We start from the raw sequence: 142,500 nt of genomic DNA, 5'->3' as shown, positions 1-142,500 counted from the left end.
TTGACTATGTGGTGGTGTCCTGCACACACTGCGTTGTGCAGAGGTGTGATGCCCTCGTCATTGGCAGTGCTCGGATTTTCCACCTGAGGGAAAAAAAGAAAGAAAGACCCAGATGAAAAGATGAGTGCTTGTCCCCAAATGCGTGCAATTGCAAATAAATCAAAAGTATACTCACACAGTCGTGACATACCTCATAGATGATCCTCTGGACGAGGTCAAACTCTCCCTCCAACGAGGCGTCCAGCAGGAGGGCCAGAGGGTTGAACTTCACCCTGAAGCCGTGTCCGGTGCGCTCAGAGTTCGGCTTCTTCAGGTTTGTGCGCTTGTCCTGTGAACAGAAAGGAGACGTTAGTTTGTTTATTTGAAATCTCTCCTTAAATACTGTTATGTAGGCGTATCTCTCACCAGGAGCTGCGAGACCCCTGTGCCGCTCTCCTCTGGAGTGGTCACCTCCGGCACGGGGCTGGGCAGCGACGCCTCAGAGCCTCCCATGTTGTTATTGTTGTCGTCCTCTGCGTCCTCAGGATCCAGCTCTGGTGGCGAGGGCAGCGGCTCGTTGTCGTTGGGGTCCGTAGATGGAGGTGGAGCCTCGGAGCCCGGCTCCTCCGCCCCTGGTGGCGGTGGCTCAGAGTGGAGGTTACCGTTGTCTGAGTCGCCTCCCAGATATGCGGGAGGATTAGCTGGCTGATAAAATGGCGTTCCGTTACCCGCACCGGTGCCACCTCCTGATCCGCCGACTCCATTTCCCTCTATGCCTCCCGCTAGAGTGTTGAATCTCTGGTAGAGCAGTTTCTGGATGTTGGGTCCGCTGGGGCCCTCCGGTTCTGTGATGGAGCTGCGCTTCTTGAGCGGTCTCGGAGCGTTGGCCAGCTTTTTGCGGAGCACCTCGAGATCGGCGTCACTTTGGTAGCGCAGCGGGGAGTGCACCATGGGCGTGAGCTTAGTGGGGCTGAGTGGTCGGGGGATGTTCTCCACACTGGGAGGAGGCGCTGAGGGCTCCGGGTGGTGCTGGAAGAAATCGTGATCGTCAAATTCTCCGTCCAAAGCGTCCTCACCCCCCGGGTGGCCTTGGAGCAACGGGAAGGCCCCTCCGGCCTGGACGAAAGGGAGAGGCGAGGGGGGAGTCGAGCTGGAGGGGAGGACAGGCTTCCCATATACTAGAGAGGAACAGAGAGAGTGGGATTATCATTGATTCACCTGCCAAAAACGTATCGATGGGTTAGATAGTCTGCAGTCTAAAATGTCAAACATTTACATAACATACATGTTAGACTACCGATCTGACTTACAGCTACTTTTAGGTAATTTTACTTTTAGGTAATTTTACTAGGGATGCACCGATCCGGCTTTCTTAATGCCGATACATATACAGATACTGATCTACGATCAGTTTTTAATTAATTAGCAGATTGCCTCACTGCGTGGAAGAGACTGGGATTATTCTTTTATGTGTAAGGCAACGTCAGGCTTGACTTAAAACATTGTTTTCTTAATTTCTGTCGAAGAAGACAAAACTGGATCTAGTAGCAAGTAGCAGCAATATTGAAAGAGACACAACATCTCTCCAAACCCAGCTCTTACCTGCTTTGAGAGCAGGCTTGAGTGGCTGGCTCTTTGGCGCTGCCTGCTGGAGGTACATGTGATAGATGGAGCTGGAGTTCATGGTGGGGGGGCCCTTTCGGGGCGACTGAGGCCGCGATCCTCTGTCTGGGATAAAGGGGCGTACCGCCACAGCGGGCGGGGGGTCCAGTCGCTCGCTCAGCCCGGGAGGGAACAGCGGCGCATTGGGCTGGTAGGTGGGACTTGGCGGCACCGAGATCCGCTGCTGGATCTGCTGGGAGGACGAGCCTGTGGAGGGGGGGACGCGGGGCCAAGCAGGAGCCGGCGGGTTTGGGAGCGGGCGAGGAGGAGGAAGAGGAGGCACGTCCTTGCGCCGCTCCAAGGAGCTGGCCGAGTTTGCGTGGATGAGGTGGGAGCCATAGGGAGGCGGCTGGGGCTTGGATATGGCAGGGGAGGACACAGCCATTTTGGAGTCAAGCACCTGGGAAGAAGCAATGGGAACAAATTATTTCTTGCAGAGACATTAGAACTAATGACAGTTCATCTCTAGCACAATCTCACATAAAACATTTTTCTTATAGACGTGATTAATAGCTACAGACTCTGGACGGATGAGAAGAAAGAGGACGAACCTTTTCTGCACTCGGAGTGACGGGGGAGCCTGAGGTAGGGCTCTTGCCCTGAGTATCGGCCCCTGAGTCTCGTCTCTCAGGAGGCTTTAGAGATGTGTTGGTCTTGCCTAAAGTAGGCCAACCTGTATCATTAGCTGGGGAACAAACAGGACACAGTAAGTGTGTTGCAAAAGAGCAACAAGTGATTGAGGTGGTATGAGAAACGACTCAGGGTAGTGACAAAGCATATCCACCAGAGGTAGGTCTAAATGGTAACGTTTGAAATATGTAACTTTGTGCGATTAACCACATAAAGTGGAATATGAGTATTTCAAGAACACATATCTGTACCATTTTGACCTAGGACTGGTATTTAACGGAGGGTTCAGGATTTTGAGAAGCCCATCCTATTAACCAGACACCATTAAGAGACATTTAAAAACACACTGATTGTTGCCAATTGCTCTGTCGTAAAGGGAAAAGTTTGATGTACCATTTACTTGTAACACTGGTAATACACACACACCTTGGCCGTAAAATAAGAACTTTCCCACAGACAGAAATCTTCTACAAGGTGACTTTTCGGGGGGAAATGTTTATATTTTTACAAAGTGTCTGTATTTCTTGCACAAAGGATTTGCAAGTTGTCCTACTTTCTTCTTAAAGTTAAGTTGATCAAAAACAGCACACACTACATGTTGCAAGAGGAACTGTTGATCAATAGGAAGAAAATCCTGAGCCTTCACTTCAAAGCAATGATGGCGATGAATGGATCTGCATTAGTGTTTTGCTACTGCGTACTTGTATTTTGCTTCTTTTTCTTTTTTCTTTAGTAACATTTGGTAAAGAGTAACTAAAGATTCAAGGACTGCAAGTACTGTTTGTCTCCAAGACAAAAATATATGTAAAGTATAAAAAGGATGCAAGTATAGGTTGAAAAGAAAGAAGATAGAAAAAGAAGACACAACAAAACAACGGCGATAGTTGTGACACAATTAATATTACAATAACCGACTCTTTACAGACCCCAAAAAAGTCTCAAAAGTTAATTATGGCTTTTCAGATTTCCAATATTCTTTTTAGTACCGAAGGGAACTTTAAATAAACAAACAATAAAGTAGATCTACATTAATGGGACCGATTGGGAAATCTGTTTAAGAAGCAGCTTCCAGTCTTTTCTTAGATTAATTACAGTAATTATGAAGCAGTTCTACCGACACTACAGGAGTCTAAAAGGAAACAGCTTGAACTGGGTCTCAGCTGGAGTCAATCCGATGACATTTTAACATGCACAAGTTAACTTCCTTGTGCATGTTAAGTGTTTGACAACTAAAGTGATTCTCACAGCTCGGTTGTCGTGTGAATGTGGAGCGATGGTTGAGGTTAGGCAGGCTGGGGGATGTTATAAAGTTAGAACAAAGCCCAAATATCTTGTGCGTGTATATTTTACGAGGCACTCGACTCATTGAACCTTCTCAGAAGTGCACCAACGCAGACGGGGATCGGCGGTGCTCTGTCAGTGACACTTTCCTCTTACGAGGCTTTATGTCAGCTACGATTAAGAGCGTCACATTTCTGCAGATGGCAGCAAAGTGTTTCAAGATGGCACCCCACACTACTCTGACGTCATTAGCCAATCAACAGAGGAAACACTCCGAATGAAAAGTCAACATTTGCTCTCGCCAGTTTAGAGAAAGAACTGGCTCAACGCTGCACTGGCAGGAGAGCTTAAGGATGCCAAACAAGGATGCTTCCATTAGTCGGCCATTGTTCATGTTAAGCAGGCACAGATGCTCGTCTCCTCCTCAGATTCCCCAGCTGTGCATGTGAGCTGGTGGAGAAAATCTGCTCCATTACCTTTACAGTGAGTTTGTTTTGCGGAGTGCAGAAACATCGATCGGTGATGACACCGTAGGAGGCTCGAGGCGGGATTGGGCAGAGCTTATTTTGATCATCTTTAATTCGTCGCCAATCAAACCGACTATGATATTAGTCAGTGCACGAGGGAGAAGGTTCAGTAGGTGCCATCCCTCGTTAATGCAGCGCTGTGCACTCACGGGACGTGCCGTCAGAGCCAGTGGAGGCTCCGGTGCCCGGGTGTGATTCTGGAGGGGCCGGGGGTACCGGGTCCACAACGATGTCTAAATCAGACACCTTCCAAGGGCCGGGAGGCTTGCGCACACCGTCTGCCCCAGGAAGAGTTGCCCACCACCCCCACCCCAACACCCAGTGAGACAGAAAGACAGCACAAAGAAAAAAAGGACAGCACCGACACATGAGAGAGGAGGAGAGGAGAGGGAACCACAGTGTACACAACACAGGTAGAGAGAGAGGTTAGAGAGGAAGGAAAAATGAAATCAAGTGCAGACAGAGAATTAAACGGAGAAGTCAGGTAGGAAGAAAACTAATTTCAGACATGCAGGATGTGTTAAAAGTGTAGTAAAGCTTCTGGGACGACATGTATCCAAATCTACTCTGTAACTGAATCCAGACACTATCCTCTCTTCTGCTTCGTCTAACTGGCCGTGACCATGTTCCTGCTTTCTTAATGAGGGCACAAAAAAATACAAGAAACTTTAAATCTTCATTGAAAACATATAATGCATCACCTGGTTTCCACTGCTACAGTTGTGTTTTAAAGTGAAATGCATTCTGCACTGCAATTGTCATTTTATGGGTTTCAACCAACCTGACTTGGTGCGGCCGTGGTTGGCCTGGTTATTAACACCCAGAGTCTGAGGCTTCAGGGGATCAGCGGGTATGGTGTAGCCTCCTTCCTGTCGACCCGGTACAGGAACCTGGATGTAGGGCCCAACAGCAGCAACACGGCCCAGAGTACCAGCAGCTGGCTGGGGAGAGGGAGGCCCGTTGGCTTTGTTGAGCTATAAGAGTCAGAAAAGATTCAAATATCAGGAGAGGTATATAATATATGACACGAGTCAGTAGAAATGATTTCTTAAAGTAAATAGTTTTCCTCATAGAGGGGGCTTTTGTCAGAAGCATTTCCACCAAAAAGAGTCTGAATGAGGAGAAGTGTTGAGCGCTCTTAGTCTTACAGGAAGGTTTTCTTTTTGACGTGCCTCAGCTTTTTTCTTGTAGAGGCGTTCCCGCAGCTCGCTGATGCGCTTGTCCATGAGCGTCACCTCCATGTTGCGTTTGTTGAGAAGATCCTTTTGTTGCTTCAGCTTGCTGTTTTGCTCCTGGTTCAGCTTGTTCCGGATCTGTGCGGACGCAAACGCACGTATAGATTCACTACGACAATAGATACCGCCGTCACTGTCGCCAGGGGTAAAGCAAACACAGTCGAACATAAAAAAAGCACTTATTTCTACTACTAGTACCTGAAGCTCCTGGTAGAGTTTACGGAGCTCCAAGGCAGCAGTGCCGGATACTTGGCCCCCCAGGGCGGTCTGTATGCCGTTGAGTTTTCCCCTCCGCAGGTCCTCCAGCTGGAGGCTGAGCTGCTCAACCCTCAGCACTGCTGACTGTAACTCGACCTGCTTCTCCTGGAACAGGCCGCTGACTTGCTCAATCTCTGCCGCTGGATGAGAGGAATAAAGAAACCACATCATTTGTAACCTACGTGTCTTTCAAATTAGCGAGTTAGCTCAATCTTTCTTCCTAGCTCTAGATGTGACTAGATTTAAATATACAACTGCATGGGTTAGTAAATGATGTATATTCTGAAGGTATACATACACAGGTTGCCGTTGATGACCTTGCTGTAGTCCACCTGGCCTCTCATCGCCCGAATCTTCTTGAGCTTTGCCTCCTGGCTGTCCACGCGCTCCTTCAGCTTCTGCAGCTTCTCGCTCTCAGAAACGGTTTGCTGCTGACGACGCTCCTGCTGCTTCAGGTAGCGCAAACGTTGCTCCTTCAGAGGACCAGACAAGAGACGGACGTTTCATAGGCGACGGGAAAACAAACAATGTGCAAAAACGGACGTCATACTGCATCCAACAGAGCGAGCCGTCTCAATGCTAAAACCAGCAAAGCGCCACACAAAAGCTTACAAGATATCTCCGTGGCAGACGTACCCTGAAACTAGGCTAAATCGCTCTACTGTATGCACTAAATGAAATGCTGTGCTGTGTCAAGGCTGTCTGAAGTAAGGGTCAGATGACTTCATCTCTCCGTCCAACTGAGAACTGCTCCAGTTCAGGTCCTAAAATAGGAAATGACAGCCCCAGGTTTCCAAATGACTGCAGGGCTTCATGTGGGCCTACTTCTGAGACACCACAACAAAAGGCAATAAATAAGTCTGTCTGCGGGTCTACAGCGTGGGCTTCATCGTGCATGACTGGTCTTGACTGATCGGCACACCACAAGCGCGGCGGTCAGACTTGAGTTGGTGCACTGGTAGACTGGTTGACTGGTTGACTGGTTGACTGGTTGACTGGTTGTGTGAAGGTTCTTATTTCCTCCCACTGCAAGATGACAGCTCCTTTTTGTAACCGATGTGAGAACAGTAGCGTCCTCGGTCTTCAAAATCATGCATAATCTACACGCTTGAGTAAACACAGCAATGTTTGTGCATGAGTTTCAATAAAGATGGTATGAAGTATGAATTCTGACAAACTGGACAGTCCTAGCACAGTGACTCATTCTGCCTCCCATCTCATTTGTTACATAACGGTTTGCCCCAGTTTAAGGTCATGGTGGGCCTCTTTGGATCACAGTGGTGCAACAGGAGTTCATCTTCTCTTTAAAGAGGCTGTGTGCTGAACTTGCTTGGCCTTGAAACTAACGCCCAGTTCTGTGTCTCAGACTTACAGGTCAGAATATCGGACATCTTACCGATCACCTCAGTACGCGACGCAAAATGTGAAAGATGGCGCGCTTTGATTGGTCGGGCTTCAGCGAATAGTCTGCCATGTCTCTCGGCCAAGTTACTGCAAAAGTGATTGTCTCGTCTTAGTCATCTAACGCAGAAAACATCTTGAATGGCAAACATATTTTGTGGGCTAATCCCAGCATGGGAACATAGCATTTAGGCCCAAGGAATGGCACATTTTCTGACATCATTTTTCACATAATTCTGAGGCAGTGCTTCAGATTTAACAATTTAAATCAGGAAGATACTGCAGTTTGTGGTGAGCCTCTTCGTGTAGCGGACAGCGTGCCCTCTAATGTTCCCCAGTAGGAATATTAAGAAGCATATTTCCAATGAAAGAACAATGTTCAGCGGGATGATTCATATTCAGATAAAATAACGAAGACAAGGCCTTACCTTTGCGACGAGCATCTGCTGCTGAGCCTCGATTTGCTGCTGCTGCCGCGTGGCCATCTCCTGCAGCTCTGACAGCGTGAGCTCCACGCGCTGATTCCCCACCTACACACACACACACACACACACACACACACACACAATAATCGGTCAACAACACACTGAAATCTGAACATGGACTGATGACACATAAAGGCTTGCAAACATTTCAAACAGTAAATGCTTGTTGAGGGCTTCTATAATATTAAAACACCACTGAAGGTTTGCATTCATGAGGATAAAAAACTATTTAAATGTCAATTTTGTTCAATAAGCTAGCTCTTCCACAAGTCAGAACAACAACATTTAGAAGCTGTGAGCTAAAGCTAGAAGGTGAACAGTTATATTTCAGTACCGAAAACATCTAAAAGGTATTTGGGAGAACATGAGATCCCATGTAGTGTCATGAATCTTTGTGACATTTATGGAACGGATACTTGATGAAATAGCACTTTTAAAGACAAATATGCAGTCAATAAGTGCATAAAAATGAGCTAAAAACGTTACATAAGAATAAAGAAACAAGTGACGCAAAAGGCCTTTTGCAGAAATGGTTTTAAAAGATTTCTGATTTCAGCAGCCAGAGGCTCAAACACAGCAGAGTTCAGCTCTCTGGCTTTTCTGTTGATCGACTAATCCTTTCAGCTGGAACTGTAGCGAGAAAAGACACTACGCAACTAATACATATAAAAAGGTATAGGGTTTATATATATAATGTAAACCAAGCTAGTAGACGTAAGAGTAGAACTGGCTTTACTAGAGATTCACCTCCATAAACATTTTCAATGAAATACTCAGTTTTTCCCCAAACTATCGTTCTACAGACTTCTGAACTTCCTAAAAGCAGCTGCTGCCGTCAACACACCGGCAGACTGCTCTTCAATAACACAGCACCCTGAGAGGGAGTACAGTCCTCTAAACCGAAATACTGACACACTGAAGTGCTCCAAGTCTTTGCCTTTAGGAAGTGTGTTCAAAGAGGAGACGACGCAGGAAAGAACGGTGGTTCAGAAAGGGAGCTTCTTAAAAAAAGGTGAGATCGGTGAGAGGCATGGAGAGGATGAAGACAAACAGATAATAGAATTAAATCCACACAAGAATATTGCATGCACTGCTCTCACTCGAGTAGAACAGGCAGACATTTTGTGACTCGTGTTGTCTGAATAAAACATGCTTCTTTTTGGGAACAATTTGACTTTAGCGATACGCGTCGTGCATCATCTCGTCTCTTAAAAAGACAATTTGGCACGGACACCGCGTTAGCTTTGTCCGTGTGACTCACACAGTGTTTTCCTACCTGGCATTTAGATACGAGTGTGTCTGGGAAGATTCAGAGGGGGGGGGGGGGGGATGACTCAATCGAACTCGAGATGTAGAAAGCGAGGGAAGCCACTGGCACACACACACACACATGCACGCTCAAATGCACTGAGGCAACTGCATCGGTGAGGATTCACCCGAGGGAGAAACAGACACACACGCCCTCAGACAGTGATGAAGAGGGAGTTGAAGAAACACCCAACTGAGCAGACCGGGAAGGAGAGCAGCCTCGGCCTCACTGATGCTCCGACTACTGTATAGATTAGTGCAGATCTGGAATGGAGAGCAATCCATGATTATGGCTCAAATGATCCTATTAATAAAAATAATCATCGGGATAATGTTCCAGAGTAAAAGAACAGAGTTATTCATGTTCTGAAGAGCAAAGAACTTTGTAAGAGCTGATTATTTGATTTGATCAACGGAAATAAAAACTCTACTCCTTTGATAATAGATTCATCTTGTCATTCATTTCTCAGTGTTTTTGAATTAGGAAATTGTGATTTTTAACTATTATCTGACGTTCTATAGACCAACTAATCATCTAATTGACATAAGCATATATAGAGATAGGAATATAATAATTATAGTTATTACTGATTAATATATTGATCAATTGATGTAGGTAAAAATTGAGAAAAGTTCTCCAATTGCTTTATTTGTTTGACCAAAAGTCCGAAAGCCAACACACAGTCAGTCAGCGGTGATGCATGGTGAAGAAAAGCAGCACGTTCTCACACTCGAGACGCTGGAATCAGAGAATCGTTGGTATTTCTGCTTTAAAAAACGATGTGCGATTGATTGCCAAAATAGCTGCAGATTCATTTTTTTTTTTTGTTGGCTTATCATTTCAGCTCTGTGCAAAGGAAATGAGAAGTCTCAATACTGCCAAGAAGCTGTCATCATCATCATCATCAAGTCTGGATGCTAAAATTGTGACTTTAAAAAAAAAAGTATTGAGAATGCGTGCGACGGTGGAAGCGTTCCCTTGAGGCCCCCTCTGCTCTTTACGAGGCAGCGTCGCTCTCAGAGGAGGATCAGCGCTGCGTGGTGGAGAGGAAGCCCCCCGGGGGGGTTTGGGCAGCAGCCCGTGGAAAAAGCCAAAGCAATGATCCTCTTAGGGCCCGTTATATCATCCGGCAGGCCGACTGATATAATCCTCTAAATCAGATATCAGGAAGAAACTCGGACACAACTGAGCCTCGGCACTTGGGAGGTTAAGCAGAGCCAACCGTGCAGCTGATAACATAGAACCGACAGTGCTTTGGTGGGGGTTTTATAGGTTAGTAGCATGATGCCGGCAGAGAGTTGAACAATCGCAGATTTCTAGATCTGTAAATATATATATATATATATATATTATCGTATGATACTTCCTCAGAGTCACAACTTGGAGGGTTTTCGGATAATAGCAGGAATAGCCTCTGGGTGCTCTTGTGCTACAATCTTTTTTTGAAAACAAAAAACAACAACCCCTCTACTTCCTGCTGCGCTGGATTCTTCCCTCCACCCTTGAGGTTGAATTAGTTACGATTCCTTGACCGCAACACTTTGCTTTTGTGAAATCTGGGACAGATGGTCGGAGAGAGAGAGAGAAAGGATGCCAGAGGCTGCTCTTTATCAGAGTCATTCGTATTTTCTAGAACACACATCCTAAAGCTATAGAGCTCAACATGCACAACAACGGGGACACCTGACGGGGAAATACTCTGTGGACACGGAGCATGTCTGTATCACCAGTGTCTGTGATGTTACCCTCAAACACTGGTGTACAAATGGCGTACAAATTGTGCAGCTACGCTGAGGGATCTCACGACGGCCTGTGGACCTGGTTCGTTCCGTAAAAGTACATTTTCTATTTTAACATAATTTAGATAAAACTAATGACGTCTCACCCCGTTCTCACTGTGCTTCTCTCCGGTGTTTCCACTTCTGCGACTTGTCTGATCCTGAGACTGCTGACTCCCTGCAAAAAAGAAACAGTCTCCATCACAAAGACAGGCAGGGCAGAGACACACACACACACACACACACAGATTCAGAGGCAACAACCGTTGTCAAGAATAGTTTCAAAATTCCCTGACATGATTGGTCATGACAGAAACATTTAAGAGCTAGGCCAGGCACTGCTGACTAAAGCCACCGAACTCAAACTCTTTTTGAAGAAATGCTTGATGGAAAGATGAGAGTAAATGATTAAAACATCACAGGAAGAGATTATAAAAAGAACCCCACTTCTGCTATTCTTCTAAAAAAAGAAATCACCAGATATCCTGACGGCACCTTTGCTGCAAAAATACACTTTCTTAGTCAGGTTCCACATTTAAATCAAATATGAATCAGATCAGGATCTCCCCAGAATGAGTTTGTTTCTCTGTACTTCCTTTATATGTCCACGCGTGTGCACACAGTATTAATGTGCCTCAGTGAGTATCTGATCATGTGCAGAGCAGGTCTCAGTGATTGATTTTAAGCTTGGATGCCTTTTACACCTGGATGTTTTCGTGGCTATACTCCACCCAAACACATGTGCAAAAAAAGATTCAAGTCATGCAGTGTGTGTGTGTGTGTGTGTGTGTGTGTGTGTGTGTGTGTGTGTGTGTGTGTGTGTGTGTGTGTGTGTGTGTGTGTGTGTGAAAATGGGGCAATGTTAGATTCCTTTGACATGCCCCGTCAAGCATCAATTAAATTTCATCAAACAACATTGACTGACAACAGAAGGGACGTACAGATGATTCAAAGCTCCATTCACAACGTCTATTGATGCATTATTTGCATGTTTAAACCTGCATATCTGCAGATAAAGACTTGGCAACTGTATCCCTATATATATACACACACACACTCATTCAGCAGTGGAGCACCGCTCATGTTTCACACAACTGAAGCACGAATCAAAAACCTCAATAGAAGCTCAGTTTGAACGTATAATAGTCTTTTGGTAAAGCCCTAAATACCAGCGTCCATAGCCGAGCAGCCAGCTGGAACAGGCGTCAGGTGTTGCCTTGACTTCTCCCTCCTCCCTCCTCCCTCCTCCATCCTCGTTAGAGACTCCACACAGAGCAGAAAAACCTCCCGACACGAGGAGACTGCGACAACACGCACCTTGATCACTGCTCTCCGTTGGTGAATCTTCGTGCCGGAGGAAGAACTTTACTTCTTGTTTCCGAGGCCCCCATTTCTGCAAGTGTTCATACATCATGTGTTCGAAGGGGATCGCTCGCTCTACAGAGACAGAAAAGTTAAGATTTGTCAAAACAGATTTGATCTAAATCGACCTTTGCGGTGCCATTAAATAAAATGTATTGTTATTACTTGATGGTGTCATGTGTCTGTGTGTTGTTTTCAGAATGAAATCAACATGAAATAAAAGTGATGATATCCCTACAATATCTGGGACCACTGAGATTGATGAATAACTACTTTTTACATTTCAAGAGGACAGCACTCTGTGGGCATCGAGCGACAAAGAGTCGGAGACAAAGACAGAGAGGTTTTAGGAGGTTTCGGGGGCAGACGGCTGCATTGTGAGGCGCCAGCCGAACACGGTTGCGTAACGTGGGTTAATAAAGCCGTTTGGCTGGGATGTTGTTTTCAACAGGGGAGTGGCCCCTCAGCAAAAAAATGCTGATAACACCGGGTGTGTCAGCACGACTGTGGTGATGGGAGCGAAACGTTTGGACCGAGTAGAATCTGTTGTGACAGTGCTGTGGACTATACCAACACGCGTTATATTATTGTAGTGCGATAATAGCTTTATTCTCTTTGAGGGTGTGAAACTTCTGCCTTATCTACTACCTTATCTTCCTCCAGGATCTTCTGCTCACCAACTGAACTTTCTGTAATGAAGTTCTTGTTTTCACATTAATGAGGAAGGCTAAAGGCTACTGCTTCTTATAATTAAACTCTTGTGCCTGTAAAGTGAAGTGTCAAAGCTCGGTGATAATGCAGTTTCATGTTTCACGCATTACTGGCGACACCCACCCAAGAAAATAAGAGCTCGCTTTTTCGACCCCTTCTTACCGTTGCCTCTCCAGACCTCAGCCAGGTGGCAGCCGCTCTCGCCGGGCTCTTTGCAGAACTCGACGACATCGCGGCACGTCGTTTCGGGGGTGATGGGCACCTCGGTCACCGCCTGTTCTCCATCGCTGAGGTACACCGTCAATATCATCTGAAAGAGGAATACAGTGCAAGACATTAAAACACAGTGGCAGATTAAACTTAAAGATGGGATCACATGTGAATGTGCTCCGTTTGAAAATATGTCATTGTCTGATGTTGCGGTTAAAAGGACAAAGCCCAGTCTGCTGATGCGACATTTTGCTGCCCACCAGCACCGACTGTTAGTTTGAGCTGCTGGTGGACTCATGTCTGTGCCTGCCACGTTTCTGTTTACTATGATTACGGCCTGCCATCGCGTTGAAGACCGTTCAGCCTGGGAGGAAAGACATAGCAGCACAAGCCCCCACATGCTCCTGTACCTACTCCCACAACAGTAGAAGCTGTAGAGATAGCAGAGATAACACACTTTCTAAGTTCTCAAGAAACAACTTTTAGGACAAGTTGAGTCAATGGATGTCTGAGGAAACTATCCTAAATATCTCCTCGTAAATGTGAGCTGCTAAATGTAACAGATTGGAGCCGGAGGACACGATGAGGACTGAAATGAACCTCGTCCTAAATGCAGCATCTTCAAGCAATCAGCTGAGAGTGTTCAGAGGGCTGCAAGCGCTCGTTTGTACCTGCAGCTATCAGACAACAGGTCTACATCCTCAGCCGACTAGTAAGGGGACGAGGCAAAGTGACAGCAATGTATATGATATGACCTATATACGGATGTCCTTTGGACTCATCCATAAAGTACTGATTGTGATATAGGCATGACTTTTCTGTAAATCAACTCTAGGCCTAGTTGGTTGAATTTTGAGTTTGTATATTCAAAATAAACACTTTTCCGACATCAATCAATATGTAATGGGGATTTTATAGACTTAATAATGCAATTAATAAGTCAGCATATTTGACCCATATAGAGTTTACCTGCCACACTAATCCACCCGTGGTCAACTTGAGGGACGCTACCAATATAAACAGAGATAAATACACAGACGTAACTAATGGCTCCTACAGATGTAATTACATTTTCCTTTTAGACTAGTCAGCAGACAGACGCTTGATTTCTCACACACACACACACACACACACACACACACACACACACACACACACACACACACACACACACACACACACACACACACACACACACACACACACACACACACACACACACACACACACACACACACACACACACACTACATGTCCAATGTTACCCCTAAAAGGATGAAAGCAACAGAAATCCCCAAATCCAGATGCTCTAAGTTGATTAAAACATATCTAAGAAGATTGTGTGACTGCAAAGTATTGACTCTCTGGGTTAAATACATCTGTCAGGCATGTAGGATGTAAAATGTGTGGGGGGGGGGGGGACATCTAGTATGTGGATCGTATGATTAGTCAACATCTTGGTTGAATAAAGCCATAATAACTTCCTCTCAAGTGCTTTATACACAAATAAGAGAGAAATATAAGCCAGGAAACTCTGTTATGTTGAAGGATATTTTAATTACTTTGATGTTTCCATCTGCCTGGTTTCGACCAGTCCACATAATCTTTGACTTCTTTGCTACAATAATTCAATGAGGAAAAGCAAAACTCAAAAACACAGTGTCACAGCACATCTACGGTGTGTTTTTCCCCAACTGCCAGGTTTTCATTGTTTTCTGTGGCACAAGGCACTCTGGGGGGGGTTAAGGTGTGCCTTCCTGGTTCATGTGACAGGCCTCACTTTTTGAGTCATTCACGACAGATAAACAGGACTGTGAAGAGACCACTAATTAAAGTGCAGAGAGCCAGAATGGAGAATATGTCTACAGCAAAGCCAAGAGTTTGGAGGGATGTTCAAAATGGACGTAAAAGTTTGAAAAGAGAAGATTTTTATCTCGAGTTCAGCTGGAACCTGAGTTCCCTGTATTTCAGTAGTTTGCTTTTAACCTTTAGCTTTCACAGTTTGTGCTCATGGCACTACTATTTAAGGGCTCTGTTAACCTACTCTTGACATCTAGACACATACACAACACTTTGTTTCCATGTGGCTCAGTGTCAAACCATAGTCTACAACATCAAACCTAATCAATGAACCAAATCCTCCAACTAGGAATACATCAGACCCACCAAACACCATTTTACTTGATGTAACAGCTGCATTTCAGGTGTTTTACACATGAATCATTGAGTAGGTGCTCCGATGGAGTCCCATTGGTGCATAAATGTACGTGTGGCCTCGGGGTGCATTTGTAGCGCTACAATAATTGTCAGTGCACATCGTACGAAATCTAAGTTTAGTCACTGAGCTACGTATACATTATTACTCCGGGACTTTCTCCGAGACAAAGTGACTCACCCTTTAATATTGTGCAGCTGTGTGATTCATTGACATTTTCTGCAGCAGCCTAACTGAAACAGTATAATCACTTTGTGCTTGGGAGCCTCTGCAAATTTAACTCGGCTGATTATGAAGCTTAAGGCTCATATTTTTGCCAAACTCAGAAACTATGTATGATGAAAGGGTGCTGGAGCAACGCTGCCCATCCATCTATGACTTCATGTTGCTTCTTACAGTGTATTTAAAACCCACGACAGACTAGCAATGGATGTAATGTTTTGGGACCTGATCTACAAGAGCATTAACAGAAATAAATGTGGGGGGGGACAGAAAGAGTGTTGTAAGTAAGGGACTAGTTATGTCTACATTTTACTGATAATTACTTTGCTAATCCCTCAGGGACGTTGGAGAGCACCCAGCTGGATAATAAGACAACATACTACGGGACACAAAGCAGCCCAGCGAGGCATCAACAACAGCACTTTGAATACAGATTGAACTGATGCCACTATTTGAATTAGTTATGGTGGAAATATTGTGCATCCATATACTCACATTTATGTTTTACAATAGTGTTCAATGTAAGAAATACAACAGCTAAGAAAATGTCATGAACTATTGTAACAATATAAAAACAGTTCAATTCAACAGGACACGCAATTAACCAATCAGAGAACATAACTACGGTACAAATTTGTTCCGAAAAGCCCACACCGAATATCCTAAAATATACCGTAAAATCATAGCGTAGAAAAGAGAAACTCCAGTGATGCAGCTGACTGACCACTGGAGAAATACCAACCGCCCTCACTAAGTTGCGTCTGCCCATGGTCTTGGCTCTTTTGACCGCCCTCCGTTTCCTCCGGATCTCCTTCTTTGGTGGCCGGTGGTGCTCCTTTGCCCAAATGGGGTTTTCCTTGGAGAGGCTAACGAGGCTGCGTAGCACTATAGTCACAAACCTCTTCATCGTAGCACCGTCGCTCATGCGGGCATGCAACTTAATTATTTTACGCCATCCCGAGCAAAACCTCTGAAACCGACAGCGGTGCGCGCATTTGAAAACTGCTGCAGAGGAGACTTGGGAGGAAAAAAAAAAACACTTGCTGTATGTGTAATTCAGGGAGGGAGGTAGGGAGGGAGGGGGGGGGAGAGTGAGCTAGAGAGAAACAAACAGTAAGAGAGAGAGAGAGAGAGAGTGAGAGAGATGGGGGGGAGTCACAGGGTGGTGGAGGAGGGTGCCGATAAGTCCTTCTATTGGAAGATTGTCCTCTGGATGTGCCAGTAGCTGCAACACCAGCGACTCCCTGCTAATGAGAATACTTTGGCTGCAGCTGTGACTGGCAAGCAGGTCAGCGCACTGCCATGTAGAGGCAAGAAGGGGATCATCCTCGTACTGTATGTGGGCTGCTTGTATCTGGCTAGAAACATACAGTTTCTGAGATATCGTAATATGGCATAAGTGTGGTCATTTCCTGGCGTTAGACGCTGCATTACAATACGGCGACTGTTCGCGCTGTTACCCACGTAGTCGTTATATCCACAATGCTGATGATTATTTATCTGAAATCCCACGGTGTCAATATTTTGTGAAAGCACCAACAGTCAACCCTACATTATCATTAGCAGCATTATCAAGCTACAGTTGGCATCATGAGGAGATTGGGGCATTTATCATTTAACTCCTGAGAGGGAGAGAGAGGGATGCTTGGCTGGCCTGATCTCCAGTAAGATGATTCAAAGATGATTCCTATCAGAAATCCTGCCACTCATTTACTCACAGAGAGGAACCCACAATGAAGAAGAAAGATTGAGCGGAATATTGATTCCTGAGAGCTCAAACTTTGACTTAAAACTGCCAGCAACTTAAGACATTGCAATAAAAAAAAAAGATGCACTTACTCACACACACACGCACACAATGTTTTAGACCATAACAAAAAAACAAAAAAACTGGCTTTGCAATTACAGACTAATCTAGAAGAGCGTATACGTCTGGTAGGGTTAGGGTTTGATATTTCATATTTTTATAAGGATTTGCTTGTTGAAGACGAAGAGAAAATATGAATCTGGACAAAAGCATGAGAACGTATCAGGTTCTTCTGTTTAAAAAAGGACGAGTCCCTTTGTTTGAAAGCTAACTAATGTGCATGAGAGGTAGAATAATCAACTAATAACAGAGATCAAGCTGTTTTAAACAGGTGGGAGTTAAACAGTCATACATTAAACTTACGGTATTTTACTGATTAATAACAAGCGCTTCATCATATAACTATGACGGCTGGGCTGATGTCATTTAAAACCAGCACACCTCCAAAACACGTCAGTAAGATGCAATGTTTACATTTGCTGTAAGTCGAGCTCTGCCCGGCTCCACTGTGTGAGAGTAATGCTACTTGACAATCTACTCGGCTCAAAGGTTCCCCTTAACAACAGAGCATTAGTCGACGCAGCCACACAGACCTAGATCTGCCGCGGCCTCATTGGCTGCCGGAGTCACGCGAGACCCGAGTGCGGGGCTGCCTCCTCTGCTCCACTGGCTCTTTGACTCTGATAGCCTGTTGGTGCCACAGGGTGCAAACGTCTAACAGAGGCAACCGGCGCAGTCGATCCTGAGAACTCGACGGCTGCAGTGACTTCCGTGTACTCCTGAAAACTCTCTGAAGTTGTGTTGACAACAAACACAAATGTCACTGTGATGCACAAACGATCAGAAAGATGAATGGCCAGGAATCACTCCCATTTATGGCGACACCTTACGCTGAACCTACTGTAAACTTATCCTGCGTCTGAGTTCATGATCCCCCCCCCCCCTGAAGGCCAGAATGGCTGCGTTCACTTTTCCCACAATTCACCACTGCATTCTCAGCACAACAGATAACAAAAGAGGTCCCAACAAAGCAGGACTGCGATGGTGATACCATTCAGGTATTCTGTTCTTTGCGACACAGACCTTGATGAACAATAACACCAGGAAAAACAACAGAATGAAAACTACTACTACTCCTACTACTACGGTACCTACTGTTCTAGATATGTGAAATGAACCTGTCCTATTGTAATATACAGGAATAATTCTACACAAATTTGCAGGAAAACATACTCTATTATTTGTGCTCAAAGCAAACAGACTTCTGATACCACAATCATATGCCAAAAATATATAAGTCCTGCAACTAAGTCATGAGGCTGCAGATATAGCATACAATAGTCCACAGATAACGTAATAGTAGATTAAATAAAGCTTTTCCATTGTAGGAAGTGATCTCACTTATAGATTAGCTGGTGGGAAAGGCATACGGGCAGATATTAATCTTGTGAGCATTGTTAGTCTGAGTCAAACTGTGCTCTTCATCTATATTCTGTTATATTTTTAGCCTGAGGAACCTAATGACAATCCTTCACATTGTGAATGAAGACCCTTCCAAATATATCAGAGCCAGATTAAAAGCTAGTTGTAAAGCTATCCCTCTGGAGAGCATGATACCTGACGTGAACAGACTTGAGGATACTGTAAGCTACTACCCAATCAGTAGTTATTAAGGCACTGATGTTGAACATATAAATGCGTGAGTAAATTACATGTATTTATGACAGGGGAGCAGGGATTGTGTGCACTTACCGGCATCATATTGGCAGCTGCGGCAGGTTTAAAACCAGGGGTTCATCGGCAAGTCGACTGACGGCTCACCCGCTTATCCTCAATGGCACCACCGCAGTCACCTAAGTCCCACCTTTGCTATTTCTGGGCTCTGGTTTACTCCAATGTGACAACAGACTGGGCCTCAGTCCTCTCTGTGAAACCAAAACATTGGAGATATTTTCAGTGCTGTACAACTGAACATTGACAGGTGAAATAACACCGAACGTTATCAGCCTCAAACAGGGATTTAAAGGGCCCAGGCGTGGCTCTGTGCAGCTGCTGCTACAAACAAGCGATGGTTAGCCAGGCAGCTAGCTTCGCAGAGCAACGCTGAAGCGACTCATTACAAAAATTGCATTCAGTTATTTGATATTACTAAGTCATAACACATGGATTATACTCACAAATGTCAGAGGCAGTTCATTGTTTCGCGGAGTGAATCGTAGCTACGTTACTGCTAAAAGGTAGCTAGCCGAACCAGCTGTCAGCCAGCCAGCTAACGAGATCTCTACTACGGTGTTAGCTGTTAGCTGGTCTCACAGGCGGCTGAAGGACCGTGTGCAAGGCAATTTATCCGCTTTCGTCGGTCCTTTAGCTTGCATTGGGCTGCACATCGACAGGAGCTATATCGACGGAGATTGTTTTAAGCAGACAACAATGAATAAATCGCCTATCCGAACAGACTACCTCGTTTTTTTACGAAAGCAATTGGTCATAGTTAGCAGGCTAGCAGCGCTAGTTTGACGAAAAATACAAATAGCTGGAATCCAGTTGTTGACGGCGGGAGGGGAGGGGCGGGGCTTCACCGCAGCAGCGAGAGAGCGTCATGTCGACGTGAAAAAAAAAGTAAGAACATAATAAAATGTACAGAAAATATAAAATAAAGTGCACAAACGAACAGATAACAGTACTATAAACAAGTGAGATGTAAGTGTAATGTGAAAGTGTCAGGTGTATTTAAATAAGAAACATAGAAGGGAATGACGTAGAATGTCTAGAATCTAGTCAGGGTCCCAGGTTGTCAACGGCTGGTGTGATTAGAGGTTTCTCCAACTGACAACTGTTTCTCCAAAATCAAACAGAATACTCCTTATATTATACATAATGTAGCATCTATCTATCCAGACGTTGTTGACGGGGCCGTCATGATGTGCTGTTAGCATTATTGCAATTACTTTTTTTAACGTTTTTTACATTTTGTGCATTTAATGAACGACCTGTTAATTCAATATTTTATCTCAGACTTCTTAATGACATGCCAACAAGTTGTGCGTTCGTTCCAGATGAGTGAGATAGAAAAGCATCTGGTCTAAGAGATGATGTCATCTGTATGACAGCTTCTCCCAGACTCTGACATGGTGATGACAGACGTGATAGTTTTGGGCAACCTCTTCATCATTTTTTGACAAATTCATGATGACACGAGTCTTTGAATATTATTGTTTTTTCAATCTCAGTACTAACACACAATGACAACAGAGATACATTGATACTTTACAGAAGCTTTTAGGAACAATACAGATGTGCATATCTGTATGTACTGCAGTATGAAGATAGTGCAGTATTACAGCAGGATGATGTCAGTCTGAAATTAATCGTTCCTGTAAGTAATAAAAAAAGAGTGTCAGCTTGTGAAGCCCATTGGTACATGTTTACTCTTCATAAAACAAAAAAACAAGGGACACTAGGGACATCCAGTGGCTCACAGAAAGAACTGACACGGTTATTAAAATCAGCAATGCATCTTGAATCAGTGAATTTGAGATTTTTTTATCTTGTAGTATATTTTGAGAACAAAACAAAAACCTGCCAACAATCCCTTTGGAGATCTATGCACCCACTGGCAACTAACATGCTATCAGAAGCACTAATGGGTTATTGAGCAATAATAAGAGTAAATACTGACACTGAAGAAACCCTTTGAGTCATTGTTTTCTGAATTGAGGCCTATAGGACCTCCAGTATTCTCATGGTAATTTGTGTTCTCATAATTAATTCTGTGTTCTCCTTCCAAACAGTGTTGTTCAGACATTTGTGTATAGGTGCTGGCAGAGAAACAAAGAAGTACATTGGCCCCCTTTGTCTCCTGTGATTATTAAAGTAATCATCATTGTTGAAACCCATAAGACATTGTCAGAGATGATCCCATTATTTGGAGCTTTTATTAAAATCAAATATATAATTATATTCATATTTAAGACAGATTGTACCCCAGAGTATCAGTTGTGAAACAAATACTGTACATCAAAGGCATAAGGAGCTGTTTTAATTCATCCACTTCATATACACAAACAGACGTGTAAAAATAATCAAAAATGATTGTGCATCCCGATAAATACTGACTTAATATTGTAAAAACTACAAATAAAATCATTTCCCAACTGTATCAATATACGTGTTTTCAAGTTAGTCTTCAAGGTTTGAATTTAAATAAATAATACATAAACTAAAAGCTGTAATTATCTTTTCATTGCACAACATTATATTTGATAGGACTATAGGATCCATTATTAAAATATATTATTGGAAACGTTTTACAGTTTCCACTTAAAAAACAGAGCCTTTTTTCCCCACTTTTCCCCACAAATCACCAGACAGAGTGGATGAATAAACATCATTATAACTCATTAATATAAAAATGTCAAGTCAGGTAGTGAAGCGGGATGACCCATCAATATAAAAGAAGACTCTTCATCATTTCACTTTGCCGCGAGTCTTCAACTGAGAAAGCACTTTGTCGACCTGCAACAGAGCAAAACAAGGAACTTGTGCAGTATTCTCAATAGTGTAATTAGGTTTATACATAAATGTATAACATTTGTACAGTGTACAGGGAGGCTGGGGGAGGCCACCAAAACAATAACTTTGATTATACAATGGAATCAAAATAACAATAATTATAATTGTGTGCATTATAATTTTTTTTTTGTGTGTGTATACAATAAAGAATTAATTCTGCTTTTGTTTCCGGAAATGTCGCCACAGACACATCACTTGTTATACTGGTTATACTATTTGTTAGAAATTAAAAGCTAATTTAAATTTAAATACATTCACAATTTGAAGACAACAAAGAGGTTTTATTATTTGTACTGAGGATATGACTCACTGTGATGAACCAGTGAGTCTGGGGACCGTATCGTAGCTGCGACTTGAAGCTCATCTCGCTGGCTGGAGCCAGAGCGTGGAGGTGGAGGTGGGGAACGGATGAGAACGGAGGCACATGAAACCCCATCCTGCACAGAGACAACGCGGGTTTGAACATGCCATGAAAAACAAATTAAATAATTTAGAACAAAATCTAAAATACCTGACGTCATCCAGGTTGCTGACCTTAGTCTTCTTCAGTATACTCCATCCCATTTCTACCATCCGCTCCACTGTCAACAAACAAATCACATCAATATGGTCCCGCCATACATAGTATATTTACTATGCAAAATAATATAATAGTAAGTAGATAGTCCCATCCACAGTTTCAGTGTGTTTAGAGAAGAGTGCATACAAGTTCAGGTTATTCCTGTTCCACAGGACAGTTTCCTGTAATCACAGAGGATGGTTTGTGATGTCACTGTGATGTAATATAGCCTATTGTGACCTGTGGCACTGTTTCAAACAATGTGTGCAACATTTACCAGTTAATCAATTACAGGCTGCTGACTCATCTGTGTCTATTGAACTGCTAACAGACTGTCAAAGGTAAACATGTAAGTCACCCATGGGTATGTCGTCCCCCTGGAGACATTTGCAGTTGTCGATATGCGTCCTGGGAACAACGAGGTAATGATGTGTGGCGCCGGGCTGGATGTCACGAAAACAGAGCAGCTCGTCATCCTGTACAGAGGGAGGCAGAGGAAGAGGTTACTGTTGTTGAACTTCTTACACGTGAATGTAAGAAGTCGGTACTTACGCTCAGAAGGATTTCCGTGTCAGTGTGGTTGTTTGCTATTTGGCAGAAAGGACAGTCTTCGCTGCCAGAAGCGTCCTGAGTCTCCATTTGTGTTTAAAGATGTGTGAGATCATGACTGTATGGTTGGTACAGTCTGGGCGTGTCTGCGGCCAGGACAACTAGCCGCTAACAGAGCTCATCGATCGGTCCACTCATGTCACTTTACTAAACTCCCGAAAATGACTTGACAGACATCACATCAAGGAACCCATGTGTACATATCGTCTCTTTATACACCCATAGTTCACATGAAAACCTAAAATGGTTAATTAAAGGATTCGTTTTTGGGAAAGTGCTTATTCACTTTCGAGCCAAAAAACAAATAGCCTGCAGTTCCTTAAAATTGCAACATGTTGTTTTCACACTTTTTCTAGGGATTACAAAAGATATTGTGTTAATTAGTGGGCTTTAAATGTACTGGTAGGTGGATTCAGACAGAGCCAGGCTGTAGCTGTTTCCCCATTCCCTGTCTTTATGCTAAGCTAAGCTAACTGACTCTAGCTTTAATGGACACATTTAAGGTATCAATATTCTCAATTAACTCGCAGCAGCTAAATTAATGTATTTGTAAAAGTGTATTTCCCAAAATATTTAACTTTTTAAAGGATATAAACGGATTAGGGCATTAAATACATGCTTGATAAACTCTTGATGCCTGTCATGTAAGCTAGAGCCACTATCTTGATCATTTCAGTTGTTAGGTGTACGTACATGCAACATATTCTTAAAGAAATGTGTTTTATCAAATGATCACTAACTCAGTGATGCACAAAAAACATGGAGCCAGGTGATATTCCAGTGCAGGTTTTTTTTTTAATAGTTTTACATGATTGTGGCTTTTTGGTTCATTTCAGAAACTGAGTGGAAAATGTGTTTCAGTACTTTCTGGGATGTGCACAAAATTCAGAAAAATAAATAATAATAATAATTTTCAGAAATATCACAACAAACCCATATATACAGATATGGTGTTCTATGGTGTCAATCCATTGTTTTCATATATCAATGACCATACAAGTGCAATTCATTTCACAACTTGTCAGTTAACATACATTCATACACACAAAGTTAACAACAAACAGTACGTACAACTGTTTATAAGTGCATACTGTTTACTGCACATACAGACATCCAGTGTGTGTAGTCAGTTGTCTACAGAGACATCTCAATGCTACGGCTTTTCTTTCAAAACTAATTAATTTATCTGCCTCGTTATCTCATTTGTTGTAACAGTTTCCAGATAGTGTTCTTTCCAGACGGCAGCATGTAACGTTGTCATCGCTCTAGTGCAGTGGTCACCAACCTCTTTAAGCCCAAGATCCCTGACCTCTGCCTTGGTGACCGGCAAGATCTACCTATTGAGGCGTTGAGAGAAAAAGACTGTCCAGACTGTACTTACAACTTGAGGCTTTTTATTTGGCCTAATTGTAATTAGACGTATAGATCTCGGAGTTTTTCCAAAAGTTGTTGGACTGGTGAAGCATTATCCTTTAGAAGCTTCTGCAGACATTTTTCCTGTACAGAGAAAAACATTCATTTGGATGGGGCAACAAAAGGGCATTAAATGGTCCAGAACAAAGGATAAAGTCACTATATGTGTTTCAGTAACTACATTTACATCTGATGTTTGGATATTTGTTTGATCACAATATGAAAGAAACACAAGAAAAAGCAGAATAAGTGCAAATTTCTAGATCACTGTATAATTGCACAGCCTTTGCATGGATAACACTGCAATGACTGTAATATTATTAGAGAATAAATAAAATAGGGAGCAAGAAAAGTAGCCTTTCTAGTCCTCGACACTCACAGTAACAAACCTGTCGGACCTTGGAATGAACTTATACTCCATGGACTCGTAGATTTGGCTGGCGGGGGCGAGGACATGGAGGTGGAGGTGATCAACTGAAGTGTAGGGAGGTTGGTGGAACCCCAGGCTGTGCAGGAAAACACATCAATGTAATGTGCGAACACTGACAAGCAAGTCAAAGTACAGTTTTAGAAACACCTCAGCAAAAAAGAACCTTTGAATTTTGACTGAGTGTGTTCCCACCTATCGTTCTATTTGAAGCTACAACTGTATAGTTAGTTTTGAGCTTAAAGGTGCACATTTCAAACAATTTTTTTTCATTACTTATCGCAAAAGTTCAACATTTTAGGAGATAACACTTTTCGTTTTCTGGTGGAGGTCTTGTCGAACTAGTCCTTAGAACTTTGTGTTCATTAAAGGTTAAACACACACACATACACACACACACACACACACACACACACACACCCACACACACCCACACACACACACACACACACACACACACACACACACACACACACACACACACACACACACACACACACACACACTACCTGTCTTCATACCGTATGTCCTTCATATCAGTGATCCCTTGGTCGTGTAGTACAGCTTTCCCCATTTCAGCCATCCTTTCAACTATTGGATACAAGACTCAGTTATGTCTTTGCAAAGATCTGACTAGATACAACTTAAAAGAGGTATCGCTTATATATTACCGTATCAAACTGAAGCAGTTGAAGGAGAAACATTTATAGGGGTGCTATTGTAAATGTAGATGTGTATTAGCATATGTCAAAGTAGCAGTAGCATTGTTGTAGAAGTAGTTTCAGCAGCAGTGCTAGATATAGTTCTAGTAGTATTCCACTGTAGTAAAAATAGAAAAAAAAGTTTGCAGTACTGATACTAGTTTGTAGGGATCCACTGTAACTGACCGAGGTCAATGTGTCCACTTTGCAGTGAAAAGCAGCTACGTATGTGGCGTTTGGGCACAACCAGGTAATGGTGAGGAGCAGCAGAGACAATGTCTCTAAAACACACCAGCTCCCTGTTCTGTTGGAGAGGATGGAAAGAGACAAAACACATGCGTTGACCTACGGGCCTGTGAATGCAGTACTGTTGAAACTTGTGTATTCAGTGTGTAACTGTTGTGTATATACAGTAGGAACTAGTAGGTAAAATGCCCATGTTGTGGGCATTACGGCACTTCCTCTTTCACTGGAATAAAGTGTAGCCCACCTGTTCTCTTTCTAATAATAATAATAATCACCATAATACTATTGCATTTGGCTTGTCCAGCAATCTGCCAAAAATATGTAACCCCCTCTATGATGCAGTATCTGCTCCACCATCTAGTATTTTATTTGTATTCAGATCAAGCCTAATCATATATTTCTAGCAAATGTCATATATATATATATATATATGTCACATAAACGTATCCTATCCCCTCTCTATGAAGTATTTACAATCAAATAACTTATTTTCCTCCCTCCTGCTATGTTCTACGTTAATATGGTATTTCTTGTGCAATAAGTTAAGCTTATTTAACCCACATAGTGTCTGATATCAAAGTGTAATAGCCTACCGCATAGGTGAGCTTATACCGTCTATGATGAGCTTTACCCGTCGGGCTACTTTGTTTTATTTTTAAAGGATCTTACCTCTTTGATAACTTTCGTTTCTTTGTCTTGGTGGTGGGCTATCAAACAGAAAATACAAGTTTTAACAGTTTCAATACTTGAATCGGAGTGGAGTTTCGCCATATTCAGGATATAGTACTGAAATGTCAGTTATTTCCTCCTCGACTCGCTGTTGGTAAAGCGGTCATGTATACGCATAAACGTGCCGAAGATCGTCTATTTTTGCGAAGATCCTCACACGAAACACTGCAGGGACCATGACTGTATATAAGAACACCATCTTTTACTGGCATTTCAAGAAGAAATGAACACAACTTAATGGATATTATAGAGGAATACACGTAATCCATTTAGTTACCTTTTAATAAATGGCAAACTTCTTGTATGTGATCTTAACTATTACAGTAAGTAGTTCATAGCTTGTATACTGACCTGTAGGGAGATAACAGCTTGCCTTCCTAATACTTAAACATTCAAAATGAAGCAAACATTAAAGGGTCAGTTCACATAAACTATCTGTAGAACGAGGGAAGTGTAAGTTATGTACTGAGATTTTAAGAAAAAAGCCTTCTCCAGCACATCCCAAAGATTCTCAATGGGGTTAAGGTCTGGACTCTGTGGTGGCCAATCCATGTGTGAAAATGATGTCTCATGCTCCCTGAACCACTCTTTCACAATTTGAGCCCGATGAATCCTGGCATTGGCATCTTGGACTATGCCCGTGCCATCAGGGAAGAAAAAATCCATTGATGGAATAACCTGGTCATTCAGTAAATTCAGGTAGTCAGCTGACCTCATTCTATGAGCACATACTGTTGCTGAACCTAGGCTCGTACCTATTTGCTTAGTTAAATCCAGGTGGCGACTTTTTTTTTGGCCAGGCAGTGTATAATCAGTCAAAAATACATTTAGATTCAATATGGATATACATTTAAGGTCTAACAAATTAAACTGCAGTGCCCGAAAACAGAGGTGAAGTGGAACCTCTTTCATCCTCACAGCATCTTTTCAGCTTCATTATTACATCTTACTGGAAGTTGTTTACGTAATTTCCAGTCTTCCTACAATAATCACAGCGTTTGGTCACTGTTAATATTCAATAAAAATCATTCACATGAATATTTTTAGGACATTAAATCACACTGAAGGGCAAAAAAAAGTTGAGATACAAATTTGACATAAACACAACCCATTATCATATATGTATATATTTAACATTTATTTAAGTTTAAATGTGTTTGCTATAACAACACAATAAATAGATTCTCAGTGATAACACAGCAGTTTTGGATTCACAAGAAATAATACTCAGGGAGCCTTCACAGTTACAACACAAGACAACAAAGCTCATTTTCACATGAAGCGATAACTGGTATGAGTGAATAATATGGCAGGTATCATAACAGTGGTGTCACACATGCAGTCTTGCAGTATCGCATATTCATGCACTACAAGCCTGTATCAGATACACAAGATATAAATGAATTTATTTTCCGTGTTAGTAGATCTGAATTTTTAAGTTAGTGGCATACCAGAGTGCGAAATACAAACCGACCATTTCACACCCATTTCAAAGTAAAGCAGAGGCGGACATGTGGTTGGACAGGAAGCTTCCCTCCCGTAGTGGTGATCAAATAACATTCAGTAACAATTTGACATGGAAGCGACGCTTAATTACACTGGTCCACAACACAGCATTGACTGTCTATTAATCCTGTAGTGCAAAGTGATGTCATGTTAAACCTCGACCGGCTCTCTGAACGATTAGAGGTGAAAATAAAGAGAGATCAAAATCAGTCGACGTAAGATATGAATTCAATACTGACAAACAGTCATCAATAGTGCTTATTGGGTCCAATCAGAAACAGAAACATTTAACACAACATTTCTATAAAAGTACAACTATTTAAAAAATAAACACAACTGAGCATTCTTTGTAAAAAAAACAGAATGTAAAAAAAAAAAAAAAAAGATATATATATATAAAATATAATGAGCTCACAACAACTGTGAAATTCAAATAAAACATATTTGGTCATTGCAAACCTGGCTTTACTACTTGTTTTAGATTATACGGGGGGAATTAAAACACAAAATGTAGTTGTGAGGAAATGCAATGGAACGTTCTCATTCAGGTCATCTAAAACTCGAAAATAAGAGAAGAAGACGGCCCTCAGAGGAAGTGCAAGACCTCCATTGTAAACAATTACAACATTTCCCTCTTTGACGGCTTATGTAATGGTGGAGGATCCCTGAAACACTCCACTCCCTTTAAGTTTGAAATTCATTGGATCGTAAAAATTAAATAAAAAAGGATTCTAAACTTCACTTCATCTTCAGCACATAACCCTGTACATTCCCATAGATACTAATTACATCATTACTTCTGCACAAATTAACCAAATGCACTATGGGATACCTTGTTCTTTCATACAGACTTAAAATATTTTCGGGATAACCTCAGCAGTAACATCAGCAGCCTTCTTCTTCTTCTTCTTCTTCTACTCTCTCTCTCTCTCCTCATGAGCTAATGGCAGTCTGCATGCTGGGAAAGCTGGAGGCATTGACGGATGTCTAAGGCAGCTAATGAACTGAGAGCAACCACATTTTCTCACACTTCCACCTTTGAAGGACGGAGGACCCAGACGTGAACTAGGCCAACCTACCTGTAGGCCAAACCCACCTCAAAACAGTACTTTCCAGTCAACGTAACAACCGCACTCGCTTCTCTCGCGGAACATTTAGCGTCAATGTGGGACAGCTAGGTTCGCCTCCAAGCGGTGCGTAATAGACTTTGGGGTTGTTTGAAGCTGGGAGTGAATACAGGAGTAGCTGGGGAGCAGGTGAGGCTACTCAAAGGTCCAGACCTCCACACTGTGGATGTTGAAGTCTTGCTGGACGGAGAGTGGCTGGTTGTTGAAGGTGGCGCATTTGGTGGTGGTTCCTCGGTACAGCTCGGCGTCCAGCCACAGACCCAGCTGACCACTGCAGAGGAGAGCGGGCAGAGGGTTAGAAAACAGGTGGACATTATCTAATGGCAAACCCTTTGTTTAGATTGTACACTGGTGAAACACATTAGCTTGCAGTTTGCAGTGCAGCTGGTAGTACTTACCCTCCTCCTCCCAGCTGAAGAGAATCAGTATTGCCCTTCACAAAGTAAGAATTCTCCCCCGTCCAGCGGTACACCTAACAATCGAGAGCAAACAATGTTTGATATTGCCATTGGTGGAATAGAAATGGGTACCCGAACTGAGTTCTTAAACTAACTTGATACAAACCTTGATCTCAGGACAGAAGCTGTAGAGGAATGTCTCTCCGGTGCCGTAGCAGTGTTCGCTCACTCTGAAGGGGTGAGTCGAGAAAGCTCCAAATATCTGTGACAAGAGTCAGATTCAGTTCCAGGATGAAAAGACTTACCATGAACAAGCTTAAACTGTTTCAACTAGTAGTTAAAAGTTTTATGAATATATTAAATTAACCCGATGCCACACATTCTACTGCAGTGTAGAAGTAGAACGTTTTTCTAATTCATTCACTATGTTGTGGCTTTGCATCAGGAGCTGTGATTTAGTTTTTCCTGGAGAAAAATAACTACTTAACATCACCTCTTTGCATTTGTTTCACCACCTGCATAACAAGCCCCATGAAAAAAAAACATCTACCGATGATCAGTGGCCATTTCCTTAGACTGCTATTCCCCTACAGTATCATCAGCCAGTCACTTACATACAGTACATTCTGTAGACAGTTATCTACCTGGTTATCCATATCTTTGATGACCAGCAGCACGGGACTGTCCACGTCTGCCAGGCTCCTGTACAGAGTCTTCAGGCTGGTCCCATGTTTCACAGTGCTGTAGGCCAGTCTCCAGGGGTAAATCTGCACACGGGCCGGCAAGCGACTGGCAAGCTGGAGGGCGAACACATCATCAGAGTATAAGGCTTACAGATCAGTACGTTGCACGTTTGTTCCTCAAAAAAAGTTTCTCGTCAGTGACTGAATTTTTTAATGTGGTTAGCAGCCAGAAACAAGCAACTGGTTATATCAAAAATGACCTTTTCCATGTGTGTGTCCTGCAGCAGATCACTGGTATCTCCGAGTATGGGCAGCGCATCCAGGGACAATTCTCCGTCACAGCTGCTGAAACTCTGCCTACGCTTGGCCTCGTCAATGGTGATGATCTTGGAGCAAAACGAGTGTATGAGCAAGCGCTGTTACAGTGTTTATCCTGTGATGTAAATAGAGGGGAGCACGCCGTGCTGCCTTCCTTTTTCTGCTGAGCTTACCTCCCAGCTGCAAGAGGCAGGGTCACTGAAGAAGTTGTCAATCATGTCCAGCTCATCTTTCTCCACCACAACAAAGCCCTGCTCTCGAGCCTCCTTCCCGTACACATCCGGGGACCACTGGACGAAAAATGCATACAGGTGGTCCACCCTGGAGCGCACACACACACACACACACACACACACACACACACAAACATTGGATTGGTGAAAAGCCTATTGTTAGCTTACACAAATTGTAATTCAAGAGAAGGCTCGAGTATCATCCATCATCGTCTCACCTTTCTTGTGGCACCGCAAACCAGTACTCCGGCTGTTTACCTCGGCCCCCGAATGAGTGGGCGGGACTTAAGGTCCTCCCGGTGGCAAAGGACTTCCTCATTGGCTTCCCCACTTTGAAGCACAGGAACATAGGTGGGATCTTACTCTTCTCCTCTGACGAGTAAAGCATGTCTATAGAGAAGAGGAGCGTTGTAAAATTGCGAAAGAGCGTTTGATTAGTTGAATGCTACACTCCTAATTATGGGTTTCATTTTCGGTAAGTAATTCCTACCTTCTATTGGAGCCTGTATCCTCTCCAGCAGCCATGACTTCACTTCTGCCTCATAGCTTTTCTTCCGTCTCTCCTCCTCACTGAGTTCAGCCCCACCTGCTGGACTGTCTGGGCTTTGTTTCTTTGGATTCGAGTCCCCACGAATCTCAGAAGCCTCCTTCAGGCTCAAATTCCTGTTTTGGACGACAGGTGCGCTGATTATTTCACCGTGTGCACCATTCAGCAGCTCTTCGGTCCCTTTAGGTTTCATATCTTTGGTTTCCTCTTGGTTTGTAGGGTTATCGCGCGAGCTGCCCTGTTTTTCAGTCTCTGAAGAGAATTGTATTGACTCGCCGTTCTGAGCTACGCCCTCATCCTCATCCTCCTCATCAAGCTTCATTGTAGTTTGAGAAAGAATCCTCGTGTCCTGAAAGTCTCCCCGGCCTGGGCGGCTTGGTCCCGGTTGGTCCCTGCCGACGATGCTCTGCGTTTTGGAGGACGTCCCCTCGGCCTCTTCAGTGCTACCGTTGACAGTTGGCTCCAACTCTGTGAATCCTTCGTCTGACGGAGACTTCTCTGTCTGCTCGCCCGCTGTGCTCGCTGGTACAAAGAAAAGAAAACAGTTCTTTGTTGAACATCAAAACATTTTGTCAAGACATTTTCATCATCAATCAAGCTGCAGATTTGGTTTCCAAAAAACATTCACATCCGAGAAGCTGGAAATGTTTTGAAGAATAATCTTCAAAATAAAAAAAGGCACATTTTTTTAACTCATGAAAAAGGCAAATTTGGATGCCCAAGAGTTAACGATACAGAAATATTTGGTCACTGAGCTGAATTTGAAAATTCACGAGCTACATTCATTCATAAATATAAAAACAAACAAACAAATTGCTGTTGTGGAGAGTGAAAAACGTAGATGTAAAAAGTCATAGCCCAGAGTAAAAACAAGCTTGGAGTGATTGTATTTATTGCTGAGACTAAGAAGAGGAACAAGTCGGAGCGTGGACTCCCTACAGCCAACTAAACACATGATGTTACCAGTTTCTGAGAGCGTTGATTCGATGTCATCCAACACGATTGGTCGCTTCGGAACAAGAGCTTCATAGCGGCTGAAGGGGTTTAGATCTCGCTCTGATGGCAGTTGCTCCCACTCGCCGGGCCTGTACACAGGACATAAATCCTGGGGTAGGTCTCTGTGGGGTCACGGGGCATCACACAAACCGCACCGCAAACCAGGATGAAAATGAAAAACAAAAGAAAACAAAAAGTCCAAACAGAAATGATAAATGACCAGAATGATACAAAGCAAAATGACACGTGATGAAAAACAGCAAAATAAAACTATTAATGAGGAACAAATCGAAAATATTAAAATGGAAAAATTACAAAACTGGAGATTTTAAACTAGACAAGATCCAGCGGAAACAAAAGGTACTTCATAAAAAAAAAAAAGAGATGTGTTAAAGAGTAAAATGATAATCTGTGAATCGAAAAAGGGAGAGCAAGAAAAATAGAAACTGGAAAGAGGAACAAGAAAGCCCGGAAGAGGAACCGCTACAAAAGAGGGAAACGAGGAAAGCGAGACGGTTTCGGAGCGCTTACGATGGCAGAGCGTCTTTGAGCTTCATGCGCGACACGTCGTCATACAGCGCCACAGAGACGACCTCCTCCATGGGGCAGATCAGGCCGTACTCCTCGCAGCCGTGCTCGATCACCAGGGGGTCCGACTTGTGGGGGTCGAACATGATGTTGTTGGGGGTCACGATCAGCACGCCTCCCACCACTCCCTGCAACGACGAAGTAACGCATCAAATTACCAGAGTAATTTAGGAAATTAAATGCTCCAGCATACATTTTACAGGCTTCTTACCATGCCGTCGGTGAAATATTTGCAGCTCATCTTGATGAACTTAACCGTTGCCGGGCTCTCGTCCTCAGAGTTTGGGGAGAGCTCACGCCGGAGGGACTTTGTTGACATGCAGTTTGACGTGCCGTCCTGAAGGAAGGTAAAAGGACAGATCAGAGACCTGAATGTCGTGCCCATTATTGAAGAGTTTTATCACCGTGTGGTTTCAGCTCTCATCAGCCTTCTAGGCCAGCAGATCATGTTTTCAAAAGTGCCCGAAAGTAGCTTTTTCACTAGACTAGTAAATGCTGGATGATGAAATTACTGCACTTAACGTTTTAAAACTGCTCACTCATGCCACAGATTGAATTTGTTATCCATCACGGAGGGTATCAGAAATTACATTACGAGAATAATAAAACATTTTGTCGCATCTGAGCCATTATGATTATTTTTTACAACATAAAAAAAGCAGCCATAGACGGACAATTTTGGACAAAGGTTGAAAACACAAAAAAGTATAGAGTATGAAGAGTATAATCGATGGAATTACACCAAATAAAGATCAAAAGTGGATTTTTTTAAGGCATTTTTGCCCTTTGTGAAGAGTTTCATAGTCAAGATCCAGACAGAAATCACAAGAGACTGAGAGGGGATGTCGTTTCATGTGCCTTTCAACAACTTTTTTTTAGAAAAATGTCCCTAAGTTGCTGCTGTAAACTACTGCATAATGCCAGTTACTCTAAACAACATAGTGAATCACTCTTTACTTACATGTGATGCTTTCTCCGATTGGCCATTTGTGAAGCAGGGATCAGAGGAACTCTGAGACTTTAGGTCAGCTTCTGCCTGGCTCACATCAGGGACGAACAGCTTCTGTAACGACGACGATGGAGAGCTAATGGTGAGACGGTCGGGGGAATAACGGAGCAGCGGTTGGCGTTGCTGCCGAGATTCTCACCTGACCGGTGTAGACACTGCGAGAGAAGAGCTTGTTCAGCTGGACCAGTTTGTTTGGGGTGACGTTGAACTTGAGTGCGATGCTGGTGAGGGAGTCATTGGGTCCCACCTGTAACAAGAGATGAACTCATTTGAACCGTTTCTGCTAATAAGTCAGTTTGTTATTTAAATGTATTTTCACTGTATTTTTACTCACAATGAACTCCACTGTCCCTGGTGGTCTCTTCTTCTCCCTCTTGGTCTGACTGATACTTTTGCAGCCATCGTCTAGAAGGGAAACAGAAAATGAGACGCAGACTGAGGGGAAAACTCCAAACAGAGAATGATCTCACACGTTCTAGGTTGGCAACAGATACACTTTCTAAATAAACATGAAAACGCCATCCATTGAGAGGCAGTAAAAAGAACAGTTTATTTCTAAATATCCTGTGCTTAGTTGCCTTTTGAGTCAGTACCAGGGACTGTTTGTCCCCTGTCATTATCCAGCTTTAAAACACTGCCCCACGCATTCTGAAGCAGTTATCATAAACACACACACACATAAACACAAACTGACCCTTGTAGTAGACAAGGTCCACAGTCAGCATTTTCTTCTTGCCAAGAACACAGAAGCTATTAGCGTACCACTCCCTGAATGCTAAGTTACACCGCTGCCTCTTCGAGGAAAGAGGGCATGACTAAGCAATAGACAGCCAGATTCTCTCTGCTCTGTACCGGGCCGAGCATTAGAGACGAGACTGCTGCCACTTCTATGCACACTGCTGCTTATTCATTTCATTTACACTGGGACTGGTAATATTCTAGGACGCATTGCAGGCTATGGACTTGCTTTTGTCTGTTACACTGCAGGGAATCGCATTTGATTTGATGGGCTTCAAGTAACAATATTGTGGTTTTATTAAAATAAGATTAATTATTGAACACATACTGCAGAGTTTATACAGCTGGCTGACCCGCTGCACGCATGACTATAGTCAATTATTACAGTCTATATGAAGGGAGTTGGGGATGATTTACGCTGCAAACAAACCCAGAAGCACGTGACAGAATGATGTATAATGTAGTGTACACTGAATGCAGGTTAGATTAGGTTTATTGTTGTGCAAATATGAAGCTATAGACATGTCCTGACAACTGACTTACTTATTGATCCATCACAAACAATTTATTTTAGTCACTTTTAATTCAATAGCCTACTGATAAAAAAAAAAAGTCGATTTCTATAGTCTATTTCACCAATATTCTGCTTTCCTTAAAAAATTATTTTCTTTCACATTTAAGAGTCACAATAATAGCATAAATGAAGAGCGTCACAGCATTTTGATTGGGATTTAACACTCGCACCAACTCTCAGGACTCACACACTTTGAGAACACACCGCCTTAAATGTCATCATCAACTGTAAAACAGTACAATGTGAAAAGGTTATGCAACTTCCTGTTTAAAACTGCTGAGGTCGTTCCCAACACAGAGGACCCTTGTGCAGTCAAATAAAAGAGCAGGGGAATAAACAGACAGTAACACCACTAGTTGACATGAGAATTTACAGTGTACTTGTACTTGCCATAATAGTGGATTTTGACGAGAATAGTTATGACTAAATTATAATTTACAGGGACTTTACCCAGTGATTGTCTCAGTGTTCTGTAGATGGGAGAGTCCTGATCTGATCATACTGAGAGGTGCAAGACAAGCGGTCTTCCTGCTCCACGGTGTCTTAACCACTAACAAATAATACCAGAAGTACCCCGTATTCAGAGCGGCCCGATTCTCCAGGCGTCCATGCATTTCATTGCAGGTCTTACCCGAGGCCGCATTTGGCTTTGCCGTTATTCTCTGCAGGTCTGTCTTCTTGTTGGGGTCCTTGTCATTCGGGATGTCTGGACAGGAAATCACAGCCGGGTTCTGCTCAGTCACATTCTTTTCCGATTGGCTCTGCTTGAGCTGTCTCCGCCTCTTCAGCCTGATGGGACGCCAGAGAGACGGTCATATGTATTAAATGTAGGTAAAATGAAGAAACATGAGTTTAGAAGACTTATGCCATGAGAACTTGTACAGGTTGGGCTAATAGACTTCATGTATGAACATGTGCACAGGCCGCGGATGGATCACCGAACGGGCCCAGGGGCGCAGAACTTCAGGAGGCCCCCCTGGCCTTCACCTATGACATCCCAACCAGGAAGAGACTCAAAGAAACATAAAACGACTACAAAGATACACAAAAAGACCAAAACATCTCAACATCAAAGAGACGCAACGAGACTAACAACAATTAAGAAAAGGGGAAAAACAACTACAAAGAGACTCACAATGACTACAAAGAGACACAAATCAACTACAAATAGAGACTCGCAATGACTACAAAGAGACACAAATCAACTACAAAGAGACTCGCAATGACTACAAAGACACACAAATCAAATACAAAGAGACTCATAATTACCACAAATAGACAAAAAGACAATACAAAAAGACTCAAAACAACAACAAAATGGGCAAAACGACTGCAGACAAAAAATAACTACAGAAAGACTCCGAACTATCACAAAGACACAAAATGATTGTCTCATAATTTGCCCATGGCACAGGCATATAATTGAACCATTTTAATGCTTTAATTGATGACCGTTTCATAATTAAATATCAACTTGTAATTTTTCACCATGCTTGTTTGTTATAAAATACTTCTGTTGTGAATTAAGACCTTCCGTCCAGTTACTGGATTGAGCTTTAACTTTTCTCTCTCTTTACTTTGCCGTGTCAGCTGTATTTTCATCTCAGGCTGAACCTTTACCCCCATTAAATCATTGATAGTTGAGGCAGTGATGTAATGGCACATCTAGGCCCTGTTGAGGTTCATTAAGGGGGAACTGCAGTGCAGAGGAACCAGGGGTTAGTGGTGCACTTAACGATAGTGCTGACCCGATGAGCCCCGAAGAAACCTTAAGTGTTGATATGCGTTTGTTAAGAAAAGATAAGACCAAATTGATTTATCATAATCGTTGAGCGATAGGGACGGTGCAGCCCTGCGAAGCCCTGCGCAAAGGAAGAATAAAAGAAAAACGTAAGGAGAAGTGTTTCTAAGTGTTCAAGTGCTTTAATGGAAAGGCAAGAGTAGGTCGATAAGGCTGCGGACAGACACGGTTCAGGCCTCTCCCACAGCCTCAGGTCTCTCTCCCACTTTAACGGAGCAGCACACATCTGGTAGTGATGAACTCAAGAATCCGCACGCACAGTCTCAGCAGCACAGCTTGTTTCACTTTGGGTAAGGCGCAGAGCATCTCTCAAGCCTTCATCTTAAGATTGTTCCCGTTCTCTGAACTGCAGTTTGTAAGCAGTGCATCCAGAACTAACATAATGACGGAGAAAGTGAAAAATTAAAAAACTATGTACATAACTAATTACATAAATAACCACACCACTCAAGTCAAAAGGCACACATGGTAGCAAGAATCCTTTCGTTTTGTAATATGAATGTTTACATGATTTGAGATAATTATTGTTGTTTTGGTTTACCCGTCATTCAAATGTGTTCAAATTGTCATTGGTTTGTATTTGTGCAGTTTTGATACAATCCTATTATTGGATGCAATATTGATGCAACTTTATTGTTGTTGTATGAAAAAGAAAATATTACAAACATTGTTGACCATATGGGTCATTTGGGTCAAATTTGACTTTGACATTACGTGTGCTGTCAAAGTTCTCAAGCAGACACAATCAGGTTTTGCTTCAGGATATTTCTGTAATGCAATGTCTTGCAGCGAAGAGACATCCCAGAATCGTGATGCTACCGCCACGCTACATCACGATGGAAATTGTACCTAACCACTGATGTGCAGTGTTTGGATTCATTCAAAAATATAGTTTAGTACGACAACCACAACGCATGATTGTGGTCTCATTAGACAATAGAACTTGTTCTAATTTGCAGCGTTTTGTATACCTGAACCGATTGTACTTTCTCTATTTACAGCGCCTTTGAAACTTGCTGCACATGTATTTGGGATGTCATATGGCATATTGTGCCATGTCATATTAAGGGATTGATACTTTTATTTTGTACTTCTACATGGTCGATATTTGAATATATTTTTCAACTTTTAACATTGGAGAGTATTTTTTTTATGTTGTTCAGTGTCAAAAAAACTCTTTCACTTTTGCAAAACAAAAACAACATGAAAAATGTAATGTGGAGCATCCACATGCCAATGTTACTGGCATGTGTGTGCTCCACATTGACCTTTAGTTCCATTCGTCAGGAAGCGAGGCAGCATATGGTACAACGGGCAGAAGAGCTGCGTGTTATGGCAGTAGCTGTTGTTCAGAGATAAAGCGGATTTTCCTTCCTGCCATGTTCTCTCCTTCTCTTTCTGTTCTGGCTATTGGTCCGTTATAGTCGTAGAGGCCTGCACGAGTCTCACTTATTCACCTCTCACCTTTCTACTGTTGTTCTGCTGCAGGTACGCACCACCGACCACTGACTCAGCCCAAAGCCTGCAATCCCCTTAAGATCGAATGCACGCTGCTTGTCAAATAATTAGAGAGCGACTGAGATGCGATGCCTTTAAAAAAAAAAAATAATAATGTAATATTTCCAACATAAGTCAATCCAATCAATAAAACACAAGATACATTGCAGGTTTGTCAGCACAGCCTGAACAAGTAACCCAAGACAAGAAAGAATAAAGGCCATTAGGCTACACCGCATTACCTCACATCATTTATCACAAGCCTACACTCAACAACTCCAATATTGACAGCACTCACTAGACGACTTCTGCTCCTCCATCGATCAACTTGTTTATCCATTTTTGAAAGGTTACCTTTGGCCTTCATTTACTTCTGAGCAACCGTTTGTCAATGTTAGGCTTAAAACATGACAAATAAGTTATGTCTTCGTCTGTCACGCTATGATATACTGTTCATGTGGAAGCGGCAGGAGGGATGGAATAAATCAAGCAGAACGAGAAGTTTAAGTGTGTTTTAAGGATATTTAGACACATTCAAGCCATATTACCGTACAGTGAGTACACTCCATTAGTCACTCAGCTCTCTAAAAATAAACACCTGGCAGGAGTTATTAATTAGTGGATCGTGCAGTTCTATGTCATGTCTCATCCGTGTAGACGTCACACAGAAAGCGCTTATCGTTGTCCACAACTCGTCGATTCCTTGTCATTTCTACGCACCGTAGCTGTGACAAGGCTCTTCCCACACATTTCCTGCTATCCGGTTACAGAACGCTGGCAAAATCCAATTTTACAGTCCACATCATCCCTGTGGCTCTGACGCATGACTCGGATTATATGAGGCTGTATTTGGCCGGGCGCAGCTCAGACACAGGTGACTTACCAGCGCCAATGCATGAATTGAAAAAGGGTGAGAATTGTTGATTAGTGAATTCACCTTTACGGCAGATTGTCAAAGTACAAACGACAATGGAAACGCCACAATGTCCGACTAAGAAGATTCTGACTTTACAAGCATATGATACCTGGACTGAGTTACATAGATAAGAGCAAAAACACTTGCTGTGCACTTTTGTAACCAAATCTGGTCATTCTGTCATTTTTTTCTCCTGTTAAAAGTTGTTTTAAATAGTTAAAGGGTAGATGTTGTATACATATGTAAAGCCTTAAACAAAATGGACACAACTAAACCTACATGGCATCTTAAAGAGAGAGAGAGAGAGAGAAAAAAGGTCAATATCTATACTCATTTAATGGCAAATGCAATGTACCAATTTAAGATGAAAGCAATCTGTCATAAGCACAAGAAGCATGCTGCATGTTGGAGCTTAACAATACTTTTGCTGCATGAAAAAAACATACCTCGAAAGCCAAAACAAAAAGGCACACAAAGAGTCGCTTACCTGGCAAAGTATCCCGGCTTCCTGTCTCTCTTCTCCATCAGGCCTGGGTCCTAAATCTGCATGCAGTCAAGCGCATCAATACAAACATCCACCCTTTGCACATCCACTCAGTGTGTCCAAGCCAGCGGACTTGGGGAAGATCACCTCTCACGCTTCTTCCTTGTCCTGCAGGAGGAAACGAGCGAGGGGGATTAGCAGGCCCGCCCCTCCTCACTCAACAACATTCAATTCAATGTAAAAAAAAGAAAGAAAGAAAAAAGCCCAATAACTGCTGGTGAAGGCTAATCAGCCTAAAAAGGGGGGAGGGCGATGAAAAGCATCATCTAAGAAGCATGACAATGGCTGACCAACAGGATAGGAATTAAGGGAAAAAACACATCTGCTACTAGTTCATGTTGCCACAGCAAACCCGCGTTTTATTGTACAACCGTACTTCATTACAATAGTGTGTCCATAATCAGCTGCATCTGTTTGGAAGCCCCGTTGACGTAAACACGTCCACTACCTAACAGCTAGCTGCAGCAGGATTAACGCTGAACAAAAACAAGCTACTACACACGCATGTCGCACATCCCTGAAAGAAGAGAAATCAGGCAGCTGCAGTTCATCCATGTGTCGCGTTAGACCGTTATATAACAGGTATATGGGTAACCTCAAGAGGAAAGGCTACATTTGAAGCAACGTTGCCCCACCTCACGTTACATTCTTCGGTTTGTAGCAACTCTATTAATTCCCCTGACTCGGACCTTGAGGCGCAGCGGTAACAACAGACAGATAGCAGTAATGTTGAATCAATGTGTTCCACCGCGCCATGCAGGCTTAAGCAAACACAGGCACAGTGAACAAGGTCCAGATTTTCAAGTGATTTAACAGCTGTTGCTAACTAGCTAGCCACTTTGTTTACAGGACAATAGCAACCTGGTGGAGATGGTTTTGATATTTTCTTCGGTTTCCGCTGTTCTCTTAAAACGACGTTATCTTCTTCCTGTTCGTGCAATCGGGACTGACGCGGACGCGCAACACTGATGTACAATTTACGCAGTCAAAACGCGAAATCTGACAGAAAATAGGTGGCTACATGTACCCACTTACCTTGCGTGCATCCTCCAACAGCTAACGTTGTATCAAAATGAAGCTCCCCTGCACGGCGCCCTCTGCTGTCATGTGTACTGTAAAAACATGAGACCACCACACCACACAGTCTTTACCATAGACTGTGTGCAAGCTAATTAACGTTAGCTAAAGCTAATTTCAGGTGAAGGTTAGCTGGAGATTTGATTGTTGGTCGGTATTACACTAACAGGTGTAGACAACTTATCGCAAATTTGTAATAGCACATTATATTATCTATTCGACCGTAGGGTGGCGCTATCAGTCCCTGGTGGTCTAGTGGTTAGGATTCGGCGCTCTCACCGCCGCGGCCCGGGTTCGATTCCCGGTCAGGGAACTACTTTTTTCCGCTAGCTAGCCAAAATTCATTTGCGCCTTTATACTGTTGAGCGGCGCAAAATTGACCGGTTATATATCAATACGCCACAGGTGGACCACTGCGTGTGCAATCCGTTGCCACACGCAGAGAGCTGTATTACAGGTCAATCAACCAACTCAAGTTGGTTTAATTTATATGGTCCAATAACGCAGATCGCAAATTTGCCTCATGGGGTTAGCTTATACCTCAATGACTGGAGGTAAATTAGGTTATTGTTTAGTAGCCATTATCTTGCAGAAAAATAGTAATATTAGTGATATTGTCTTCAATGTGTGTCTCTTGAAAATTATACTTTATTCTTTTGCAATGCCTCTCACACACCCGCACACGCGCACGCACGCACGCACGCACGCACACACACACACACACACACACACACACACACACACACACACACACACACACACGGCATTAATGCATGACCTCTTGGACTGTCCAACTCAAAAGTATGATCTCTTGACTGACCGACTCTTAATTCTACCGCTTGGGGGCGACAGTTCACAACAAATGCTACTAGAAACAAGGGTCGCAATATGTGAAAGAAGTCATATTGTATTAGGTACAACAGTCCGCAGCCTACATAAAATATGTTTCATATTTAAACAGCCTTCACCATAAGAACCCTTTAACATACATGGCCTTCTTTATTTCTCTTTACAAGTTAAAAAGAACAAAAATAACAACAACATTCAAAACTGTCTGTGTTGAGTAAAGAGTAACAAGAGTAAAGCAATTAATACTGAGAAGACTCAGGTGAGGGAACAATTATTAAATGTCTTTTACAGTTGTTTTGTATCATGTTTTCAGTTTGCAGATCGACCACAACTATATATTTATATATATATATATTATATATATATAAAATCTAATAACATATCTCAAATATAATTAAGATATAAATATAATGTGATAATTCCCACTCAGTCCTTTCATGAAAGCTTAGTTGAAGTGAACCTGTTTGAGATAGAGACAATGCGATAATGTGTGTTTGTGGAGCTTGGGTCCCAGAGAGCCCTCTTAGGTGGGACAGACAGAGACCCCCGCTGCAGGCCTTCTCATTGGACAAGGCCGGAGTTAACCAGTTCCTGGCTGGCTATGTATCTTTGCAGTTATTTTGACAGGCGTTATCATTGTGAGAGAGGAGATAAGTTGTCTTAGGGATCGCCATGGCGCCGGTGTGTCCCTCCTCCGTCCTGCTCAGACTCCCATCAACCCCTCTCCACCCCCTCCTCTCTCCCTACCCTGCTTGGAGCAAAGGATTGTGGGGGACTGTTTGGTTGGGAGCAGGGTTTTTGTTGGCAGGGACCCCGGGGCTCTGGGTATCATCGTCCCCCTTTAGGACCACCAAATCGTCATTTGACTCAGCAAATGGACCGCCATGTCCAACTCCCAAACGTCGCCGTCCACATTCTATTAAATGTTCTATCTTGTTCTTTGCTCCTTTTCCTTATTTCTAATATTTTTCTTCAAGTTGTGTATTGCAAGGGTTATTCTTCTCCTTCCTGGACGCACAGACATGGCTTCCAAAGCTCAAAGATATAAAAAAAAAGAAAAGGAAATCACGCTAAGGCAGACGGAGTAGCACAGTTTAGCTGAATTTAAAGTGCTACAAAAAGCCAGGGATGAGCTCTAAACTTTTGGCTCTTTAATGTGTAATGTTTTCAAGATGTTGCTCAGACAGGGGCTGTACAAATAATAGTCTAAGTCCACATCAAACGAATAGCATACCTGGTCTCTCTGTCATGAGATCTGGACAGTACTCATTTTAGCCACTGATATGAGAATCTTTACGGCACTGTCCCGTCAGGGCCCACAAGCAGCTTGGTAGCATTACAGTGTCTGTTTTGTTGTGTTAATATTACTGCTACACACACACACACACACACACACACACACGCACACACAAATATCCGGATGTGGCAGAGGATGTAAAGAAAAGAAGAAAGGCACGAAAGGAAATATGAAGCATATTTTCAGGCCATAAATCTTCATGTTTTGTATTTGTGCCACTGAGATGTCCTATGTGTTATTGTTTATGCCTAATAGTGCCATATCCAGTACACATTTAGATATTATCTCATCTTATTTGTGTCTGCTGTTGCAATAGGAGACCTAAACAGTCAGAGTGACTTTTATCCAGTGCCTTGTTTCGCCATGTCAGCGCACGTAAAGAGACTATCTTGCTTGTATCTTTTAGAACTGTTGTGATCACAGCGGTCTGACCCAGCACAGGCCTTGGAGAGATTTGAAATCATTTTACTCAGACGTCATACACTTCTAGCTTAGACTACGACCACTGATAACGTCAAGTACACTGTGGCAGCAGGAAGCTGCACAACCTAAACATTGAAAAAGGATATGTCACACAAACGATAATTGATAGGAATTATGGGAGCCGTAATGAAATAAATATGAAGATTTGCAGCTAGATTTTAGAAAATCTTCCATCAGTTTTTCTATCTGTGTCTTTGTAGGAGGAGGATTTTTGAGCAGTAAACCAATTAGGAGAAGAAATCTCTGAGAGAGAGAGCTGTTCCCTTGAGGATTGAGAGCCCCACTTAACAATCTGTGACAGATGTAACTACACAGCTAAGTGAATCAACCGACAAAGCTAACGTTAGCTTGCTAATGTAGTCCCTGTTTAGGGTGAAGAGTGTAAGACGTAATGGGATATGGTCGACACAGCTGACATGACACATGATTGAAATGCTGTTTAATATCAAATATATAGTATCAAATATTTTTTATTATATTTCGCAAAAACAACACAATATACAATAAATTACAAAACCATATTCTAATAACTCAACGACCAAATAACAGAGTTGCTAACAGATGTTTAATAGCAACCGATTTAAGGTTACTGACGTCTCCGCTAGAAGACATTCTCTTTGTTTTAACAGTCTCACGGCAGGTCGTGAAATAGTCACACAATTTTAATCTTTTGATTCATGTAGGCAACACTAATTTTCTAATTTTTGTTGTGTCGCTCATCACAACCTTCAAACTATTTTGGAAGTTGGAAGTATGTTTTGTGCCTCCTCTGCATTTTTGTTTTTTAGGATGGTCGAGACAACGTTACGCAACAAAACAAAGGTTAGGTTTAACAAAAGGTGTAGGAAAACCGCCACAAACGCGTCACCTAACAACAATGCAATGTGGTAGTAAAATGTAAAATAGAACCCAAACCACAATTGTAATTGTTGCATGTTTTATTTTTATAAATAACATGTAAACTAGTCAGCTTTAGAGGTGACGGTAGGCACATTTCTTTTAGAGCAGGTTAGCTGTTTCCCCTCTGTTTCTAGTCTTTGTGCTAAGCTAAGCTAATTGACTGTTGATTCTAGCTTCATATCTACCAGACACGATTATGATACTCTCATCAAATTCTTGGCAAAAAAGTGACTGAAAAGCGGCAGATATTTTTAAAACTTGTATATGACGCATTACAAGCTGCAACCGTTTGTGATGGAGACACATTTATCACTCCCTTGGTGGTCTTTGAGAGTCCAGAGTAAGTTAAAGACCACCTTCTAGGTTACCATGAGGTAACACACACACACACACACACACACACACACACACACACACACACACACACACACACACACTGGCTACTTGCACCAGTCATTTAACAAAGACAGAGAGGGGAATGAAAGTGATGGAGACACGGCATGAAACAGCTCCATACTGTATACCATCCAGTGCCACTACACCCACTGTCAATCTGCCAAGTCAGCTGAGGCACTGCAGCCATGATCTTTGACCCAGGAACTACACGGTGGGGGAAAGGTTATCAATGTCGGGGTTTTCGTTCTCGAAGTTAAACGTCCAGACGGTGCAGGAGCCACACCTCGAGGAAGGAGCAGACGGTGTAGGAAACCTAAAGGAGAGATGGACATTAAGCACTACATGCATACATACTACACACACACACACACACACACACACACACACACACACACGCTCATCAGTGTTTTTGATCACATGACCATGGTAGGGGAGCAAACAGTGCATGGTTGTTTAACCTCCTTATCAGTGGTGTTGTAACAAGTAGAGGAACACACAGGCTGACCTCCACACACGCACACAAACAAGAAACCTCACCGAAGCTCTGAAAATCGAACGCTAACAAGACGTATGTTCATTTTCTGAATTTCTATAACCTTACTTGACGTTCCACAGTTCATACTAACATAGGTCTATATTCGGACACTTAGGGAAGCCATGTTAATGAGTACAGATCATGACCTATTAGCTAACATTTCTAATAAATCTCCCTCTGCAGCCCTTAACTCTCCTCTGATCTCATCTGCCATAAAAAGAGAGGCTCGTTCTGTACAGTAACCATGTCTTTCCAGAAGAAAAAGCACAGCTCAACTCATAAATAACACTTTGAGCCCCAGCAAACATACCTGTATGAATTATGGCTGTGGCTGCTCATTTATGATTGTGCGATAAGTCAACTTTTCATGTACAGTGTAGGTAGTATTCCTTTGAGAGGCAAAATATATAATGGGCTATGTTGAAGGTAACTTGAGTGTGTGCTTACTGAGTGTTTACATGTGTATGCCTTTTGATGTGTGCGTGTTCTAGCGTGTGTGCGCTCATACATACACTCCCACTCTCACACTCAGACTCTCGTTAGACCAAGCCAGCGCCACATCAGTCCATCATCACAGATATGGCTTGTGGTGAGATAGCAGGTCTGGCGGCGCACAAGACATTTTGTCCACTCTGTCATGTTTACTTATAATGATAAGCTTTGATGGATTCCCCCGCAAGCTATAGACGCCACGGTGCACACACGCACACGCTCACCGATTCACACATGCACACTATCACACATTACCAGAAAAAGACAGATTGACAAATTTCCAATATTAGCAATAAAAACTAGTCAAAAGAAATAAATGATATCGACAAACACATGCATGAACAGACGAAGACCAAAAGGCCTCAGAAGGTTAAAGGTCACAGTTAGAGGTTGTTGTGTTTTGTAATCATCTTGGGAAGAAAAATATCTTTTGAACAACTAATGAAAACGTGTTTTTAAAAAAAAAATGATTTGGCAATATGGAGACCGGTCAAACTGTCAAGTGAAGGGAGTAGATGTGTTTAGAAATGTATTCATTGTGTGATATTTAAAAAAATATGTTTAATAGAAATGTTTCTATAACTTGGCGTAACTAGTGTTACACTCAGTAATTAAAGTTAAAACGCCCAGTACACTCTACGAATTTGGTTTAGTCTGAATTAAACGCGGTCTTTGGCAGACTCCATGTTGCACTCTGTGATCTGTTGGTCGGCCTGTACAATGTTTCCATTGGGTCGGTTTACTTTAGCCTGGCTTGTGGCCAGACCACAGACTGGCTCACTACAACTGTTCTGGACCAATTAAAGAGACTAATGAGGCTTATCATGACAGCCCCCTCCAGCTGATCACATGACACCTACTGTCTCTGATTGATGACTTGATGATCAAACACTTTGTTTCTGTTTGTGATTCATTTACAATGTCTGTTAGTGAATCAATCGCTGCTGTCTTGCCACTTTTAGACGGAAAATGCAAATTTGGGACACAGAGTTGAGTCTGGGTGAAAACCATCGTCTCCGAGTGCTGCATGACGGTCAAGCCCCTCTTTAAGGTTTAATATGGAAATTGCCACCAAGAACATGTCAGAAGAAGTGACATGTGTTATCTGTATCTGTTTCTTTAAATTCATTTCATTTATTCAACACATTACACTCATAGCTTTGTTGTTATTTCCGGACATACTAGTCAGTTATAACGCAGTGGTTGATTCGGATGTTGCTCTCTACAGCGAGCAACTTCATTACCTTCTTACTGAATGATTCGGTTGCCACTACACATACATGACACATGCATTTAAGTTGCCCACCAGACATCGGCTGCCTGGTTTTGCTGACATTCGGCAAGTTGTAACACCAAAGATACTTAAAGTTGAGGTTGATTAATGTACGGAAATGGTTGACGGAAGCGTAGTTAATGATTTTGATTGTACATTTACAGTATTTCTGCCTAGTAAGTATTTAGAGAGCAGTGTTTACTTGTTCATGAGGCCTTTGGTGAGAAAAGCTTTGGTGCTGATACAGACTCAACAGACCAGCTCCATGATGCTTTTGGCTTCTCTATCGCTCTGGTTCAGTGAGACTTTGATCTGATATATTTTTACGTCTTTTATTAGATTATTGTTATTATTGTATGAGCATTGTTGGAGCGAGCCTGAGGAACATAGAATTTCATGGCCAACGACGGCTTCACTTGAATTGTTGTGCCTATGACAAATAAATAACTTACTATTAGTTTCTATACAGTTGGAATAGTTTTGATGCCAGTGCACCGACCAGAAGAACTGCATCTTTAGGCACTTGTGCATTAACATTAAAGTCCTCAACCAACCAAAATAATTTCATAAAAATGTCCTGTACATATTTTTCAGCGCATTTGTTGACAATGCTAATATATCATAAATGATTTCTTTATGTTGAATTCAAAGAGCGTCGTAGACTGCTGCCACAGAGTAGGAAGTTGCATTTGACTTATGCTCCTTTTTAGAGTGCACCTTAAGTTCACGCTTTGTTTTTCCCTCTTATGGTTTACAGTTATTCATACCCAAGGACACAACAGCCACTGGTGAAATTCAGGGAGTGTGTGTCTGACAAAGAGGGTGAGAGAATATGACAGCGAGAGAGGTGGAGGAGAAGAAATAAGCAACTCAGAAACAACGGTCTGATTCTTATTTTACATCTCACCCCTCCTCTCGCTCTGTCAAGGCCACTCTTTTCTTCCTCCTACTTGTTCGGCCGAGAAGAGGTCAGAGTAAGTGAGAGAGCAATAGACACACGCACGTACGCACACACACACATGCACGCACGCACGCACACACACACACCGCAACCGTTACAAATCTTCTCCGCCTTATCGAGGAAAACACACTGATAAGCGTGTCTCCACTCCCCATCCGACAGATCCATCTCCGAAAACATCTGAGACACACGTAGGAAAGGACCTGGAAATATATTTCTGCGTAACTGGCAGTTTGATGGTTCAATTCCCTCCCATTACTGTAAATGAGTCAAGAGTTGATCAGTGGAGTAGGGTTGAGTCGGTTTCTTTGGGTACACTGATGTTGAGGGGTGATAATTATCAAGGTTTAGATGACATGAGTTGTGTGTGTGTGTTTGTGTGTGTGTGTGTGTGTGTGTGTGTGTGTGTGTGTTTGTGTGTGTGTGTGTGTGTGTGTGTGTGTTTGCACATGTTGGGAGTGCAGCACCTGCAGCTAATGATGTGAAACTTGCCAAACTCATCTGCTGCAGGCCTCCACGCTCCACTCACTCCCCTCAGATCAAACTTGCACCTGTTGACCCGTACAAACACACTTACACACACACACACACGCACACACACCTTTTACAGATGCTATTTTTTGGGATGACATTCCAGCACTCAGGGGTAAGTGCCTCCTTAACCTATTCTCCAGCAATTAATTCCCTGGATTCCATGTTTCATGGACTAACACCAACCCTGACATCATACATAATCTGTCAAGTGCACTGCAACTGCACTGTCTTATATGGAGATATGAGCTGACGAATGTCAAAAAGAAAGTAACCTTAGTTTTATCTTCAAACTAAATGGCATAATATCTGTCATATACAGTTTTATCGGGCTGAGAAGGTGCCTGGGGAATTGATTTCTAAGGGGGGGGAGGTATAAAACGTGTAATTTATGATGCATAATGAATGATTCCATGAACTTGTGCACTTCATTTTTGTTAAGTGGAAGTCAGAGGTATTGCAACAAACATGATGGAAGATAACAAAGTACAGTTATATTGCTACCTCGGGACATATTTGATGCAAAAAGACTTTTATGGAAGTGGATGAGAAGATGAGAAATATTCAGCACTGGGGAATTTTGATAAGAAACAGCTCATTAACTGAACTATTTATATCTGCTGTGGATGAGATACTTGTGTTTATTTTAGGCTCAAAAGATTGCAGAGTCTATGGAAGATGCTTATAATAGAAAGATGTGAACATATATGAACACAAGCAGTTTGTATGCATTTAAATATGCGTAGGTTCCCCTTTAGATGTGCAGATATATAGACATGGATCAGTGTCAGGGCTTTTAGAACTACTCAGGTCATCTCATATTTATTTGGTGAACTCTTCAGTTTCATTTTTATTCGTCCAAAAATTAACCAAATGCAACAATTATTGGTCTCAGCTTAAGAATATCTATGTGTACGTTTTTAACTGTAGAAACTCTCCCCAAATTCACAAGAAGTGTGTGTGCTTCCATGAATTAACCGTACATCCTCACCTCTCTGTGTGTGTGTGTGTGTGTGTGTGTTCTCGTGGTGGACGTGCGGGGCCACTGGGTCGAGGTGGGCTGGGTCCGCGGTTCCCACAGCCTGTGTGGAGGCAGCCTCTGCCTCGCTATCAGCCTCCGTCTCCGGCCCCCCCAGCACCAGCGGGCCCCCCTGACGTCAGCCCTGGCCTGATAACGGGGTCCGCAGCAAGCAGCAGTGGGGGCGGGAGGGGGAGGAAGGGGGAGATGGAGATGGAGGGATGAGGTGGAAGGAGAGCGCCCGGCAGGGAGGGAGGGAGGGAGCAAATGGGGTTACACTAACAGAGCCAGTGGTGGATAAGACCCTCAGACAGATAAGACAGAGCAGAGTGTGGAGCCTCTTTTGTTTTCCACTGTTCCTCCTGTCTGGTGGCTTCTCCCTTCTCCTCCTCTCTGACATTCTCTCTTTTTCTCTCCACTTCTTTTCTTTTTTTCAGACGCAACCAATTTGTTAAATCTTTCTCCTCCACCAATCCATCCCCTCCTTGTCCAAACAGAACTATTCCTGCTGTTATCGGGCTTGTGCGCTACGACCGTCCCTGGATTGAGGGACCTTTTCTCCTCTCGCTTCCTCATTGTGTTTTTGTTTTCTCTCCCAGTGTTTTGAGAGCGGGGGGGGGAAGCCTGCCTTTGACTGACAGCAGAAGACAGTTTTTTGGACATTGATAAAAAAAAGTTCTCACACTTGTTTCCAAATCCCCCGTCCTTCTGCCATTCTTTCACCATCACACTCTGCATCTCCGTGCACCATTTTAGCCACCCTGACAGCTCTGTGACCCTCTCTGCATGAACTCTGCGTGAACCCTTCAAAGACACCAGAACCCATTGTTTTGATGATGTCACCTCACCTTTACCTAACCTGAATCTTACCCCTAACTTGCCCCTCCACGTTCAAACAAAAAAGCTTTCTCTCTGCAACTAAGCCCGGTGTATCAGCATATTAAACACTGTCTTTGCATTTGTGTGTGTGTGTGTGTGTGTGTGAGTGTGTGTGTGTTCCCTATTTGCTCTTCAGGCCTTCGCTAGCTTGCGGACTTTGGCCGCTGCTTATCACAGGGAGAGGTTCTGGGATCCCTGAGTCTTCACTGCTAAAAATACACTTGCTACAGCTCACATACACACACACGAACATGCACACACACACACTCTGGGTACCATGGGGCACCCCGCTATAAGGCTGTCAGTCACATATTCAGCCGACATGATTGGTCAGTGGTGCATTTTGCTCACGGGGCCATCTGTGCAAAGCTCACTTGATTATAACAAGTCACTCACAGAACTCCCTCAAAAATATTCTCAATTTTAAAGCCGACATTTGAGGAAGCAGCACCCAGGAGTGGAATTTTCAATATTATCATACAAGCGTCCAAGAAATATTCAAACGTTGCTTTACTAAACAGCGAACACCATCAGAACCAAAACGGGGGTTTTGATAATTGAATTCTTATCGTCTGTAGTTGGAGTGTTGTGTGATGTGTTTGCGCTGCTCTTCAAACAGTGAGAACCAAGACTTCAATTCAACACTTGAGCTCGTCACATATGAGAACCTGCAACTGAGGAGTTAATAATTTATTCAAAAAAGAAACACACTCCTGGTTAATGGTGTGTGTGTGTTTGTGTGTTACTAAGACAGGGAAAGAGATGATCTGTGTTGCTGAAGCCAAGGTGTCTTGCTGAGCAGACTCGTGTCTCCTCAGTGAAACACACTTAATCCACAAGCATGACTTACAGATACCTTAGAATAACACACACACACACACACACACACACACACACACACACACACACACACACACACACACACACACACACACACACACCCATATTTACACACACATACACACAAAGAGACATGATCCCACAAGAATATTGCACTTATTTATAGACAATAAGTTCTGATAACTTCACCTGATAAAAACCTTCATTTAACCAAATTACTTTTCAACGCTTAAAAAGCTAGTGCGTGCACTTCCATACGACATAATTGGATATGTTGCTTTTGTGAGATGTATATAATATAAACTGAAGATAGTGGATAGTAAGAGAATAGCAGCAGAAACGTGGTGTTAGTCAGACAGAGACCCGTTTGGTGACGAGAGTTGAGAGCAGAGCTTTGATGTCCCCAAGGAGCAATTAGGTTTACAGCAGTCAAACGAATAATACTTTAAATACAAAAAAGTACAGCAATGAATAGAAATAGTAAGAGAAACAACACCACGTTGAGAAGCAGCGAGAAGCCAGACAGGGGACAGTCCCGTTCGTAACTGTTGACTGGCCAAATTATTGTTTATTTTAAAAAGCCAATCGTTAACAGAATAATCTTTTTTTTGGTGCACATGCTGTTCTGCTTATTGCAAACTTTTGTAAAATGTCAAATTTGAAAGGTCTGGCTCAATAAAGTCAGTCATTCAGAAAAGTCAGTTGAGGTTTATCAAACAAGTGTCAAGCAAGAAAGTTGAATGGATAAACAACATAAAAGGGACTTTGAGAGTCGTCAGACGTAATCGGAGGTCTTCATGAGCCCATTTAACACACAATGAGCTGTTATTGATTAGCACTGTTTCATCATTACCAATATCACATGAGTGGATCCATGGAGACCAATCTGATCAGATATAACATGGTGATGTCAGCAGGAACAGATGCAGACAAGAAACCCGTTCTGCTTACTGTGCAAAACATGCTAATGAAGAAAACCAAAGAGTATGACTGAGTGTGTGTGTGTGTGTGTGTGTGTGTGTGTGTGTGTGTGTGTGTTTCCCTGGCCTCTGTTGGCGTATATTGACAGGGTATTCTACCTCCTGGGTTTTCCTGCTTCTCCGTTTGAGGTCTTCTTCCTGGAGCCAGGAGTCTACTAGTCTCAGTGTGCGTGTTTGAGTGTGTGTGTGTCTGTGTGTGTGTGTGTGTGTGTGTGTGTGTGTGTGTGTCCAAACCAGGCACCAGGAAAGCTGTCCCCGTCTTGGCTGGGGCAGAGATTCAATCATTTGGGGTCGGTGACTTACTTTGGCCCTTCTTCCTTGCACACACAGACGCGCGCACACACACACACACACACACACACACACACACACACACACACACACACACACACACACACACACACACACACACACACACACACTCAACTCAGTCTGCTGCTGTCTGCCACATACCAGCATCTCTATCTAGTCCCTCACCAACACCTCCTCATTAATGCACACTGAAAACACACACAGTTGCACAGAATAGTGGTTATAACACACACACACACACACACACACACACACACACACACACACACACACACACACACACACACACACAGTTGTCATGGGTTCTGGCCTCTGTCACTGTCAGTGATACAGCCTGGCATGTGCAAACACACAAAGGAAAACACTCACTGTACTTTGCAATAACAGAAAAAAAGGACGAACTATGTTTGATTTCTTTTGACTTTTTGTAAACTTCTCACCCCGTATTTGCTCTGATTAGACTGAACTTTGCTGCTGCTGCTTAGTCTAAACTTATCTTGCCCAACAAACTTCTCGTACAACATGTAAAACTATAGAAACACAGGCTGACCCTCTGTAGGCATACATTACCTGGAACCATAAACGCATGAATCATTTCTGACTGTGGTGCTACTTTAAGCCCTCGCAGGCCAACAGGGACCCACGCCTTGATATTATTAGCCACCAATTGGTGGTTCTGTTATCAGCCAGCAGTTACACATTGATGACAGTTCCCCATTTCCATTGAGGCAATATTGCTCTATTTGCCTTGACTTCTACAAGAGACAGAGGGGGGAGTGAATCAATACTGCTGTATACGGTTATAGGTTATTGTATAAGGTTCATGTACAGATGGTGGGTGTCCCCAGACTTCTGTAGTCTGCTCCTCATCTCTCTCTTGGCACATATATATATATATATTTTTTTTAACTAGTGAGTTCAGTTGTTTTAAAAGTGCAATGCAAAATCAGTGGACTCTTTTAAAGGTCCTGCAGTTAAATGATACACCCATGCAGGTGTTTTCAACCATAGAGCTCTTCTCTGAGCTACTTGATTAACATGTTTTGATGCACCTGTTGCAGTGGTACAATTTACATATGGGTCTTTTTTTAAATCATTTTTAAATGATGTATTTGTTAGGGGAAATGTAAAATATGATCATGAATTATATGCATTTCACTAAAGTAAATCCACATATAGTCCATGAGCCACCTGATTCTGAGATGAAAGCACTAACGATGATGATCGATTATTTCCTCCAGTGCTGCTTTTATTTTTTAATTTTGTGTCTCTTGTCAAGAAACTTTTAGAAACACGCACACACACACACACACACACACACACTGGACTGTATTGGCAGCCTGTGTAGAGCCACATAACTCAATGAGCGGCTGTCTTGTGGGAAGTGGCTGCACAATGAAATGGCCTCGTGTGTTTACGTTCACTGGTGTTGATGACAGGTATAAATCTCTCCTCATGAGGACAACAACCGCCGGAGACTTCCGACTAAAGACGCGTCAAGCATCCAGCACTATTTTTCATTTTTGTCATGAAGAGAAAAAAAAGAGTAAAAGCCTTAATATTCCTTACTATGAAAATGCCAGTTCAGCACAAGGAAGTAAACTAATCATTTGTGCCAATTTGGAAATAATCATTGAGTCTGGTAATTGTTTCTCTACAGCACGTTCACAAAGGCGTATTTATGTAAAATTCTTCAATCGGATATTGGTTAACTTTCGGCAAATTGGAATGATGAGACTGCGCACATTTAAGTGCACGTTCATAACGGCCAGCACGTGTTGACATACAAATATCTTGATCTGTTATCAGAATAATCAAACTGCATGCGTTTGTAAAGCAGCACGCTGCTGCAAAATGATCAAATATCAGGTTTCCCAGTGGCTTTACAATAGAAGAAATATTTGTACATTTGCGGAAAAATAATATGACTATGACAGTGTAACTATCATTTTAGATAATCATGGGGAAATTGCAGCACTGCAATAAAAGCACCACAGACACACAAGAACATTGTGGCGCTATTCCCGAAAAAATTACTCGTAAATCTACAATCAACCAATCACTATTTAGTGAAAGATTTAATTAAACTTACAATTTAGACCCACGGCGTTTATCCGACAGGCTAATATTTCGGATTAACGAAAACATATTTTGACAAATGTTTAAGAAAGTTGGTGTTGGAGGCTTTGATTAGTATGGAAACAACTTCACGACTCAGATACAAATACAAGCTGGTTTAATGTTCAACATTATTTTATTTACAGATGTTTTAAAGTTGTTTATGACAGATAGAGACTGATCTGCCTGTAACAGTGAATCCAATAAATATACTGTAAAGGGTTCTTATGCAAATTAATTTAATTCATAGATGAAATTAAAAAGTTCGTTTTCTGTTTAAAAAAAAACACCAAAATCCACAAACGAAAAACAATCGATTTTATCGAACATAGGCAGGAGGGACATAATGGGATAAGAAATATACATTTAAAAAAAAGATTCTGGTTAACATTAAAGCCAAGGAGCTTCAGCTATCTAGAATAAAATAAACGTTTGATTAAATTATTTTCATGTTTTGGGCTTGAGAGAGGGAGAGAAAGAGAGAGAGAGAGGGAGAGAAAGAGAGAGGGGGAGAGAGAGAGAGAGAGAGAGAGAGAGAGAGAGAGAGAGAGAGATATGCTGGATCTTGATCAGTCTCTCACTCCGCCTCCACCCTCTCGTGTCTCTTCTTTCAGTTTATTCTTAATTTTCTGATTGTTGCATTTGCTTGACTTCACTTTTTGGGTTCAGATCTGATACCAATTAGGACGACAGAGCCTCGCGGATTGTATTTAATCATATGTAGCCTATTTGCGTTAATACTCAGCAGTCCTGTGCGTAACGGCATCCATACTATCAATATCCATTCTATCAACACGGATGTCCAGCTTCAAGGAGAGGATATGTATCAGGGCATAATGACAACCAACCACGGACCCCACTCCTATGAGGCCGGATTTCTGCACAACGCCTCCACAGCCACCTCTCCGGTTTATGTGCCCACCACCCGGGTCGTCACCCCCATGATGCCGGCGCTGCCTTACCTCCAGACGCCCGGTGTGTCGCAGCAGAGCAGCCCCGCGTCGAGCCACTCAGCCTGGGTGCAGCCGTGCGCCGACACGGTGCCCTCGTACAACCACTCCCCGGTGTCTCCGCGCTTCGCCTTCTCCACCAGCCCGCCTCTGTCCTCCGGGGTGGCCACGGCCCGGGACACGGTGGCTTCTTACAGCAGCCCGCTAAACATCTCTGCCAACGGGAGGGAGCACTACAGCGCCCGGAGCCTCAGCGGGTCGTATCACAGCCCCTACCCGGCCTACATGAGCCCGAACGTGGGTGGAGCGTGGCCTGCGTCCCACTTTGATAGCCCGGTCCTCCACGGTCTCCAAACCGGTGCTCCTCATGGCACAACACGGCACCCAAACATAGGTGAGCAAAACATTTTTTATTCAGCATTTCTATATTTTGTTCACAACAACATGTGTTTTGACTTTTGGAAATTCTGTCATCCAGACAGAAATGTAAAGAATGTCAAACTATCAGCTTCACTGTCACCACAACAAGAAATACGTGCAAATCCAGTAAAAGAGAGAGAGAAGCATGTCCCTTTTATTTATCTGTCAACGATTAATGACAATAGGCCTGCTGTTTATGGCCATAAAAAAACAAACATGAGTGAGGTGAAAGGTTGCCAGGCCCGAAAAAAATACGTTTTTGTTAAAAGAACAAAAGTATTCTCCTGAAAAAGAAAAAAAAATGCAAGTGAGGTAACTGTTTAGTCAGCAGAAATAATCTATCAATTAAAAGCCATCAAGATTAATGCATGTCGTTTATTAGCTGACAGAACACACTGAACACACCAGATTTATTCAAATTATATGATTTTGAAATTACAAATAAATCCATACGCTATTACAATGATACAATACTACAAGAGTATATTTCACACAACCACAGACAAAGCGAATCAATTAGACGTCCTTGAATTACGAGGTACGTTCAAACGTCTGCCCCTAATATGTTTTTTTTAAAGAGCTGACAGTGACGATGTATTATTGTTCCCCAAACTTCTGCTGAACGAAAATATCTAAAACTTCCAAATGAAACATGGCATGAACATATTATGTTTTTATTCATTAGGCTCTATTTGATTAAAACAAGAATAAAAACATGGACGAATAGAAAGTTACAACTGCCACGTGAGATCAATACTGTGATGTGGCCTTGCAGAACGATTAAAGGCTGATTTTCACCTTTTGTTTCTTTTAACGCGGTTTTTAATTCAGTGATGTCTTTTTCGTGACTGATATGGAAAGCACAGCTGTTATTCATAATCATGTTGTATTTGGCAAATTGTATTCCCAGAGGATAAGTTAGTTTTACCTGAGAGGATCGTTTATCAGGCGGGTATTTGAAAGTCTTACTGCAGCTTTACTTTACTTTATTAACACACTTCTGATTCTTCTTGAGGTGACATTTTACAGTAAAAACAAGTAAATAACGTCATTGAGTGAAATTCATTCATGCTTACTTCATTTTCACTTTAATTTTAAATGTATGATTTTAGAAACATGTACATTTTAATTGAAATACCAAATTGTGTGAAGTTTTCCTTCATGAATAAAATAAAACAATAGGCCAGTATTGAGTATTAATGACAAATGATAATACAATATTTCATTTAATACTCACAAACCCAAATCAAACTTAAAATAACATATAATACACATGTTTGGTTTATCTTCAGGAATCACAGTTTGGAGTGTTAGAAAGGAATAATTAACTGAGCCTGAATTGATAACAGTTTATAGGGATTATGGTTTATGGGTTGTGTGTTTGATTGTGGCCTTGTGTGTGAGGCCGGATTTGATTAGAAGTGTGTGTGAAGAATCTGATCCTGAGCAGCAGCAGAATCAGATTCCTCACACCCTCAAAGAAAAATCAATTGTTTTAGATGCAGTGAAACCACTTTTTATTCAAATATATAGCTTTTGTGTCAGCCTATAACGTTATGTCCATGTACTGATTTGAATCTATCGCTGCTGGTTGAACTCTGGACCTCATTCCAACACGTTGATTTTGCTCATTTGTCCGTTTTTTCGATGACTGCTCTCTAGTCTACATTAATAATCAGCGTTGTGTTCATTTGGCTCTTGTTTCTTCCATTATCTACATGTTTGTCCTAATCTGAAGGGTCAGATAGACTTATTATCACTTATTATCACTTATTAGTAGTATTATCTTATTAACAGTTGATTAACAGCTGATTGCTTTCTTCGTTTATACATTTCCATTTTCTGTCTGACAAACTGCTCTTAAATTGTGTGATGATCATTTGAATGAACGATCAGCTGTATAACAGTGTGACAGATAACAGCATTGATCCACACTGACCTCTTCATTTGATTACAATCACAATCAAATCACGGTGTTCAGCCTGTTTACTCACTGCATTTCTCTAGAGATGGTTCAGGCTTCAACTCATTGTTTTACACTCACGTCAAATGAAATCAAAGCTCAGTGGTTGATGAAGTGGCGTTGAGCCGTGCAGTGAAAGTCTCTATTGTTCTGTTGGTGAGTTGGAGAGAAGGGAAACTAATTAAGCTCTGACTTCTTCTTCTCGGTCAGTGAAAGAAGAAAATAAACACAATCAGCGTAAAGTCTAAACTTCAATTCTTCAAAACATTTGTGAAAATATTTTTGAATTGTTTGAAATTCACTTGAATTGAGTTTTTATTGATGCCTTATATCTTTTTTTCCAGAAACATCTCAATGACTCACTTACTTAAATTGGAAAATTATTAACAGTATGTAAACAGCCAAATCATTTATTTGACGACAAGAGATCCAAGACTATGATGTGTTTTATTGGATAATCTTTATAACTTTAGTTTATAAGGCATTATATCTGTATTGCCACTCTGACAGGACCCTGTGATGGAAGTCTCCCCTCCACACAAAGCTTCTTCCTCTGCCTGGAATAAAAATAACAAAAGCCAACTGATGAGTTCAAAAGTTTTGTATTTTCATCATGTTGGCAACTAAGTGACACATATATATTTTTGCAGTTAAGTTAGCATTTAGTGGAAAAAAACTTAAAAAAATAAAAAAAAGTCAAATTTAAAAAGCAGTGAGGATGAAATGTATGAAATATAAAATAATAGATTATGTACAAGTAATTACAAGGATGTAAAAACAAGTAGAACTCCTGTACTGAATTTCTTTTTAAATAAAACTTTATATTATTATTAAAAAAATGTACTTTAAGTATCAAACCTGAAAGTATTCAATACAGAAGAAATGTATCTGTGAATGTTACACTAATATATTTATCATCATTACAATATTATTCCTGCTACATTCATTTGTCGGCAGAATTTAATCTTGGATGCTGCAGCTAATTTAAACTATTTCATAAACTGTTTGGTAGTTCAATTTACAACAATGCATCATATTATGTACACTCATCTTGTGTTTTTTCTTTAAAACAAAATGTGTAGCTACATTTGTCAAATCCATTAGGAGTAAAAAGTGCATAAAGTTGCATAAAACGGAAATGAACTAAATTTGAACTTAGGTAGACTACAGCACAATTTACTAAGTTACTCTACGCCATTGAGAAAGGCCCCTCCATTATTACTATATATTGTATATTATTGTTATATCTTTGCATGTAAAGTCTTTATATACTGTATCTTCAAATGTCATTAGTGACCACAGCTGAAAAAGGTCCCGTGTAAGTGTGATGTCTCAGAAAAGGAGATGTATAAAGCTGATAAAATAAACATTGTAGTTGTACTTTTAAATGCTGCCGCTGTAACACCTTGTTGAAAACAAATGAAAAACACGGTTAAAACCTGTACAGGACACGTATAGCCTTCACATATGTCACAGTTGTTTTCACCTTTGTCCCCTTAAAGTGTCAGCGTCCCCTGATAAAGACACACACTGACATTTACACAGTGGAAAAAAAAATAAAGCTCCATTTAGATAGACACACGGACACTGCAGTGTTTCTTTTGTGTATTGTCTCGTGTTGCTGCGTTGTGTTGGCTGCTAATGGCTCAAGGTCAGCTTGCCCTGCTGTGTCTGTTTTGCTCTCAGCCTTGGAGGAGGCCTGCATATGTATCAGTCACGCTGCAGCGAGGGAGGAGCAGATGGAGGCCAGAGTCATACTCTCTGTTCATTTTACATCACTATTTATAATAAATACGCACGGTGGAGTGGACACTTAAAATAATCTGATTTAAATGTGGCTTTTTTTACGGTTAATGTGTTTGTGCTTTGCACATTTCCTCATTCTCAGCAAACCTCACCGTCGTAGACAAATATAGTAACTTTTACTGTCAGTATCAAACCCCTGATTGATGCCTCCTTCCCCTGAAAGGCTAAGTGGTTCTTCAGAGATATGTGCAACATTGCATGAGATGTCATGCTAACTGAGAGAGAGGGGGAAAGAGGTATAGACACAAAGTCCCTATTTGAATATGATGGAGCTCTATTCCGTCTATATTTCCAGCCGACTCTTTATCTGTCCGAGGTGAGAGATAAGGAGGGATTCCAGTCTGCTGTTGTGTGGGCCTGTGAGACTGCAGCCTGCACCTCCTGCTGGTGCAGAGATGCCTCTGCATTTAATATTCTGAGTTTGACGGAGCAGGAAAGTGTTTATTAAGGAGGGTGGAGAACATTTTTATGTGGCAGAAGCTCTGCTGAAAGTTATTTTCTCTAAGAATCACAGCAATAAGCTCAGTTTGATCTGTAAAATGTAAAAGAATTATGTGGAATCTGTGGAAAGTCTATTTAATTTTCTTTGCAATGCAATTCATTTCACTTTTTCATATAGCAACTGTTTTATTATGTTTTACCAACTCATTGCTAAAACACAATGAATTACTGTTTGATCCGGATCAGGCTCATCATTTCTTTCTCGTCCTCCTCCATCAGACCTGTTTGATGACTTCGCTGAGGGGCGAGAGTGTGTGAACTGCGGTGCGATGTCGACCCCCCTCTGGAGGCGGGATGGTACAGGCCACTACCTGTGCAATGCCTGCGGACTGTACCACAAGATGAACGGCATCAACAGACCTCTTATCAAACCTCAACGACGGCTGGTGGGTGACAGTGGAGCACTTTAATACCGTGACAGTGAAGCAATACAGTGTGTTAATGGACGATAAATTCACCTGCAGTATACCTCAGGGGAAATGTATGCATTTAGTTTTTCTCCTTTTTTTAAACGTAGAACTCTGACATATTTTATATGCTGCAGTCTGCCTCGAGGAGGGTTGGCCTGTCCTGCACCAACTGTCACACCACCACCACCACCTTGTGGCGACGAAACGCAGAGGGAGAGCCGGTCTGCAACGCCTGTGGCCTCTACATGAAACTCCATGGGGTAAGTGCATCTCTGCTACTGCTGACATCTTTAAGAACATCTATACTTTAAATTAAAACGGATCATTCACATTCTTTTTGGATCCTCTGAATCTTGATCACACCATATACGTATTTCTTTCTCGCCGGCCTCCATGGATGCTACACTTCTCCTACTTCTGTCTGCTGTTGACGGCTAAAGGTTATTTATTTGTTCTTGTGTCTTGACAGGTACCACGACCCCTGGCCATGAAGAAAGAGGGGATCCAGACCCGCAAACGCAAACCCAAAAACTTCAACAAGTCCCAAGCTGGTGAGCTTCAAAACCACATGCGCTTAGGTTCGTGTAGATATGTAGATATAGATATTGAGGATCATACTGTAGCTAAGACTTACTAAAAAGGCACATTTGCATGGGCATGCCGTCTGTGAATGTGTAATGACTTCAGTTCTGGTGCTCCACAGGGACCCCAGGCAGTGATGGGACTCCAGTTACGCCAAGCAGCACTCCCAGGGCCTCCACCACCTCTGAGGAGCCTCGACAGATAAAGACAGAGCCGGACACTCACAGCTTGTACACACACCACAGCGCACACGCACAGGTTGGACACCTTTTTAGTCAAATTTCAGGGAATCTTCACATCTTTACATGTATTATATTGATATTTATCCCACATGCCAACTGATATGACAATGAAAGGAAAGGTCAAAGTCTCCATCTATGAAGGACAGATCACGTGACAGATTCCCGTACTGGCCTTCTCACCATTTTCTACTCTATCCCTCTAGATTTCAGCTCTGCCAGCCTACATGGCAGCTCAAGGCGGGGCCGTTCCTCTCAAGATGTCCCCTGGGGGCCACGGCGTGTCTTCTGGCTCCAAAGCTGAGCCCTGGAACAACCTCATCCTGGCCTAGAAGACGTGCAACACAGCATTTCACACCGTACCGATTAAACTCTCCAGAGAGACAAGCGTCTCCAGGAAGCAGACTACCGCTCTGGATGCAGATGTTCCTGCAGCCTTCACACCGCTCAGTGTCTTCAGTGCAGCCGCTTTGGGACAAATGTTTGGGCGGCACAAAAGAAATGGAGATCCTTAACAGAAGGGCACCGATACTGTGCATTCGACCGCAGCGATCGATGGACTGAATGGAGTTTGTTAAAGAGCAGCACTGTGATTAAACAACTCTTGATGTGAAAACCTTTTTTTTTGGTCACTCTACCATGCCAGTGCAGAGCCAATTAACTGACAGATACTGTAACATAAACCAGTAACAATAACAGTGATGACCAGTCTTTATCTCCCTGAGTTATTTTTATTTCAATATATTTGTTTTCATTTTCATATTATTACGGACAGTTTTGCTAAAAAAAAACACACAAATCATGAAAATAATCACAACAGCACACCTTAATGTCAAACGTCAAAGGGTTAGCTCACAATAAGAAAAACAACAACTAGATCTTCACACTTTCATACGGTATTTTCCTCCAGATATGAAATCAGAAGAATGAAAATTACATTTTAAAAAGCCAGAAGCTCTTTACAGAACAAACAATGGGCCGGTTACTTACCAATCAACCAACCTCATTGTGGTCACTTTTCAGTATTTTGTATGTTTGGTAGATGATTTAAACTGTCCAGACGTGATGCTGTCTTTAGATTATGTATATTATTTGGTAAAGCACGTTGCTATTATGTCTTTCAAAGAATTCATTTAGCACCACACACAAACATCCAGTCATCTTAGCAGTAATAGGGCGTAAAACATAGTAAAACAATCTGCAAAACAAAATACCAGTGGGGGTACAAAAATAATATGTATGTGATTTGTGATCCGGGTGAACTGACCCTTTACGTCCCAAAATTGACACACTGATTACAGTCACTTATATGTGATACCAATGATTGTAAAGAACAGGTGTAATTCCATCTAATTGCAGAAAGAAAAGCTATTTATCATAAATTTACTGTAAAACATCCATCACTCCTCAACACCAGAGACATTACCTTCAATAAACATCCCACTCAGTGCAATAGAAACAGTTCCCTGGTGGCATTTTGTTCCTGGATCAGACCTAAACTGTGTGCCTTTTTGATTTAAAATGTAAAAAAAATACATGTCAGTATGGACACCTCTATGAAAAAATACATGAAAAACTACCTATGCAGCAAGCAAGTTGCACATGATGAATGTGGATGGAAGTAATTGTACATAGTTCCCTCTGCTGACACGAGAGCAGATGTGCATCAGACCGCTTGACCATCTTTAATCCTGCTAGTATTTATTATGAAATGCACAGCCCCAAACCACACAGTCATCTAACTGTCATCTATAAGCTGAAGGTTGTTTGACTTTATGTCGGTGTATTGTATCAAAACTGTACAGATTATTGACAATACTCAATGCTTTAATTCGCTTGTGACAATCATGGGGGCAACATGTGGCAACGTGAGATATCGACACATGCAATTACCAACAAATATATGAGCATATATGTAAAAAAAACTCCACTCCAGTATAATTGTAATACACCATTTGAGTTATATTGTAAGTAAAGACACGGTGAGAGATGTACATGTGGACTTTCTCAGTGTGCACTAACACTACCTGATGCCCTTCCTCTGTGTGCAACTGTAGCTCCACTGAGGAAACTAATAAAGACAAAGCATGATGCAAATGGTATGTATGATATAAAAGTTTGGTGTCATTCACTCCACTTCAAATGCATATAACGTGTGTAATATATATATATATATACTGTATAGTTTTGGCTTCTTCATCATCTTTGCGAAGAGGATGGTTATCAGACAACTTGTGGAGCTTCTTCTGAAAACTGTATCCTTCCAATTTCTAAGTATTCTTTTGTGAACTTTGCAATATCTCTGAGGAAAAGCTGGACGGTACATCGATTGAAGTCTTCAGTCAGCTTCTCCCTGATGAGCTCAGCATATTTGCCCTGCAACATCTCCTTCCAGCAGTGTTGAAACCTGAGCCTTATTTGATCCTGGATGGCGTCAGGTAATTGTGAGCTAAAAGCATAATCAAGTGCAAATGCACATCCTCTTTCTAAATATTCCTCAAAACTTTCACTTCTTTCTGAAAGCAGAACTTGTGCAGCCTCGATCACAGTGTTTGCCTCCTGTGTGCAGATTTTTTTCTCCTCTTCTGGTGAGCTTTCAAATATACTGTGCAGATCTTTAAAGTAACTCTTCCAGTCCTGCCCCTGTACGGTGTTTAGCAAAGCAAAACTCACAGATCTCAGGAGGTGTTTCACAGCGGTAAACACAATTTCACACAAAGGATTTATTTCAGTCTTCTCAGCTGCTTTAACGTAGCTCTTGTGGTCCTCACTCTGATCCATACAGTCCACTTGGCTGTAGTTAATATCCTTGAACAGATTTTCTTTAGTTCCTTTGAATCCCCAGCATTTCAAATAACCAATATGAGTCTTTACTCCATACACGCTCCACCACTCCAGAGCTTTCTGGACCAGGTTCAGCATGCATGCATTCGTGTTTCTAGCCAAACACGGGCTGTTCATGGTGAAAACATACACCTTCCATTCCTCTGAGACGGACTCTGACTCTAGAAGTTCCTGCGTTTGTTTGATGATGATGTCCTCGCTGTGTTCTCCATTGTTGTAATTAGGATAATACGGTCCATACATGACAATCTCTTCTTGTTTCTCAATAACGGCCCATGAATGCTGTTTATCTTCTGCACCGCATTCCTCGGTGATGTCACGGTGAAACTCCAAAAACTTCTTGTTGACAGACTCGTTGGGTGAAATGTCATCGTTGGCTTGTCTGGACTTGAGATGTTTCAATACTTTCTTGACAGAGTATTGTGTGTCAGCCCAGGCTGACATCAGCTCAAAGAAGCTCCCGCGCTTTTGTCCCTCCATTCACACAGGCTTCAGGTGCGCAGCTCGTCCTGAAGTTTGGGCGAATACCACAAAAACACTGGTGTCATTTTTGAATATTTTTTTGAAATTTCCAAGCACAAAGTCCAAGTAGACAATTGATAACAATTTGGCCTTAATTGCTTTCTTGCAGTTAGATGAGAGGATAGAAACACTCTCATATCCATAAAAGAGCAACGTGTGGGATTTCGCGGCGTATAGAGGTGAGGTTACATTTCAACTAAATACCCCTCCGCTCTCCACTCCCTATTCATTCCTGTCAGAGAACCACAGTGGCCTGCAGGTAATGTAAAACCATGAAACATGGTGGACTATGTGAAGAGGACCTGCTCCCTATGTAGATAGGAAGGACCCATTATAAGATACAGGTGATTATACACGAATGAAAACAAAGTTAATGTTATATTCTACTTCTGCCAATAAATCCCCCTAAATCCCACACACTGGCTTGTAAAATGTGCATATGGTTGAAATATATATATATATATACTGTGAAAAAATGGCAATATAATGATGTGTGAAGCATATGATCTGACATACTGTAACACTGTTACTCTGACGCTTTTGCAGCATGACTAAGAGGACATAAAAAATGTGTCACCTGAAATACCCGCTGTCCTAAATCAACCCAGGTGCAAAGATAAACCTCGACTTTCCTGTTGAAACATGTCGCTTAAGACATCAGTTTCACTCCACATATGAACCATTTGCGGACAACATTAGTTGATGGTTTCGCTAAAAGAATAAAATAATTTAAGAGCTTATGCAATGCCTTCAGCAAAAAAAAGTCAGACACTATGAGGATGCAAGGAAAAGTCTCGTCACCTCTCTTTCAGGTCATACAGTAGATGTTTTTTTGGCAAAGTAAGAACTGAGTTTACTCACATGGGAAGCACAGACTTCTTCAGGAATCCAGTTAAATTGAAATGTATCTCCTCTTGTCTCTTGTAGGGTCAGTCGAGTACATGTGGCAGAGCTCACTGGTCCCCTGATTACAAGATAAACAGCTCTGACGAACAAAGTGTGACAAGCGACAGCTGATGGGTTGCACTTCCAACACATTTACCTGGAGCTGCTTGAGAGATTTGTGACTTTCAGCACTGAGCTCCTCCTCTTGGCAATGCTCACGGCCATGTAGATATCATCAATCTACACACACTGTTGATGCATTGCCTCTTTCTGCCAAGCTTGTGTGTGTGTGTCATCAACCGTCTTGCGGTATCCCCAGAGCTATTTTTTTTTCCCCGCCAGATTACCAATTTCACAGAAGATTCCCGAGGAGATTTTAGTTTTGCCTTACAAAGTGAAAAAAGTAGAAGACGAATGACAATGTATGACATTCTTCTGGTTCATTTTATGGGTCAGGTGCATTCATGGAAGCTGTAACGTGACACAAATACTGTTTTGGAGGTTGGCTGCGGTCCATAACCGTGTGCGCTTGAGCGAAACCTATTTAGATTTAATTGCAGTATTAGTCCTTGGCTCACATAACTGAAAGAGTCAGTCTATTATCTAAACGATGTGTGTGTTATCATTTTAATAAACACGCTTCATTCTTTATGTTTAAAAGGAGTTTGTTTGTTTTCACACTGACTTCTACTATCTATCTGATCTGTGACGTATGAGTGCAATAATCAAACTGGAGTAAAAAATAGTATCTGTCCAACATTACCCAATGGATTGAAACACAAAAGGCACACAGCAAAAGTTATGGTTGAGTGAGACAAAATGACATCTGGTGATATATTAAAACCACTTTGAACGGATCAAAACAACAACCGTGGAGGTTTGATGCCTATCTGCGTCTAACAACACAGCAAACTGTGATCGTTCTCCTTTGTGCTTTCATGTGGCTTCTGAGAAATGTTGTCAGCTGATGGAGGAAATCATGCACAGACAGTGTTGCTTCAAGGCAATAACATGCACATATATATGAGGACACTGATGCTACAAAGTCATGCAGAGTAACACGTTTAACAGGATCTGGGTGTTACTCTGTTTTTGGGTTCTGACAGAGTAGCTCATCGGGACATGGTTTGTTTCAGATCTGAAATGCTACAATAAAGGGTATTCACTTATTCTACTTAAAATGTCTCAATAAATATTGGATGGACTGCCAGGAAATTGTATCATGGCCTTCATGGTGCCCAGAGAACGAATCCTACTGACTTTGGTATTCCTCTGACTTTTTGTATCTTGCATCACTAAGAAGTTGTCCATTGAGTGAAATACCTCAACTACTGTTTGAGGAATTGACATAAAATTGGCTGCAGACGTTTATGTCCCCGTCAAGATGATTTGTAGTCACTTTGGGGATTTCCTGACTGGTCGTCTCACACCATCATCAACATTACAATTTGTTAGAAGATCTGGTTTATGAGCAAATACCTGCCAAACTAATGGCATTCCCATCAGCCTCAGCTGCACTTTGTGTTTAGTTTTAATTATCAAATGTTAGCATACTAACACACTAAACTAAGATGGTGAACGTTGCTAAACATCTTTTTTTTCCCCTATTATGGCAAAGTCATGACCCCAAACTACTTTGCCTTTCATTGGCTTACCCAAGAGAGAGAGAGAGAGAGAGAGAGAGAGAGAGAGAGAGAGAGATTACTAATCCAGTCTTGGATCTTTGATGCCAATAAAGCCTTCACACACAGAGCTGCAGCTTTCTCTTAGTATCCCTTTGAGGCCCAATACAGGATGTTCACTAAAATATTTATTTTCTCACTTTACCGTACATTTCTCACAATAAGTAATAGAATGAAGTTGTGTTCCAGGTAAATTAATTTCACACTGATTCCATATGTCCTCTGTTGATTGTCGTGGACACAATGTGTTGGTCTAATCCTTTTTCACAGGAGACTTTTCACTTGTCACAGGAAGAGGAAAATCACAGGTGCAACAAATGAACAAAGATTTGGCTCTATTCAAGTGTCCCAGTGCCAATTAGCTGTAAAGCACCATGCCAGGGCTCTACAGTATATTGTGCATGCTGTCTTGTTGTCACATATCACGGCTTATCGGGGCACTTAGAGCCATCGCTAATGTCATTAGTTGCACCTGTGCTTATGACGAGTGAAAAGTCTGCTAAATGTGTTTTCCTACTTATTTGTTGTGAAAGTGTGTTTGGTTATCTAGAAAAGCATCACGGTTCTCATTGTGTGTGTGTCCAATTTTATCAATTGGTTTAAGGTGACCCCCATACTTCCTGGCTATTTTGTGCCAGGTATTACATCAGTAAGTTTCATTTATTTTTTTGATGGTATAATATACAATCTCCTGTGGGTGTTGGTGTGCTACAAGCTGTATTATTGTACAATTCCACATGACAATATATTTTACTTGACAGTGTTTTATTGGTGCCTGCAAATGTGTGCATATGTGTGTGTAACTGCAAGTAAGAGGGAGAAGTTAAAGAGATATTAGGTCTGGGTATCCTTTCCATGCTTTGACGTTTAAGCTTGAATGTGCTCTTCTGATTTGTTGATGGTCATAACGATGAGGCAGCGGAGCTTAACCCAGCAAACTATCATGAGCTAAGACACCACTGAGGCCTCATTAGTCTCATAATAAAATATATTTTACAGGCAATTCATACATCAAGTTGTATTTCATTCATAAAAAGTATTACAACTGCATAGTCTCTTCACTATTTGTAAATATTTTATCCTAATGTACAATTAATATTTAGCATTTTATAGTATATAATATATTTAGTAGCTTATTTGATTTTTTTCTTGTGTATAGTGGATGGTCATAGTATATGTAGGGCTCTAATTCATTATATGTAATACACATTTTTTAAAGTTACTTATGTAAACGATGCATATTCTCATGTACTTCAGGTGCAGAGATATTTAAATGTTACTGCATGGGATAAAAATGTTTTACCCTTTCATGTTAAGGATTTAATAAATATGACAATAACCTTTATGTATTTGCCTCACAGTCAGACAAATTGACATGAAATGAAAAGCACAGTCAAACAAACACAATATATACAAATAAAGTATTTGTATTGATACAAATGGACGGAATAAAATAAAGCTTAGAAAGGTAAACATAATTTAGATAGTGGTGATCACAACTACCAGGTAGCTCTCAGTCCCGTGATTATGTAATTTCAATGAGCAGGTATGGGTTTCCTTAAGGATGAATGACGGACCAATCAGAAGCCGCGCTCCACTGACCGTCTGCTTAGGCGGGGCATCACACCAGACGCTCTGCTCGCTCATTGGACACTGAGCGCTATGCCCATGACTCGCCAACCAATCAGCGGCGTCAGTCGATCTGGCGACTTCCCTCAGTCTCTCCATGGTGCTGCTGCCGCTGCTGCATCTCAGCGACGCATCGCTCTGATGGGGAACATCTCTCCAGCTTTACACATCAGTTTGTCAGAGTAACAGCTGAAAACCCGAAGCAACATGGACATCCTGAAGTCACTGGGCCACCCGGAAGAGATATTCAACCTGTTCAAATATAAAATGGGGGGATGCAGAGCCTTCATGCGAAAGATGGATTATGTGAGTAAACCCTCCGTTTTATACTGAGAATAAACTTGTCAGATGAGTATGAAGGCAACATGCAAGATGGATACACTGGTTGCATTTACAGATTTGCCTCTTGGATCAAGTAGCACATGATATCCCCCTTCAACAGACCACAGACCGCTATTCTGTAGCAACACGGAAATTTACATTGGCCTATTAAAAGTCAGGCTGCATTGTAATGGATTGACCTAAATGGTGATAACAGAGTCAGCTCGTTGATCTAATTAGATCTCTTACTCCGGTGTTGGCTCAGATGTACACAAGGATTTACGTTACATAATGAGCTTGGAGGGTTCAACGGCGGGGATGGATGTTGTGCGCATGTTTCACGGATAATCCCAATGTTTTAACACCAATGAAAGAGAGAGAGAGAGAGAGAGAGAGAGAGAGAGAGAGAGAGAGAGAGAGAGAGAGAGACCCAGAGAGAGAGAGAGAGAGAGAGAGAGATGCATAGACTGCATCATGGTGTGAGTCTTTAGTAGTCCTTTATTAGGGTTGGCAGCATTATTAAGTGACCCAGACAAAAGTTTAACTCAATTTAATGTGAAGTCTGAGATCCATGTATATCATGCGTAGCAACTTCCCCAAATGGCTTCTCTCACCTCATGGTCCTGTTCTGCAAATGTGGTTTAACAAACTCTCTAATTGTAATTCTCAAATCTGACCTGCTTTAATCAAACTGAAATAATCCTGTTTATTCCCATCTAGCTAATTTGGTTCTTTGAAAGCAGTCTGAAGATTATTTATTTTTTAACGCTGGGTGAAGTTACCTTGAGCAACACTGCGCTCTTATTTTGAAATACAGACAAGATGAGCAGAGAGTTGAAACCATGATCAGCATTCATATTATTGGCTCAGTCCTGATCATGTGATTGCAGCGTGACGTAGTTGGGAATAGAGCATGCACTGGTGCAATACATGTGTAGACATAAGACACATTTTATATGTTTAAATATTACCAGAGGTTACATGTGATTAGAGGTGTTAACAACATTGAGTTATGCAGATAAAGTAGTAGAAGAAGAAGCAGATTATGAAATACACAGCTGGTGTTGTTATGGGTAGAGGTGGGAGGAGCGACGTAATCATAACAGCAGATCTACAAACGCTGTGCGGAGACCCTCTGTACTACGCAGTGAGGTGAGCCTGTTCTGAGGTCAGTGGAGCGCTTGATTTAGCTCTCCCAGGCGCCCCCCCCCCCAGCGTTTTTTTCACCTCACTCGACCCCCTCAACTCGTGTGTCCTCTAGCCTACATGTTTCAAACTTCCCCACCAGCCGTGGCGTCGACATGTTCAGAGTCGTGTTATAGCTGCGGGGTCGGTCGTGCTGCCAGGTTATTCGCATGGCCGGAGCTTGCTGCAAGTGTCCGGTCTCGCTGTCCTTGTTCAAGCGCTCTCTCTCGGTTGCACCACGGGGCGGCGGGTCCGCTCCTCGGTCCCTCCTGCTGGGCTGGAGGCTAGGTGAGCGGGGCCTGCAGGAGGCCGCCCGACCCTCCAGCGCCCTCCGACCCGCAGGCTTTTACCGACACACGGGCTTCCTCTGTCTCTCCTACCAGGAGTCCATGAGTGAGAGTCTGCGGACCTGCTATCTGTACCTGAACCAAACCAGCCGGAGTTTTGCAGCTGTGATCCAAGCGCTGGACGGGGAGTTGAGGTGGGTAAAACCTGGCTGCATGGGGGTGTGTCTGCATGCGTACATGTTTTCTTTCGTGAAGGGCATAACCCGGGGCGTCGGCTGGGGTTGCTTCCCTTTTCTGCACATATTTTATTTTACTATGAACAGTTCAGACATGCTTGGATTGGATGCATTACTCTAGGAAAGAGTCAACAGCAAAGTGTTGGCATGTCCTGTGGAGACGCGAGAATGTCTGGTTGCAAAACACAAAGATAGCTTATCAATAGCTAATATAGCCTCAATAAAGCAAAATGCACTGCAACCCGTGGCTGACCCAAGCCACTTTAGGGGTATACCAGTAACAATTCAAATGTAAATGAGTGGTGACATCTCCACTATAATACCAGAGACAAATATTTCTTTATTTCTGGCAATTACACACTTTTGCCTAACCAACAGTTAAAACCCCCAACATTCAATTTACAGTGATTTGAAACAGACAAATTATTGCTTTGGAGAATCTGGAACCAACAAATGTTTGGTATTATTGCTTGATAAATTACATAGATGATGACTTCAAAATGTCACTCTTAAAAAAACAAATGCTTTTGATGCAGACATTCAGAAGGATATTTCTCCTGTTGTGTTTTAAAGCGGTCTCCTGTGTTTCTGATCCAGACATGCAGTCTGTATTTTCTACCTGGTGCTGCGAGCGCTGGACACAGTGGAGGACGACATGACCATCCCTCTGGACAAGAAGGTTCCCATGCTGAATGATTTTCACACCTACCTGTACCAGGATGAGTGGCGCTTCACCGAGAGCCAGGAGAAAGACCGTCAGGTTCTGGCTGATTTCCCCACGGTCAGTAGCACTGCATGGTGGTACGGTGACGTGCAGTAGGCAGGTATATTAGGCTCTCCTGGCTTAATTTACTGATGACTAGTTCTTCCTCAATAACAGAATAATATACCGTGTTAATGACAGAGTTGAGTTTCTAAGTTGGTGTGATGGCATGTGAAGAAATGTCTCAAGTGAAATCTTTGTCACTCAGATTAATAGCTGTTATAAATCCGTACCGCTAACCTTCATGTGTACTTGCCACCCAGATATCACTGGAATTCAGAAACCTCGCTCAGGAATACAGAGACGTCATCTCCGATATCTGCCACAAAATGGGAGTGGGAATGGCCGAATTCCTGGAAAAGAAAGTGGGATCCATGAAGGAGTGGGACCTGGTAAACGTCAACCTGGTTTTATAATTGTGTTACGATGACAGCAAAAAGATGTTAAGACACACTACAGGGATATGTGTTTGAATGGCAATAACAAATACACAACTTAACAACACAAACAGATCTCTGTCACTGTTTATGGTACCGTTAGAGGATCAGACTGGCAGATTAGAGCACTAATGAGATACTATTGGGTGTCTTTGGCTGGGAGGAAAATATGTTGTTATTAACATGCATCTCTGCAGCTTATTTCTGTCTTAATATTGTATTTTCAGTCATTCTGGTCGCTTAAGTTTGATCAAGCATTACCACACACTATGTAAAACTTCATACAAACCCAACTAAAACATAAACCATATCTCTCACAATTTTGAATAGATGTTTAATTAGCACCTATGGTTATTTCAGTAACTGTGTGTGTTTAATCATAAGCATGTTGTCATACATACAATGCTGTGACAATAATAACCCACGCCACGTTGCCTTTTCTTCTTCTCTGTGTGCAGTATTGCCATTACGTGGCGGGGCTGGTCGGTATCGGTCTGTCTCAGCTGTTCTCTGCGTCCCAGCTGGAGGACCCAGAGGTGGGGCGCGACACCGAGCTGGCCAACTCCATGGGCCTGTTCCTCCAGAAGACTAACATCATCCGAGACTATCTAGAGGACACAAAGGAGGGACGGGCCTTCTGGCCACAAGAGGTAAGAACGTGTTCCTTTGTCCTGTTATGAGAAAGTGCTTCTGAAGACTTTACTGTGTTTTTCCATTTCCATTGTTCTTCGTGAAATGTATTTTAATATAACTCCTGGTGCACCTTTTTTATTCATTATGTGCGTATTGATTTAAAAACATATGTACCGTATGTGATGTGTTAATAACTTGTGTCCCCGTGCAGGCTTGGAGTCAGTTTGCAGGTCGTCTGGAGGACTTGGCCCAGCCGGAGAAGCTGGAGTTGGCTCTCTCCTGTCTCAATTTGCTGGTCACTGATGCGCTGCGACACGTTCCGGATGTCATCGCCTACCTGTCCCGCCTGCGCAACCAGAGCGTCTTCAATTTCTGCGCCATTCCACAGGTAACGGGTTACTTACCGAGTTCCAACAATGCATCGATTTTGATTTGTATGACCTAATAATCGAAGAGCCCATTAGCGTGCCGTTAGCTTTTTATCCTCCAATATATTCAGATACGGCAGAGAAATAAAAATTTTCATTTTAAGAAATGATATAGTTACAGAGCATATGAAAAAGACAAGATTAAAAAGAATAATGAAGGGGACAGAAGTTAACTAAATGTTACACCTTTCCTGACCAGGTGATGGCAATAGCTACACTGTCGTCATGCTACAACAACCCCATGGTGTTCCAGGGAGTGGTGAAGATCAGGAAGGGACAGGCGGTCACACTCATGATGGAAGCCACCAGCATGAGCGCCGTGCAGACCATCATCTCCCAGTACAGCCAGGAGGTGGGTGTGTTCTCGTGTGTGTTTTATGACCTATTTCACGCCACATTGGAGTGCTTTAACACAAACTGTCTTGCTCTACAGATTGTACAGAAGGTCTCCCACACGGACCCGTCGCGGGACAAAACCCTGCACATCCTGGCTCTAATCAAAGAGAAGTCCGCCCTGTCACAGTCCAGCCTCCCCTCCAAGACCCACCACCTGTCGCCCATGTACCTGTCTGCCGCCATGCTGCTCGCCGCTCTCAGCTGGCAGTACCTCAGCACCACTGCAGCACAGGCACAGGGCACGGGCGACATGCAGGGACAGTGAAACCCATTTGCCCTCACCTTTTTCCTGGGGCCCACAGACTCAGAAAGCCTCTTTGCCCGCTCTGGAGGTCCGGTTCGCCTCTGACGGGAGGAATCTGAAGGACGTCTTCCCACTTTGTCTCTCTTCGTTACGGCCGTCACAGGACCACGGGCGTATTTAGCAGGGCTGCACCATATGAGGAAAATATGTGATCATGTTGTATATATCGCAAAGAAGATCTTACTTGCGATAAATAAACAGATATCAAAGTTACTCAGTTCTGCCGCTTTCAGAATACTGAAGACACAACAGATTTCTTGTTGAAATTTAAAGGAAAGGAAATTATTTCCAACATTTTTCACCAAACAAATGGATCACTGAACTGTGGAGTTTTCTGCCGATGCTCTCTTTCAACTATTTCAAAAAAGATCTCTGGTTGCAATATCATGTTCTCTGGAGATATAATACTGTGCAGCCCTAATATGGAGGAGTTCACGTTGATGTGTGGTTATATTCACCAGCATAAATAGCACATAGAAACAATTCAGGGCGTTTTGTTGTTTGCTGTTTGATGTTTATGTTGATTGTGCGTTTTTTTTTTTGGTAACATTTTGACCCTTTTTTAATTGAGTGAAATTATTCGTCATATTTGGCCATTGGACAAATGGTACTTTTCTCCATTACGTGGTGACAGTACACGACACTGCTGCCCATTTTAGGAGTTTGGGGAACCCAGTCTACAAACCGCGGTCAAAACAAGATTTTGTTTAATTTTGTGTCAAATCTTAGTCTTTTTTCACGTGAAAACAAAGCTACTTAAGTAAATTCCACTTGTTTCTACAGGAGGAACACTCAAATGAAAGAACAGCGCCCTTTACAGTAAACGCGCTGCACGTTAGCATTGATTGGAACAGCATCCACTCACGGTAGAGCTTCATAATTCATCTTTAATGTCCGTGTTCTTTCTGTTTCAACCCTATGTCCTGTTGAAATAGGAAAAAAGAACAATGTTATTCCATAGTTTTGACATGGACTGTTTGAATGAGAATGATGTCTGAAATAAATGCATATTGAGATGGCTAGTTGAAGTGTCCTTAACACAGCTTTGGTGAGTAGAAAGGCTAGCACACAGTAACCTTGTACAGAACCAAAGGAGAGCTACAAACATTGCTATGTAATGTGTCATTTTGATTTGTACATATTTTAACAAAATAAAGAAGTGAACGGTCTGAATGGTGACTTTAAAATGATATTCTTTTACATTTTACAGCACGGTTTCAAGGTTTCTATGTTGGACGGCTCTTCGTTTGTGTTATTTATATTTCTGAGATTACCCACGAGTGTTCTTGCAGAGATCATAGCGTCATCAACATGAAGCAAAAGTAATATTTTTCCATCAAGTTTATGATAATTCTAAGATGCACATGTTCTCTTCATTTTAACAAGACAACCTTTGGAAAGACACTTTTGTTAGGTCACATGAGATGTTGACTGCCGATGCATTCATTTACCAGACATGTGATTCCATAACTTGCTGCTTATAAAAAGGACGGGAAGAAGTGAGAGGACATGTATTTCGTTCAGTGAGAGAAAGGAACTGCCTTGAAGAAAGTCCATTGAAACAACTGCATTACAGGTAAAAGCTAAGACTTATATTTGGAGATTTTGTTGTTTTTTTCTTTTAGGGGTCATTAACAATTCAATTTATATATTCAATGATACTTGGTGTATATAACATTTTTATATTCGAGTTCACTGTCAATAAGAAACGAGTTTCTTGATGCAGGTTATTATGCAGGTTATTATAACAAATATACTTTATATTCAGCTGATATTGTTCTCTGATAGTTTTATAAATAAAAAGTTGTTGGTCTGATTTTACCACAAAATATATGTTGTGATTTAAGTCCACAAAATCACAACTGGTTTTCTAGCCAGTGAAAATATAACAAGACCATCATTTTGAATTGGTTTTAACTTCAAAAGCATAAAGTTACACGCTAGCAAATAAATACATTACCTGGAACTATCTTTTGTTCTCTAGTTGCTTTGTACTTTGTGTATGTGCAACTTTGTCCAACTTCAAATTATATTACTTGAATTACAACAGAAATGTCAAATAATTCCCATGATTTTAGAAGAAGAAAAGAGACTCCAGTATGTCCTCATTTTTTACTGTTATAGCCTCATGATGCTCATGCTGCACCGTCTCATAAAACGCTGTCACGTCTCATAAAACGGAAACCTCTCCCTTGTGAGCAGTGGTGGACATACTGCAGTCCAGGTGATTATGTTGAAGTCTGACTGTCCTCTGTCTTGCAGGATGCGTCCACTGGCTCTCTTTTGTGTACTTGTGACGTTCTCCGTCACCCAGGCTCGGCCTCATCGCCCTCATGCCGCCTCAGAGATGGTCGAGCTTATCAACAAGGCCGACACCACCTGGACGGTGAGCAAATTTAGGGCATTTCTGGTCACTATCTCTGCAGAGAGAGAGAGAGAGAGAGAGAGAGAGATATGGCCACCTGAGGAAATTATAATCATGAATACTTTGATTTCTGTAATCTCACATTTGAACTCCACTCTCGCTCCAGGCCGGGCAGAACTTTCACAACATCGACATCAGCTATGTGAAGGGACTGTGTGGGACTATACTGAATGGACCCAAGCTGCCAGAGGTGTAAGTTTAACCATGTATGAGAGTGTGTGGGCATGGATATATGTGTGTGTGCAGTCTCTCAGTCAGCAGGTTCATCTAATCTGCAGTGCTCAGTGACCGTCCTCTCTTGTTCAAGGGTTCACAGTACCGAGGGCATAAAGCTTCCACACAGCTTCGACGCGCGCCAACAGTGGCCCAACTGCTCCACCATCCAACAGATCAGAGACCAGGGATCATGTGGGTCCTGCTGGGTGAGATGGACCGACAAAAAGACACAACGGCGGTTGATCCGTTGCTCCGTTGAGGGAATCCAGAAGATATCTTAAACCTGTGTTCCCTTTGATTGATTTCCCACAGGCCTTTGGGGCAGCGGAGGCGATATCCGACAGGTTATGTATCCACAGCAGTGGTAAGATCTCTTTGGAGATCTCTGCTGAAGATCTACTGTCCTGCTGTGATGAATGCGGCATGGGGTGAGTATTTGAGTAGCAAAATGAGTGTATTCCAGGTCTTTTTTAAGAGGACGTTAAGAGGGTTTTTTTTTTTTTTTTCTTGTGGACGCAGCTGTTTTGGTGGTTATCCCTCTGCTGCTTGGGAGTTCTGGGCAAAGAAAGGGCTGGTGACAGGAGGCCTGTACGGCTCCAACCTTGGTAAGTGTGACCTGAGATGGGTTAATACTGCTTTTCAGGAAGTAATTAAAAGGAAGTACAGTCTGAGCTGAAACAATGGCGTGTTCGACAGGCTGCCGACCCTACAGCATCGCTTCCTGTGAGCATCACGTGAATGGGACTCGTCCTCCTTGTCAGGGCGAAACGGAGACTCCTAAGTGTGAAGAGCAGTGCATTGATGGATACTCGCCATCCTATCAGAAGGACAAACACTTTGGTAAAGACCTCCTAAATGATCCAGTTACTTCCCCGTCCTACTGTGGCTTCTCTGTCACACACCCGTTTGTTTCCTGTGTCTCCCTATTCAGGCAAAAGCTCCTACAGTGTCCCATCCAAACAGAAGCAGATCATGACCGAGCTGTACCAGAACGGACCTGTGGAGGCAGCTTTCTCTGTATATGCAGATTTTCTGCTGTACAAGACTGGTGAGGCCGGTTCGACTTTGTCTACCGACTAGCTACTACACTCTGAAACTGTATACTGTTTGCACAGAAACCTCTCCTCAACACACGGCGGCATGCCCGCAGGCAGGAAAACTAAATAATGTACTACAATTGAAGCAGTTTCAATTGAAACTTGAAACCTTTGACCTGCTTTATTTGTTTATTTTATACGTCGTCAAAGACACATTATCATTATGCCGGCCACGTTTGCTTGTTGGTCTTCCAAATTTGAATCCTACTATAGTAGTTCCCAACTGTTTGGTCTCGCGAGCCCTTAAAATGAAGCGATACGTGACACCTCATCACATATTAAGGCCTTATTGTGGACATGAGTGGTGAGCAGTTCAACCAAAGAGTGATTCTTCCTTCTCAGACTGTTGCCTTTGAAGGACTATTGAGATAAAAGTATTCTGTATACAGCAACAAAAAAATAAGAAAAGGTAAACTTACATTTGTGTAACTGTCCTACAAAATATAAATGTAGGGATTTTTTGGCAGGTTGACTCAAATTGTAATATTCCTTATAGATGTTAAGATGAGGAAAACCACCACTGTTGTCCTTTAACGCCTTTGTTATTGCACTCGATGCTACTCTACTGCAGGTGTGTACCAGCATGTGACAGGTGATATGCTGGGCGGTCATGCCATCAAGATCCTCGGTTGGGGGGAGGAGAATAAGACGCCCTACTGGCTGGCTGCAAACTCCTGGAACAGTGACTGGGGAGATAAAGGTGCGACAAAACCAGGGTCTGGGACATCATGTTTCGTGGTCACTTATTCTTTATGTTACGTAATAAATTTGCCGATGAGCGATATGGTTAAGAAGTTTAAATCATGTTTTTGTGTCTTCTTATTTCAGGTTTCTTCAAGATCAAGCGTGGAAATGATGAGTGTGGTATCGAGTCAGAGGTGGTTGCAGGAATCCCACTCAACTAATGAGACCGGGCTGCAGAAGATCCTCAAATCAAGTCAATCAAGAAAGATTTAAAGAAAGACCTTATTTTGTAAGACACTAAAGGAAAATACTGAGAGATGTCATGCAATCAACAAGGAATAAATTGTGAAACAATAACTTTAGTGCTTGCTTTGTTATTGTTGTGGATGAATCACTATGTTTATCTCCAGTTTCAAATTAGATCATTTTTACAGCTTCACAAAGGAATTCAAAAGTCTGTAATAAAACCAAGTTAGCCTATCTAGAATGGTGCCGGTTTGAGTGAGGCTGTATGTAAAGTTTATATTTGAATGCATGGAGAAGATATTGTCTGTTATGACCTGTGTGTTGTCATAATGGGAGACGTGGACTTAACGGGGTTAAGGATCTTTTTTTTGTCATTCTTACAAAGCTGGGATATGCAGGAGAGAGTTCTCACTCTGCTTCCATTTCTAGGAAACACAATGGTGACGCTATTTTTAAAGTCAGTTGCAAATTCAAATGTTCAAGCACAATTTTTCTCTTCATGCAACAAGAACACACCCAACTGATACTTGCAATTATACCAGTTTTCAGTTTTTTTTTTGCATGCCATGTAATGATGAATTACACCTAATTAATCTGTGGCCTTGTGAAAAAAAAGGGAAAGCAAGAAATGCACTTTATTTATGAAACCCCCAACCTTGTTAAAAGCGGTACAGAATGTGGCGGTAATGCACCTCATACGATTGTTGCCAACCGGCCGGCGTTAAATAACAAAGAAGAAGAACTGCGCATGCGTGTCAGTTAACGTCCATGTTTGTAGTCCGTCTGTGAATACCGCTTTAATAACCCTCGTGCACGGTGAAGGCGGACCGTTATAACACGAGCTAAAGACGCCCTCTGACAATGGAGGCGTCTGTTTTTTAAACATACGATCTTCGGTTGTCGGTCTGACAGAAACCAGGAAGCAGCAGCAGCTCCCGGAGGAAACACCGCTGAATAAAAAGCCTTCAGGTGGATAGCGGCTTTTTGCTTTTGCCATCACTGACAGAGAGGCGATGGGACGTCTCGGAGCAAAGGAGCGGCTGTAAAACAACATCTTTACCGTTATAGCTGATGGTGATGAAGGCAGGTTGTCAGGCATTACTGTAACTACTGTCCCCGTTGTGTCGGTTAAAAGTACCGTCAGCTAGCCGGTTAGCTCTCTTCTGCAGCTAACTAAATAAGACAATAGCAATGTTGTTATCTCATTGGGAGCTATGGAGAACATATTGGGAGTGTGTTTCCAGGCCTTACACGGTGTTCATCTGCTCCTTCACGGCCGCACTGTACTATCTGTGGGGCCGCAAGAGTCAGGTCAGTCACTGTGGTAAAGGTTAGACAATGACCGCACTACACTCCTTCTCTTCTCTATCTCCTTCTCTGCTTCTCTTCTCTTCTTCTCTTTTATTTAATACATTTGTTTTTTTGTTTGTTTGAGGTTGTACTATATTTTATTTATTTGTCCTTGTCTAATATAGCTGTCTCTTTATTTTTTTAAATTTTACATCAGAGAAATCCTGTTATAAGTTCTACATAATTGAACATAGTTGTGATCATATACGAAATATATCTTATAGTTATAATTGTTGACAGCCACATTAATAAACACTTAAACGTGTTACAGGGAGATTGAAATACAGTGTTACCGGTTATTTTCCTTATTGATTGATCTGCTGATTACCTTAGTCTACAAAATATGATAAACACTTTAAAAAAAAAAAAGTTAATTGCAATTTCCAAAAGCCAAAAAAACAATATTATATTACGTTTACAATGATATAAAACTGAAAATCAGCAAATCCAGGACCTGCAAATGTTTGCTATTCTAACTAGATATATTACTTTAACTTTAATCCAACTTCCAGCCTTTGATTATATGTCAACTACTCAATGAGTGTTGGTTTAGTACCATATAATACTCATGTCGTATGCTGGGCAAGTTAACCACTACATGTAACATGTGCATGCTAGTTGTGTTTCCATACGTCATACAGAATAGGTTTCATATTGGGTTGTGTTTGTCAGATTTTGTAGACACTGTACTGTTTACCACGCCACGTAAACACACACATACGCACCTTGCTTTTAAAGCTGCATACCTCCTCATAATATACTATCTGGTGTTGCATGCTTGCTTGTCTGTCACAACTACTAATGTCAAGAAACCTGTGGGTTTTTTTTGTTAAAATGTTGTCTCTTATATACTCTCAGACACCAGCCCTGGTCTCGAGCCAGGCGTTCAGTGCGTTCCTCCACAAGCACTGCCCTGTGGTGGCTGAGCGCTTCAGTCCCACTCCGTGGTGCTGGGGAGGCCGGCTTCAAACGCTGGTCTGTGCCGTCCTCAAGTCCAGACCCCCCGTCACTTATCGCAAGTAGGATGAACCTCCTGCACGAGTTCCCAGTCATCCTGTTATCTATATATATATATATATATATATATATATATATATATATATATATATTTTATAGTGTTTACGTACGTGCGTGCTAGTAATCCTCCCTTCATCCTTCAGTGAGCTGATAAGTACAGTCGATGGGGGTCAGATTTCTCTGGACTGGATGGACAATAAGGACAGTGCGACCTACCCAGAGTCCTCTACACGTCCCACAGTACTGATCCTCCCAGGCCTGACAGGAAACAGCAAGCAGTCCTATGTGGTGCATGCCCTCAACCAGGCCACCCGCCGCGGATACAGGTCAGTGGTGCCCCTCACTTGCCCCCCTCCCCCTCTTTAATGATGAACTTCTTGAATTTAATGTCCAGTAGCTGTTGTAGCCGTGATCATAAATCATGTTTTTTTTTTTTCACTCCAGATGTGTGGTTTTCAACAACAGAGGGCTTGGAGGGGAAGAGTTGCTGGTGAGTGCAGTTATTACCTAATAATCTATGACCATGCCACATTTAAATTCCGCTGCTATTTACAAAACGTTTTTTTTAAGAACTAGAAAAGAGTACCCAGAGTGCAGAGCTACGCCGAGGGCGTCAGCAATGAACACTGGTTCTTGGTTTTGGTCCTTTCACTGGATTTGTTGTAGGAGTTAAAACTCAAAATCTGGCACTTGAACACAGCGTATAACGCTCCTCCTCTGTCCCTCTGCTCGCTTCAGACGCCTGTCACCTACTGTGCAGCCAATACCTCAGATCTTGAGCATGTGGTGCACCACATTAAAGGACTTTACCCATCTGCCCCTGTGCTTGGTGCTGGTGTGTCTTTGGGAGGGTGAGTCGGTGCATGGTGTGATGGTTTCCAAGGGCTCGCATTTCTCCGATAAAAGTTTATTTTATGGTGAAATGGATTCCTATCTTTGTTTCCTCTCTGCCTTTTGTCAAATACGCTGTCGTCTTTTCCTGTAACTTTCTCTCCTGTCGCCCCGTACAGCATGCTACTGTTAAACTATCTGGCCCGTAAGCGTTCAGACTCGGGCATGGTGGCGGGTTTCACCATCTCAGTCCCCTGGAACGCACTGAAGTCTGCCGCCTCAATGGAAGAGCCGCTCAATTGGCTGCTCTTCAATAGATACCTCACCGCCGGCCTGTGTAGTGCTGTCACCAGGTCGGATAAGTTGCATTTTCATAAATTCCTTTTGTTAGTTTAAACATTTGTTGTTGACTCGGTTTAACAAAACAAACCATGTTTCTCACAGGCACAGGAAGGTTCTGGAGAAAGTGGTGGACATCGACCATGTCTTGAAGGTATGGTCCGTTCTTTACTTTTACTTTTCTATCATAGTTTCCTATGTTTGATGGCCTTTCCTTTTTCATTTCATCCCCTCTCCTCTAGGCGCAGACTATCCGCGAGTTTGACGAACGCTTCACCTCTTTGCTGTTTGGTTATAAATCTTGCACGGACTATTACTTCGATGCCAGCCCGGACAATAAACTCCATAATACAGCGGTTCCCATCTTGTGTCTCAACGCTGCTGATGACCCCTTCTCTCCCCAGCACGGTGAGTAAAGCAACAGGAGAAGATGGGAGATGTTTCAGTTTTTTTTTTTCTGATCAGTTCTATGAGTCGACTGCCGGATGTTATGTTAAAATGGCTGAAAACGGGATGCGGTGGTGTGTCTGAATTGATGTGTTTCAACCTAAAAACCCAGTGAAGCTGCTCTTTAAGCCTTTCTCCTGTGCTGTGGTGAATATTTCAGTCCGCATGCTACAAAAGAAGTGTCCTATTGAATGTTTTAGCAAGTCTAGCTCACTAAATCTTTCCCAATGTGTTTCCTCCTCGACGCGCAGCCTTCCCGTTGACCACGATCCAGAGCCTGCCTAACGTTGCTCTGTTGTTGACGGCCCGCGGTGGACACATCGCCTTCCTGGAGGGTTTGTTTCCCCGGGGTGAAAGCTACATGGAGCGCCTGTTTGGCCAGTTTGTCCAAGCCGCCTTCGAGCACCCCAAGGACATCAGCAAAGCCTGTGGCGTTAAGGACGAGCAAAGGGGCTGATCACCTTTCCACCCCCCCGTCACTCTGTTTGTACTCTGAACTATAGGATTGCTGCTAGCTGAGGAGAATATGAAGTCACCGGCATCATCGTCGTCACTGAAACGCATTGCTCAGCTTTGCATGTCGTCGTCATACCACAAAAACGTTGGGTCTCCTCGATGTGTGCACAGAGAATGACCGACTGTATTGTACAATCATACGACCTCACTGCAGCGATGCTGTCTACCTCCTCATCTTCTCAGGTTCTCTTTTAATGAGCAATCAAAAGGAGATTTAAAAAACAAAAGTGCATAACTAAGTCAATGCCTACTATTGCATCAATACGCACAAAAAAATATATATATTGGTTTAAAAGAAGTCAATAGACTGTAAATCGATTTGAATCACGTTTCTCTCTTGCAGCACTGTAGTGTTTGTTGAAACCAAAATGCACAGTTATTGATAGAAAACGAGTGCTTTAAGTTTAAATACTATTTGAAAATGTAATTTTAAATAGAAATGAACTGAATGTGAAAATAACACAGCGGCACAGATATGCTGTTTGTTTTGCCTCATAAGTTAGACTTGTGTTCCTTCCAGTGTGCAACATTCCTCAAAGGATTATTCTCCCCCACTTCTTCGCCCTGTTTCTCAATGCTCGCCGCACCTTTGCGGTAATCCTGCCAACGGTTCAGTTATTAAAACTGTTAAGTCTCAACCCTGAAAGCACCCACACAGCAGGAAAACACAGATCTGCCATGAAGGAAACTCGCATGGCAATTGTAAGATAGCTTCATCATCTGAGTTTTTTGATTTTAAATTGAAAAAAAAAACTGAAATGTAAAAGTGTAAAAGTATTGTGTGCTTGTATATGCTGTTTGCAGTGTGCTTGGTTGCCATGTAAATTATGCAGTACATCGGAGGTGAAAAAGCTGACGCTGTAAAAAGTACTTGAGGTATTATGTACCCGCTGTCAATAATTTAATAGCGTTTTTTGAAGTTGTGCGTGTTGTTCTCTGCCTTTTGTTCCCCCACTGATGCACATTGTTTGGGGAATGGGCAATAGATTTTAAAGACATGTATCTAGTTTGTAGTTTTGAGTTGAGTCACTGATTTTATTGGTGTGTGAACTGAATGTCGTAGAACATGTAGAGGGTTTTTAATATGTGTGTGTGCAACACCAATAGTGCACTGATGAATTAAATGCATCATTTTATAGTGACAATACCAAGGGAACTTATGATTGATGTCATTATTACTAGAAGCTGCAGTTACATAAATGTGAAGCTTATAGCAGCAAATGTTGGTAATTATTGGCATATTGAGTTTATTTGCTCATCAGCTCTTTGCAGATGTTCACCACTTTCACTTTAATTGATGTGTATTGTTAATGGACAAATGCTTTTTGTATTTGTTTCCACTTTCCCTTCTGTATGAGCTGTAACCACAATCACAGAGTGTTTGCAATAACAGTTAAGATTGTTAGCCTTCGTCTGAAAGAACTTTGGGCATTATGAACAATCTATATTTGTTTTTTTGTGAAATACACTTGAATTAAAGAATGATAAAAATGCAAATTGGAATCTCAGTTTGTGATTTAACATCTGGAAGTGATTGTAAACTGAAGACATCCGTAGAACTCTGTCTCATAAGTCGTAGCAATGCCTAATCCAGCCTGGGTGTGTTTTGATTAACACAAATCGCCATATTGGTCCTAATGGAAAAAGGTCACACAACACACACAGCCAGTCACTGAGTTCCCTGCTGTTCCACAGCCGGAATCCGAGAACCTTTTATCTCTGATCGGCGGGGTCGATGTCGTTTATTAACCAGACAGAGTATCAATAATTAACTGTGAACAATAAAGGCCCACGCCCTCTGTCACAATGCTAACCCTTCAGCCTCATTTAGGTCCATTTAATGACGCTGCGGCCTGGAAAACATCCAGGCGTTTACTCTGTGGAAAAACCTAATGAAGTAGGCACTTTCTAACTCTGGCAGATATAATCAGAGTTGTCCTGGTTGCCCTCAGCGATCATGATTACCCTCAACTCCAGGTGTCACGTATGTGAATGTGACTCAGGGGAAAGGCACTCACTGTGATCATATTATAAAGAGATTGTCTTTGAAGAACTGGATCTTTTTCCTCCGTTTACAAAAATATGAAAGTAGAAGACTTCACTTCCCCTTTCTGTCATCTTGACTTTCTCATTATTTACTTATTCCTCCACTCGGGTATTTGTCTTCTTTGTCAGCAGGAAATAATATATCACAGCTAAATGTCACAGAAATCACAAATCAGCAGTTAGGTTTTCAAGTTTTAAAAAACCCCCCACAGGATACACAGACTACGTTTGAGAGACAACAATAAAATGCATTGAAATCAGCCAAATAAAATCTGGTTCAAATGTGCATTTTGGCAGCTGAGCAAGATTTTTTCACACCCCACATTTAGCTTTTTCCAGTCCATCCTCCTCCTCCTCCTCCTCCTCCTCCTCCTCCTCCTCCTCTTCATCTTGCCTGTGTACCTGGTGTGGTGGGAGGAGCCTCAGGTTATCGTTAATGATTCAACACCAGAGCTGCTGAGATTGACAGATAGACATCTAGGAAAAGATTGAGGGTGAGACAGAGAGAGAGAGAGAGAGAGAGAGACGAAGAGAAGAAAAAATACTAGAAGCTGAAGAGCAGACATGGCAATGGCAAGCTGAGAAAGTGTGAGGCGCTAGAAGATGAAGTAATTCTAAAGAGAGGTTGCAGACTGCAAGTTTGTATCTGCTCAGGTGTGTCTGGGGGTCAAGCAGGTCTCTGATATTGAACACACAGCGAATACTTCTCCACAGCTGGGAGTGGATCTTGTGAGCAGTTCAGGGTGATTATCTGACTCCTATGATCTATGCGGCCTTTATAGGCTGGACAGACATTCATCTATTCTCCTGATCCACACACAGCCTGCAGGTGAGTGTGTCTACATATCACTTGTGACTTTGAGAGTTGGATGTCATGGTGCAAAAACAGGATGGCTCCATGTGTTTGAAGTACAAACGTTGTGCCTTTGCAGGCTTGTAAACAGCAAAATAAACCTTTTTTTTCATGGCAATGCAATTGTTTCCCATTAAGTAAAAGGGTGATGATCTGCACGTACTAAAAAGCCCTAATATCCAGTGAAAGAGTTAATCTTTAACACGTGATCTCTCCTGTTTCCTATTACAGAGCCTCTTATGAGTATTCAGCTGTAATTACACTTGGCCATGAATTACTAATCAGACAGTATGGAGTGTACATTGCCAGTATCAGTAAAATGGTGATGGTCGGGCATCGTGTTGCTCCTGTGCAGCTGACAAGCAGACAAAAATACCCCCATTTGTTTTAAGTTGTCTGCTAATTTCCCATTAGCCGTTCTCTCCTGGAATCAGTTGCTGGATGAATCACTGCTTCATACACTCTGTGTTAAACACATGTGTCAAACCTGATAGACTTTCAGAGACATATCTCAGTATTTTCTAGCCATTGCATCACCTAAATAAAAGGTGTTTCCAGTCGTGACCGGGCTGAAATAGTGAGTGGTTCTCCTTCTTTGCATGTTGACCAGCAGGCTCCGAAGGTTATCATCACAATCAGTTGTCTTTATTTATAGCTGCAGTTCAAGCTTTCAAATAGTGTTTCTCTCTTTGTGTCCCTGTGTGCGTGTGTGGCAGGTTAATAAAACTCCCCAAGGCTAAATTTGACTTTCTAGTATGTAGTTTCAGGTTTTTGTTGTTGTTGTTGCTGCCATTGTGTTCCCTGTAACATGTTAAAACCATCAGACATTGCCTTTCCTGCATCACAGGTCCTGGCGCTGCAGCGGCATTGTGTTATGTCCTGGACTGGATTATCACATTGTTGTTGATAGTGAATCATTGGTGTGATGGCAAATATCACATCCAATCTAGGTGACAGCTGCAAAGAACCCAATGTTCTTATTCAACTCACCTCAAAGAAACATCAAAGGAACATCTTTAAAAAGTAGAGCAGGAGCCATTTTTTTTTCCTGATGGGCTATTGCTCAGCGACTTTATGATTTGCTTCAACATAATGTCTAATCTCAGTGCTGTCCAATGTTCAGGGTGAGGCAGCGGGTAACTGGGGAGGGCTCACGTGACGAGCACGCTGAGGCAAACAGCTCGTCCACCTACTCAAGCCGGTGTTTGTGTGTGTGTGTGTGTTTAGGATATTGGTCCTGCAACCTTGTGTTTGTATTGATTGTAAAGGTTCATTCATTTGTTTGCGCACGTATTTGTTACTAGGTTTGCTCTACTCTCAAACTTAAACACTACATTTTACAGCAGAGGCTGTTAATGACACATTATTGCAGAAGCAAACAAACAGGGAGAGCGGAAAAAAATTAGCACACAGTCTGAAATAAGTGAGCTAATAATGAAGGTTTTTGTATTATTTAAACAGGTTCTGTCAACAGATCTTTAGCACAAGCTGGCAGGGTGTGACAGCGTTCAGAAAGCACCCTGTTGACTGTCCTTCATTAGTCTGCATTATTCAGCGGGGCTCTTGCTGTGTGCAGGCAGGGCAGTGGAGTTCAGCGCCTTGGGAAAAAGGCATCAGTAATCAGTATAGTTACATACAGTTGAAATATGATATAAGGGGTTTGTGTGTGTGAGTCTGCACGCAGCATCTTTGGTTTGGCTTCATATCTGCGTCCGGATACCTGCCTCCCATTGAGCGTGCTGCAGTTAATCTTTACACCATCGATTCCTTATCATCTTTATTTCTTTGTATTTTTGTAGCCATGGAGAAGCAGCTAGAGGAGCTGAAGCAGCAGCTAGAAAAACAATGTATGATCAACCAGGAGCTGCAGAGACAAAACAAAGACCTGGGTGAGTACAATTCTAACTACATTAAAGAGTAACTTCACATTAGACCACACCCAACATCACACCTCGACTGTGTCTTGCAGACCACACACACATGTCGGCTGATATTAGCTCATCCTATGTACATGTTGTACCGGTGTGTATTGGCACCAGAGAGCACTGACATCCGTAAAATGTCCTTTTCAGACTGTCTTATAAATGTTTATGTTAAGAAAATGAATGAACTTGCACAACGGCAGCATGTTCCTTGTGATGTTTTGTACATTAAAAGTATTGTTTTTCTGCTTTTAATGTCATAGAACAACGACTGCAGGAGAAAGAAAAACTTTTGCAGGAGCTCAATGGTCAATATGATGATCTGGGTAAGAGGCCATAACAGGCAGCAGGGACATGAAGAAGGTGACCTTTGATACAACATTCAGCTGCAGACATTTACAGTTAATGCGTTCCACTGTTTGTCCGTCTCAGAATTTCCCTCTCAGAGCGGTAATGAGATTGAACCGGAGGTCAGAAAGAGCCGTGCGGCTGTCATCGCCTCTGAACCGCTCCCCGAGACTCTGGAGATTACACGCAAGAGGGTCAAGAAAATGGCCAGGTTGGTAATTAGTCCTACTGATGGCAGAATATCCCATTTATGTCAGACTGCACAGGCTTTTTTTCATTTGCAGTGTTGACAAATCTAATAGGATTTCCTCTCCCGCACGCCAAAGACCTAAAAAATGCATGATGGGTTTGCATGTTGTGTGGGAGCTCCTCGAGATTTCAATGACCTTAGCTGAAGATGACTTCTCTCATCAGCGAGACAAATCTGATCGTCAAAGCCATCCAGAAGAATGACTTCCTGAGCCGCCTCGACGATGAGCAAACCGCCATGATGGTGGATCTCTTAGCGGTATTCAGCTTCAAACCGGGAGATGACGTCATTAAAGAGGGCTCAGAAGGAGACAGCATGTACATAGTAGCAGGTGGGGAACGCGTCCCGGTGTGTGAGGATGTGTGTCGTGGTCGTCCTGCTGTGGCTGGAGTGTGATGGAGGATTTCTAATGATTTGCAAACCCCTTAATTAAAAAACAACAACAACATTGATACAATATAACATGTTGTGAATATAGTCAGAACACATTTCTCTTTCTTTTCCTTCCATCTTTTAGCTGGTGAGCTTCTTGTCACTCAGGCAGGCCGAAACCTCCGCAGCCTGACCACTGGTGATGTGTTCGGGGAACTGGCCATTTTGTACAACTGCAAACGGACAGCAACAGTCAAAGGTCAGTCTCTTGGAAGGACATGCAGATTAGTTTATTGTCATACTGTCGGTAGAAATAGAGTATGTGGTTTTTGTTGTGGTTGCATGGGGTTAGTTGTGTTTTTGTATAAGGGACAGTACAAATGGTTTCAATATCTGTTCACTGAAGTCTATAACAGCCTTTTTTTAAATATAGGAAAGCCATACTTAACAGTCTAAACGGCTCATCACTTTCACTTGTTGCAGCAAAGACAGCAGTGCGTCTGTGGAGCATGGAGCGACAGACCTACAGGACGATCATTACCAACAAGTCCAAGAAGAAGCGAGAGGAGCTCATGGGCTTCCTGAAGACGTGAGTTTAAGAACGCTGCAGCGAGTAGAAATTGAATATCCTGTTTGTTTTGGTGCTTTCCTATTATGTCACACTGTGACTGCTTTACTTAATGGACCATGTAACAACTATTTCTATCTCTGCTGCGTCATTCTCTGTATGCTGTCACAGGTCTCGTACCCTGAAGGACCTGAATGATGTCCAGCTGTCCAAAATAATTGACTCTATGGAGGAGGTGTGTACTTAGATGTCCCACTGTGAACTTTGTGTGTTACAAGTGATTGTTACTCATGTGAAAACAAAGCAGATAAAGTTAAATACAAGGATATTTTTTGTTCCTCTTTTAATTCCTTTTAGTTCCTTTTTTACATTTTTTTGTTCCTCTTTTAATTCCTTTCTTTAATTTTTTTTGTTGCTGACATATTTTAAATCTCAGCAGCCTGAAAGAGGACATTTTCAAGACACATGGTGTAATATTTGTGGCTTTGTTGTCCTGTAAATCACACAACTTATTTGATAAAGTTTTGTGCATGAAAATGACACGTGTTGTTCTGATACTATTTGTCTTGTCTTCCTTAGGTGAAGTACCAGGACAAAGATGTGATAGTTCGAGAAGGAGCCGAAGCAAACACCTTCTACATCATCCTCAAAGGAGAGGTATGGTGTTATATTGTGTGGATGCAGACTCATGTTGGGATGTTTCAGTGTGTTGCACCAGCCCGTTTACAACTGGATACGCATGCACGCATCGTCTCTTCCTCCCTCTCACGTGTGTTTCGCCCTCAGGTCCTGGTGACCAAGAACGTGAATGGGCATCAGAAGCAGATTCGCAGGATGGGGAAAGGGGAGCATTTCGGGGAACAGGCCCTCATACGGTAACCATGGCAACACATGCCTCGGGGCATTTGTTGGAGACCTGTGCAACATCCACTGCTCTGTGCACCTGCTGTCATCTCTGACATGATGGTTGTGCAACCTGACAATTATCTTCTAAACGTGAAAATCCTGAATATTTCCTTAAATTCCTCAGTGCTGTTGATATGCAAATCAGCCAAGTTGTGGTAAAATGATAGAAAAATCCCAAAACATTTTGCAAACAGTAAAAATCTTCTGGAGCAAACTTTTGTCTGGTTGTTGTGGAAAGAACCCAACATAAAAACCAAATACATTGTATGTAATCTACGGTACAATAACAGACTCATTGGTTTGATTATAAATCAAATATCATGCAGCTTGAGTTCTTTGCCTCTAATCAGCATTTAATTGTTCTATTGGGAGGTTGTTTGGATGTAGATGTGTGCAGCATAAAGATCAATGAATTAATAAATATGCAACGCGGGAATGTGCTGTGAAAAGCCTGTAAATCAAGAAACCATGTGCCATTGTTTATTCATGTCGAAAATGAGTCCCGTTGCTGCAAAAACAAATACTTAAACACGATGTCATCGAGTTCTGACGCACGCAAAATTGTGTATGAGCAGTAATGCCGTACAGTTTCTCTGAGAATCACGTGTGCAATGTTTGTCCTCCTGCAGGGAAGTCTTGAGAACAGCCACTTGCAGTGCTGACGGCCCTGTTACCTGCTTCTCCATTGACAAGGAGTGAGTCTGGCTCGACATTAAATGTTCCCTGTTCGGTCAGGCTGTCGCTCCCGGGCAGAAAGATCCGGGACAGAATTCCTCCAGTGTATTTGTTCTCTGTCACTGTTGTTTTCACAGCGTGAGCTTTTTGTTGTGTACTTTTTGGATTAATGCAGTTTCACTAACAACGCCTTTCGTTTAGGGTGTTCGAAGAGACAATTCCCATAGAACACCTGGAGCTGTTTGACGAGTACGTACAGCAGAACACTTTTCGTTTCATAACCATGAATCTTTTGAGCCTTGCTGACAATAGTGTGATGTGTAAATGCCTAATAGACTGTCCCGATTCATTTGGTTTTCACTCCCAGCTCCAAAGTGCTCCAGGAGGCACAAGCTCCAGAAAAGTCGAGGTGAGTGGCTGTAGAAGATGATAAGACTGGGTGGATGCAGGCCGAACGATGTAACACGATCATTATAAATAACATAAGTGAGTTTCTTGAAGTGAAATGCCATTTGTGAAAAGTTCCTCCGTCTGTCTCGATCAGTCCCGGCTCCACTCTGAGGTTTAAGGACCTGGTCCCGGTGATGTACCAGGAGGGTCGCTATCAAGGAGATCCTGTCACGCTTGGAGTCGGAGGGTTTGGCCGTGTTGAGCTGGTGAGTGTTGTTTGTCTTGTGCACTGTTTCAATATTTGCTGGAATGTAAAACGCAGTCGTTCCCTCATGCAAAATTGGGATTGTTGTCATTTCTTTGAGTCGCAAAAACATCTTTTAAACCATGTTTATCCACACTAATAGTTTAGTGATTGTTTTTGCCCCTTCTAAAGATGACCACTGTGAATCATGGGAAATATTATGCTATGAAGCGGGTCAGCAAGAAGCACATTGTTGCCAAGAGACAGGAGGAGCACATGTTGTTTGAGAAAAAGATCCTTAAAGCCACCCAGTGCGACTTCATCGTCAGGTATCTACGATCACAGACACACAGTCACCGTCATTTAATCACAGCATATACATTCAGTTTAATGTACGGATAACTTGAAGGTGTGAGTTGGTCTTTAATCCAGCTTCTCTCTCTCTCTCTCTGCAGGCTTCATGCTGCCTTTAAAGACACACGGTACATCTACATGGTCATGGAGTTCTGTGTGGGAGGAGAGATCTGGACCAAACTCAAAGAAGTGTGAGAAAACACAGACAACAACTCATTTCCTCATTTAGACGTTTGTTCAAGCAGAATATTGGGGTGCGCTGTTGTGCGAGGTGGAATTATTCCTCAGTGTAAACCAACGGCATATTGTGAAAGAAACGTTGGGAAACACAACTTATTGCTATTATTACATCTTGAGATCAAGACTTAAAATAAAGCTGATGCTGTTACCCACAGCAATCTACAGTGACAACAATAACATACACTTCTGCTCTCCAGAGATGTTTGGCCCAGACAAATGAAAATATCAGTAACAGAAAGTAACAGAGGGTCCTAAATTAGTTTGTGATTTCAGAGGGCGTTTTGATGAGCCCATCGCGATGTTCTGCACTGCCTGTGTGGTGGAGGCTTACGCCTACCTTCATAAGAAGAACATCATGTACAGAGACCTAAAGCCTGAAAACCTGATGCTGGACATAAAGGGTTATGTCAAACTGGTGAGTACTCATCTGTGTATGTGTGTCCATTGCTGTACTCTTATTTAAAGCTCACCAGTGTTTTCACATGTAGTGTGTGCGTGTGTGTGTGTGTGTCTATGCAGGTGGACTTTGGCTTTTCCAGGGAGTTGGTGCGTGGAGAGAAAACCTATTCATTTGTGGGTACTCCTGAGTACATGGCCCCGGAGATCATCAAGAACCAGGGACATGACTTTGCAGTGGACTTTTGGTCCCTTGGCATCCTGATTTATGAGCTACTGGTTGGAAGGTAATACTCATACACCGGCCACTATATGGAAGAAAGCATTTCTGCATGTCCTGTAAGGTTTCTATCTGACCTCAGATTACAATTTTCAAGCAAAAAGAATGATTGCATGTCACAAGAGAGTCACACACATGTTAACCAGTAGATGGCAGTAGGGAAACGTGACTGACTTCTGCACAACCCGTTATCTGCAGTTGCAGGTTCAGGTTTTTCCAACAGCAACTGGATGGTTTTGTTTTTTTTAATCTCAGACCGTTGAGAGATTGAAACATCACGATTCTCTCTTTTCAACTTGTCAGCCCTCCCTTTTCAAGTTCAGAGCCTCAGAAGATTTATGCCAAAATTTTGGACGGGGTGCTCAAGTACCCGCCGTACATGAGCGAGGCGGCCAAGTCCATTATCAGCAAAATGTGCAGGTGAGACGAAGATGTTGATTCAATTTATATATACTGATAACGCTCTAGCATGATATATTTATAATGAACTCAATGTATTTCTCATGAATTATGTATGTGAACATTTTAGAGGCTAGAGCAGATGTAGAGCATGAATTATGCAACATACCTGTATATGAATTCACTCTATCATAATATGCACTTGCATATTTTTTTATGACCGTTTTGAATGCAAATCTCTGAAAAAGTGGAATGAATAAAATTACGGCTTGTGTTTCTGATTGCAGACCTCGGCCAGGTCAGAGGTTAGGAAACACCAAGAATGGAATCAAAGATGTCCGTCATCACAGGTAACGATGGCAACATGTCATACGTTTGGGTGTTTGATAGTAAAATGTATGATACCTCATAAACCGTTGTCTTATCTTCTGGTCTTTACTGCCGACTGGCTTTCTCACTCTCATTATGTTGGGCGTGTAATCGATCGTCTTCTCTTCCCTTCAGGTGGTTCAGCAGCATGAACTGGCACAAGCTGCGCGTGGGTCAGCTCGACGCCCCCACAGTCCGGCTCATACGCAAGGCAAGTCTGACCTGTAGCTGAGTTCTTTTGTTTTACTATTATGTGAAAAGTGGCTTATACCTTTTGTTTGGTTTAAGGAAAACGGAAACAAAGAACACAGGTTCACTTTGTGGAGGCTATTTTTTAAGACGTACTGGCATTTTAAATCCCTTAAGGTCAGGATGATTATTCCGGGCCTTTGACCTATTTACATTGACAGGCGGGGAGGGACACGCAATTGTTAAAAAGTCAAAGGTTGGACAGGACTGTGTGTATTAAATGTATATCCACAAGAGTTCAATGAACTATGACTTTTTCCTCCTTCAGGGCCCCTGCTACATCAACTTTGATCGTTTCCCTCTTGATCAGACCAAGGCGGACGAGGAGTTCTCTGGCTGGGATCGTGACTTCTGATGTGAAAGGATCAAAAGGACACGAGAGTTTCACCTAAATATGGAGCCAACTCGGAATACCCTCAGTTCGAGCCAAAACATACTAATTTGATTATTAAATTAGAGTGGAACTGCAGGGCGTCAAAATGTTTACTAAAGCTTCTCTGTTGTCATAGAGACACATCATCGAACGTGGCAACGGGCCAAAAATATATGGATGTGTCGAGAGATGAAACATTCTGCTTCCAAATTCAGTGCAGGGAGATTTGGTGCCTGATGAAGTGTTATTGACATGATCCGCACAACACTCTTTACTGATTAGAATGAAAAACCCGTCCATGTGCTTGCTAGCTGAGAAAAAAGGCTCGAGTCATATTGTACAATCAGTACAGCTCTTACCGAGCTAGACATTAAAATGTATACTGAGGTCGTATTTGTATTGTACTCAAATGTGCATTGTTCTTTTGGATCTATGTTCGTTTTAGAGATAAAACATGCTTAAGTGCTTTTCGCAAAGTTGGTAAATGCTTTAATATTGTTGATTTGTAAACTGGAGTTTTTCCCTTTTTTTTGGGATAATCTGTCCCCTTTATATACAGATTATTTTCAGGCACCTTGATTGTATCTTAAAAAGATCATACTTGTTTAAGATAAACCATTTTATTACAATCAAACCCCAAATGTGTGAAACGGTGCACTTTTTTTTTTGTGCCGTTGTGCCCAAATCCCACATATGGAATAGAGTAAGCAATGAAGCAATGAGGATCATTATCTGGAATAGGGTGTAAAGTTTACAGGTTTATTCTCATTGATTGCAGCTGATTGTTTGGCTCGGAGGGGTACAGCTGTCTGTCACAGCAGCAGGTTTTAGGCAGGAGTCGTTTTTCTCCTTCCAATCAATGCCTGTGAATTTCCTACTGAGACTCTTTCTCCACAACAGAAAAGAAAAACCTCACATCAAAGCAATCATATCTTCCAAAGGGGAAAGAGATTTTACCAGATGTTAGAACACCTTCAAGTCTAAAATTGAATGCATTGTGGCTCAGAGGATATTCAGTATAGTACAAAATGATCCCTCCACAGTAGTAAACTGCGGTTTCCTGCATGTGTAGGATCAACATGTGTTTCCTGCAGTGCATTTTACAGTAAATGAAAAAAAAAAACAGGATTAAAAGGATAAAGCTTGTGTTATTCTATATATTTATTGCTGACAACAAATCCCATGAATATCGTATCACATATGAAAAGGTGTACAGAAATGATAAAATATGAACTTCCACAATTGCAAAAATAATGTATTTTCTCTCACTTGGGGTGATTTTTGCATTTGATGCACTAAAAGAAATATGGAAACTTCTTTGCCGAATGAATTTACATTGTCCAGATAGCAAACTGACTCCGCCCCGGAGGTATCTCCACACTCTTCTTCAGATGATAATTGGAGGAATTTTGAAGCCATTCTTTGAAAAAGCTCCACTTCCTCCACTGAGGTAAATGGAAACTGCACTGGGTCGTCAGTCACTCCGACTTCTTGGTCAGTTTGTGTCTAGCTTACTGTCGAGATAGTTCATCAATTGGTCGAGCTGGTCGTGCTGGCGTTCCATCTTCTGCAGTAAGATCATCAACTGGGGTAGAGCAGCTGTTAGAATAAGGTTAGAATTAGAATAAGGTTAAACAAATCAATTGGACAACTGATTACGACAGATTTCACTTAATACGGAAACATACATTTTTATACAATTCCAGTAATGCAATCCTAATAAATCATATTCTCTTGGATTCAATGATGCAGTGTGTGTGTTGCATGTAATATATGTGGTATACAATTAACAATTGTTAACATTTTATAAAGTGAAATGATTAAAAGGTTCAATTTGAATCCCATAGCGGTTTGAGTTGTTGCTCACCACAGCAGGTTTTGGTGTCTGATCCACACCGTCCCCCTCGCCAAGTAGGTCTGTGCCCCTGGCATCTAGAAGGCGTTTGCTCTCCTGCTGGTCTTCCACTGTCCAATTGTGGAGGTGATGGAGTAAGTGGAAGAGGTGGAGGACGGGCAACTGTGCCGCTGGTAGTTGGACCTCTGGCTTTTTTTTGGGGAGGATTTTCCTCGAAGAAATGGCTATAAAGTGGGTTAGAAAAATACTCATTTGATACTATAACACTGAATGACAGACGCTTTTTAAAAAAAAATTAAGGTAAAAACAAAATAATGAAAAACGTATACGCATTTACTCACACCGTCATTATCTTTCTCTTTATAGGAATGGAGTCTTCTTCCTCTTCCGACTGTAGATCAGATGTGTTGCAAGACAGAGATTTCTTCAACCATCGTCTTGCCTCAAAGTAATTATCTAAAAATTAAGTCAAATTAACAGAATGAAAAACACAGTACATGATTATAAACAGAACAATGTGATTCAAATGTTCCCCCCCTGTATACAACATAACAAGGTAAATGATTTTCAATATCTGTTTGAAACTGCCAATTGTTATTAGAATAGGAATATTAAGATGATTAGCATACCATATGATCCAATTAATCTGGCGTCATACGTCTGCCAGCCAGGTCCAGGTTCCTCTACATTTCTGACCGCCCTGTTTACTATGTCGGCCCTCTTGTATTCTGGCCAAACGCAGACACCACCACTGTACCAGCTGTCTGGCACCACTGCTACGGTTTCGTTGATAATGAACTCTACCAAGAGGAACATCCTGAATTACTAAGGAAAGAAACAAAAAGAAAACATCAGGTGTACTGTAAAAATGTAATGATTAAACAGCAATAATAGGCTTGTTTTACACATCGAAGACAAGCAACTTAGTACTTACAGTCAATGTTGTATCCAGTGTCAAATAGATCGCAGTGATTATGGTGATTCAGTCGGTCAGTTTTTGTCACAGTCTCTGACCCGTATTTCACATTAACACCCACCAAGTAAAAACTATAGCGTCAATTCTAACTGCTCACAGTAGAACACAAGAGCTACAACTAATACAACCATAAATACCATCATTCTCTCAGGGAATAAGCCTCGTCGCAGTGGGTGAACTGTGTACCACCTGGACACTTCTATTAGTTTTAGCTGAAAGAGCCAAGATGTGTGAGCCAGTGTACATTAGCTTTAGTGTGTTAGTGCATTTAAGTACTTGATTTTCCTGAAATGGAGTTAAAAAAATGTTTTACACAAAGATCACAAGTTGTGGCGTTTTTTGTAAATGCAGATTACATGAATAAAATGTATGAAATAACGGTAGAGCCACAAAACCATCCCTGTGAGGCAAAACTGCAAATTTTTTAACAGGCTTTGAAATTTTAAACACACTTAAGTGCATCTGATGTTTGTGAAATGTTATGAATATTCAAATAGTCAGAGTTGAATTGGCAAGTGAAGAACAGACTTCTCTGAACATTCTTTGTATACCACATACACTCCATTCACGCTTCTTCCTGATGTTCACGTTTATTATTGTCCTCTCATGGAACACCGGGAAAACTAGAGACACAAAACAGCTTCATGTACAAACAACAAAGAAACAAATACTCTTGTCTCTCATCACCTACAAGTATAACAGCACTTTAATGAGTGAACTGAATACACGTCACCGTGTTCTGGTAGACCAGCAGTAGAATAACACGGGGAAGAAAAAGTTCGCTGTTTTCTCCCGCCATTTCTCATCTTTCTGGGCTCCGCTTAACTTCCGGTTTAATGGTTTTTATCGATTAGTTGTTGCAGCCCTACTGTAATGGCAATACCAGAGAAGAGTAGCATGCAATTGATGTACATATTTATGTCCAGAACGGTTCCTAGCATTAGCCTACAGGTCCTGTGTACAGTAGAAACTGCCTCAATTCCGTGGCCTTCCACCGATCTAGCACAGCACAAACCCCCCCCCACACACGAGAAAGTATACAGAAAACTGTTTAAAAAAACCAAAAACCAAACAAACACTATATCTAATAAGCATGGGGAAACAGTGGTTGGCTCGTCTAGTGTCTTTGTTGAACACTAAAATGAAACGATACATTGTAGAAAAAGGAACCTTTACACAAACATTTGATGGAACAATGTAAACGTGATCATCTACCTTTCTAGACCACCATAACCTCCAGCAGATAACACACGTTTAACCAGTATCTCACACACCTTCGATTTAATGCTATGACCTCAAATCAATACATCATGTTTCTACAAAAAGTAAAGAAAGAGAACTTACCAAATCAGTCACCAAACAAAGGCTGGCCTCGAGGTTGATCAGCTGCTTGCTCAGGGTTGTCTGTGTTCGGGAAGAAAGGCCCAGGTGAGCGTCCCACCCCCTTTTATTGCCCCAGTATTGCGTGGGTCCTAATGTAAGGCTGCCTGTTTCCTGCCTGCAGTATTTGAACTGGGTGAAATAGGCGCGTTCGACGTGCGGATCCGCCCAGTGTCCGCAGCGAATCTGCTGTTTGGCTGTGCGCGATCCGTAGGCGGGGCGTATCCGGCGCGCGTGGCCGAACCGAGTGCGACAGTCTACGGCGGTCAGCTGTTGCTACTTTCGGTGTCTTCTGGATATTCCCATAATGTGGTGAATGTTTTTCTACGGACATCATGAAGCATGGCCATTAGCTGACACAGAAGAACAAATTAAGACCAATTTAAACAAGTTCCTGAAGATCTCTCTCCATTTTCCTCTACTCTGTTTTCTGGCGGATTACAGACACGCAACCCTTAACTTCTGAAGAACGATGTGGCCGCGTTGAGTTGCTCCAAACAGTTGATGGACACGCAGCTAATTCACATTCCTTTTTTTGTGACATTTCAAAAGTTTTCTAAAAATTAGCTTGAAGAATTAAATGACACAGCTACTGTGTTGTGTTAATCCTTTTCTAAATACTTTCAGAGTTCTATACTCCATTTGTGACAGTCAGCCTGTTCCCACTGAAGCCCTAAATCTTTAAAAAACGGGTCACAATTTATGGTTCTGTTTTAATAAAAAGTCAAAATAATTTCCCCCCAAAAAACAACTGAGCACTATAGTTTTAAGCAAACGTTAATCATGCTGGCCGTTGGGGACTATTTTCAGCCGTGGATGAATACACATTTCCTACTAATTTGCAGCACCGGGATGATTTATGGTGGATTTGAGTCAATTGACTCAAACTAAACTCGGTTCCAGGCTTGTTAAAATAACCGGTGCAGTGAGACTCATGGATGTTTTTAATCATTTTTCCTAATCAGCCCAGTGGACAGCTCCGCCTCCCTATTACATGAACCTGCTAGAAAAGAGTAGACAAGGCACAACCAAACATGGTGGAGTATTTTCAGAGTGAACATAATGGGATTTACATTAAAAGGTGATTAATCAATATTGGTGAGACCAGGCTGTCCAGTCAGGTGCTATTATACCATTGTTAAAGAAGAGGGAGCGATGAGATGACGTAATTAAAAGGAGCGCCAGTTAAACCTCAACTGGTGTAAAATGTACAAAACATGATGGAAAGATGGCATTTATGTTTTTATGATCAATTTACCAAATCTCTTTTCATTGCACTTTATCACATTTTGCTTTTATTGTTACACCAACTTGCCCCCTTTAGTTCAACAGTGATCGTGTTGACTCGACAAGATATCAAATGAAACCTTTTCAGAGAACAACAGTTCAATCAAGGGTTGGACGGTGTCTGCTCCTGACTACCTTGAAATCTTCAGGTTTATCTCACTCTCTGTGTGTAACGTTTCTGCTGAGCCCAGTGTGAGAGGATTGACTTACCCGAGGTTGGGTTTAGACCACCAGGGGAAGCAGCTCATTTGTGTCACAGTGGGGCGGTTTTTGTTTTGTCACTAGATGTTCTTTAAGAGTTGCTTTTTCTCTGCTGAGCGGTCTTGAGTTGATTAGCCTCAGCGTTAACACCTGTGTTGATTGATTATTGGTGGCACCTGTGTTCAGTCTCGCTGCTGTTTGCTCTCTGCTTTGCTCTGCCTCTAATGTTTGAGAGGTCTGAATGGCTTTCTGTGTAATGCGGTCCTTATAAATGATTAGCTAGTCTTAAAAGTCAGCATTTCCTACTCAATACCCAGCTCTGCATCCCATTGTTTGTTTGTATCCCCCATGTGAATCCACATTTTATAACCTGAGACTGCAGGGAAGCTGGCACGTTTGTTATGTAAGCTTATGTATCCCAAGCATGCGTGTTACTGTATCAGCATATTTCTTGCAATAATAAAGCCATTGCGTATGTGTGTGAGCTGCATAAACATGCTAACGCAGCGTTCATTCTAAGCCTGCCCTATAAATGGGCTTATGCAACCACTTCAATCAACAATCTGAATCTGCAGATCGCATTCTGTAGCATTCAAGCATTGAAAAACATATTTTTTCTCTTTACACGGATGACTGTAAGTGTGCAGTGAGGAGCCACCTGGTTAGTAGACAACAAACAACCCAAACTACAAGACTACAGTGAGTCTCTCACTTTTTCTGTCTGCTGTTGAATGATAGCCAAGTTCAGCAGGTTTAGCAGAGCTTTGTCGCTAAATACAGCTGTCTGCTGTGAATGAAATGAGGTTGATTAGGGTGAATCAAAACTGTAAACTTGTAAAAAACCAAAACAACTCTAGCTAAAAGATGCTAAAATACCCCAGAGAGCTGAGGTGAAACTGAGAGTCCAGTGACTTTTCAAATTACGAAAACACCATTATTAAAAAAAAGACGCACCGCAACACCAACCCCTCTCTCACAAAATTGCCACTCCTCTCTAAGCGAACACACGTCATCCTATCTGGGAAACATATTGAAATAAAAAAATAGAACTTGAAGGCTAAATATTGACCCAATGCCGTCTGTGGATGCTCTCCCTCGCTGCTCACTTCCCTGCTGTGACAAAGCACTCATTCCGGTTTACAGAGCTGGACTCTCTTCTTGAGTCAATTCATGTGTGAGATTTCCTTCTCTCTGTTTTGCCTGGTTTTTCACATCTCTCTCCTGAGTGTTTGAGGTGATGTGGCTGAAAGAAATGGCAACTTTCTTTCCCACCTGTTGCAGTGAGCCTGATTATGTTGTGACTTTACTGTGATGTCAAATTTTAAACTATCTGCTTCTCATTAGTAGTACAACATTTTCCCAATTGGTTATCAGCTAAATACATTTTGATCACTTGTCTTAATGGTGAAACTGAACGGTTTCCTTCCAAACCAATAGTACTGTAGTATATCTGTTTTGCTGCTTATAATTTACAGCCCTGTCTGCAGCTGCTTGTGTATGCACAGTATAATGTACCTGCAGCATCAATATTTTGTATGCAGGGCCTTTACCCTCAACATTCTTTGCTTTCCTGCCAGTAATAATTGTATTGTGTATCAACTTTTTGTCTTTTTATAGCATTTTAAGTTAGGAAGTCTATTGAATTAATTGCAGTCGTGAATGAAACCACAGTTTGGTCAATGATTTCGCATTTGCATTTATTGAATAAATGGCTCATTAAAGCTCCTCAGACACTTGTCAATAATTGTCTGGCTCCTCAGTGTGATTGATGTTACGTCTTTGGACCCTATCGCTGATGAAAGCCCTGCTCATTCACAACAACAACACAAGTGATCACTAAAAGCTTGAGACCGAAGATCTGATGATGTTTTATACGTTGAATTGTGATGTTTCTGAATCAAAGATATGTCACATTCACCTCCCATCTCCAACTGCAAAGGAAATGTACTTGAAAATTACAAGTTTGCTGAATCTCATTATATTTAAAACGTTGGGTTTGTTGTGCTGTTGTAACATGCTAGCCTTTTGCTTGTTGCTGTTTCCCAAGAGGCCTACAGCTATTTCAAATTTCCCAACAGGCCAAACCTTTTTGCAAACCAATCAAAGTTGCAGGAATTTAGTCGTGCTTGAATTTTCTGCGTAGGAAGATGGATCTAAAGCTGCTTCCTCATTTGGCCTCATTGATTGGTTTCTCTTGTGCATGAATGCCCTTGAATCCCTCTGGAACAGCTGCACTTATAGAAGCATTCTTGTCTTATTTTTATTCTTCTGCCTGTGACAGTATGTCAAAGGTACTTACAACTAACTGTACTTTGAAGGAAGAAAGTGGAAAGAACCGGATACAAGAGCTATTTCGATTATCCAAGGCTGCATGTCATCAACAGCTCATCATAGACTTCATGTCATCAAAGCTCAGGTGTCATTAACATCATTAACGACGGCTGTAAGGGCACAGGTATTGGGGCCTGCTGCTATTGCGGCTTACTTGGGTATCTAAATGCTTTGCTTTTACGGCTTTCGATCTGGCGGACCATTATTTTTCTATGCCACATGGGGTTTGCTGGTCTGGAAACAATGATTTTCTTACAGTGTTATTGGTTGAAATCAAAGCATTTATTGTTTGGTCTTGAATCCTTAAATGTATCTATATGGTCCACAATCAAAAAGGTTTGGTCAACCCTGAGATAAGGACTTGGGACTCTTGAGTCAGTAAAAAAAGTCGTTTTGAACGATTTATTCAAGACTCGCACATCACTAAAAGGCTGGGGGTAATGGTCGCCTGGCTCGGTCTAAAGTTTAAATATAGGCCTCCGCCTACCAGCATCTCTTTAGCTATAATTAACATGCTGTGTGTTTGATGCAATTATTTCTTGGTGAAGATACCTATTTCTGTCGATTTCTTTACTGTTGTTCATCCAGTTTAGACTAAAGCGGAGCTGGAGCCTTTTCCAGCATATTTACGCCTACAGACAATTTTAAACTGTGGTTTTGGAAGAAAACTGAAACCAAACAGCTGTAAATAGACCTACATGCAGTAGCGGAGAACAACGTGCTTATTTCATGTATGAGGGTACTTTGGAAACATGCTGTGCAGCTGCTCACAATATAGAAAATCACAGACAGAATCCTATCAGTAATATTCCAGGTTGTACCGAATGGAGTCAAAAACAGAATCTGCAGGTGCACTCATCCATTAATACTTCACCTTCCAGACAAAGGACATCTGCTCAACTTGAGGTTGGCTGATGTGGAAGAAGAAATATGAACAGTGAACCGTTTTCAATATGGTGAGTCAGTGACCTTCCCATCAGCTTTGACTCTCTGCTGAGACTGAACAGTATCACAGCCTGGCTGTTAGACCGGGACAAAAAACAAACAAAGTAATTTATTAACCGAAAAACGTTTAGCCACATCGTGTTCACGTTCTATGTGAAAGTACTCATGACAAAAACAACAGTTTGAAAATCTTTGGTGTGTAAAGGCCTTATCTCCAGATGCAGATGGTAACAATCGTCTCTTACTACTAAAAGCTCCACTATGTTCATCAGCTAGTTGCTAACTTTGTCTGTCAGCGTTTTGGTCCTAAAGCCAGTAGCATACAGACGGAACCTTTTTCTGCTTAAAACAGCTGCCGGCTGTGGCTGAATATGACGCTGACAAAAGAACTATGAGTGAACCAAAGCAGTAAAGACACTAAAGTTAGTGCAGGGTTTAAAGCTTTAACGTATTCATGGCTTCAAAATATAATATGAGATTCTTTTTATTTTTCATGATTAATTACAGTCTTACAGTCGGTTTTTTTGTGACTATTATTGGTACATTTTGTGTTTCATGAACTGATATTAAATTAGGTGAATTGAACTGATGACCAATATCTTGCATTTCCTGCAGTTAGGTCCAAGCCAAGCCCCCCTGATTCATCTCTATGAACTCATTCGATGACAAAATGTAGGCAATCCACTCATAAAAGCGGTTAAATATCCAAAAAGATCTGTCTCAAGAGAATATTTTGTATCCATTCTTTCAATTATATTTCAAAGAGATGGTGATAGCAGCAAAAGGCAAGTTCCCAATACATGTCAAGGGCACTGAAGTACCCTGGCACATGTGCTGTGCTGTCAAATCAGAAATGTGTCGAATGGAGTTGAAATCTGTCTAGATTTGATCGTGTGAAGACAACTTTAATGCCTCAGGCAAAGACCCCCTGCAGCACATCCCCTCAGAGGAGTTTCTCACTTAATATGTGCAAGACTTTGAGGGGAAATCAATGAGATACTACTTCATATGTTATAAGCCGTGATACGAGTGTATAATGATGACAATCTTATTTCTTACATCGAAAATACATTTGGAACCTTTTATGTACCTTACAGCATAACTGTTACACACTGAATATTTATATATAATATTCAATGTATGTTAAAAGTCAAATTGTTGGGTTGCTCTCATTACTATTTTTCAAGGACACCTTCTCTAACTATATATATATTCATGCTCCACAGGGAACATTGAAGCAGTAAAGGTCAGGATGTCATTCATCCTCTCGGCGTGAAAGGATATCCTATCTGCAACACCCTGGACCCGACAGGAAAATGCTGTCATATTCAGGCAAAGGTTCAAGTTTAAATCCTTCCACTTTGGACTGTAGAGTTGGTCTTTCCCTTTAGGTTGACTTTTAGACTTGTTTTCTTTATTATGTGATGGAAAAGGTCAATTATAATAGCGGGCTTGTTTAATGCATGTTCACTTTGTTTTAGAAGAAGCAAAGCTGAATATCCAACTTGCGACATCAACTGATTCGGATTGTAGCTTCTTCTTTTGCAGTGAAATAAAAATAAGACGAGTTAATCTAATCCCTGAAAACAATTTCAATGGTGCCTTTAAAAGGAAGAGTTCAGCGTTTTGTGCGATACGCCTCTTTGCTTTCTTGCCGAGAGTGAGAAGTGCATTGAGTGTGAGGTTGAAGCCAGAAGGCGATTATCTTAGTTTAGCATAAACATCAGGAGCAGAGCAGTAAACCTGGCTCTGTCTAAAATATCCCCCAAAAAAAGAGCCAAAAAAGAACTACTAACACCTCTAAATCTCACTAATTAGCACACATCTTATTTGTTTGATCTATATTTAAACACAAATATAAAAACAGCAATGATGAACACTGGGGCTCCGGTCGAATGTATTTTTGTTGCTTATTCCAAACCGAGTGAAACGACCCGGAAGTGTCTACATGTGAATGGCAGACATGATAAGAGCTGGTCAAACGTTCTTAAGGCTGAGGAAAGGGGCTTCAATGCTTCCTTTCTTATGTCCTCATCCCTAATGAAGGAAAATCCCGTCTCCCACAATTTCCTGTGGCAGCAACATTTAAAGCAAAGCACGTCAATAATATCCGCTGTTGTAATTATGTAGCCTTGTGTAAGTTCAGTCTGATTGTCTTAGCACCGCGGATGTCTTTTCCTAAGTTTCTCCTTCACATCTTTGACCCCGTGACGTTTCCCATTGAGGTCAAAGAAAAGAGGTGAGAAAAAAACATAGGACATCAGTGCTCAGCACTTCTGTGAAGTGCCTTCGCTGGTTGCGTGGAAACCTAAAGGTAATTCCTCCAGGAAGTCAATGCTCCTGGACCTCAGCCAAGAAATATGTTACAACACGAAAATCCTCAAAAGACTACAAATTGTGTTTTCCTATCTATACATTAAACAAACAATATACCACAACTTTTGTACACACTCAAAATCGTCATGACTATTGGATGGATTGGCATGAAATATTTCTGACGTTAGAATTTAGCACAAGGAACTGCTCGTCCAGTTTACAGATCCACTTGCATGGCATGGTCTTCTAACTTTGGATGGAGCCAGGCTCACTATTTACCCCTGCTCCCACTGTTTAAGCTAAGATAATTGACAGAAGAGTGCTATCGATCTTCCAATCGAACTGTCTGTGAGAAAGTGCAGAAGTGCATGTAGTACGATTCCTTTCAAGCTTTATTGTCAAGGAAAGACAGGTATTGGTGAGCGTTTCAAAGAGCCCTCCATGTCCTTCCTTTCCATGTTTCTACAGTGAGTAGAGTCCTATTCAGCTGAGGTCATTAATACAGACGCTGGGCAGTAAATGGGTGCAACAATGGGTGTCTTCACAATAGACACAGTATTTCCAAAACCAATACTCTCCAACTCATTCAATGGTGTGTTTTGTGGTCACAGCAGCGCAGCTCGTTGCAGCACAAAGTAACTAAATCTAAAAAGAAAAGGAAATGACATTATGAGGCCAATTATAAGCTGAATAATACTGTTCAATTAGACAGTCACATTGAGCCATACGCACACAACCCATCCACACACAGTTCCAGCTTCCTCTCAATGTGTGAGGTAAACGCCACTCTCACCATGTACCTCTCAAACCCCCAGACGGTAGTGGTTGGTGGCTGAGTCACCGTTTTTCTCTGATGTCACTGCAGACAGAATTGCTAATGAACCAACCAATCACCAACCGGGCTGGTTCTGAGGTTGGCTGTCTGCAGGATACAAAATACTCTCTCTTTGCATTACAGCCGTCGTTTCAGTGCTTTGAGTGACTGCATGGCTTCACTAATACAGTTAGAGATAATAATGTATATTTACCATTTATCAAACAAAATGAGTCTATAGATTCTCTATGTTTGAGCACTCAGAAATCCCCACTCCTGTGCCAACAAAGAGCTCAAATAAGGTTTTTTTTTCGTGTCTATATAAAGCCAGTCTACAATCAACTCAGCAGTGAATCATGCTGGCTCCCATTTGAAGGGCACAGAGTCGTGGGTCGTATCCTCTCAGTGTAATGCAGCATCTAAGGGATGCGCTTATGGTCCTGTCTGTCTGTTGACAGGGATGAGGCTGAGAGGTGACGTGCAATGGCACTCTCTATCTTTAGATTCATCAAGTAACCCGCCAGTTCACTTTAAGGAAAACCATCACAGACTTTGATCAGAGTGAGTTTTGTCTTTCTGTTGCAGATTGCATGTTGTATTTCTGTAATTTTTACACAAGAAAATAGAGAACAGACTGTAATAAAATTATCCCACTGTACAAACAGTACAAAGAGAAATCCTAAAAACGTATGGTATGAGGTACAAATATAAGCGAGGGTGTCAGTGAGCAGCCTTCTCGGTCCACATTGTGCTTGTTAACCACGAAGAACATTTTGTATCTTATGACTCAGATCAGTTTGTCAGTCCTGATCCACTATCAAGCAGTGACTGTCATCGTGTTCATGTTTAAAACACCGTTGTGTCTTTTGTTGTTGAGCTGCACAGAACAGGCGGCTGCAGGTTGTTTATCTGTGACAGGTGCTGGATAAATGTGGGAACTCACCATGACAAGTGACTAAAAACACTACAGCGTAGGAGTGCAACTTGTGCAAAACAAGACAGGAAAAATATTGGGATGGTTTTGTACAGGGTCCAGACAAACTGTTCGGATGCATTTTCATTCTTTCATTTTAAGAAGGATAAACCGAGCAATTCTCTATGGCTAACACTCCCCTAAAACACCATAACCTATGTATTGATCCTACAAACAAGCATTGCAGTTGTAGCTGAATATATCGGTAAATCTTCTGTGCCTTGGACCTAAACTATTTTTTTGATACTGTTAAAAAGATAAATGTACCACAGTTAAATGTTCTGTTATCACTATGAACATGGGGATTGTAGTTTTCAGTCAATCCTTGATATACACTTTCCCACCACCAGAAATAGTCAAGAGCACCAAATGTGTATTGATCCACAGCTATAATTAGTCCCCAACAAATACACTATTTACTACTGTTTTAGTAACATTTGCTAAAAACTACAGTGACCAGCTGTTTGGGGCTATTACTTAGCCGTTATCAAAACTGTGAACTGGTGAACCATTTCTAACGAATCCCGTCTTCAGAAGGAACCACTGGGCTCTAGATTGAGTGACACAGACTTGCTGGAGAAATAAGAAAGTATTGAGAGCAAAATATAAATTGACGCCAGTGTTCAAGAGCTGAAAGAAAACAACAACTTTGGGTGCTTTTGCCTATAAAATGTTTTATTCTAAACCTTCTGAAAAGTTAAGTCATGATTTGAGGTGACAGATAACATATCAACATATTAACATACTGGAAAGAAATGGTTGCCATACTGTTCTCAAAAGCAAAGCCTGCAATCATAACATCTGATCTACAAACACTAGAAGTAATATTTAAAGTGGCATGCAACACTTGTGGAAATCATGTTGATTTTTTATAAAATATGCATGTGTGTGCATGCCCCCTCACATGTTTATTAGCACATTTTTACAGATGGTTTTATTGGGAATTTAAACATTACAGAGTAAACAGTGAATTGTGTTTGCCTTAAACAGGTCATGTTTAATGATATTTGTCATACCAAAGAAAATCAAATTAGTTTTTTTTATGATAAATGGATCTTGATGCACATCTTTGTTATGACTGTCTGATGATTATGACTATGATTGGAACATAATCATATTTTCATGGCATCATGTTGTTTTTTTTTAAACAAAAATTATGACCAGTGGCTTCAAGCCAATAGTGAGCTAATTGAACTCCTTTGCATACATAAATCGTTCATGAATGCGTTTACATTTATAATGAGGCTCATCTCTGCCGACATGAATGAATAGTTACATTCAACATGCTTGAACCGGGAAACGGATGCAGCCACAGGCTTAATTAAAAACTGTCACTCTGGGAAAAGAAGAGGATGCCCTGCGAAAATACTGTGGGTGGAGATGAAATTAGTTTTGTCGAATCCCACTGCACACGCACATTCACACGTTCATTCATGCACACACACACACACACACACACTTACTGTAAACACAGTCATGCACGGGTATTCCTCACACGTGGCTGACATATTACATAATGCTCCATCGACAACACTCCTTGACTTCCTCAGCACTGACTTCTCGCCTCTCAGTTGCTGTCAATCACGCGGCCGACTGGGAGAAAGCAATAGGACGAGCTCTGGGGGCTTCGCTTTGAGCAGCTGCTCCCCCAGGCAACTCAGCGTTACTGTACTAGTAGTCTTCCTTTCAGTGTATTGCAGGTCAACATACAATGCTTATTATTTATGCTATTGATTGCTTTTCAGAAACACAAGAACACAAGTGTTGAAGTCACAATGTTTAGAAATCTGACCATGTTTGCAAACGTATTAGTGTGGATGTAGCCTTAATAACTGCTAGCTAGTCACACACTTGGGTTATGTTGAATCATTTGTATAACGTGATTTCAAATCATCAGCAGGCAGCCATGTGTCGGGTCAGATGTGTTGACCATGCATTATTTTAAATATTTAGTACAAATCATGTCTGTTTTGTGTAGCCTGTTTTAATCTAGTGATGTATAAATCTCCACCTAATCATTTAGGTTACAAATAGGCCACGTATTTAAACTTACAAAGAGCTGGTGCAACTGGTTCCTCTAACAGAAAACACACTAATGTCCCATGATAACACATACGCTATAGACAGTTTGTATAGCAGATAGGCTTGGTTTGCCACACATGTCATACTGTTGGTATGCACACTGTATTGTAAACACATGTTAATGCTACAAACTGTAAATAGCACTATCAAATGTATTGAGAATATTACTGCATATCCTGCTGGATAAAAACACTGAATAACACCATAAAACACATAATCCAAAACCATTCAACCTGGAGGGGCCTCTTTAAAACATGAACAAAAATGTATATTCTGTGTCAAAAATCAAAGTGAGATATTAACAGTGCTATGACATTCCTACCATTTTCATAATCTTTAATCAACACCAAATCAGCCAAAGAGAGGCGTTTATTTAAGTCAATGCTTCTATTTCTATGTGATGCAACTCTTATACCTTTAATCTTGATCATTTAGCGGTATAAAGGATAATGGATCTCATAAAAATAAAGGGATCTCAGCATAATCAGCTAAAGAAATATTCCTGAACTTTGTAGTGTTGAGAGCTGCAACATAAAAGGCAGTAAGGTAAGGATGCAGTAAGCTTCACAGCCACAGAGCTTTCATTGCTACAGTATCATACATGCCGGAATTTATTTCCAATTGGAAAAAAAAAATACAGTGTTGACGCATTCAGCGCCATTTTTCAATTTCATGAAAAACAAACAAACAGATGGTTCAATTCCTAGAAATAACAGAAAGCACTTCTGAAACTTTGATCACACCAAAGACCGGATTCTTCTGTGTGAAAAGCAGGATCTTACTTTGGTATGAGGGAGAAGGAAGTCTGATCAGTGAGCCTGGCACTGTGTGGTTAATGTAACTCTCTTAGCACATTAGGACTGGTAGGAAATGGCTAAATCACAATGGCAGACAAAAGTGGCAATGTCCCAGTTATTAAGAAACAGTTTATCCATGCATACTGTAGAATCCTCTTAAAAAGAGATAAATAAAAACGCCCATGTCCTCTCCATTGATTTGCCTCTTCCTCATACTGCCTTTATTATAACTGTGCTCATATTTAACTAGCACGAGTGGACAGACAGAGCGTAGCTCAGTTCTTCATGCATCATCATCTTCACATGTTCAGTGTGGTTTTCAGAAAGGCACAAGTGGGTTATTCCTTAGGGTGAAGAGCTGAATGTCAGTCATGGAGGAAAAAAAAGAAAAAAAGTCAACATTCGTCTCATTAGCGAGGGCAGACTGACAGGCAAATGCAAGGCATATAAATTCATACTGGAAGAAGTGTAAACTAAAAGAAGAAAAAGCCACATTCCTTTCTGTTAGCACAGGACTGCTGCTTCGTCAAGAAGAAGAAGTGTTCATTGTTGATTTGGAGTGTTTTTTAGCAATATTGATCCTCTTTATCTGATGCAGATACCAGGTTAATTCAACAAGAGATGAGCACGGATACATCTATTGCTTTCTAAGTTTGATGAATGTATTTATTTATGTGTGTTTACAGACTCGTTGTGGGTTTTTGAAGAAGATGTCCGATGCGTGGCTGTACCTCAATGTGGGCTTTCATTTCCTTCCTGCTCATGAGATAAGTATTTTTAAATTCATGCCTCTGATACAATCATTTGTTCCAGTTCTGAGCATGCCTCTGATTTGGCTCAATCACTTTCACAGCTGTCGATCACGTTGGCACATACACATTGAAAGGAAGTCGTCCTCCCCCAATGGACGAATGGAACCGGTGAGCGAGCACATCCTTAGATTTGTGTCTTGAGTTTTAATCACGCACATTAAAGTACGCAGCTTGACGACTGTTCTGTGTTTAAGTCACTCTCAAGGTTTCCAATCAACGATTGGAGCACAATCCACCTAATGAATGCACATGGGCACCTTATCACAGATGCCCAATCAATAAGCACAGAAGTGTGTATGACTTTTAAAGCTCTGTCCGCTACCAGATGTATTTCACTCAGTTCCCTGAATCCCAATTTCATGCTGCTCCTCATTTGAAATTTTCGATGATGGCGATCTCCCGCCGGTCGGCGTAGTCTGGGCTGAGGCCGTTCAGGTAGAGGCTGCCATTCCTGGTCAGGCCCCCCGTGATAGGACTGAGGGAGAGAGTCAAGTTGGGGTAGGCCTCTCTGTCCTCACACAGGCTGGTGGACAGCGCTCTCTTGCGAGGGGTCAATTCCTGGTTGAGGGACGTGTTAATGCCCAGCTCGGATGACAGCTTGCGCTTGATGGAAGCAGCGCGTTGGAACTTGTCATAGATGTCAACGCTGAGTCGCCGCCGGGTCTCTTTGAATTCTGCCGACACGTTTGCCGTCCACTCTGCTGCGTGAGCTCGAAACTCCCCAACCTGCAGAGAGAGACTGAATATCAATGTCTGCATGTGATAAACCTGCCAACCTGTCACTCTCTATTCTTCAATATCTACTGTAATATCCATACATGCTATGTTTTTTAGCGTGCATGCTAAAGAAACATACTGGTGGGAGTTAGTGCAAGTAGATTGTCAAGAAATGATTATAAGGGATTATTAGAAATACCCTTGGAAATACAAATGGAGAATGGCCAATGTAGCTCTGTTTTTGGGGTTGTACTCAGTAAAGGGAAAAGGATTTTGCAGATTTGTTTTCATGATGCAACAATTCCTTTGATGATGTCTTTTTAAAGGAAATAACAAGTTTAAAAGAGGTAACGTAATCTGAAATGAAAGCTGATATAAATGATCGTAATATGTTTCTGAATGCAAAGATAAAAAAGGTAATAGATGAATGCAAACGCAAAAGTTGTCAGAGTTGTTTCAGTATTGTTTTGACAGTGGCATTATTCCTACACAATGGTAGAAGTCTGTTTACTAAACCTATTCTTCAATCTTAAAAAAACGACCCCAAGCAGCCTCTCAGTTATAGGGGCTAAGTCTTAATAGCTGTGTGTATAAATTGTATTCTTCACTTTTAAATGGCAGACTTGTAAACAATCACGACACTACAGTGTTTCTTGTGAACGTGCAAAATGGATTTAGAAAAGCCAGAGCATGTATTGATCATATATATATGTAGTCACTTCCACTATATGAACAAATATTAAGGAGAATAGGTCTACATTTGTTTATTATTTGGAAGGCATTTGACTGGATTAATAAAGAACTTCTTCAATATAGGTTAGAATCTGGTGTTAAGGGGAAGTTTTATTTTGCCGTTAAGTCTCTTTATCAAGCATCTGTTGCCCATGTTCAAGTTAATGAACACACAATTAGTTGGTTTTCCCAACAATTTGGTGTGAAGCAAGGATATGTTTTTTCTCCAACATTGTTTTCCATTTGTGTTAATGATTTAGCTCTTCAAATTGAAAAAGAACGGTTGATATATGGTGTAAACAAAAGTTACGAATTTATTGTCTCGTAAAGAATAACTATAGTGCCGTACTTTACGTGAAGTATAGCTTAAACAAAAGACAAAGATCCCTATGTGCACGGCTACGCTCAGGAACATTAATTACCATTAGCCCCAGAGACCGGAAGGTTTAACGCCACTCCAGAGGAGGATGTAAGCTGTTTGCTGTGTGAGCTCGAGGATGAGGTGCACTTTTAGTTTTACTGTCCTATCTACGAGGATATAAGGGATGTATTCTTGAGTAAAATGAATTCCAATGATGTTGATTTCTTTTGGCAGGATGATTATGAAAAATTTGAGTTGTGCTTCAGGAAAGGAACCTTTTTTGTCGCATATTTTATTTGCCAGGCCTGGGAGAAGAGAAGGCAGAATGTTTTGTTTACGATCGAGCGGTGAAGTAACCTGTAATTTTGTAACTGAATGAAACTTAATTAAATGTGTGTCCACTGCAGCTGTATTTTGGTGTCTTATAAACCTATGAGGATTGTGCACGTTATGTGACTATGACTAAATCTCTCTATCCATCTCTCTATCCATCCATCCATCCATCCAGCCATCTATCTATCCATCTATCCATCTATCCATCTATCCATCCATCCATCTATCTATCCATCTATCCATCTATCCATCTATCTTTAAAGCCATGTCTGCCTGGAGATAAGAAAAATCAATGGTATGTTGAAGAAAATACAATATGCAATTCGGGGGCTAAAATACTTCTATATCGTTTTTTTAGATTGTTAACCATCAAGAAACATTATGCATCATTGGATTCTTTACAGTTGCTTGGTAACAGTTGTGTACAAAGAGACAAAAAAAAATACACATTGTTTCAACTACAAATATTTTTACAAACAGTATTCAGATGTGTTCACCCCTTCACGGCCATTAAGTCCGAAAGAACATTTGTAATTGAAACGTGTAAATGTCTAAGTAGAAGAAATTAATATGAAAGTAGATGGCAATGCTAGTATTCTTTGTCTTTTTGTGCCTTTTAAATGGTTCATTAATGACCCATCATGGACAAAATTTGTGTCATTTAGAATAGGTTAATAGAACTGACTATCTAAATGTGAACCGCTCACAAATAATTAAAGTCAAAAGTAATAATTTGTTCTGAGTTTCTCACACTACATAAGAAGTATATAAAGTATATCAAACCAGGTTTCAAATTGTGGAAAGAATAAGCAGTATTCTCTGCTCTGAAACAAACGGTCAAACTGCACATCAGTACGATACAGTTTTCAGCTATTATTTTCTAACATGTTTAATGTGTTTAGACAGGAATCTCCAATTTTAATTAATGGACTTGACACTTGTGAACATGCCATGTCAACTGTTTCGACTGCTTTTGAACAACTCTTGTTGTTAATGTCTTGGCTGCTCTCCAGTAAGCGATGCCCATGAAAACACTCTTTCACCATGAACTATTATTTGCAGTAAATGCTCATCTATCAGAGAGTATCAGCAGATGAGGATATTCAAAAAATGAAGTGAAATACCAGATTTGTTTTGGGACAGATGTGATGAGGTTCAGATAGTTATCGGTTACCATTTAGCATCTGATTAAGAGTTAATTAGGAATGATTCTTTAAAGCCATTATTAGACATTTTGGGAAATATGCTTTTTAACTTTCTTGCTGAGAGTTGGAAGAAAAGATTGATACCACTCACATATCTGGACGATGGACCATTTGTGTTTTTTGGTGCGGACATGTTCGCACCTCTCTCACCCATCACCTCACAGATGGAATATTCTAAAATTGACTGCAGGAGCCACAAGCAGTAAAAACTAAATTTCCATCGTATGTGACCTAATGGACCAGGTTTCTGGAGACTGTGTACTGTATCTGGTTGGCACATTCTGTTTGTTTATGGTCCTTGAGCAACAGAAAGGAGAGAAACAGCGAGCACATCATTGATCCCGCTTTCATAATGCATTAGGCCTCTTTTTCCAGGCTGTTTAATTATCCACGAGGCTCTGAGGTGTTCTTGTTTAAAGAGACTTGTGAGCGCGTCAGCTGAAACTTATGGGATGTGTCTGTATGTGTGCACAAAATAGGCGCAAACCATCAAGTATGTGCTTTCTTTTTCTCTTTCTCTGCCCGATTGTTCTCACCCCCTCCCCCATCCCCTTCCCCCAACTGCCAGAACCTTCTCTCTCAAGAGTTCACAGCCTCCGCAGCTGAACTCCTAATTATGCCTGTGCAGGGACTCCCACTGCCGATTGCCATATAGGCCCTGTTTTATCTTCTTATGTTATGTAGAATAAAGAAATAAGATGTGCATGTGCTCGGTGTATGCAAGAGATTGCGTTGGTGCATGGATGTGTGGTTCTCTCCATCCTTTTTACATGTAAATAATGAACCTGCCAGAACAGCAAGGTATCTTATTACTCAACAGCAGCCACTGGAAACACACCAAATATTTAATCCAACGAGATGGCATTTTCCCCACAGGGTGCAGCCAGGATGGAAATGTTTCACTCCAGATTGAGGAGTGAACTGTAAAAGGCTTTGGGGTATTAGGCTGCATTAACAAAAATCTGAAAAACGCCAGTCCTCCCAATCATTTGAATATGGGTATTACATTTGGGCTGTGGCAGCCAGATGAGGCATGAGGCGTGCTGGTGAAACCAATTTTAATGTAGCCAGGTTAGATTTGTCAAGCTTTGGGAAAGTTATAAGTCCAAAGGTAGTTTTGTGCTCGCAGGCTTGTTAAGTTTGAACAGAAAGTCTCTGGTGTACTCGATCTTGTTAGATTTAAAGTCAACGTGCCAACAACCAGCCAGGTGAGACCACAGCACCACCGGTATAAACACAGCAGTGTACTCCATGTTACTGAACATTAACATCATTTAACAGCGGTGCGGGTCGATCAACGACAATAAAACAATGTCAAAAAAGAAACATAGCTTAACGAACGCCATGTAAACTAAACAAACAAAAGGATGCCACGCAACTGCACTGCAAAGACAAATATGTAAACTTGTTCATGACTTTGCACTACTTAAGTAAAATATCAACAGAAGAGGTTTCTGCATTGTCACCATTCTTAATCGTGTCACTGTATCTCGTAAAGGGCCAGAGTCTGGTTTTAACACATACATTTGTTTTAGTTTTTATTGTACTAATTTGGAGGATATTGCTTACAAGTTGTGTGGGGTCAGTTGGGACCCAACAGCAAATCATTGCCCTGGTGGCACATAAAAGTAAATCCAGCATGTTTCAATAGAGATTCTTGATTTCATTTCTCTCATGTTTCACATTGATTTCATAATGATTTCATACCTTAACATTTGAGCGTCACAAAAAATAACATATTTGAGAAAAAGCTTTTTCTTCTATTTTCTTTCTTTAGAATAATTGCAGTTGGGGCAGTGCCAACAACAAGCTTAGTTAATCTGTGTGAGACTTTATGAGTCCCTTTAAAGTCGCTTTCTTTATCTTTTTATTCATTTAGTGACTCATGGGGGCTGTTTCTTGAGAAGTAGTTCGATCGATAAGCAATCAAACCCTTGCAAGTTTGTGAGCCACATGAGGAGACACAGCTCTGTGCTTGTCAGGTTGGTTGAAACTGTGATTTTGGACTAAAATATTTTTGGTCTTTGGGAACAAATGTAGTTTATCTGGACAGCTGGATCTTGATTAATAAAAGAAATGTAGCAGGCAACCCTCGCCTACCATATTTCCGCTCCACTTTTCTGTGAAAATCCTCTGAAGTGAAATTCAATGTTTCCTCCTTTACAGGAGAGATCTCCCACTTGTATCCCCTCTGGTGTTACATAACTCACAGCACACCAGCACATACCTCCTCTTTAGTTTTCTTGGAGATGACCCGGAACCAGTCTCCAATCATACTGAGCACAGCGGCAAAGTAGGCCAGGCCCACCAGGATCCAGAACAAAACCACAGGCTTGTAGTAGTTCAGAAACTCTGGATTCTCTGACCCACCTGCAGAACCAAAGATACAACAAGTGGGTTATACAAGTCTGTTACACAACCCTTGGATACATGTGGTACTTAAATGAATAATTCTGTGAGGAAGAACAACAACAAGCAGGCTTGGCTGAAGTCTAAGTAGGCCTGATGCAGTCAGGTGAGTAAAATGAGTCTCTGCTGTAGTGTTGCCCCTGGGCTTTGACTCAATCCTGAGTAGGACCGTTATATAAGAACATATAGAATATAAAGAGGGGGGAGATTGAGACTGATAAGTAAGAATAAAATGGCATAAATTAGGTAAAACATTCAAGAGACTTTTATCTTCTCTCATAAATCCATGTGTGTGATCTTAGTGCTCTAATAATTTAATTGATATTGTTCATTGAGCAACATTAAACAAAACCGTAAAATCTTAACTTGGATCAATATAAACATCTGTGAATACTGTAGATGCTTAAATACAACCTAATGTTACAAATACAGTGGTACAGTAGTAATACGTATATTTGTAACACGGCTGATACGGCACTTGAGGTCCTACTGGATGCTTGTTATATCAGCTGCATGGACTTACTGTGCCTTACCGTAATAATATATGTCCTATCCACATGTAAACACTACCTTCAGTTGTAGATAACCAGCCGTTACAGCACCTGTTTCCCTAACAGGCTTACTTTACGCCACCTGTGCCAACTCCAGTAGCCACAGTAGTCTAATCTATAATCATTAGGAGCGCTCAGGGAAGTTTAATCGAGCAGCTAATTGTTTGGGATTTTTCCCATCCCTGCCGTTTTGTTTGTCGAGCCGGTCAAATTAAGCAAATACCACCTGGCAAACTATTGTTTAAATTGTTTTGGCAGGGTATGGCTCCGATAAAAAAGGAAGAATTTATATTATTCATTAAAGTGTTATTTGCCTCAGATCCTTATTATTGTTACATGTTGATTGTTAAAGTGCTATTATGAGAGCGAGTAAAACATCTGAGGCGCGTATATACATTTCTGGTTCAACAGATGGGAGAACTAAACATATTGCAGGGATTTAGGTGCATTCAAAAAGAGAATATAGCAGGCCAAGGGTTGTTGAGTCAGACTGGCTGAGGAATAACTCAATTATAAATACATTGATTCTAAACTGGCTGACAGACTTAAAAATGCAAGAAGGCCTATAAATCCGAAAGAAAAACCAACCTTTTTCACCAGCGACAAAGTCTCCAAAACCGATGGTGGTGAGGGTGATGACGACAAAGTAGATGGACTCGAGCGTGCTCCAGCCCTCTATGTGCTTGAAGATGACGACTGGCAGAGCCACGAAGATGAGGCACCCGAACAGGATGAAGATCAGCGTGGAGATGACGCGGATCTTCGTCTGGCTGACTTTCCACTTCTGGTAAGAGATAAAAGATTTGTTGACACAGAGAATGGATGATTACCGCATACAGAAACATGACGTGCTCAGCAGGAGACCTGCTGTACATGCAATGTAAATAGTTTTAGTCTACAGGTATAAGCTATTGTGAAGGAAATGGACATGCGGCCCATTTCCCACTCCCTAATATCCTACAGGCTTTTTCTTTTTTTTGCTCACTCTACATTGTAATAAGTCACTTCCTTCGACCTCCTTCTAGGGGATACATTTTGTTGTTTACATTTGTACATCTCAAACGTCTGCCAAGCTCAAGTGACATAACTTTTGCTGTCAGATGGCACGCCCACCCGAGTTGCGGAGAGGTGACGAGTGACTTGACATGCCTCACATGTGCTGCAATATTTATAGCTCTCATCAAATATTTCACATGCCGTCATAGTAGCAGCCACTGTAATGGATTCATTGCAGTTACAGCCTGTGCTATCACTACGAGAATTTCTATTCCACAGCCCCTCTTTTGCATCACCGTTACAACATCAGGTTCTATTCGGCATGCTGCTGTTGTCTCAGCTTCCTTTTTACTAGAGGTGACTGCTTTCAGCTGGTTCCCCGTGCACCGTGCCCTTTTCCCTTCCAGTTATGTAAGCCCACAGCACAGTGCCTCTGGGGGGGGGGTGCATGAAGAGCAGGCAGACCTCAGATCGCTCAGTCTGTGATGTCTAATGTCCTCGCTGCTCAAAGCAAAGTACCGTACAGTGGTATACAGTTTGAAAGGACCTACCATGAGCCTTACAAGGGCAAATTAGCTGAACACAAAGTGTTAACAAGAATCACCTTTATTGGTGAAGTTTGTGTGCACAAGGAATTTAACATCTAGGGACAAGGACAACAAAGATGAAATAATAAAAGGTAAAGAATAGACCTTTTGTATACATAAGTAGTTCATCTATTCCAAAGGGATTTGTGAAGCTGAGGTGATTTCTCAGCCAGCATCTTTACTGCACAGCATCTGCAGGAACTGCTTTCGGCCTATATTTCCAGTGTTTCCAGCAAGCTGCCAACCAGTTTTCTTCTCCCCAAGGACGGTAGCCAGCGATGAATCAATAGTCACAATCAACCTGTTGCTATCCAGTATCTGGTCTCTTTTATACAAAGAAAATGGAAACCAGAGATTGCTTTAGTGGACATTAATTAGCATTTGATCCAACTGTCATCACAGCAGTACTCGTGTTCCAGCCCTGCATCCATGAATATGTGTGCGAACTGCAGACACGACTGCACGCGGATACAAAAGAACATCCTGTGAAAATGAGCTCTGGCAGAAATCTGAAATGGTTTGGGGATTCTCTGTTCTTTCATTATAGTCTCCATTTTCTCTTGCCCAGATGGCTCTTTGCATAACACTGTTTCCTAATTATGTTTATGTAATAGCTATAACAGCAAAAAGGGAAACAAAATGCCACCCAAGTTATGTAGTTATCAATATAATTAGGAAGCACTATTAATTACCATATGTGGCATGTCACACAATGTTGATACTGATCAGTAAAATGATAATTGACGATAAAGTACTCGATTTGTTTTCCTAAAATATCTGCTCTTGCAAAACAATATCTGCTCACAGCAACAAAAGCATTATTGAAACGGTTTTGTTTAGGCACTCGATTAACGTTAGGAGAGTTGTGGGTTTGGTTAAATATTGAAAAAGTTAGTAACTTGTTCACTTTAGTACCATTATATCCAAAACCACCAGACATTCCAAAATGTAACACAAGTGTCTTTGCTGGCTAAACATCAGTCTCTCTATCCGATCTGACTACAGCATGGCATCGGGGGACTCCGTCATCAGGGACGTAAACACAGCTGATTGAGACAACAACAACCCCCGCTGGCAGCCTGAACTGTTTCAAATCACAGAGGGTCCGCTTTGGAAAAAGAGTTTCACTCTCCAGGTCCACCGTCCCATTAGGTAATGCTATTAGCTGGTTGCTATGACTCCGCAGTCAACATACTGCTTATGGGTGAGCGAGTGCATCGACATTAACAGCTCCTCACCACCCAATTAACTCTTCACCCCCATGTAAAGCTTCTGTGCTGTTTTTCTTCATCAAACTGCATATTTGGTGTATTTTCTCTTTGCTCACTTCAGGAGAAAACCCTATAAACTGTATAATACAATTATATCATACGGCCCCACACACGATGTGCATTAATACACCTTTGACAGAAACACGTTTTCCTTCATCTTATATTTCATCTATTTATTTTAGGTGTTTATCTAACACCTGCAACTGGTTTAAAAATGCCATTTTAAATTATACTTGTTTCTATATTTGCATTCAAAATCTTTTTCTTTGTCTCCTTTACTTTTGTGTTACATTCATCATCTCTTATTACTGACTCTTATTATTCATTATTATATTTCCAGTGATCCTTAAGCTGCACGGTCCTTTTGTTACATTATGTAATTTATTAAAAGAACATGTGGTTCTGGTACAGGGACAACTAAAAAAGTAAATGACAGATTTACATTTTTACTTTGAACAGATAAAATAAACTGCTCAGTTTTTCAGGGCAAACCCTTAATTCTCCAGGAGAAACGTAGTGACCAGCCATCAGCCAGACAGTCCAGCAGAGTCCATTATTTCCTCTGCGTCACCCACTTGACTAATGGTGCGGTCTAACTGCTGCCAGAACTGTTACCGGCGTTTTTTGCGTGCATGCGTACACTGTGCTGGACAGAATCAATAGTCAATGTGTGACTTGCCTATAAACCCACCATCATTATTTAAAAAGTGATCGATTTGTTTGCTGCTCGTTCATTCTGCCACGAGCAAGAAATAAGACAGAAACTTTTGAAATATTGCTCTAAAAAAACCTGCTGGTTTTCAGCACTAAAACAAACCGCCTGCATTTTATATTGGATTCAAAGAAAGTCTGTTGACATGGCAACCCCAAAACTGCATTCGCTTTTTCCACAGTGTTGAGCACTGACTGCTGGTGTCTGATGGGGAAAAAATCAAATTCTGCACTGTTGCCTGTGAGCTGTATTGTTTAAGGGTGTTTATGTTGCACCTTTAACACTTGAGATATTTCACCTCTTTATAGGAGCTGCTCAGGCAATATCATTTCACAGCTTTGATAATTACGTCGTCAAACGTTGGCTCACTGCACACGTGTAAACATACAGAGTGCAAATGATTCAGAGGGAAAGACCAGCTCGTATAGACGAAGGAGCTCACCACAATCATCTTCTCTACTTTGGCGATGCCCTTGCCAAAAATGGTCCCCAACTGGTCCCCGACACCAGCCAATAAGAATCCGAATAGGGGAATCCCGAGCAGAGCGTAGATTATACAGAAGATCCGCCCGCCTTCCGTGTGAGGAGAAATGTTCCCAAATCCTGACAGAGAGGAGACACGGATAGTTCATTAGCTCATCAGGCAGCATTTCATTCAAAATGTAAATGAGCTCTAACATAGCAAGGTAGTGTGTGTGTGTTGTTGCCCTTTGAACGGGACATTGAATACTCCTGTAATACTTATTTCAAAGTGTGTATGACACTTCTGGGGCTGTCATATTTCCTAACTGTTAAGTGTTGATACTATTTTAAGGAAGTAAATACTTTTAATGTAGGATTTGTATGTGTTGCACCTCTCTGCTTAGAAGGTATTTTATCTTATAAGTATTGTATCTTATAAGTTTTTACATAATATTCCATCAAAACTGTCAGAAGAAGAACAATGGGTTAAAACTAACTGTCTGGACAAGAACACCTTCCACACAGCCTGAGTGTGATGTAACATCACTGCAGCCAGAAGCAGCACAACAGCTTTGAGACATGTCGGTAGTAAGAGATGGAAGTCGTGCTGAAGCACTGACTCAGACTACAGTCTATAATTCACAACCTCAGTCCTCGAGCAAGTGAAAATAAAGAGAAATATTACGCAGTACATAGGCCTTCATATGTGTACACACACACACACACACACACACACACACACACACACAGACACAGACACACTAATGTGAGTCCATCACTGGTTCACTGCCTTTCATCTTCTCTCCAAACTCATGTGCAGCTAGAAAAGCAGATGGTGCTTTGACAAGTTGATATCTGACGAAAACCTTTAAGCCCTGTGCCTTATTTTAAGCTGACCTCACACATTCAACAATGTGCCTTTCGTTATTTGAAGTTCCATAATGGTTCTGCATAATGAACTACGTCCACTTTTCCTTTATTAATACAGTCATCTGTGTCAGGATTCGAGCTGCAGGGTACCCTCTAATGACTCTCTACTCTCACAATGGAGTAGGGTGATATTAAATGTGAGAAAAAAATGTCAATCAAGTCTCATCAATTTCATGATTAGTTCAATGGGAGACAGGATGCCTTGTTAGTATTTAAAACCTCTGGGTGTCCCTGCAGAACAAACGAGACACAGTGGCTCCCTAATTTGAAGCTGAACTCACTTCCTCTTTCTTTTTTTACCTGAATTAAACAGACTTATTCTTGTTTTTATCCTCACCTTATATTTGAGTGCTATCACAATAGCAGAAGTGAAACGCAATTTACACTTCGCAAGCTCAAAGACTTAAGTGTCAAGCACTAGAATAAGAACATGATGGCTTTCAGAGAAAATACACATTTCAGCTCTAAAACATTAGTGAAATGTTATAAATTGAGAAGGTGCATTTCTATATGTGCCATGAATTCCAAAAAATTATTTCAGCATTTAGATGATGTATATTTAACTAAAATTGATGTTAAAACTAACACTTTCTGATCATGTTTCTAATACATGACCTAAATTACAGGTTAAACACCCAATTCAGTTAAATACCAATAAGTAGTTTAATTAATTTCACACTTGACTTTGACATTGTCTGCATGAATAATTCATTAAACTTAAGAGTTCCCCTTTATAATGAGCTAAAGCCTCGAAATGGACCAACCTATTTGTCATTACGGGCCCTAAATCACTGCATCCGTGACACCACTGACTCGGTTATGTAATGATCACATGCAGTAAAGCGTCACGCTCCGTCTCCTACAGGAACAAATGCAATTGCAATGAAAGCTCAATGACTTCCTTCTAAATTCATTAAGTGATGCTAGGAGAGAAACCGGCAGCACAACATTTTACTGATTGACTTTATTAGCTTCTGACAAAGACACACAGTGTTGCTTTTGTGGATCATTTAAATACGAAAAAAGACATGAAACCCCGTCAAGGGTTTTAGTTGGTATTAAAGTGAGCTTATTGGGGAAACACTGTCTCGTTGTTATCACTATAACTATACTCATATTTACCATTTCCCTTTCAGAATCAAAAAGAAAGAGTAACAAATAGATGAAGGATTAATCACACTCATTCCGAAACCTAAAAAGGAAGTACTGCTTATTGATAATTGGTTTCCTTTTTGTATGCTGAATTTACGATTACAAGGCAGTTGCTTCTGGCAAACGGCTGAAATTAGTTTTGGATCCTATCGATGACGAATCACAATCTGGATTCATGAGAAATGGGCACATATCAAATAACGTTTGATTGACACAATATATTTTAGATTACTCAGACCGATGCAATGATCCTCTTTTTGGATTCATACAAAGCTTTTGACGCGGTTGGACAATTTATTTTCAATTCCCTAGAAACATATTCGAACTCGGTATTCCAATAGCAATAGCTCTATTAAAGTAAACCCGGGCAGAACTCCATGATTTGATATTAAACTGGGGATCAGACAGGGTTGCCTGACTTCTCCCTACCTCTTCCTCCTCATCACGCAGCCTTTAACCAATCGTATCTACACAAGAAATTGTCATTAGCCAGCTATGCCATGACACCACTCTCTCTTTCCAAAAGCTTCTGCTCAGGTATCTTGAGCAGATATAATACTTGTATTCTGCAAGGCTTCTGGACTATATATATATGTGTGTGTGTGTGAATTATTGGCAGTGAAAGACTGACAGTCACTCAATTTCTTGTCAAAGATACAGTGACATGGTAAGTCCTTTAAATTCCACCATAGAAAAAGCACAAAGGACATTTAATTAGTGGCTTCTAAGGGATCCGTCTTTAAAAGGTAGAACTGTAATAATAAAAGCAGAGGGCATGTCTGGGCTTACCTATGCTGCTTTACAATTTGACAATAAAGCAATTAAAGACATAAAACACATTACATAAAAAAAAACATCATGAATACATATGAGAATGGGGGCCTCAATTTTTTTGGATAAAGCAATTCTTTAAAAAAAAAAAGACTAGTTCAATGTGCAATTGTTTTTCAAATCATATTTGCTGAAGTTGTTCCACAAACAACGCTGCTTGTATGGTCCATGAGTTTTACGTTCATCAATGTAAAGTGAAACCTAATTTTTTACGTCTTTAAAAAAGAAACTAAATATTACAATGACTTCGGCAAAAAATAAAACAAAAAAAAGCCATTAAAACTGCTCCCAATGTAATGTTTCATTCAAATTACTATTTATTTATTTGATTTTTTTATGTTGAACCCTGCCGTGTTTCATCTTTATTTTATCGTATATGTCTGTACTCTCTTGTTTGTGCCGTTCTCTCCTCCCTTGTGTTTCTTGTTGGTCCTCTGGTTTTTCTCTCTCTCTCTCTCCGTTTGTCTGGGCGTGGCTCTCCATTACACTCCTGCTGTCAGTCAACCTGCACACCTGCAATCCATCCAGTCAGCCCCCCCCCCCCCCCCCCCCCCCCGCTCCACTGCAACCCTGGCTCAGCTTCTCCTGCTCCAACTCACCATGATGCCAAAATAAACTCATTGAACTCGTTGCCAGCTGCCAACACCATCATTTGCTTCTATACATATTTATACATCTGTTTAATTTAAAATATTACTGTTTAAGGTGAATAGATGAAAATAAGTGTGTGTGTGTGCAAGGTAGGGGGATCCTTTGCCTCACTGCTGCCATCCAGTTAAAGATCTCTGTACACAAATCAATATGTGGGTATGGATTCTTGCACATCCACCTCCAGCTGAGGCAAAGCCAGAAGAATAGAAGAAACTGTCTCTTTTCCTTTAGGGACTTTTTGTATAACATCAAAGGCTGATCACTGACAAAGACATTTCACAGTGGCTTTAGGAATAGCATCTCTGTGCAGCAGCAGTTACATTTTGCACCAATCAGGCAAAAATGATGATGATTGCCAACCGACAGCACAGCAATTATGTGCTGTTTACACTAACATGCATCAAAGGTGATACATGCAAAACACCACCGGGGAGCGAGGTCTCTGCAGCAAAATCAAAGCTTTGAAAACTAAAGCACTCTGCCAAGCACCTGCACCTTACCGCAAGCTTTTCTAGATATTTGAGTTTTTAAAAAGCAAACACATCTATGCCCTCAAAAATAAACTGACTGAAGGCAAAGAGTAATCCTTTTCCCCTGCGTTAGCAATCAAACCACCGTGCCTCCTTTCATGAGAAAACACCACTCTAAGTCAAACGTCAGTAAATTTCACTTTTGCAAAGAGCAAGCTCGATGAAGTCACGGCCGCACCGGAGTGAAAAATAGAACGTCAACATACTCAGGTGAGCGAAGGGAAAACCCACAGTGCAACTTTTACTCCTCACACCTTTAATGTGATACAAAAGCAAACATATTTTCCAACCAGAGGGCAGAAAGTTATTGTTTATAACCTTGTCTGAACACGGGTCAGTTGGAATCCTTAAGTATGCCAGATACGTTTAACGTTTGAAACATTTTCTGAGTGAGGAATGAGCTTCAACAAGATCCCGGAGAGGTGAAATAAAGCTAAACAGCTGGTCGAACAGACGCGCTTATATGTTGAGGTCTGCTTGAACAAGCTAGATAAAACTAGTTATGAATGTGTGTGTGTGTGTGTGTGTGTGTGTGTGTGTGTGTGTGTGTGTGTGTGTGTGTGTGTGTGTGTGTGTGTGTGTGTGTCTCTGCGGGCTGTTGCTGTGGCCAATACAATTTTGCAGCAAGGTTACGAGCACAAGTCAGTACAGCAAAATGTGTAAAAGGGGCTGGAGCTGTGTACAATTTCATGCCAAAATATGCATCGGGATTGCACACTGCCTACACCTTAATTAAGCCATTATGTAATCTGAAAAACAAGCAAAATCAATTTATTCAAACTAAAGGCATTAGGTATTGGAGAATGAGCTCTGACAGGATGCTGCAGAAGTGAAGTGAAGCCAAACAGCCTACTGAAGGGATGCACTGATCTGTCTGGGTCCTCTTAGAAGAACCAGAAGACTAGCTTTGTGTGTGTGTGTGTGTGTGTGTGTGTGTGTGTGTGCTGTTTTGCTTAACTGATTCGTTCGCTCTTTACAGCTGGAGGTGACAGAGAAAGTGTTACAGGCTGCTACAGTTGACATCTCTTAGATTAAATAGTAAGTATATTATCAGTCTTAGTAAATAAGAGCAAATGACCACAGGCAGCTTATTCTTCTGTATTGTCAGATCAGTTTAAACTCTTTAGGCTACTCTTCCTGTTCAGTTAACCGTTTTTTAGAAAAAACTGAGAAAAAGAGTCCCCGATTGAGGAGTTATCTCAAGGAGCTTAAAGTTTACTTGCTGTTGGCTATTGTTTGTCATTTCTAGTAAATATCACACAGTAAAACATGCGTTTTGTGTTCAAAAAGTAGGCTACAATCACCCATCTTTTAAGTGGTTAAAGTTACGCCTCCAGTCTGATCTCGAACGCACAGCTGATGGGTAGGCAACGTGGTTTGTTTACATGACAGAACAGAAGTGCACATGTAACAGATTCAGTGTGGACCGAGAGTTTTCCTATGTTACTATAAGTAAATAAAAAAGACCAGAAAAAGTTATCTTGTTGGTTTATTATTCTGTCAATAAGAAGACACAACATGTGCACTATTAAGCAGATCTAATTTGTGTTGTTTTGCATTGCTGAGATGAAAAACATGTTTGCTTTGTTGCTGATGTATAGAGTTCAGTTAGTGTGTAAGCTTCGGGTGCACGCCAGTGTGCTCAATCTGTTTTGCAATTTTGCTGACTAGTAGACTGAAAGGAATGACGTGATAAAGTTCAATCTAAAAAAAGCAGCTGAAGACAGATTTGGTGTCAGAAAGTGTAATTTTGGGATGCAAGTGTAATTTCATGCTAAAATGAACACCGAAATTGCGCCGTGCCTCTGGCAGCTTTCTGATAAATAGACAGTGCTTATAAAGCCCAAAACGTTTCGACATGTAAAAAGTAAATGTTTTTACATCTTTTTAGTATTTTCAAAGCATTGCATGCAAGTACAGTGATGTATTGTCAGAAGTTTCTACAAAGAAAAAATAATGAGGACTGAGAAACTACGTCTCTTACCGATAGTGGTGATAACAGTCCCGGCAAAGAAAAAGGAGGAACTGATGTCCCAGAGGCTCGTCTGATTGGATGCTTTCCCTGAAGGGTTCACACCTGCTCGGACTGCTGATACCACTTGCTGGAGTGGAACGTAAAAGAGAAAGAAAAAGTTAGCACATAATGCAGAGTCTCCCAGTGGGAGTGTGGTACGAGGTGAGCTGAGGAACAGAAGAAAATGAGCGGTGTGCATCAATTTTCTTGGGGAATAGATGACAGCCAGATAAACACTAAACCAAAACCCAATTAAGAGTTGAGACAAACAATAAGAGGCATCTGTCACCTTCATAAATGCAGGTTTAAATTTTAAACACCTGCTGTCTTTACAAAAGTGCAAAGTCTGTCGCAGTTATAGCTAAAATACGTTTTTTTAGGGATTGGTGCTTATAAAAGAGTAATTTGTGCATATTTTTATTCAAACACATGATTTACACATTCTCGAAATATTTCTACAATTACAATTACTACAGTTACATCTACATATTAATCGTTTTACACATAAATCATATATATATATATATGATTTTGCGTTTGATTTTGATTAGCCCCGTGACTGTGGCTATGCTATGACACCAGCTGGGTCAGTGTTATGGCTGTTAATCTTGCCCTGGTGATTGGTTGACTATGTGTGCATGTGGGAGAGCACTGGTGTGACACGAATCCCCGCTGACTGTGACAGACTTTTAGACAGCAGCCGGTTGTAAAGGAAAAGGAACTGTCTTTCTTCTTTGGGGAGCAGCCACCAGTTGGAGGGAAAACACACCACCGCACACCTTTTCACACCCACCCACGATCACAAAAATAGACGTACGCGAGGAGCAGTGAAGTGAAGAGCCACACACTGACTGATGTGCATCCACACTACAGGTATAGTGGGTTTGTACCATAAACTGTAAATGGATAAAATGAAGTGTGTTCATATGCGTAAAGCTAATAAGTCTGGCTAACTAGCTTACTACCTAGAGTTGTAACTACTGAGCATTACTGCCAAAGCCAAAGAGTGCATCATGAACAACTAAAGTACATGAATTTGTGGGGTCACAGGTGTAAAAACAACAACAGCCCTTTATACAACCAGCACATCTACTGTGTATTAGGCTAAATTTAGCAGCTGTGACCTGGTCTTTATTGTGAAAACATGGCTTTTGTCTGGGACATTCAGCTTCATCCTCAGTCTCATCTTATATTTATACTGCCCAGAACTTCGTACACATCAACCGTGCATCAGTGATATTGGTGACAAGAGGTGCCTGCGAACAATATTATTAAAAGACACTACCCACCCGAGCCACAGCCTGTTCAACCTGCTGCCGTCTGGCAAGAGGTACAGAAGTAGCGGCTGCTGTACCACCAGACTTCAGAACAGCTCTTTTCTCCTCCAACCTCCAAAATATATATATATATATATTTTCTTTTTTCAAAATGGGACTACAAACTACACATTTGTTGCACAATCCTGTTGTCCAATGACATAAATAACATTATAACCTTGTTTGTAACCCTTTTGCAAGGTTCTCGTTTGAAAACGGGTCAGTTGGAATCCTTAAGTATGCCAGATATGTTTAGCTTCATTAGCTATCTAGCTACAGTTGATGAAATTTGTCGGCAACAGTTGTCATCACTAATTGAATCCTGCCTATCTGCAGTGAACTGAAATCAAGGACCAATTGTTTAAAACTTGAGTAAGACTGACCCCCATTGCTATTTTAAACTGCAACTCTACTGTGCTAGAATGGAAAGTACAACAGCTACTATAGTGCGCGAGGCTTAGCTCTGAAAGCCGTATCAAACTTATCTCACGAGGCTTTTTAAAACAAAATCAGTTAACTGCAGTAAGACAACATATTTCTTGGCCCAAGTGGCTTCTCAAGATATAGAATAATTACTAAGACAAAAGTAAGAGAAAAGCTTTGAGATCTTCTGGGAAAAACACTGCCACAGAGCCGATGATAATAAATCACAGATGAATACTTTATGGACTAAAGCTTTAATTCCACTGTGTATATGTGGGATTTTTGCCAATCGAGAGCAATACAAATTATTTAATAATTCCTGTGTGGCACAAGGCCACCTTAATGTATGTAAGACTTGTACTGGGGGGGGGAGTAGCCCTTTTTGATGATCTCCATTATTTGAATTTAACATCAATAAACCTTCAGGAACAGAGCAGTAATGCTACAATAATCTTGTGCAGCATATATCACGGCCCACAGTCCTACTGAAGCAGCACAGTCAGCTATTTCTGCACATGCACACACAGTTTAGGGTCACTGCAATGTCAGGGTGTTTCGATTCATCTTCCTTAGTGAAACCGAGAGGGCTTTCATTAACCTTCTACCGTTGACTGTGATAAGGCAGTAAAGGCAGAGCGTGTGAGAGCTGAAATGAATGAATAATGGATGGGAAAGTGAGGGAACAACGGGCACTAATGTAACGACACAAGAGTTAACATGTCATGATGTGTCAGAGGCTGGTGAGATATAGGCTGCAGTTGACAAACACAGCTTAAAGGGTTGGTTCACTCAAATTACAAAAGAACATATTCATATTGGATGATTTTGAACCTTACTTTTTGCCAACATTAAGTGTCAATGCAGGAAATATTGTTTGCATCCAAGCACAGATCTGAAACTATCCGTCCTCTTTTTATTGACTAAAACTACGATCTTTCTATGACCATACCATGCACAGATATTGTAAAATGTTTTGCAGGTTCGTCTAGCATCAACGTTCTTGTTTGACGATAGGGTTGAACTAACAGTAGAGGTATCTAGCCATGTAGAGTTTTATTTGCCCAGTCATTGAAATACCCTCCACAGCAACACAATATGAATGAATGCACATTTTGTTTATGGTGCTTAAAAATATCAATATAATCTCTTTGCCAATAGTTTTCATAGGGATAGAAAAAAATGTAAATACTTTCCATCTTTGATGAAAACCAAAACTATCGGTTTGTTCCCGCTCACCGCTCTCATTGCAGCAGACAAAAATGTAATTTCAGTCAAATCCTTTGATGATCGCACTGCACACAACCTGCCACGGCAGATTTAGCTGCTAAGGAGCCTGATATTGCCCTCAGGAGTTGGTTCAACTGTATCAAGCAATAGGCGCCTGTAATATATTAAAATTGTGTTAACAGTTTGTTTCTCTGCTCCTTAGTGGGAACTAAAAACATCTACGCAGAATGAGAAAACCAAAAGGCAAATTGTAATCAACTCGTGCATTCACAAATGTATTCACAGACAAAATAAACAACATAATGTATAAAGGTGAATTCATCAACAGTTCAGTGTTTTTACCTCTTCTATCTCTATATCATTTCTAAATTCAACAAAAGAGATGGTTCAAAGATACAGCTCTGAAACCGTACGTCCACTGTGCTTCTAAAAACATAATTGAACAAATCAAACAATCGGATTGGCTTGGCTCAGTCGGCGCCTTTGTTTCCCAGTCAAAGCAGCACATTAATTCACTGTCTTGGCAAACCAACAATGTCCATGGGAAATGATAAGACAGGATAATGTGAAACCACACTGGTTGTCTCCAAGCTGAGGCAAACAGCCAGGAGAGATTGAATAGTCTGAGCTTTTTGACATCACTCACATTTTTAATTACTCCCTCTGAGAGCACTCTGAGAGCTCTCCTTAATTCTCTTCTGACTGGCTTTTCATCAGTGGGAGACTACAAAGGTGTGTGTGTGTGTGTTGTGTACATAATTCAGTAAAAATGAGTGGGGGACACCTGCTTTTATCAATGAATAATCAAAAGAGAGAGTTGTTTGCAAGGCAGTGGAAAGATCAGGGACAGAGGGAGTCATACTTTGCCTCAAAACAACATTTTTTGGGGACGGAGGACAGTTTACCATCAATTCACTTTTGGCTTTTCTGAAACGGAAGCCTGGAAGGGATTTTGAATGTTAGAACGGGGTCATAGAGTAAAGTAGACATGGTTGCTGGCAAAGGTAAGTTACAACTTTAGGCTAATACTAAAGGGCATACACTATTGTACGTGGGCAGACACGTAATATAATCTTAAAAAGTATGTTTTCCTTAGCATACAGTATAATCACCTGAAAATAAGAATTGTTACCGAAGATTGAGTCATTTACAACTGCATACATTTCTACAATAGCTGAAAACAGACAAATCAAAACCTGGCTCTAGAGAGGGCCATTCACGTCAGCCAGCGTACTTCTACAAGCTCGGCAAACGGAAGAAGTTTCAGTTGGTTGCAATCTGCAACCTCAGTGCAAGATGTCACCTATTCCTACACTCTTGACCTTTTCAAAAAAAAAGTCTGATATCATAGACAGATAGCAACTCGACTTCAGCACAGCTGTGCTTTGAGCTAAATGCTAGCATGCTAACATGCTCACAATGACAACACTAACATGCTGGTGCTCAACAGGTGTAATGTTTACCATGTTCACCATCTTAGTTTGGCATTTTAGCATGCTGACATTTACTAATCAGCACTAAGCAGATCGTGCTTACTTTTATTCTGTTATTGTTATTTTATGAATCTCATTTATTTTACTAGTCTATTTTTTTATTTCATGTTGACTATGACTTGAAATGTATTTTATTTCATTTCATCATTTTGTCTCACTTGCATTGGTCTCAAATTGTTGAAGTTGTGAAATTGCTGAATTGTTCGTCTTTTGAATTGTTTTCATGCTCCACACTTGTTCTGTCTTATCTTTGGCTTTTCATGCATCTTCATTATTTCTACTGCCTCCAACCTAAACGATCTCTGCCAAGTCAAATGTTTGCACCACTAGCCAAACGCAACAGTAACAATTACGGGGACGGTTATGCCAACGAAAGGACGGCCAAGTGGAAGGAAAAATAACGAAAATGAGTAGAATGATGTGCAGCATTAATTATGACACCATATACTTGAAGTATCATTCGCTTTGAAGCATCTACTTCCTTTTTGTATCACTGTACATGTTTAAGCTAACATAAAATACAAGATCACTATCTAACAGTCAAACAGATATCATCATCATCATCATCATCATCTCTGAATATTAACTCAGCTTCTTAAAGTCAAATTAACACCATCTGTTACCAGCCCTTCTTAATCGAAAACAGTGTCATTTACATACAAGTAGGTGGTAACCATTACTCAATAATAAATCCAGTCAGCTCTAGTCAGTAAGAAGCTACACTTGTAATGACACTGAAGCCAACACAGTCAACTGCTGAAACTGTTTAAAGTAAACCCAGAAGATGGAAATATTGATACATAATTAAGAGATAACACATTATTTTCCAGATAACGGTGAATATCCATGAAGTGCATTTGTCCTGCTCTCAAGTATGTCGCTCAGAAACGCAACAGAGAGGACAAAATATTCACATAGTATCTATACCTGGAAAGTCTTTTTATAATTACCAGAAAGCGTACAGTATCAAACTGCTTGTTACAGTCATGGCTTTCCTTATCCATGTCAGTAACTACACAGCTCTGCCACGAGAAAAACATCTTGAAAGTCAATGTGATTAAAGAGGCTTTACTGTAGTCTGAGTTGGCAAAATCCCACAGACAGACTCGCTTATTGATTAAAATCCCATCCAATGTTAACAACAGCAATATCATGGTGTGCATTTAGTCCTAAAAGGAAATGTTTTCAGGGAAGTGCTCGTTCTGTGTATTTCATGGGGTTATTCAAAGGCTCACACTCAAACAATGACTAAATGTAGTCTTAAACCTGAGGTTTTCTCATTATTATGAAAATATTTCTCACCTTCTTAGAACAATAAGAGATGTTTTGTTATGATGACGAGATACCACTCCTTCTACGTGAGAATATGACAGTTCTGCTCTGATGTTCATATGACGAGAAAGTTGTAAGAAAAGAGATTTGGATTCTGACATCAGAGCTGTTGATTTACAGGTAAATTAATGTGGGAGCAGAAAAAGATACAAACGGACGATTATTAAAACACTTTCTGGTTAATGAGTCAAATAGCTTTTGTAGTTGTGTGACATACAGGGTAATAGCAGCAAACATGAAAGTGGAAAGTCAAAGAGCACAGGCAAAAAATGCTTAAGGCTAACTAAGGCTAAGCTATACTTAAGGCTAGCACACAGAAGCAGTTAAGCTGAAGGGCTTTCTGCCAGAAACGGTTTGTTTTAACCCACAACATGATCTTTTCCTACCAAGTAGGTTTGCTGCCTAAAGAGATGACTGGCAGAAAGAAAAACGTCTTCCATGTTCTTAAGGTTAGAGGACCTTCATCATCATGGTGATGAAAAATACTAAACACGTGCACCGGTTAGGAAAGGATGACGGTCTTACTGAACAGTTAAATCAACATAATGATGTCTCGTGTTCAAAGAGTCCATTCCTCTCTTAAATACCCTCAGGTGACAACTCTGGCAGTTTACTTACAATTCTCAAACAAACAATGTAAAGCTGCCAAATACCAGGAATAACCTCTGTAGGTATTGAAAACAAATATATGAGAAAAACTAGATTATTGTCGGTCATCACCAGGTCCTGCAGAAGATAAATGACTTTAAATATTAATAGATGTTGATGTTTCCGCCTACCTTCACCAGATCCTCCAGCTCAGAGGAGTTCACGCAGGAGTGATTGGCCAAGAATTCCAGTTTTTGCGTTAGAATTGCCAGCTTCTGGGAGCTCTCGTGAGGCTGCTCCAGTGCTTTGAAGACCGTCGCCCCAATAATGAGGTAAAGCACCACCAAGAAGAAGATGGCTGACACAGTTTTCCACCTCATGACCATAGTCCGGGTGTCACACTCGTCCTCCGGAGTGTTCAGCACCACTGGATTGACGGAGAATGACAGGCGAGGTTTGGAGTTGTGGGCGGCAGACTTCGGGTCAAGAAGGTCAGGTGCGGCCACTGTGAGGATGGAAGTGATGAATGTGGATCAATTTCTTTCCATTACAAGAGTCTCCCCTTGGACATACTCGTCTTAGTCTAATTTGTCCCATCACTCTGTTTTTATTTCTATCCATCTATCTACCTACCTACATACCTGTCTATCTGTTAGATAAAGACATAAATAACCTTCATACAATGGAAGTGTATGACTGCTAGAAACAATAATTTGCATCCTATTTAATTTTTGGTGGTTAGTTTCTCGATTAATCGATTAAAGGTTTGGCGGATTAAAATGTGAAAGCGACAAACAAACTGTGAAAAGTAACCATAGAAATGTCCAGAGCACAAGGTGAAGTGTTGAAATATCTCATTTTGTCTAACCAACTGTCCAAAAAACGTGTTTGCATTGAAAAGGAAGCCGCACATTCTGACATCAAAGAAGCTGAGACCAGATACAGTTTGACATTTCAGCTTAAAAAGGTCTTAAACACTAAAATGATTATCAAAATTGTTGTTATTTAAATAAGCTTTCAGTCATCTGACTAATCCGCTTATTGTTTAAGCTCTATATAAAACAATCAAAGCAAATAAATTACGAGGCAATAACCCTCTGGAGAAAATAGAGCATACCTTAAACTCTATCATTGATGGTTATTACAATATATTCACTGTCAACAAGTCGATATAAACTCATAAAATTATACAAAGTGTTCCAGGACTGAGCTAACGCATGGACACTATTGTAAAATGTTATTTTTTAGTAACTGTTATCATTTCCACCAGTCGAGAAGACAACTGAACTACAGGTTTCCAGGTAGTGGAATGAGCTGCAGCAAGTGGAACACTTTTCATTCAATGCACATTCTGCATACCACCTGTAGTTCTCCAGCAGCAACATTTACAATTATATCTGTACTAAAATGCACGAATTTTCATATCTTAGCCTTCTCTTCTGATCTATTGAGGGGAATCCTGAATTCAACTCATTAAGGCTTCTTAATAATAGAGTATCTATGTTTGTACATTCAGTGTGATACAAATACATATATGTGATCGATAACAACTTCTAATAGGATATACAATCTTGCGACAGTGGAACAGGTTACACATATGTCTCCCTACAGGAAATAAAATGATGTTTTTCCTTGCTTTTGGGTACCACAATACGAATGAATACAACGACTGAATGGAAGCTCATTAAAAATTAAACACTCTTTGTCACAATCCCGTTTCCCCCAACAGCTTGCTGAAGTAGATGCAATTACATAACCACCCCATGAGGTCTTAATAGCCAGTATTTTACAGTAAACAACTTATGGAGAGGATCATTCACTAGACTAAGCTGAAACCATGTCAAATAAACTCATAAATAAAGATTTCCCTTTTTACTATATTTGTTTTACATAACTGCATGAGCATCATCACTGTCGTTTTGAATAGGTTTGCACATACCACAATATTGTACATTTATAGCAAAAGCTACAGTTAAAGTATCATAAAGCGATAAGATCAAATAGAAATGGGAATGTGAGGCAGAAAAAAAGATGCCACAATTAATTTAACCACACTAGAAACTCACAATTAAACAATTCACATAACAACATAAATTGTTCCTTTGCCTTTATACCACTCTTATAAGGTGCACAGTTATGTAGAATAGTAGTAATCTGTAACACTTACTTCTCTACCATCTCGTCTCTCTTTGTTTCCTCATCGACGGATCGTTTTTTTTCTCCACGAAAGCGCAAGCGATGATGTCCTGTTATTGTCGCTTTTCGCCTCCGGTGCTCCCACCAAGGGACGTGGCCGCTCTCCACATGGCTTCTTCGGCTTCCATCTACTTTAACAATCTCCGCAGAAAATACACGCAGGACATCGCGTTCCCACCAGAAAGAAGCGCTAGGACGCAGCGTAAAAGCAACTATGGGAACGAATCGCTTCCATGAAATCCGTGCGTGTGTTTGGAGACATCGTTGCGCTGCGAGGCGCCTCAACGGGAGGACGCAGAGCTTTGGATCGTACCGGTTCGAGGAGGTATTCACCACCAGTGTGACACGCTGGATGCGCTGTGCTGCCACTGGGCAGTGTGGAAGCAGAGAGAGAGAGAGAGAGAGGAGGTCTTCAGAGGCTTCCCATGCTGCAAAATGTCACACAACAAGGGCTGAACAACATCTTGCAGTTGAGATTGAGCAAAGCATGACCCTGTCTCGCATCTGTAGCTACAGTGTGGTGATGCATTATGGAGGACAACTCCTGTTCTTTCTAGCATCATCCAAGAAGCTGCCTGCCCACTGACCCTCTGAGCAACCATTAAGGTTTACCGTTTTGCTCATTTTTTGAAATAGTTTTAACATTCTCTAAACTCTAAATGCAATCATCACACATGGGACACCACAACTCTACTGCATGTTTACAAAAAGGTAGCAACTCCCAAAAGATATTTTGTTCATACTTCAAAACCAGTAAATTGGCCAACGTCCCCTGATGCCTGGCTCAAAGAGCACACTGACAGATGCTGCTAAGAAGAGAGAGTGTTCTCTTCTTTCATTAAGCTAAAAATACATTTGAAAGTCATCAATTTGACTCAGCAGAACCCTGTTTTTAGTCTGGAGGATACATACAACTACCCTTGTTTTTTCAACTGTTTCCTCAGGGGCATTTTCATCCTGTTTTAAGGGAGAGAAGAGAGAGCTTTTTCTTGTTTTATCATTTAAACTGTTCACATCCCACATCCAGGCAACAGCCCATCAGTAAGTGCAGACCTCAGGTTGCACATGAAGTCAGTGTCAGTGCGGTAATTCAATTTATCTGAATTAGTGAAGGAGTCTGTACGGTTTATGTCCCTGATGTAAGTTATTATTCATCATGGCATGCAGTTGCCAACAATACATTCATTTACAAAACCAAGGCTGACAGGGGTTTTCAGTAATTTGATTATCAGATGAGGTTCCGCCCTTTTCTTGTCCTTGTGAAGGTGTGTGTGTGTTTAAAAGAAAGGGTGTGTGTGCACATGTGTCCACACTATTGATTTACATGAGCTCCTGCTGCTAATTGTGTTGAGAGACTTGCACAGCTGTGCTGTTCTGTGCTTTGATACAACCACATACACACACACAAACACACACTGAAAGATGTGTCAATGAAGCTATAAAAAAAAATCTTTACTGTAAGTGCACAATGAGAGGTAATGGTGGGAACAACCCATAATCCCCACTTTTGCTGACATTTCAGTCTTCTAGTAGCTGCAGTTTGCTGAGGAAAGAATGCCTCTTCTGCAAAAGACAGAAGTAATACATTGTAGTCTGCAGTATGACAGTAATACATCCATAAAACAATTCCACACACGCTTGCGCTACACTTCTTAAAAGGCTTTCAATGGATTGTGTCCAGATTTCAAGACACCGCATGGTCCGGCATAAATCAGCTATAATTGTTTTCTAATTTGTCCTTTCCTATTTCCTTTCACTCTTTTCCTTTTCTGCCCATGTCTTCCTCTCTCCTTCTTCAAATTACTTTGAATCAGAAGAATCCAATTTGCACTAACATGCTCAACGACGGGGCAGATTCATTTTGATATTGGGGCGTAACCGGTTCTCTCAGATGTCTCCGTCCCTCAAGAGGTGGACAACCTATTCCTCCTTCAAATATTGTAGCGTTTGGGGCTTTTTGATGCAATAGTTATATAACAATGCTGAATTATTTCTGTGATCAATTTAAGTCTTTGCTTGTTCTCGTTATTCTTTTTATAGACGCACATTATTAATACAAAGGGCTCTGACATTGTTGAATCTCCCGTTTCCAGCCTCTGTCACATCCAGTCATGTCACTGTGTGCTCAAGAAGTCAAGTAGATACTTTTCATGTGTCCAATATTAACTTTAATGTCATCCACAGAACCGAAGAACCTTAAATGGATGATCGGTCGGAGTGCTGGATTTGCTCATGTTGCTATGGTTACGGTTCTGCTGTAAACTGCAGCACTGGATGCTGTAGTTACATATTCATAGCAGCAATCTATTTTTATTGTTTGCAGTCCTGCTGTTGCAACTGCAGGTCATCAAATACCAACGCTTGGTCGATGCCCCTTTAGCGTCTAATGTCAACGCACTGAGCTTTCAACTAACTCCAGTGAAAACCCGATCCGCGTCATTATTGGATGCTCAGACCAACTGACAGAGTATAGGGTGGGCGATGTTCTACACCGCATGGTGGTGGATCGGTCGAACAGACACGGGACTTCCATCCAGGAGGATGCCGTTCGTGCGAAACTTTACAGACATTTTGACATTTTGACATTTTTGACGTGAGTCTTTAGTCAGTGAAGTTAACATCAACCACGCTCTCTTCCTAATCCTAACTAAGTGGTTTTGTTGCTCAAACCTAACTTCTTGACGGAAGCTTTTATTTTGAAAAGACACTATGCATTTTACAAGCGTATATTGACACATTACCAGACGAATCATTTTATACATAGGAGCTCTAATAATCCCGGAGATTGAATTTTCTTTCTGCTTGATGTCCTCGGACAGGTCAGAGGTCAGGTCAGCCAGGGAAGGGCAGGACTCATTAGCACTGAGGCAAGGTGTCTACATCCATTTAATAGGGCCTCTGCTGCTGGAGCATACTTAGGCTACATCCACACGTATACGTTTCCATTTTAAAACGCATATCTTCTGCTAGGTTTACACTGAACGCTACCGAGAGCTATGAGTGGAACCCAGTGAGAGACGCGTGTTGATCAAATGTATTGACCCATGATCTAGTAAACTTTGATTTGAAAGTGTTTAAAGTCAATTTGATGTGTGTGTGTGAGAGAGAGTTCAAGACCTGCAGCCTTTTAACTAAGTCTAAAACTTCTAAAACTTTCCACGGAATTTGTCTGTTTGAGTACATAGAGGAAGATTTTGGAGGAAGATCTTAAGTATCAAAGTAGTAAAGACTACTATAATACTCTGTCGTGTTTCTGTTTACACCGGCACCCGCATGCCCAGTGTACCAGTGTACTTTTCAGGCTCGCTAGTATGGACGGAAATCATTTTGCAAACGATGCTGAAACGCCGTGTGGACAGACATCGTAGTAGTGTGGTTGTGGCCTTAAAAATAGCTTCCTCCGATTAAAGCTGTCATGTCTTACCAGCAGAACTACAACACTTCTGCAGTGCCCACGCTGTGGGAATATGCCAGTCAGTGTTTTGCTTCAGGGCTGTTGTGTAACTTTTGCACACACTCATCTGTTTGTGTCACTCTTGGCATCTAGATGTTTTTAAAGCATTTGAACCTATACAGATGCTGGAAAGTCATAAATATTCTCACCGTAATCTTTTCCTGTAACTTCATGGCCTGTTCCTTCATCTTTTTGCTCCTCTAATTATTTCCATAATTTGGAGTTGGACAACACAATTGCATTTCTCATCGAGTTCAAAGTAGGAAGAAATCAATTGAACAGCCTCTACTTCCACTAAAGAAGCTATTACAGCCGGTGTCATATACGGTATATAATGAAACACGAGGCTTATCTCTAAATTGCCTGCCAGCTCATGTTTGTTTGCTATCTGTTATAATATGTGTGTCGAAGTCACACACAATGGAGCGGAGTGTAATTTGCATATAAGTTAAATGACCGCGATTTCCATTGACTTTGAAAGCGTCTTATCTATGAATATGATGTATCCGTGCAGAATTAAATGAGAGTTAACTCAACCCGACTGCTGTAAAGGAACGAGAGATTGAGTGAGGCTAAACTCTGTTAACCATTCAGATGACACTGTTACATTGATGTGTCCCATGGTGGAGTTTCATTTGGGTGTTTCTGGACAGAAAACAGCGTAATGAATGTGTTTGTCTCCTTGTCATCTCGTTAATAGTCTCCTCATGAGCCATAACCTCATGCATCTGCTTCTCTTGTCCTAATTTGCGGAACGTTTCTCACAAACAGGACATCACCTGCAGCAGCAACATATGGCTTTTGTTACATGACAGTAATCTCATTATTGGTGACGTTGTTTTGTTAATGGATTCTATTACCATAGTAATGTCCCTTAATGTCACAGCAAAATGCCAGACACATCGGATAGTAAGCCATTTTACCGTTCTCCTGTGACCTGTTTGACATTAAGGTGCTTACAAAGTGGTTTCTTACAGAAATCTGATGTTAATTTGAATTTAATTTAACTTAATCTATGAATATAACACTTTTTATTTATTATATCTCATGATCAGATTATTGGAGATCATTTACTAAATGCTTTTATTCTCAATGTATTGCCTTACTTGTTTATACATGCAAAGCCACACAAACAGGGATATTCCTGGTCAAACTTTGCTTGAAAAAGATCTGCCACATCAGCAAACAGAAATGCTGAAAGTTGAATGTGATTAATATGATTAACATGTATATTTTATACCGTTGCCTGCCTGCAAGCTTGCATTGTAGAGACTCCGATGTCATTTTAAATGAAGTGCATCTCGACACCAAAATCCTGCTGAATCTACCTGAATCATTTCTACTGAAGTTGCAGTTTCTTCATCCAGTCAGAGAATCATCAGCAGTATTTTCCGCATGCACCAGCGGGCCTTTGGTGAATATAAAATTGTTACTTTTAGATCGATCTATCATCTGTAATCAATACTGACATACTGTATGTGACTGTGATGTACAATCCTAATACATAAAATATCATAAAAAAGCAGACGTATATCTTGTTTGCAAGATTTAAAGCAAGGTTATGCTGACACTCGTGGTGTAACTTCACTAAAAGTGAAGTTCTTTTCTCACAATAAATGTTGAAAGTATGGCTGTAAAGATAACTGATGCTGGTCTCAAGCTTCTCCCTCATTAAGCTGTGTTCAACAATGCGTTGCACGTTCAGTGTCAGCTGTGGTTGTTCCACTCGCTGCTTCTCAATAGATGACAGAGCTCAAAAAGAATAATTGTGGTTTCACACAAGTCTTTCATCTCCTGCGTATTCGACTGAGCCCTGCAGAAATCAATCATTCTGAACAACTGAGCGAAATGAACTCATGCGATATGTGTGTACACATAGAGCACCTGCAAACACACATACCATGCATGGTCATTAAAATGTGAACCTGCTCTTGTTATTTGAAGTACAAAAGTCTGGAGAATAGGGGAGGAAAATCAACACTTTGTGCAGCAACAATAGTTGCTTAACAGTCTTGAATAGGTATTTATCAGGCAATCGAGGGCAACTTTTGCACATGAACTACCAAAGGAACAGAATTTCACTTGACTATTAATTCAATAAATTGCTGCATCATCCCCTCCTGACAAACACACATCAGCGCTAAAGGTCCAATGCTTTGTCAAACTCTTCTTTATAATAATAATAATATTAACAATAACTTTATTTATACAGCACCTTTGAAAACAGAGTTTACAAAGTGCTTCGACAGACAAAGCAGCAAACGTAAAGTAATAATAACAATAAAAGAAAGCTCAGTGAGACAGTTGATACAATAAAAATAAACTGATAAATAAATGAAATTAAATGAAATAATTTAGTCAAATAATTTAGTCAAATCAACAAATAAAGATAAAACAGAAAAGCGACAACATCACAGAAAAGCCAGTCTATAAAAATGTGTTTTATTAAGAAGTGATTTAAAAGAGATTACAGATTCTATTGGTTTAGCAGTAACAGGTCAAGTTTCATGTTATATTTGAAGTCAGTTAGACTTTATGTTAATATAGAGTGATTTTCAGTTCAATAACAGTATACATCAGGAGTCAGTGTTCAGATGAAATATACTGTGATGGTGATGGCAAAATGGCAATGTGGATGCGATTTAAACCTGCATTCTCTCTTCTGGCCAGCAGGGGCGACTCCTCTGGC

At 41.3% G+C, this 142,500-nt stretch overlaps 10 protein-coding genes and 1 long non-coding RNA gene across 19 annotated transcripts in view; 5 read left to right on the top strand and 6 right to left on the bottom strand.

The window, feature by feature from the left end:
* Window positions 1-19,592, bottom strand: part of ppp1r13bb (protein phosphatase 1, regulatory subunit 13Bb) — a 22,228-nt gene extending 2,636 nt beyond the window's left edge. The window contains exons 1-15 of one of the 2 annotated variants that reach the window (XM_079180165.1): window positions 19,250-19,592; window positions 18,825-18,997; window positions 12,781-12,928; window positions 11,863-11,982; window positions 10,653-10,723; window positions 7,402-7,503; window positions 5,871-6,045; window positions 5,513-5,712; window positions 5,228-5,392; window positions 4,861-5,053; window positions 2,193-2,326; window positions 1,582-2,041; window positions 406-1,157; window positions 176-328; window positions 1-83 (exon numbers count right to left, since the gene is read on the bottom strand). The exon at window positions 1-83 is cut by the window's left edge and continues 51 nt beyond it. In XM_079180165.1, coding sequence (XP_079036291.1) covers window positions 1-83; window positions 176-328; window positions 406-1,157; window positions 1,582-2,041; window positions 2,193-2,326; window positions 4,861-5,053; window positions 5,228-5,392; window positions 5,513-5,712; window positions 5,871-6,045; window positions 7,402-7,503; window positions 10,653-10,723; window positions 11,863-11,982; window positions 12,781-12,928; window positions 18,825-18,833 — 2,765 coding nt within the window. In that variant the 5' untranslated portion in view covers window positions 18,834-18,997; window positions 19,250-19,592. The remainder of the gene's footprint in view (window positions 84-175; window positions 329-405; window positions 1,158-1,581; window positions 2,042-2,192; window positions 2,327-4,860; window positions 5,054-5,227; window positions 5,393-5,512; window positions 5,713-5,870; window positions 6,046-7,401; window positions 7,504-10,652; window positions 10,724-11,862; window positions 11,983-12,780; window positions 12,929-18,824; window positions 18,998-19,249) is intronic. The other variant, XM_079180166.1, reaches the window with a different exon arrangement.
* Window positions 19,593-20,988: 1,396 nt separating this feature from the next.
* LOC306711453 (adenosine 5'-monophosphoramidase HINT3-like) lies at window positions 20,989-22,887 on the bottom strand. 2 transcript variants are annotated; one of them, XM_079180412.1, is made up of 5 exons: window positions 22,756-22,887; window positions 22,562-22,679; window positions 22,156-22,225; window positions 21,955-22,081; window positions 20,989-21,587 (listed from the first exon to the last, which is right to left on the bottom strand). In XM_079180412.1, exons 1-5 carry the CDS (start codon window positions 22,840-22,842, stop codon window positions 21,540-21,542), a joined length of 450 nt encoding a protein of 149 aa, XP_079036538.1. In that variant the 5' UTR covers window positions 22,843-22,887; the 3' UTR covers window positions 20,989-21,539. The 2 variants fall into 2 exon arrangements, with proteins under 2 accessions (XP_079036538.1, XP_079036539.1); XM_079180413.1 differs by having other exon boundaries at window positions 22,179-22,225.
* A 713-nt stretch (window positions 22,888-23,600) lies between these two features.
* LOC306711122 (adenosine 5'-monophosphoramidase HINT3-like) lies at window positions 23,601-26,417 on the bottom strand. Of its 3 annotated transcripts, none has more exons than XM_079179915.1 (5): window positions 26,269-26,417; window positions 25,540-25,657; window positions 25,162-25,243; window positions 24,605-24,731; window positions 23,601-24,309 (listed from the first exon to the last, which is right to left on the bottom strand). In XM_079179915.1, the coding sequence occupies exons 1-5, from the start codon at window positions 26,368-26,370 to the stop codon at window positions 24,226-24,228; spliced, it is 513 nt and encodes a 170-aa protein (XP_079036041.1). In that variant the 5' UTR covers window positions 26,371-26,417; the 3' UTR covers window positions 23,601-24,225. The 3 variants fall into 3 exon arrangements, with proteins under 3 accessions (XP_079036041.1, XP_079036042.1, XP_079036043.1); XM_079179916.1 differs by having other exon boundaries at window positions 25,174-25,243; XM_079179917.1 differs by having other exon boundaries at window positions 24,624-24,731; window positions 25,174-25,243.
* Window positions 26,418-27,520: 1,103 nt separating this feature from the next.
* Window positions 27,521-40,864, bottom strand: ncoa7b (nuclear receptor coactivator 7b). Of its 2 annotated transcripts, none has more exons than XM_079179884.1 (17): window positions 40,839-40,864; window positions 39,747-39,911; window positions 35,677-35,834; window positions 34,068-34,138; window positions 33,873-33,980; window positions 33,686-33,787; window positions 32,936-33,061; window positions 32,668-32,852; window positions 32,104-32,258; window positions 31,084-31,662; window positions 30,812-30,983; window positions 30,534-30,681; window positions 30,303-30,428; window positions 30,004-30,156; window positions 29,526-29,621; window positions 29,360-29,433; window positions 27,521-29,232 (listed from the first exon to the last, which is right to left on the bottom strand). In XM_079179884.1, exons 2-17 carry the CDS (start codon window positions 39,782-39,784, stop codon window positions 29,097-29,099), a joined length of 2,427 nt encoding a protein of 808 aa, XP_079036010.1. In that variant the 5' UTR covers window positions 39,785-39,911; window positions 40,839-40,864; the 3' UTR covers window positions 27,521-29,096. The 2 variants fall into 2 exon arrangements, with proteins under 2 accessions (XP_079036010.1, XP_079036011.1); XM_079179885.1 differs by having other exon boundaries at window positions 32,104-32,225.
* A 14,594-nt stretch (window positions 40,865-55,458) lies between these two features.
* On the top strand, window positions 55,459-62,105 carry gata4 (GATA binding protein 4). Of its 2 annotated transcripts, none has more exons than XM_079179792.1 (6): window positions 55,459-56,088; window positions 60,604-60,770; window positions 60,929-61,054; window positions 61,264-61,345; window positions 61,498-61,634; window positions 61,822-62,105. In XM_079179792.1, exons 1-6 carry the CDS (start codon window positions 55,566-55,568, stop codon window positions 61,945-61,947), a joined length of 1,161 nt encoding a protein of 386 aa, XP_079035918.1. In that variant the 5' UTR covers window positions 55,459-55,565; the 3' UTR covers window positions 61,948-62,105. The 2 variants fall into 2 exon arrangements, with proteins under 2 accessions (XP_079035918.1, XP_079035917.1); XM_079179791.1 differs by having other exon boundaries at window positions 61,264-61,372.
* Window positions 62,106-69,379: 7,274 nt separating this feature from the next.
* On the top strand, window positions 69,380-75,328 carry fdft1 (farnesyl-diphosphate farnesyltransferase 1). 2 transcript variants are annotated; one of them, XM_079179891.1, is made up of 8 exons: window positions 69,380-69,483; window positions 71,067-71,164; window positions 71,804-71,987; window positions 72,233-72,361; window positions 72,865-73,056; window positions 73,251-73,427; window positions 73,667-73,819; window positions 73,901-75,328. In XM_079179891.1, exons 1-8 carry the CDS (start codon window positions 69,385-69,387, stop codon window positions 74,126-74,128), a joined length of 1,260 nt encoding a protein of 419 aa, XP_079036017.1. In that variant the 5' UTR covers window positions 69,380-69,384; the 3' UTR covers window positions 74,129-75,328. The 2 variants fall into 2 exon arrangements, with proteins under 2 accessions (XP_079036017.1, XP_079036016.1); XM_079179890.1 differs by lacking the exon at window positions 69,380-69,483 and having other exon boundaries at window positions 70,731-71,164.
* A 1,102-nt stretch (window positions 75,329-76,430) lies between these two features.
* ctsbb (cathepsin Bb) lies at window positions 76,431-78,810 on the top strand (the record flags this gene model as incomplete). Its single annotated transcript, XM_079180709.1, has 9 exons — window positions 76,431-76,553; window positions 76,699-76,784; window positions 76,900-77,014; window positions 77,121-77,236; window positions 77,328-77,413; window positions 77,505-77,648; window positions 77,740-77,856; window positions 78,477-78,605; window positions 78,734-78,810. The coding sequence occupies 9 exons, from the start codon at window positions 76,431-76,433 to the stop codon at window positions 78,808-78,810; spliced, it is 993 nt and encodes a 330-aa protein (XP_079036835.1).
* A 940-nt stretch (window positions 78,811-79,750) lies between these two features.
* LOC306711589 (phospholipase ABHD3-like) lies at window positions 79,751-84,826 on the top strand. Its single transcript, XM_079180598.1, has 9 exons — window positions 79,751-80,146; window positions 81,044-81,204; window positions 81,346-81,528; window positions 81,647-81,692; window positions 81,941-82,053; window positions 82,213-82,386; window positions 82,478-82,526; window positions 82,615-82,780; window positions 83,071-84,826. The coding sequence occupies exons 1-9, from the start codon at window positions 80,027-80,029 to the stop codon at window positions 83,274-83,276; spliced, it is 1,218 nt and encodes a 405-aa protein (XP_079036724.1). The 5' UTR covers window positions 79,751-80,026; the 3' UTR covers window positions 83,277-84,826.
* Window positions 84,827-85,875: 1,049 nt separating this feature from the next.
* On the top strand, window positions 85,876-96,390 carry prkg3 (protein kinase cGMP-dependent 3). The gene is made up of 22 exons (XM_079180587.1): window positions 85,876-86,210; window positions 88,034-88,123; window positions 88,420-88,482; window positions 88,589-88,715; window positions 88,919-89,085; window positions 89,272-89,385; window positions 89,610-89,715; window positions 89,866-89,929; window positions 90,274-90,351; window positions 90,481-90,569; window positions 91,230-91,295; window positions 91,477-91,524; window positions 91,643-91,684; window positions 91,820-91,931; window positions 92,102-92,238; window positions 92,365-92,454; window positions 92,777-92,918; window positions 93,023-93,186; window positions 93,483-93,599; window positions 93,866-93,928; window positions 94,083-94,158; window positions 94,465-96,390. The coding sequence occupies exons 2-22, from the start codon at window positions 88,036-88,038 to the stop codon at window positions 94,549-94,551; spliced, it is 2,040 nt and encodes a 679-aa protein (XP_079036713.1). The 5' UTR covers window positions 85,876-86,210; window positions 88,034-88,035; the 3' UTR covers window positions 94,552-96,390.
* LOC306711579 lies at window positions 95,666-97,139 on the bottom strand. Its single transcript, XR_013767524.1, has 4 exons — window positions 97,054-97,139; window positions 96,766-96,880; window positions 96,437-96,648; window positions 95,666-96,168 (listed from the first exon to the last, which is right to left on the bottom strand). It is a non-coding gene; the product is annotated as an uncharacterized lncRNA (long non-coding RNA).
* A 14,568-nt stretch (window positions 97,140-111,707) lies between these two features.
* On the bottom strand, window positions 111,708-134,676 carry LOC306711783 (potassium channel subfamily K member 2-like; the record flags this gene model as incomplete). Of its 2 annotated transcripts, none has more annotated exons than XM_079180822.1 (6): window positions 134,353-134,676; window positions 127,753-127,870; window positions 121,655-121,815; window positions 118,244-118,430; window positions 116,914-117,056; window positions 111,708-112,064 (listed from the first exon to the last, which is right to left on the bottom strand). In XM_079180822.1, the coding sequence occupies exons 1-6, from the start codon at window positions 134,545-134,547 to the stop codon at window positions 111,708-111,710; spliced, it is 1,161 nt and encodes a 386-aa protein (XP_079036948.1). In that variant the 5' UTR covers window positions 134,548-134,676. The 2 variants fall into 2 exon arrangements, with proteins under 2 accessions (XP_079036948.1, XP_079036949.1); XM_079180823.1 differs by having other exon boundaries at window positions 118,235-118,430; window positions 134,353-134,661.
* Between the last annotated feature and the right edge of the window lie 7,824 nt (window positions 134,677-142,500).

Source organism: Pholis gunnellus (genome assembly GCF_910591455.1).
Source record: "Pholis gunnellus genome assembly, chromosome: 19".
NCBI lineage: Eukaryota > Metazoa > Chordata > Actinopteri > Perciformes > Pholidae > Pholis > Pholis gunnellus.
The sequence above is the reverse complement of the archived record's forward strand: the minus strand, read 5'-3'. Positions and strand labels throughout refer to the sequence as shown.

Bases quoted from the DNA above. Each gene is read 5' to 3' on its own strand.
- LOC306711589 (XM_079180598.1), top strand. From the start codon at position 80,027: ATGTTGTTATCTCATTGGGAGCTATGGAGAACATATTGGGAGTGTGTT. The intron at 80,147-81,043 runs GTCAGTCACTGT...ATATACTCTCAG, and splicing joins TGTGGGGCCGCAAGAGTCAG to ACACCAGCCCTGGTCTCGAG. The intron at 82,387-82,477 runs GTCGGATAAGTT...TGTTTCTCACAG, and splicing joins CTGTGTAGTGCTGTCACCAG to GCACAGGAAGGTTCTGGAGA.
- fdft1 (XM_079179890.1), top strand. From the start codon at position 70,854: ATGGCCGGAGCTTGCTGCAAGTGTCCGGTCTCGCTGTCCTTGTTCAAG. The intron at 71,165-71,803 runs GTGGGTAAAACC...TTTCTGATCCAG, and splicing joins GCGCTGGACGGGGAGTTGAG to ACATGCAGTCTGTATTTTCT. The intron at 73,820-73,900 runs GTGGGTGTGTTC...CTTGCTCTACAG, and splicing joins TCTCCCAGTACAGCCAGGAG to ATTGTACAGAAGGTCTCCCA.
- gata4 (XM_079179791.1), top strand. From the start codon at position 55,566: ATGTATCAGGGCATAATGACAACCAACCACGGACCCCACTCCTATGAG. The intron at 56,089-60,603 runs GTGAGCAAAACA...CTCCTCCATCAG, and splicing joins AACACGGCACCCAAACATAG to ACCTGTTTGATGACTTCGCT. The intron at 61,055-61,263 runs GTAAGTGCATCT...GTGTCTTGACAG, and splicing joins TCTACATGAAACTCCATGGG to GTACCACGACCCCTGGCCAT.
- ncoa7b (XM_079179884.1), bottom strand. From the start codon at position 39,784: ATGGAGAAGAGAGACAGGAAGCCGGGATACTTTGCCAG. The intron at 35,835-39,746 runs GTAAGCGACTCT...GCGTCCCATCAG, and splicing joins AAGCCGGGATACTTTGCCAG to GCTGAAGAGGCGGAGACAGC. The intron at 32,259-32,667 runs GTAAGCGCTCCG...GTGACCCCACAG, and splicing joins CTCAAAGACGCTCTGCCATC to AGACCTACCCCAGGATTTAT.
- LOC306711122 (XM_079179915.1), bottom strand. From the start codon at position 26,370: ATGGCGAAACTCCACTCCGATTCAAGTATTGAAACTGTTAAAACTTGT. The intron at 25,658-26,268 runs GTAAGATCCTTT...CCTCTCCAACAG, and splicing joins AAACGAAAGTTATCAAAGAG to AACAGGGAGCTGGTGTGTTT. The intron at 24,732-25,161 runs GTAGTGTGTGTG...TTTCCTGCACAG, and splicing joins GACATACGGTATGAAGACAG to CCTGGGGTTCCACCAACCTC.
- LOC306711453 (XM_079180412.1), bottom strand. From the start codon at position 22,842: ATGGAGACTCAGGACGCTTCTGGCAGCGAAGACTGTCCTTTCTGCCAA. The intron at 22,680-22,755 runs GTAAGTACCGAC...CCCTCTGTACAG, and splicing joins ACACGGAAATCCTTCTGAGC to GATGACGAGCTGCTCTGTTT. The intron at 21,588-21,954 runs GTGAGTCATATC...GCTCTGTTGCAG, and splicing joins AGACTCACTGGTTCATCACA to GTCGACAAAGTGCTTTCTCA.
- prkg3 (XM_079180587.1), top strand. From the start codon at position 88,036: ATGGAGAAGCAGCTAGAGGAGCTGAAGCAGCAGCTAGAAAAACAATGT. The intron at 91,685-91,819 runs GTGAGTGGCTGT...TGTCTCGATCAG, and splicing joins CAAGCTCCAGAAAAGTCGAG to TCCCGGCTCCACTCTGAGGT. The intron at 94,159-94,464 runs GCAAGTCTGACC...TTCCTCCTTCAG, and splicing joins CAGTCCGGCTCATACGCAAG to GGCCCCTGCTACATCAACTT.